Source organism: Lissotriton vulgaris, unplaced genomic scaffold, assembly GCF_964263255.1.
Source record: "Lissotriton vulgaris unplaced genomic scaffold, aLisVul1.2 SCAFFOLD_2826, whole genome shotgun sequence".
Classification (NCBI taxonomy): Eukaryota; Metazoa; Chordata; class Amphibia; order Caudata; family Salamandridae; genus Lissotriton; species Lissotriton vulgaris.
The window spans coordinates 188051-310303 of NW_028255213.1; the positions used below are offsets into that span (position 1 = coordinate 188051).

Here is a 122253-nt window from a genome sequence, read left to right on the forward strand (position 1 = left end):
AACATTCATAGAAACCATGTTGGCAGGAAGACAACAAAGAGCAGGCAGGCCCACCTGTCGGTCCATTCCTTGCCTCTTCACTCACAGAGCCTCCCTGATCTCCAGGTTTATCCTAGGTCTTCCATCTTGTGTAACGTCAAATAGTGCTGACCTCGGTTCTGTATGCTTGCCCATGTAGCGGAAAAGAGATTTCAGTGGGTGTGTCCTTGTTACAGAGAACTCTTTGACTTGCAGGCCATAAGCTTTACTGCCCAAAAATGGTTTTGGTTTCTCCTTTCTGAGATCGATTGCGATTGAGCAGTAGAGTTGGGTGAATGAATATAGCTATATCAAATACTAGCAGCCCGCCCCGGCGTTGCCCGTGGCAGAAGGGGGCTGGGGGAAGCATCGCAGCAGGAGAGGCGCAGCAGAGCGGCCGGGAGCAGCAGAGCGTACTTACAGTGTTTCCTTGCTCCCGTTCTGTTGGTCCTGGCCGCTTCTGCCCACGCTTGTGTCCGCTGGTTCTCCGCGCTCGTTTACTTGGTCCTGGCCGCTTCTGCCGACTCTCCTGTCCGCTCTTACTCCGCGCTCCCCTGGGCATGTCGACGCTCCTCTACTCGCTACTGACCTTGGAGGGTGTCGCTTCAGCTGTTTCTCCGCGCTCGTTTTCTTGGTCCTGGCCACTTCTGCCGACTCTCCTGTCCACTCCTAATCTGCGCTCCCCTGGGCATGTCAATGCTCCTCTACGCGCTCCGGACCTTGGAGGGTGTCACTTCTTTTCTCCTGTCCGCTCCTCGCAGGGTGTTGCTTCCGGCTTCCGCGCTCCCCCGTGATGTCAGCACGCATCAGCACGCACGTCGTTAGCTGGCGCTACTTCTAAGGGACTACTTTCCCTTAAAAATTACGTTTCCCTTCTAACATATATATTTTGTTTTTATATAGCCTATGTCCTTCTGCTTGCCCTGACGTTTTCAAAGATGTATTGGGTGTTTGAATTGGTGGTGTACTTTTTGAGTTTACCTGGCTCAAAGGACACAGTTCTCTCTTTATAATAGTAGTATAGATATCACACTTAATACTGGTATGTACTTACCTGTAAAACCTTACATGCCTTTACCATTCATGGCTTTACGAAATGAAATAAAATAAATTATACTTACTTTTAAAACATTTACCGCGCATATGTCTTTAAAATTAAATTTGTTGTAAATACATGCGTGGTAAAGTAATAGAATTATGCGTGGTAATGGTAACGGTCATGAGTGGTGATGCCGCATTAAAATGGTGGTTTCCCAAGGAAAAAAGGGACATGTATAAATTTGTGGATATAATATGGAACCTATTGGTGCTACATTTTTTTCAGTATCAGAGACTTACTATATATGGTTGAGTGACACCTGAGTTCACTTGACATTTGGTATATTTCTCACATTAGCAGGGTTTCAAGTATAGATTGAAATACAGAATCTTTGTGTCATTGAGTCCAGGCTTACTTTCTGGTACTCTGCAGGGCCATATGCATCATACTTTCAGGGCTTCAGTTTAAGGAAGGAAATGCTAAAGCTGGATAACAAATGTTAGTCAGTATTGCAAAAGGTTTTGCTTCTTGGAGGATACACTGGGAATTAACTATATTGCCCAAAATTCATGAACTCTAATGTCAATTGGGAACAGCAACTGCCATATTTGATGTTTAATACAACTTTCTTTGTGGTCCACCACATCCTTGCAAGCCAATTAAGATGGTATTGGCTTCAGCCTAGATCTTGCTTTCTGCAAAACACAATAACTTGAGGAGAGTTGTTTCAAGACACATTGCATTCCAGAAGCAGTCTTTTCATGTTCAGAAAAGTATTCTAGGAATGAAACCAGGAAGGAAGGGATTTTTAAAATTTATGTCCAGAGACTGTTCAGTTTGAGAAGTCATGAACTAGAAAAAAACTTTAACTACAATTAAGACAATTCTGAACTAGTGTTTCTCAAATACTTTAATACATGTTACCTAATGTTAATGGATAGGATCCGTAAAGCTTAAGATGTTTATAATGTTTACAAATGGTACTTAGCATTTAAGGTCTTGATAATTTAATTAGTATTATTACTGTACTCAACAATGTAACACAATATTGTTTCATGTTGTATATTTCAGCTCACAAAACTCCTTTCAAGAAATTCATATGAACGCATCAAGGGTTGATAGTGTAACTGCAGTTAGATACACAACATTATATTAAAACTGATAAAAGCCTAATGATGGGCCCAATATTCAATGATCAAACATGTCAAGTAGGAAACTCGTTCTTAATATTGATATCCCAGCCCAGTGATAGCACAAACTTTGGGCAGATATATCTTCAATGTGGAAAAGGGTAAAAAAAAAAAAATCATCGCATCAATGTATAAAACATAAGACGCTCTGGCACATCACATCAATGAAAGTGAAACAGATGTATCCACAAGATAGGCGATGACTTGCATATATAGTGGTCCTGTCCCAGTTTAAAGATTTTGTGGAAAGAGAATTTAAGCCATGTGAAGGGAGTCTTGGGGTATCAAATAGTACCTGGTAATGCCACGGTTCTAATAACCCTACAATTTACTAATTTCACACATTTAACTAATTCAGACTTCAGAATAGTAGAAAATATTCTACAGAGGGCAAAACAACAATCCAATTAATGCAGGTGTGGGCAAACAGGTTATGGTTATTAATGGCAATGAAGAACTTAACTGGCAACGGCACAACGTGAGGATACATATGAATCCATATGACGTCTGTTAGTTGAAAACCTATCAAGGGGGGATCAGTAATTGGGTTATCAGAGGTCATTGAGATCACTGAGATCGTCTTGCCAATTTAAAAAACAGACAATTTCTTGCATATATGCATGTGTTTTCATTACAGTAAAAGCGATATTCATCTGCAATTGTTTGATAATATTTGAATGTATTTATTTGTACCCACTCACAAGGGGATTGTTTGGGAGAAGGGATTTTTTACTCACTTACATTTTGCTCAGGAATGTCTTCAGTAGTAAAAGTGTGCAAAAGTCAACAAAATATCAATGAAAAGAAAAGGGATAGAAGGACAAACTACAATAAACTTTTCTGTATTTTCAGAACTATCTGATATTCTACTTTACAAGAGGGTCACAGCTAGAGAGATGATCTGTATAGTAGCCTACATACATACATGTCAAGAATTAGAAGCAGAATAATTCATGGGCACCAATTGCCTTATTTATTTAAGATACATGCTATGAGATTTGACGTCCGTGGCCAGCAGAACTGACAAATCAGAGTGATTATTTCCAGTGCCTCTGTTTTATCCCTCTATTATCCCATTCCCCTTTCTTCGCGTCTACCGCAAACCAGCATATTGCAACTGTGTTTGGTTGACAGTGGAAATGGGGAAGTGTGGAATCATACATCTCTCCACTTGGATCCCGTTTACAAGTTTAGCAGTTTCTGACATTATGTGAAATCAAACGAATGTCACCGATATGCAAAACCTGATGCTCACAAACCGTTAGTGTACTACTCCACAATGCAAAGGTATAAAGCTAAGATGCACAACCAGAAGAAATAGTAGCATATTAATGAGTTATGATACCGACTGGAATCATGAAAGGTTTTGCTCTATATTTAACCTTTTCCTATAATCCACGATGAAAAGTAAACTTGATTAATAGACAGATCAGGGGGTTTTGTTAAGGGGCCAAAGGCTATGATCTTCAACTGTTTTACATAAATTGCATATTATTTTAGTGCTGGTGCTCCCTTACTGAGCTTCTAAGATATTAAGAATAACCTAAATAATCCCACTCTGATATACTTCTGATGTAAGAATCATAAGACTTTCTCACTGCAGAGAGAACCATAGATTTGGTTCTGCAATAAAGTACAAATATGAAAAGAATGTTTGGTTGCCCTTGATGTAACAGAGATTTCATATTGCATACTCTTATTTGTAGGGGTGCTACATAATCATGTGTAGAGTGCACCCACATATAATCCTGCTCTTGCAAATGTAAAGTGTTAGATTTGTGATGCATTTTAGGTTACTGACAAATAATAAATGAATGTAACTAGTAGAACATGAAGAAAATGTGCTGTGAAGTTTTACACTATTCATGTACTAAATGAGTTAATAAGAATTATTTCCATAATTAGGTAAATGTGTTAGCCAGAATGTAATATAGTTATATGAATTCGAAATGCTTAAGTGATATGTTCTTATGTTAACCAAAGTGGTAGGCCAGAAATGCAACCCCTGTCAACGCTCACTTTAGAACAAATGTTCTGAATTTCTTGTGCACCGTGAAAGCTGTTCTTTCCCACATTTTGTATTGCAGGTGGAGAAGCGTTCTTAAAGGCAAAGTAATGTCTTTATTTTAGCAGCTAGGCAAGGAGAGAAGAAGTTTCAATCGTATGACTCGAAGGCAATAAAGGAAAGACTTTGGTTTGATATGGGAGAAGACATGGGAATCAAGTGCGAATTGTTGCAAAAGATGTGCGTGGAGAAATACGCTCATGACCGTACCCATTGTGGAATATGTGTAAAGCAGTCCATTGTGGGAAAACTACCTGTGGATAACTGATTGTTGAAATTAGGGAAAGCACCCACATCTTTCTTGCCTGTGGAGAGGGAGCATCCCAGAACAAGCTCTTTCTTGTGATGGTGGCTTTACAGTCCATCTTGACGATGTACAGACTTCTTAGGAAGACTCCACAACTGACACCTTTTTCCTCTTGATTTGAATTGCTTACCCTTTAATGTAGGGATGTCATCTAAGTGATAGAGTAGGGGTAGGGATAGATGTTATGCTTTTCCTTCACCAACCCTCGAAGCAGGGGTATTTGGACTCATGCTTCCTAATCATCTGTATACTCTTCCTCGAAATAATGTTTTTTTCTCATTTTGCACCGTCTGAATTGGGTGCGCAGATTTGGCATAATGTGGTTTCCTTTGTATTTCTATACTCTTGTGTTGAGGTGGGTTCATGTTCAATTATTTTGGCTTTGTAATCAATCAAACTAACCCTCCAAAACTGTCCTTTGGTTATTAAGAATCAGGAAGTGGTGTTCTAAATTGATTGTACATTAATAATTTCTCCCCTTCACACTTTCAAGCAACTAAAAAGTTACATCGGAGAGTGTCTCTAGAAAAGTTCCAGAACAATGAGATGCGGCCCTTTCAGTTGGTAGCAGAGTAGGATGGTTAGCATATGAAGAAAGGGGAGAATCTAGAAGTAGTCTAGAATAGGCGGAGCCTAAAGCTCCAAAAGTCCGAATTAAGCCCAATGGTCGATAACGGAATGTGACGGAACCCGCCAGAGTTTGACAGTGCAGCGAGATCGGCAGTGGAAGGTGGTGTGAGTATTAACAGGATGTGTGTGCAATGTTAGATTGCGTGAATGGTTTGATTGTGTTATGTCTTGCGGAATTAGAGTGAGTCTTGAGTGAATGTGGTATCGGGTCAGAGGTGGCCCAGGATTGAGATTTGAGTTGTGGGTCCCGAAGTGGTCCAAGATCCAGGGATTTTGAAAGGTGTAGTAGACACTGCGATTGTCTGACTGGAGAATTGTAGAGTTGTTGTGAGACGTCATCAGCAGTTCCACTTAAGATAATGAACTTTGTGTGAATGGGATATACGGCAATCATCTAGGGGACCTTGTGTCCAGAGGTTAACTATACTGATTCAGGTGATCCACGCTGGTCGAGGGTTACTGTGTGTGAACGTTCTTGAATGGTTGAATTCCATTGATCTTTTAGAATGGCAGGCTGTTACGGACTTACGATGACTGTGTGAGTGAATGCATAGGGATAGATTATGAAGGATGGTGAGCTTCTTTGAGGAGAGAGCAACGTAAAGTTGTGCCGTGCTGCAATAGGTCGGTCGGTGTAACGCCATATTGGGATTGGTTGGTAGTCATTGGGAAATCTATTACTGAAAAGGATTGTTTTGCCAGAAATAACTGAACCAAATATTACAATTTGAGGGAAACTTGAAAGTGTTAGAAATCATGTGATGCTTTAGGGCGTTACGTGATCTGTTCAAAGGTGATGAAGGAGTGGTTACTCAAGTGGGTGAAGAGGTACCACCCGGGGATACTGCAGTTGATTATATGGTGACAAAAGTTGGGCTCCATACCATAATTTGACTCCACAAGTGGCATAAAAATCACTGAAAAAGAAGAGGAATTCTCATTTCCATACTTTAGCTCAATAGGTTAAATGTATTGAACCAACTTAGAGGAATGATATTTGTGATGCTGCCTTGCCAAGACGCACACAGTTTGAGGTGCTAGATGCGTGTAGATCATGCTAAGTAGAGAGAGAAATATCAAGGGAGGATGTAGAAAACCATGAAGGCATATCAAGATGCCCAGTGGGGTGGTAGGCTTAAGAGGTGGAGAGTGGATACCGGATACCATTGAGGGAGAAAATGATATCCAGGACTGGTTGATGGAGAGTTACAAAACAGGCACGCAGTGAGAAGGACAAATGGTAGTGACAGCAGTGTCAATGAAGTCAGCTTGTTGGATGGTTTGCTAGCTGAGCGTCCACCACCTTAGAGTTCACAACCGGGAGATGTGGGGCAAAGTCCTAAAGGCACAGATAATGTGGCAAATGTATCAGCGCCAATGGTTCCAGTGCAAGGGGTCATGGGAATGATATCATCAGGGACAGGGGGGAACCGGAGTGTCTGTCATGGGAGGTATACATCAGAATGGGGCCACTGCTACTTCACAGTTGCTGGAAGCTCTTACAGTACCGGTCACCACTTGACCTGTCGTTCCTGGTTATGACTCAGGCCCAACATGAAGCCTGAGCCAGAGACAATCGATACCTGCAAAAGGGACTCCTTTGTGAAGGGCAGGGAATGTGAATGCCTATGGAATCCAGTACCCCTTTAGTGGCTACTGCCAACCCTTCTGGAGTACAGATTAGTTCCAGCACTATGAGGTCTATACCTATGGTAAGCACCAGTTCAGATGTGGGAAACTCCTGTGGAGGACCGAGGGGTACGCCTCAACAAGCAAGTCAGAGAATGAACATGACGTCGCAGACTAAGAGTCATGGTTGAGGGACCATATTAACAGTAAGGAGAGCCAGAATAGTACGTTGAGTCAAGATACCATCAAGACTGCAATGAAGGTGAAGCTAGTGAATGTGGTGAGAATGAAGGCGGAATTAGAGGTGATCATCAGTGGAAATCTACCTTTAGATAGAATGGAGACTTACGAGCCAGATGAATTGTTGCTCATGGCTAAAAATGTCACCCAGGGGCAGGCACATGAGAAGCGGTCACATTTAGCTCAGAGGTATGGGGTAAATCAGTCTTGAACGAAGGCATTACAGGGAAATCACAGACTTGCCTACAATGACCAAGAGTTAAAGGAAAAGAGTACGCACATTTGGGAACTAGTAACAGGAATAAGGGTTTGGAGTATGCTGGATAAGTGGGAAGAGAGGCGGTGGAGGAAGAAGAGCGCAAGAAAGGTGACACAAATGACGTCTCATCCAGGAGGGGGCACACAGGGAGTAGCAGTTGCAGGAAGTGCCTGGTAGAGGGTATATGCATGTTCCCGGGAGTAGGGTTGATTTTGCAGCAATCACGAAAGACTTTCCTAAGTTGAGAGAGAAACCTGCTCAGTTATACAAGCAAGTCGATTGCTTCATTGAGATCTTGAAAGTGTTATGGATGGATGGATGGATTTAAGCACCACATTTTGGTTCCTAGCAATATATGTTCTGCTTGTAAGATAGGTGTTGAGTGCCCTAGTGCTAAGCTAGAGAGGGATTCAATACCTCATGACCCTTCGCTGATGGTTATGAAAAAGTATGATCAGGTTCTCACATGGTTGCAGTCTAAAATATTCCCAAGTCATTGATTGGGTCAAGATAGATCGAACAACCCAGGAGTTGTTACATGTTTATTACGAACAGCTGATACAAGCTTTCAAGAAGTCTAGTGGGTTAGATACGTTGGATCCCAAAGACATGGGACAATTTGTGTCCACATATGTAGCTGAACTGAGGCCAGAGATCAGCCTCATGATTCAACAGCATCTGATTTGCTGGCAAAACAAATCTGTGGATAAAATACTGCTGTATGCCAGGTACTGCAGTGATGAGGTGGAGTCTAAACATATGAGGATAAAGGAGAAATTAATGTTGGTCCAAATGATTAATGTACAGAAAGGAGAGCAGGTACAGGGGATGATGGGAGATGTAACTCATGGTCAGGGGATCTCCCCAGGCGGTGTACATGTACAACAAGTTGCAAGGTCAACAGGTTAGGGAAAAGGGAGAGGTTTCCCATTAGATCCGAAGACAGCGATAACTATTGCCACTCTGAAAAAGTCAACTGCATTTCATTTTTGTCACAAGATTGGCTATTGGAAACTAGATTGTCGCATAAATCCTCAAACCAAGAGCAGGGATTGGGGTGAATCAGTTATCAACAGTGACCAGGCTAAGATCATTTAATGCGGGTAGGAATCAGAATCAATTAAAACAAGTTTCTCAGCCTCCAAGAATTCCACAGGGCAATCGGACATATCACCAGATGCTCTTAATGGAATCTCTGGATGGATTTGATTCAGACCCGTACTTATACCGGTGCCTGAGAGGGGAGGAAGACTGTACACGTGGCTCAGTCTTAGAGGTAGACCAGAATGGACCACACGTGAAAGCTGACATGGATGGTCATACCATTACATTCCAGATTGACACTGGTGCTACCCGTTTTACTTGCGAGATCTGCAAAAGCCCCAAACCTGCCCCTCTCAGGAAAATTGATCAAAGTTGTAGGACTCACTAATAAGAAGTTGAGGAATCCTTTGACAGAAGAGGTTATCACGCTCGTTTTTTAAAATTATTGAAACTGTGATTTATCTGTATTTTTAAAACCTGTGCACCTACCCCCAGCCACTGCAACCACTTTCCCGCCAAGCAGGCACCCACAATCAGCGGAACCTAGCGCTGTGGGAAAGGGAAACGGCACACGGACGCCATCGCTGGGAAACGCGAGGCCACGCCCACACGATAGGCCACGCCCACCCCCAACCCTATGTAAGCGCTGATCTAGAGCGCCGGTCATTGGAATTGCTTAACCTCTGAGGCGGAAGCCGGAGGTGTCATCACGCTCGTTTTTTAAAATTATTGAAACTGTGATTTATCTGTATTTTTAAAAACTGTGCACCTACCCCCAGCCACTGCAACCACTTTCCCGCCAAGCAGGCACCCACAATCAGCGGAACCTAGCGCTGTGGGAAAGGGAAACGGCACACGGACGCCATCGCTGGGAAACGCGAGGCCACGCCCACACGATAGGCCACACCCACCCCCCTCTCTCCATAAATGTGTGTCCCACGCAAGCCCAGCGGACGAGCGCAGCGGGAGCGCCTAAGGCAAGCCCGTCTGGGCCCGTCCGGGCCCAGACGGACCCAGGCCCTGGAACTATGCCGGTTTTGCCGCCTGAGCGCCTGATATACACTAGTGACACGCTCCGGGCTCTTAACGTGGAAAAAAAGCCGGAATGTCTCTACATTCACGCAGAAGGCAAACCCTATATCAACTACGCACGCTGTAACCCAGGCACCCAGACCCCGGTCAGGCCAGAGCTACTGATGGGCCTTCTTAATTGCCACTCCCTCCCTAAGCACACGCATGAGACCAACTTACTGATACAAGACAACAGTCTGGATGCACTGTTTCTAACAGAAACATGGCTCTCTGCAACTTCTGACTCCGACATCGTCAACACTCTCCCCCCGGGCTACCTGATCCAAACCCTGCATAGACCCAAAGGGAGAGGAGGGGGACTGACAATAATTTACAAAGAACGCCTCACTTGCAGAATCAGCAATGCTAACATCGATGAATGCGAAAGCTGCTACTTCACTCTCCAAACTGCCCCAGCTCATTCCATAACGGGCCTGCTGATATATCGACCTCCGGGTCCACCAGGAAAATTCACCAACGCCCTCACGGAGACGGTGGCACAACTAGCCTCCTCCGCCCCCAACTTCCTTTTAGTTGGCCACCTTAACCTCTACCTCGGAGACCCAACAGACTCCACAGCACTCGATCTACTGCATGACCTGCGGTCATTTAACATTAGGCTGGTCAATAAAGGACCCACTCATGACAAGGGACATCTCCTGGACCCCGTCCTGACCAATATCGTTGACATTACCACCGGCCCCTCTCTTCCTCTCCCATGGACAGATCATTTCCTTATCCCCTTCTCCTGCCCTCCATTTACAGCCCCCCCACAACCCCCCAAAACCCGTATCACCGATCGACGCTGGCACAAACTTATTTATTTATTGACATTTATTGAGCGCGGCGAATACCCGTAGGCGTCTCGGCGCTGACTTGAGGGATGGATCAGTGTTTAAGAAGACCTTACAAAAGTAAAACTATTGGCCAAATAACCAAGTCTTAAGTTGTTTGCGAAATATGAAGAGGGAAGGGCTAGTCCTAATGTGAGGAGGGAGGGTGTTCCAGAGTTTGGGGGCGGCAACCAGAAAGCGCCTGTCACCCCAAGTGACTGTTCTAGTACGAGGCACTACTAGGTGATTGTGATGAGAGGAGCGAAGAGAACGGGTTGGGATATAGTGATGAAGATTGTGTTTAAGGAAGTGGGGGCCTTGGTTATTGAGTGCCTTGTAGAGAATACACAATGATTTAAATTTGATACGGCTGCGTATCGGAAGCCAGTGAAGGTCCCTGATAGTGTTTGAAACTGATGCAAACTTGGGGAGTCCCGCCAGCATCCGGGCGGCAGCATTTTGAATTGACTGCATCTTGTTAGTCACCCGGGATTGTGCATTTAGAAATAGAGCATTACAATAGTCCAGTGCGGACAGGACTAGTGAGCTGACCAGAGTTCTCCCAGCAGTGTCAGGTAGGTAAGGTAGTATTTTCCTGATCATTCTAAGTTTCATATGAGCAGTTGCAGCAGTCTTGTTGGCGTGTGCCATAAAATTTAGACCTGCATCAAAGATGATGCCCAAATTTCTGACTTTAAGAGCTGGGCTGGGAGGAGTTCCAAACTATGTTGGCCACCATACTGGTGACCAGCTCGGGGAAAGGTGACCGAAGATGACCACTTCAGTTTTATCTGCATTAAGTTTGAGACAATTCGTGGCCATCCAGTCACCTATGGCCACCATTCCCCTGGTGAATAACTTGGCCACTTCTTCCCCATCCCCTTTGATGGCCAGTACCAATTGGGTGTCGTCGGTGTAGGAGGTCAGGCACATCCCAAAAGCTTTGATGACACTAGCAAGGTCCGACACATAGATGTTGAAGAGTGTCGGACTTAGGGACGAGCCTTGGGGGACCCCACACGGCAAGGACACCTTAGAAGATTGGTATGGTCCAAGGGACACCGCCTGAGTTCTGTTAGCCAAAAATTATACAAGTAGGTCCAGCGCTGTTTCATGGACCCCTAATCGTTCGACACGGGCGGCCAAGATCTTGTGGTCGACCGTGTCGAAGGCCGCAGAGAGATCCAGCAGGACCAAGACTGCTGTCCCCCCCTGATCTTGTATGGCTCGGATATCGTCTGCCGCTTTTAGGAGGGCGGTCTCCGTGCCATGACATTTGCGAAAACCGAACTGAGTGTTGTCAAGCAACTGGTGCCGCTCAACAAACTCCGACAATTGTTGGTTCATACCTTTTTCTATGACCTTGGCCAGGAAGGGGAGACTAGCTATCGGCCGATAGTTTTCTAGTTCATCTTTGTTAAGATTGAATTTTTTTAGTAGGGGTTTAACCAACGTGTGTTTCAAGGAGTCAGGGAAAATGCCCGATCTGAACACAGCGTTACAGACCTGTGTAATGACCGGAATCAGCGTGTCCATAACTGGTGTAAGCACTTTGAGCGGGCAAGGATCCAGTGCTGACCCTGTTTTAATCCTTGAGATGAGGCTCTGCGTCTGGTCCATAGTAAGGTCAGCGAAGCGTGTAATTATATTGTCACGCGGCGTAAGAGGAAGGGGATGAGGATCGATATTGGTGTTTAGGGAGAAAGCCTGGAAGATATCATTGACTTTCGTGAAGAAAAAAATCGGATAGGGCATCGCAAAGATGTTGTGAAGGAGGGGGTGTGAGATCCTGCGTAGCACCTGACAGACGCTTAGTTATATCAAATAGCTCCTTACATGAGTTTTTTGCCTTGTCTATTTGTTCGGCATAGTAAGCTTATTTTGCCTCCGCAATCATGTGTTTGTACCGAGTGAGTGACTCTTTATATAGTATTTTACTCTCAGGGTCATAGTGCTTTCCCCAGAGTCTTTCTCTTTGTTTGTTAGTTTGTTTCTGCTTTTTGAGTTCGTCAGAGAACCAGGGTGCGCTAGGGGAAGCTCGATTCTGGGAAACAGATTTTAGTGGCACTAACTCCTGTGTGGCCTGACTAAGCCAGTTATGAAACTGATCTGTGGCGACATTGGGATCATCGGACAACAGAGGCGGAGTTCTTACCAGGAGAGTATTAAGTGTCTCCAGGTTTAGGTCTTTCCATGCCCTCACCTGTTTGGGGGCATGGTTAACCGCTCGCGTCTTGGGGGTATCGGGAATGGCTAACTTGCTTGATATGACATGGTGGTCGGTCCATGGCATAGGAAGGAGAGCTAAGATGTGTAATGTCTCCAAATTGGTAAATATGCCGTCAAGGGTGTGACCGGCCTCGTGGGTGGGGGCAGAAATAAGTTGATGCAACCCTAAGGTTTCCATGTCCGATAAGAGACTAGCTGTATCGGCGTCGCTGGCCTTTTCGAGGTGGAAATTGAAATCCCCTAGCACCATGCAGTGATCATCAAGTGCTATGGATTCCAAAATCGACCCCAAGCTGGATAAGAAGGGGGCGCATGCTCCTGGTGGGCGATATATCAGTACACCTTTGAGGTTAAAAAGGGGAGTAAGTTGAATACTGAACATTATCGCTTCACAGGTAGTAGAAGGTATAGATGTGGTCCTAATAGGGAGATTATCTCTAGCGATAATAGCAACCCCGCCTCCTTTCTGGCCTATTCTGTCCTGCCTATGTATCGTGAAATCTCTGGGGACCGCTATGACTAAGTCAGGGTCTGATGCGCCGTCCAACCAGGTTTCAGTTATGAACAGCAGATCTAGGTGGAAGTCTAGTATAAGATCTGCGCTTTCTTGCCTGTGTCTGCACATAGATCGCGCATTAATAAGTGCTAAGATGAAGGTGGCATTAGGAGAGGACGGATAGGTGGGAGCCTTAATCCCGGTGTTCGCAATTTTCATAGAAAAGGTACAGTGTGAGCAGTAGAGGGAATAAGGAACATTGGAGTAGGTACCTGGATCATATCTGTGACAACATTTACTGCTAGGTGGCCGTAGTGCCGTAAGAAAGGCCGGCGTATAGGTCAGTCTTGATGTAGAGGCGGGGGGACTGGCACTCAGCGCGGGCCAAGTGCGGACGGGCGCAGACGGGCTGGACTTAGGCGCGACTTCGGCGCTCTGCCGGCGCGCCCGCTGCGCCAGCCCGCTGCGCCGTCTGGCGATAATGCACATTTATAGGCAGTGTAGGAGGTGGAGGAGGGTAGGAGGCAGCCAGCGACTAGAGCGCTGACCTGCCTACCTCCAAGATGGCGGCCGTCTATCGCCCCAGCACCTAAATCGGCTGGCGAGCGAGGACGTTGATTATCGGGTCAAGGTAGGCGTTATGTCCCAGAGGAATGGGCCAACACCCTTGCTAATTCCACACCGACTCTCTCCGGTGACCCCATCATCGCTGACGATCAGTACAATCTCTGGATCACATCCTCATTGGATCAACTCCTCCCCAAAATAACCACCCTCAAACATTCCAAACGAGTCACCCCCGCTCCCTGGTATACTCCAGAGCTTAAAGTCCTTAGACAGGAATGCAAGAAAATGGAACGCTCCTGGAGGAAGGATAAGGATAAGGATAAGGACAAAAAGGACGCCTACCAAACCGCACTCCAAACCTATAAAACCTCTCTCCAGAAAACTAAAAGTCTATTCTTTCAAAAAAGAATAGAACACGCTGCGTGCTGTAGTAAAGAATCTTTCACCATTCTAAAGGAGCTCCTCAAAGTCCCCAACTCATCACCCAGAATCCCACCAGATCCCAAGGCTGACGAGGAAAAATGCTACAAATTAGCCAACTTCTTTACGGATAAGATCCAGAAAATCCTCGATTCAATTCCAACCACCAACACGTGCGAGGATATAGAGACCAATAACACTCCTATCGCCCCCTGTCTCACCTCTTGAGGACCAGTGACAGTCGAGGAGGTCGAAAGCACGCTAAATAACATCAAAAGTGGCTCCCCCAGAGACCCTGCGCCGTAACGCTTTCTTAAGAGTGTAGCACCCACGATCGTCCCCCCCTCACCCAGCTCATTAACACCTCACTGGAACAAGGTATCGTCCCCCCCAACTGGAAAGCGGCAGTAGTCAAGGCACTATTGAAGAAACCTTCCCTTGACCCCGCCGACTTAGCCAACTACAGGCCAATCTCCCTCCTCCCTGGAACTAGCAAAATTGCCGAAAAGCTGGTAAACAGAAAACTCTCAATTTCTGGAAACCAATGATCGGCTGAAAAGATCGCAAACGGGATTCCGCCCAGGGCAGGGCACCGACATCGCCCTCCTGGTAGCGGTGGAAGAGGCCGGAGCACTGCTCGACGCCGGAGGATCCGTGGCAGTGATCCTCCTCGACCTCAGTGCGGCCTTCAACACCGTCAACCACCAACTCCTGATCCAACGCCTCAGGAGTGTCGGCGTGGAAGGAAAAGCACTGTCCTGGCTATCCTCCTTTTTGGGGCATCGGTCCTTTCAAATCTGGGAGAACAACACCCGCTCCTCCGAAAAACCCCTCCAGTGTGGCGTACCTCAGGGCTCCTCCCTGAGCCCCACATTGTTTAACATCTACATGTCCCCACTGGAGGAGGTCGTCACCCCTTTCGGAGTGAGCATCGTCAGCTACGCTGACGATACACAACTAGTGGTCTCCCTATCCCACCCAAGCCAACAACCTGCGGACCTCTACAATTGTCTCAAGGATATACAAGGATGGATGAAACGTTCTCATCTCAAACTTAACGGCTCTAAAACCGACATCCTCCTCCTGGGTCAGAAGGGACCCTCCCTGTCACCGAACATCTGGTCACAGAACATCTGGCCACCCTGTTTAGGCCCGCCCCCAGACCCAAAATCCGAGGTTAAGAGCTTGGGAGTCTGGCTCGAAAAAGACCTTTCGTTCGCCACACAGGCAAAGAAAGTAGCCGGGACATGCTTTGGGCTCCTTAAATCAATCCGTAAGATCCTCCCTTTACTCCCTCCTACCGCAAAAAAACTACTGATCCAAGGCCTAATACTCTCCAGGATCGACTACAGCAATTCCATCTACCTGGGCGCTCCTGAGGCCACTCTGAACCGGCTACAGAGGATCCAAAATGCGGCTGCCCGGATCGTCACCAACACACCCGCCAGAGCCTCAGCTAAGCCGGCTCTTAGGCTCCTCCACTGGCTCCCGATCAGGGAACGAGTCCAGTTCAAAGCCCTTTGTCTGGCCCACAAATCTCTGCAAAACAAAGGACCTCCGATCCTAGCTAAATTCATCATACCGTACAAAGCCGGAAGAGCTCTTCGCTCCGATCAGGAACATTTCATCACCACCCCTAGAGTCAAGAAGGCCCGCAAGGGTGGAAGACGCTTCTCGGTTCATACCGCACGTCTCTGGAACGCCCTCCCCCGAGAGATCAGAACAGAACCCAACTATCTACGTTTCAGAAAGAGGCTGAAAACCTTCCTTTTTCCATAAATCCCCTTCTCACCTCCTTGCCCCTCACTCCCCTCTGGTTAATTGTTCCTAGCACTGGGATACTCACGGTGACTACGCGCTCTATAAAAATTTATTAATAATAATAATAATAATGGTGAAAATCTGAACCTTCCAAGATCACCATCAGTTTGTGGTATGTGATTCAGGCCCAGAGTGATTGTTAGGGCGTGATCTGTTGTGCAAACTGAATTGTATCATTTAATGCATCCCCAAAGGGAATTGAATTGAAAACCAATGACGGGGACATTGCTTTCAAATTGATAAACCAGAACCTTTGTACCGCCATGTTTCCTTTACTGGCAGTGAAAGACGTGCCACTAGATCTCAGAGACACTGTTTCACCAGTGGTTTGGGACTTTACAGGAGAGGAGATCGGACTGATTTGAGGAGTTGAGCCAGTTCCTATAAAGGTCAAGTCAAGTCACATGCAGAATTTCTGACAACGCCTCACTACAGTTTGACCCCAGAAACAGTGGCAGGAATTACACCTGCAATTGAGTCTATGAATGTGCAGGGCATCTTAAAGGAAATCATGGAAAGCCCGTGCAACTCTCCTATCATGGAAATGCAGAAACCCAGCTGGAAGTATCGCATTGTTCAAGATCTCAGGAAGATAAATAACAGTGATTCCAGTTCCAGAGTTCGGTGATACTGAATCAGTCCGTGATCTTATTTCAGATTCCTTGTAAGGCTGAGTGGTTCACGGGGCTTGACCTCTGTTATTTTTTTCTATTCCATTGCATGAGAAAAGCCAATTTTTGTTTGCTTTCTGTCAGAAAAACTGTCTTAACATGGTGCTGTATCCCTCAAGGGTATACTGAAAGTCCATCCATTTTCAACCGTTTCTTAAAAAGAAGCTTGAAGGTTTGGTGTTGTCTTGAAACTCAGTACTGGTCCAATACATTGATGACCTTCTCATTGCATGTGAGACGCGTGATGCTTGCAGGGATGATATCATTGCCTTACAGAATCACTTGGCTGACAATGGGCATAAGGAGTCTCCGACTAAGCTTCAGTAGTGTTTGAATGAGGTACAGTGCTTCGGCCATCAAATTGAAAAGGTCAAGAGGAAATAGTCACAGAAAGAGTGAAGGTGATCATGAAAATGAATCCCCCCTAGTACAAAAAATGGTCAGAATGTTTTTGGGAATGGTTGGCCATTGTCAACAGTGGATTCCCAACTTTTCCCTTATGATGAAACCTTTGCAGATGCAGACTCACAAAGATGTGTGTGATTTGGTGCCTTGGGATAAGAACTGCTTACTTGCTTTCCTAAAGCTGAGAGAATGCCTGTTTTGCACTATGGCTTTAGGAATGCCCAAAGACAACAAAGCGTTTTTGCTGTTCTGCCATGAAAGGGAAGGTTGTGCTCTATCTGTACTCACACAGACACATGGAGATGCCCATAGACCAGTGGCCTCTTTCTCAGTTACTCTAGATCCTGTAGCTTCAGCGTTGCCCTTATGTCTCAAATCAGTTGCTGCAACAGGTGTCAGTATTGAACGATGTGAGAGCATTGTGATGGGTCGTTCTCTTATAGTGTATGTACCACACTCAGTTGAGCTTTTGATGACAAGAATCAAGATGCAGCATTTGACCAATAACAGGTTGACGAGGTACGAGCAGGTGCTTCTTGCAGCTGAAAATTTAACCCTGAAGTAGTGCTCTGTATTGAATCCTGCTACCTTGTTACCCATTCCAAGTGCTGATGTTTATGAATGTGGCAGACCATGACTGTCTGGATGTCACTGAACTGTGTAGGAAACCATTATCGATGAGCCATTGTTTGATTCCGATCAAGTCCTTCTTGTTGATGGTTCCTGCCTAAGAGAATGGAGGAAACCTGAGAGCAGTGTTTGCTGTCTGTACCTTTTCCTGAGTGGTGACAGTTGCTTTGTTACAGGGAGTACACTCTGCACAAGTGGCCGAAATTATTGCTTTGACACGTGTATGTCGAGTCTCTGAACAAACCTGAATCACAGCTATACAGATAGCCAATATGGTTTTGGTATGGTTCATGATTTTGGACAGATATGGTCGCAGAGAGGGTTTAAAACGTCATCTAGGTCTCCTATAAGAAATGGGGAGTATGTGAGACAACTGTTAGAAGAATTACAATTGCCATGGGAAGAGGCTGTCGTCAAGTGCACAGCCCGTAGAAAGGGGAATACTTTTGTGACTACTGGAAATCAGTAAGCTAATGAAGTCGCGTGCTACTATTCTGAGGGGGGTCAAGCTTCACAAGACCATGGCATAGACTCTGAGGGAGATGGTATCATTGACAATGACAGAGTCTGACTCAGTGGAAGTGACTGGTGTGACAAGAAGTCAGGTGAAGTTGAAGAAGAAAGATGCTGCAGGTGAGACCTGGCCTGTGAGACCAAGGAGGAAGAACCCAAGACTCACATTCAAAAGAGAGCTTGCACTGATAACTGAAACTTGAGTGAGACCTGAGTGAGAACAAGCAGAATACAGAAAGTGCAAGGAGATCCAGGAGAGCTCAAGTGTCTTGTCTGAGGTATTCCTCTCCTGAGTGGACTTAACTGGTAGCAAATGCCGGGGAGAGCGAGGCCCGAGATCTTAGTGCTTGTTGTCCAGATATTACTGAGTTCATGGCATGGAACAAATGCACTTCTGTCCTTGACTGTTCCTTTCCCTCCAAGGAAAAGTAGTTTGTAGACTTTGATTTTGTAGGAATTGAATTCCAAAGTTTCGGAGCACCACAGTCTTCTACAAGAGATTGCAGCAATGAGAGCTGAACATTTACGACATGCTATTGAGGAGATTGGATCTGATATGCGAATTGAACTTTGAGCTGTAAATAATCTGTTTGAAGAAGATAACCTAGGCCCGAGTGGAAGAAGAATGCACTTTGGTATTATATTTTGGAGAAGACGAAGAACAAGAAGAAAAAGGGGTAGGGAGGTCTTCTGCGCTGTGTAAATACTGTACAGAAGGAACTGTTGAAAAAGAACTTTCCAAGGATTCTAACGTTGCTCTAACTTTGTCATACATGGAGAGAAATAGAGAAAAGGGACTCTGTGTGCTATTCTACTCCTTGAACAGTGATCAGATCCACTCTAAAATGAAGTCCGGAAATTCAAATCGTAGGCACAAATGTTTTGTAGGTGCAGTCATTATAGGGACGATTGTAGTGATATCTCTAGTCATTATAGAGTCAATCTTGAGCTCATTCAAAGGCAGTGAGCATGGGGTGGGGGTACATGGGACATCCACACCTATTACTGCTGTTCCAAGGTAGGGTGTATTAGGATTGGAGAAAGGCTTAATAGAGCAAACTAGTAGCTACCTGCATGTAAACCTGTCCAAGGGAGATTATACCTTATATGCTTACGCTAGGCTGTTGTACGAGTATGTAGATACTATGGAAATTAGAGGTTGTTACGAGTGCATGCCATCACCCACATCAGTAGAGGAGGGATTAACCTACCATCACTTACCCTTGACTTATGGCATTAGTTGTAGTTTACTCCTTAGTGTGTTCTACGGAAAGGGTCATTATGACTACTACTTCTCAAACGATGGCGTGGTTCTTTCAGAAATACCTGTATATAAACATTTGAATAAGTATGATGCCCAAAGAAGAGTAGAAAGAATAGAAAATTATTTTGCACCAATCATGACATTATACACTGCTTATGTGCATAGACATAATTTAAGTTGCATACTAACATATATAGAAAATAAATGTATAGACCAGGTAGAAGATAGACATAGGGGATTGGGTAATAACATTGATAAGGATAAAGATTCAGATTGGACTAAGGAGGAGTTAGCTCATAAAGCTAAAGGAAGTTCCGGTCCCATAGTTTTAGATTGTAACAGCGAGGAAAGCTTTTCATACAAGCTGAGAGTAGTTACAATTCGCTATTTCTAGGACAGAGTGTGTGTGATCATATATTTTTGGTCAATGGTCCTTGCAAGTCATTTTTGCAAGAGTCAGTTTGCATGGCCCGGGAGCATATCTTGTGTGTGGGAATAATGTATATGTGCGCTTGCCAAGCAAATGGTATGGTTTGTGTTACTTGGCGGTTGTGTTTCCAAAAATATACCATGTGGATGACTTGGAGAGTCCAGAAGGGAAGTCAACGAGCAGGGAAAAAAGTGGATTGAGTGCTGAAGAGGGTATGGGAGATATCTCTTGAACAATAATTCCTAGCAGTGCTTAATGATATGAACATTAGAAGAGTGTCAACTATAGTGGATAAGTTGTCTGTTAACAATGCTAAGTCTTTGCTACTCACCGATAGGGAGATGGTTTCGATAAGGGCAATGGTGATGCAGAACAGGCTTGCAGTAGATGTCTTACTCGCAAAAGAGGGCGGAGTCTTTCGAATGGTGAAGGTCCAACAGTGTTCTACTATATCCCTGATAAAAGTAAAGATCTGAAGGGATATATTAGTAGGATCACTGATACAGACAAGGAAATACAGGATTTGGCAGCAGAAGGAGTTTGGGATAAGATTGGAAAAGGATCTGACTTAGTAGGTGGAAAGTGGTTTGCAAATCTGGGAAGTGGAATCTTTGGATACAGCTTGAAGCAGATATGGATTTTCATAATGTGCATCGTTGTTTTTGTTAGACTGCTGAAGGCATATAAATGGCACAAGGAGAAGCAGCTGCAGAACTCCTTAAGAGAAAGAAGAATGGAAAGACTGCAAGACAGTTACTAAGGAAATTTGAAGTGAATGGAGGAGTTCAGACAGCGAAGGTTGGCTTTGACATCTGTTTAGATCGGTCTACTTTGCAGGAGTATTTTGAAAATTTTATGATGACTCATCATCAGAGGGGTGGAACTGATGGAGCAGAGATTTTATATTTGCATACTCTTTTTTGGAGGGGTGCAGCATAATCATGTGTAGAGCACATACGCATAAAATCCTGCTCGTGCAAATGTAAAATGTTAGGTTTGTGAATCATACTAACGTATCTACGTGAAGTATTTTAGGTTACTGACAAATGATGAATGAATGTATCTAGTAGAAACCCTAACATGAAGAAAATGTGTTTTGAAGTTTTACACTATTCATGTACTAAATGTGTTAATAATAATTCTTTCCATAATTAGGTAAATGTGTTAACCGAAATGTAATCTAGTTATGAGAATTTGTAATGCCTAAGTGATACAATCTTATTTTAACCTAAGTGGTAGGCCTAAAATGCAACCACTCACAACCAATGTTCCCTCTAATTTTTTTCCTCTGTGTGCGGCAGTGTAAGGTCTCTGTGCGCTGCAGCCATGTCAATGTGCGCCAGGAACCAGACCGTGTGGTGTGTGCAGCGCCAAATATCCCTCCAAACTTTTGCTTAAAAATCTGAAAAGATGGTGCATTTCCACACATACAGTGTCACGTTAAACTATACTGTGTTGTGTGGTTAGGTTTGCCGTAATTTTTAGCTGACAAAATAGCAAATACAAGTTCAAAGCACTTAAAAAGTATTTTAAAGTTGTGTAAACTAATTAAATCGGTGGTACTCATAGTACGGCCCGTTGGCCGCCAGCAGCCCGGCAGGCCTTCATTGGCGGCGCACGGACCTTGCCTTGTCGTTACTAGGCAAAGTGGATATGCATGGGCTGTAAGAAGGTGTGAAAAAACAACAAAGCCTCATTAACAAGTAAATGGAAGACCTGTGAAGTACTCAGGTGCAGCTGTGTGCGCGCCCGGGAAGCTGTCTCAGCCCGGGCTGCCACAAACGAATGGGTAAGAGGGGGAGGCTGGGGCTTAAGCCCTTTGAGCCCAATGGGCGTTGTACGCCTGGATGTAAGTACATTCAGAACTTGGACAATTGCGCCTAGAGACAGAGACAGATAGGGACAGAAACAGACAGATAGGGAAAGAGACAGAGACAGAAAGGGACAGAGACAGATAGGGACAGAGACAGATAGGGACAGAGACAGACAGATAGAGACAGAGAGGTAGACAGACAGAGGAAGGTACAGGGAAGGAGGGAAGTGGAGGGAAGGAGAAAGGGGTACAGACTGCACCTATGGCCAATGCAAAATGATACTTTTTTTGCATGCTTTTTCATCACCCACCCACCAGCTGGTGGAACGATGCATTGCATGTGAATCCTGAGTAGAATCACACTGCAAAATATTCACAGCCTCAGCCACCAAGCACTCTTTTTGTTAGTTCAAGAATGTTTCCATCAACAGCATAAAGTTAATGATTAGCAATTTTATGTTCCATGTCATGCTTCATCTCATCTTCATCACTCAATGTTGCCACAGTCCTGCTCTTCCCACCGACTAACCAGGCCCCCAAAATTCGTTTTGTTCATCTTTTTTTTCCCTGTTCATCAAATTACTCCAATATCTTACACCATGTACTTGTTAATCATACCTTTTTTTTGTTACAGGCTTATATAATTTACTTCACTCCCTAGTCTGACAGTTACTCTAAGCTTACCCCGATTCAGATTTCATAATGTTTTTACTTAAAGCCAATCACCGTTGACTGAGAGTTGCACTTAAACTGAACAGGAACAGGGTTAGGATTAAAATATTAGTGCAGCAATATCTACTGGGGGGGGGGAGGGGCATACTCCAACTGCTCCTTCTGTGGACATTGTGGACAAAATGTGCAGCCTTTCATTTTAAACTTTTATGTATTCTAGGAGCGAGACGATGACTTGTCTTGCAGCGTTTTAAATACACGTTCTTCCAAAGCTATTGCAGCGTTTTTAAATAAAGTTGCTTGCACTTGCCTCTCCCCCTTCTTTCTTTCCTCTATGTTCGTCGCTCCTTTCTCTCTTTCTCCTTTCATTCTACTTGATCACCCATCAACTTCACCTTGCTCCTGGCAATCTTATTCTCTGTCACCTATTCCTAAATGAAGAGGCTCAGAGGTCAGAGCAGGGCAGAGGCCCGGCCGGGGCCGTTCGTGCACCCTGCGCTATTTAAATATAATGAGAGAGAGGCTCGGCTGTGTGTGTCAAGAAAGGCAGGCTGAATGTGATTGGTTGCGGATTTCGATTATGCAGATTTTTAAAGCAGTGAGTTACCCAGGATCTACTGAGAATGCTTTATTTCGAAGAATGCGTCTGCCTGTGCATCTTTAGGTTGTTATTTTGTGGTTTTATGCATCTGTATGTTTTTGTTAGGGTGGGTGATGCCGAACCTTTTCTTACTGTATGTGAGAATGGTTTTTACTTTTTCTGTCTGTGTGAGCTGCAGTCGAGTTTCTTAACACCATAATATCAGACAATCATTCCGTAATGGTTAACTGAGGATATGAGTTACTAAAGAGAGTGGCCTTCGCAAACTGTGAGGAAGAGTTGTATCATCCGAGCGGGAAGCGATTGAATGCCGCATGTGTGACACTCACTTTGCATTACATTCCTTTCAGTGCCCAACTGCTGGTGTGCGCGAATACAAATCCCGCAGCTGTGCACCTTAAGAATCGTCAGTCTCGCACATTTTGAAAGCAGCGGCGGCGCGAACGGGTGTTGCGGGAGTGCGCGCTAAATATAGCACACTGCGCGCTTAGGGTGACTTCTGTGCGCGCGCGCTCACCCGCGCAGGTTATTGGGAACAGTGCTCACAACTCTTGCTTTAGAACTAATGTTCTGAATTTCATGTGCACTGTGGAAGCTGTTCTTTCTGACGTTTTGTATTGCAGGTGGAGAAGCGTTCTTTTAGGCAAAGCAATGTCTTTGTTTTAGCAGCAAGGCAAGGAGAGAAGAAGTTACAATCGTATGACTCGAAGGCGATAAAGGAAAGTCATTGGTTTCACACAGGAGAAGGCATGGGAATCAAGGACTTATTGTTGCAAAAGATGTACATGGAGAACACCATGGAAAAGTACGCTCATGACTACCCATTGTGGAATATGTGTACAGCTGTGCATCATGGGAAAACTACCTGTGGATTACTGATTGTGAGAATTTGGGAAAGTGCCTACGTCTTTCTTACCTTTGGAGAGGGAGCATCCCAGCACAAGCTCTTTCTTGTAATGGTGGCTTTATGCTATCTGGCCCATCTTGACTGTGGAGAGACTTCTTAGGAAGATTCCAAGACTGACACCTTTTTCCTCATGACTTACCCATTAATGTAGGGATGTCATCTTACGGATAGATTAGAGGCTTTTCCTTCACCAACCCGCGATGCAGGGGAATTTGCACTCTTGCTTTTGAATCATCTGTATACGCTTTCTCGAATTAATTGTTTTACTCATGTTACATCATCTAATTTGCGTGCATAGATTTGGTTTTTGCTGTTTCCTTTGTATTTCTATACTCATGTTGATGTGTGTTTATGTTCAATTATTGTTGGCCTTGTAATAAATCAAACTAACCCTCCTAAACTGTCCTTTGGTTATTTTGTATGAGGAAGTGGTGTTCTAAATTGATTGTATCTTAATGATTTCTCCCCTTCACACTTTCATGCTGCTAAAAAGTTCCATCGGAGAGTGTCTCTAGAACAGTTCCAGAACATTGAGAAGCGGGGCTTTCACACTCAAGCCATACTTCTAGAAACCCGAGTAGTACAAACATCTGGAACCAAAAATCTGTTGATTCTTGCTACTGGCTAAATGATGTCTACCTAACCACAAAAGGGTGAATCTTACTATTCAGCCTTGATATAATCCTCAAACTAAAGCACAAAAACATCAACTGCCTTTTACTAGATCAGTATAATTGTACTCCTGATGACACCAAGAATTGTGATTGTTGGACTAAAGTAGTGATGCTCTTTTGTAAAATTAAGGACGTTCAAGTAGACTTTATTGAACTATTGCTATAATTACAGACTGGAGAACTTGTTACTCTAATTGTCACGTGTGCAATCCCATATCTTGTATCTGAAGCATACCTTATACCACCAAATTGCAGTTACAAAGAGAATAATGCTTTTGCCAGATACCGATAGGCATTGGGGACCCAAAGTCATTTGTTCAAAAAAATATTTTCCACAAACTGCACACCTCTAGAATGAAGCAATCAAAATGAAATAATCACATATTGATCAGCACTTTAGAGCATTTAGGATTTCTTTTACATTGAGAAACCTGAAGCATCTATCTACCTGTTTGGGCCTTCAACGATTTGATGTGTGCATGTTTGAAAAGAGGCAGTGTGATCATATATGTAAACGTTGTGTAGTAATAGTCAAATCCAGAGGGCTGGTGCTACATGCTTTAAGGATGCCAACTTCAAGAAGATTCCACAGGTAGTCCCTCACAAGGTCCAAGCCAATGCCAGGCCAGCAGGCAGAGTGAATGTAATTAATTAGTGGGCTGAATATGAAACCCTATAGACTTGTCCCTGCAATACAACCAGAATTGGAGTCATGCTATCCTTTATTACTTAGGTTGAATGGGAGCAAAACTAAATGAAACATCCTTAACCTTCTATAATTTTGAGTAGGAAGGAGCTGTATATGTAGGGAAGTGTTAGGGAAATACGAGCTCCTACTGCGTCTGGTGTACTTAATCCCTGGATATGCAATAATGTCAATACAAATATTTTATCAGATTCGTAGTAAAAAATGTTTGGCTCAAAATTATTTTTTCCTGAATTACAGCACACAGATGTTTGCATAAGTGAGGTTGCAGGATATGGTTGCTGCATAGCTGAAGGATGAATGTACCATTTATGCAATATACTGCAATGAGAAAAAAAAAATATTTGCAGGCACACTGAAAAAAGATTTTGCGAAATTTCTTTACTGAAAGTATGTTTTTGGTGATTTGGAGTCAGCAGCTAAACACCTGCATTGGACATGCAACTTCTGACATCTCACGATATCTCTGCAGAAAACTGCCCGCCTGCAAACTCTCCATGAAACAGGATTGTTCAGCACAAATTTCCTGAACAGTTTGAGGAGTATACGTGCACCTAAGCAAAAATCTGATACAAATTTGGAAACCGAAGTGCACAATCATGTATAACTCAAGAGATCCTCTGCCCCTCCTGAAATACAGGATGAACGAGTGGAGACTCACTGTTTCCCCAGTGCAGGTCTACAAAGTGTGTGGAATTTAGGTGGCTTTGAGATGCTCTAAAATGTTGCCTATTCGGTATGGAATCAACAGGCCACAGACCTTTTGATTACCTGAACACCAGGGATGGTAAACAACGTTTACCCCAAAACTTTTTCACCATAGGGAATCACAACGCGGCCATTACAACAACCGCGTTGTGATTCCGCATACCATTACTCCTCAAGTTGGAACAATGACTTGAGGGGGGGGGTGTGGATTTAAATTCCAACACCTCCCCTAGTGTCCGCACAGACTGGAGATGGAATAGTAAATTATACTATTCCAATATCCAGCGCCCCCCCTCCGCAAGTCGTTGTTCCGACTTGCGGAGTAATGGTATGCGAAATCACAACACGGTCATTGTAACGACCGCGTTGTGATTCCCTGTGGGGAAAAGACTGCGGGAGTTCGACACAAATTCACCAGGGATAGGTGGAGAAAAGAAAGGGTCAGTGAAAGGTCTGGTGTCCAGCATTAAGTGGCCCTGGAAAAAGCTAGGAAGTGGGCACTAGTACACACTGAAAGATGGCAACAAGACCAGCACACTTGGTGTGTACTGCTTGCAGGAGAACACTTTTGCTCTCCGAGCCAGTATTCACCTGCTCTTTCCTGAAGGGTTCAGCTCCTTTTATAGGGTGCCATCACAGTAGTTTTGCCCAGTGCAAAGACACCCAGCACCCCCACAATAATAGACCCTATGATTTCTGACAGTCTCGACCCCTAGCCACAACCTATAACAAGTACTTAATTAAAACTTCTGCAAAGTCAGGTTATTTCAACAAAAACACAAAGGGGAAATTCTTCAGGCTCTGTTCTCACTCTAAATTGTTATTAGTTCAGAACACAGATCGGAAGCCATACTACGCTGTCTATTTTTCAAACAAAAGTGTGAACAACATCAGGGCACACTCTGCCTTGCATAGCCATCTGAGGTGGAGATTTGTATTCATTAGTATAAATTATCTCATTATTACCAATGTATAGAGATTAAAACACATTCAACAGATTTAATGCATCAAAATTTGTGCTACATCTTGCCAACTTAAAAGAATATTTATACCTGTGTTTAATGACAAATCCAAGCTTCCATCAATATTTGTCCTCTTCAGAGCAAGCAAATAAACGCAAAGACTACACACAATCAGCTAAACAATCAAGTCAAACAAGAGTACACACAAAACTAGGCTCAAGGCAAGGGAGATAAGGTGCTCACCACATTTTTGAAAAAATATAGAATTCTCAAAAATTAAAGGCATTGTCAAAAAAGGTTCAAGCATTCTCCAACCAAAGAAGCTGTTTGAGAAACGACTCACTAGTAAAAAGGACGAACATGGGCTTATTTCTGCGATATACTCCTTCCTCACACAAGGCACCCGGAAAGTCTGCATAGCAGGGCAGAGGCGGTGGGAGGCGAAACTGGGGTGCACCCTGTCCAATAAAGAATGGGAGGATATCTTCTATAGGACTCACCACATGGCACACTCTATGGGTCATGCTTTTAAGATTGTGTCCTACTGGTACTATACCCCAGCCCGCCTAGCTAAGTGGCATTCTCGCTGTGACGGCCTCTGCTGGCAAGGTTGCGGTAGCCCGGGTACCCTCCTACACCTGTTGTGGCACTGTCCAAAGCTCACGCGATACTAGGAGAGAATATTGGATGACATTGATAAGGCCTTCCACACCACCATCCCCAGGCTTCCAGCTGGTAGTCCTAGGACTACCTAATGCGCTGACCTTTCCCCCTGTGCTCTATTAGAGGGAGATAGATAGCACTTGCATTGAAAGCCGCTCACCGGGTGATTCTGGCTCGGTGACATCAGATAGGACCCAGGAACACATGCAATGGTTGCATCAACTCTGGTATCTTTTAGGTATGGAGCGGCTCTCGATGGCTGCTTTGGGGAACTACGTAGAATACGCCAAGATTTGGGCCCCCTTCATAGCCAGAGAATTCCGGGAACTGACCTGTCCCAGGTATCTTTGGATCCTGTAACTGATCCCCGAGGCCAATGCTGCTACCTAATAGGGTAATTCCCAGCTGGACTTCCAAACCCTTGGGACTAGTAGTGTGCCGCTTCCAACAGCGCCCACAGGCTGGACTCTGCACTTTTTTTGTTTGGTTTCTTGCTCACTGTGGAGGGTGGGAAGGGAGGTTGCTTTCTTTTTTCTTCTGTGCTTTGTTCATTGTTAAAAGCAGAACCACTATTTAGCTGCGATCTGTTAAAGGCGGTTGGCCACTGCTGGTCATGACCCTGGCAGCCCACTGGTCCTTGTAGCTACTCATTCGTAGTGAAGCGGGTTGCCGACGCCCCCTACCCCCCCCACAACCCTTTCTTTCCACAAGTACACAGCCGTCCTTTCCTAGGTTGTAGGCGACCTGCTGTGTTAACTATCAGTCTGAATGCTGACATTCATAGTCTTATTGTCATGTTTTGACCGGACACTAGCCGGCCTGCTGGGTTGTAGGCACCATTGACCTGTTTTGCCTTGCCTTGTGGTGGGTATTCACATAATATCTTTTGTTTGAATGTAACAATTTTTTATTTCAAAAGAATGATAAATGTATATAAACTACAACAGGCAATCTCTTGGCATAAACAGTGAATAGAATGAGGCGTTGAAAGCTACCTTGACATAGATAGTGACATGAGACCAAGTCTTTGTTTACGCACTAGGTAAAATTGAATGCACTGGTGCTCCCAGTGAATCTGTTTGGAGAAAGCTGATAAAACAAAGTATATGTCTAAAAGCAAAAGGCAAACACTACACATAGAATATGAAAAAATAATTTTGCAACGACTGTTAGGCCTTTGCTAAAGGTGTTTTTTTGTGCTTGAATTAAATAGAGATTCGTATGATGTGATGTAAACAATGACAGAGGTATGAATTTGAGGAACCGTCACCTAAATCGTCTACATGCATTGGGATCACCTGGAAAAATGGTGCCAAACTACTTTACTCTGTAACAAGGAGTTGAGATATCAGGGGAACAGAGTTCTCGTGACACCAGTTCTACCTAAAACTCATTTTAGGCTGGTGGTCTGCTTCAGCGTATTTTATTTTATTCATTTATTGATTTTGATGAGCGCGACAGCTACCCATAAGGGTTTCCCGGCGCTAAGAGACAGACCGACAACATATTACAGAAGAAGTTAGAGGTCGAAGAGCCAGGTAGAAGTCTGATATATTGGTATGTTTGTCAATTCATTTATTTTGAACATGTTCATGTTTATGTTATGCATATGTTTATACAGATTTTTGTCATTCTATTACTGTAAAGCGCTCTGCTACCTCCGGGTCTTGACAGCGCTATAGAAAACGTCCTAAATAAATAAATAAATAAATAAATAAATGTACAGGAATATCAACCACACAATCGGGACACAGAGGATGCTGTGTCAAGACTGACAAATCCTCATTATTTACTAATATTTCTAGTTGTAATGAGCTCCAACACGAGCATCACACGTGCAGAAGTAATGTAAGCCAAACTTTAATTTCTGAATTGTGGTAAATTGACTGACATCCTCCATCAATTAGGATTGGAAAGGGTTAGATACGGTATAACTTATTAAAATTTTTCAATTTACAATATTTTCTACAATGAGGATTGCAATAGGTACAATCTTCACTGTACCTTATGGCAACTTGCATATATGCATTGGTGGGAAAAGACTGTACTGCGGGTGCCCAGACTGACTCAGCAGCAGCATAGTCATACCACAGATTTTATCCACAGAGAACTTGCTCATTGGGTGAGATTCAAGTCAGAAAAACATTTCAATTATTCGTTGTGATTCACACAATAATCAAGTGCTTTTAGAATTGGAGATTTTTGCTAGGAGGTATCTAATTGAAATAAGAATGTTCACTAAGTCATTGGCTGTTAAAAGCATTGAGTTGGTCACAACTTCTCATCCACTGAGCCTTAAATTGTCAACCTCAAATGCTGAAATACTTAATACCAAATCAAATTGCTCTTTTGAATTGGAGGTTGTTAATGAAGAAACTACAATAGTGAGCATATTCAGGCAATATACTTAGTTTTGTTAAGTTGTGTTACAAAATAAGGATTGATTAAAACAACACCTAAACAGTCCTTTGCTCAAGTATCATTTATACAATGAGCAGAAAGAACACAGTAAGGTTTTTTACAGGGACAGTAGCCAAAAAGAGATTGTGGGAGGCCAGATACAGAACTTATTTAAATAAAAATAAAAAGGCTGCAACTCGAGATGACTTAGAATGTTTGAGCCAGTATGTGAAGCAACAGCAAGCTATGATGGTAATATACCTGCGGGGAATGCCATACTTTCCAATAATGCAATGATAAACGCGAATGCCAAAAGCAATAAAACCAAAAACATACATAAAAATGAAGATTCTATCACATCTTTCAAACCATGTAGATAATGTATAAAATTCGAACTTGGCCCTTACTACAAAGACGCAGCAAAATTAGGTCTAAAAAAAAGATCAAAGAACGTACCAATTACATGAAAGTAGGTGAACAGCACTGGTAGACCTGTCAGCCCTTTGGGTGGTCCCTCCTATTATTTATTGATTTTTGTTCCCTTTCTGCCTTCCAATTCCTTTCATTTTTATGTCCACTGAGTTTTTTTTATGGTGTTGTCCTCAGGGCTAGGTGTTACTGGGCCTCAAACCCCCCCCTTTTTCCCTGACATAGGTGCCTTTCAGACTGGATCCACAGGACCCACAAAATGGTGGCTTACAACTGCCACCTGCCTGGTTACCTCAGGATCCAGGGCCATAGGACAGAATGAGGGTTTCCAGAACCTTCTGGACTTCTCTGGACATTCTAGGGACAGCCTATAAAAGGTGGAATGTTGGGCAGCCATTTTGTGTCGTGTGGAGAGGAGAGTTCTTAGCTGGAGTCGAGGCTGTGGAGCGAGAAGATTAGTGCGCTGAGAGGGGATCTGATTGCCTCGAGGGGCTGCTGTCCCTACTCCTGATGCTGTCTCTCTCCCATTGACCTGACCTCGCAAGAACAGACATAAGTGATACTTCTAACGAAGAAGCCGAGTGAAACTGATTCAGGTAGAGCCGACGGAAGAAGGACTGTGGAAAACGAGGTGAGAGGGTCCGAGTCTGCCTCCTGCCTGTGGCCAAGACTCTTGCAGAGTGCCCTTGACTTGCTGTCCCTCCTCTTCCCTGGCACAACCTAATCTTCGAGACATTCTGCCTGGGATAGTTCATTATAAAGAGGAACTTACCAGCGACCCATCTGTAGACCCCGGATCTCCCTGGGTTCCCTGCATTGACTTGGCCTAGCCTGGTTGCCTCTGATCCGTGGGAGCTCCTGTGGCCGGTGGAGGCACAGAGCACGTGAAACGGAGCCAGCCGCGGCCGCCTGTCAAGCCTCCAATTGTGGTTCGGGAGGCGGGAGTGGATATCGGGCCAGCTCGAGGCCCGGTGCCTGGTGGGAGAGGCTGTGGGGAAAGTGGCGACGCCCCTAGAGGGGTGTTCTGTTGCGGTGATTCGTTCGTGTGGCGGAGGAAGCCTGGGCAGGGTCCCGCCCCGGCGCTGACTAGAGGAGTGCCCGGGAGGAAGTGAGGCGTGACTGGGGTGACTGAGGGAGGAGTCCGCTCTTCCTGCAGAGTGAGGAGAGGCACCTGTCATAAGTAAGCAGCTTGACCCGGTGAAGGGCGGGACCCGCCTCCATAGGCCTGCAGTCATCGCTCGTCAGCTGAGATCCTCGAGTGGGATTCATTGGCTTCTCAGCCGTCTGACATCGGCTGGGTGGACAAAGCAGCGCTCAGGAGAAGAGTACGCTGGGAATACGACTGAGTGGGCTGGGGGGAGGAAATTGGGTTCACAACTCCCTCTGCTAGGCCTGGTAAATCTCGGGACTCCCTGCCCTTGTTAGAAGAGCGATTGGCTGGGCGTAGAGGCTATATTTGACAGAACTGCCAAAAGAGATTTCTCCTTTACCTATAGGAGAAGTTCAGTGAACTAAGGGTCAGCCTTTGTGCTTTCCATACCTAACCAAGCTAACGAGGAATAACCAATATAAGACAGTACGTTCACAAGGGCAGTAATGTAACTCATCCGTTAAAGTGCATGTATCTAAACCCATCTTTCATTCCATACATGTTTAAGCTACATGAAAAGGAATCCAATTACAACTGAAAATAAGAGTGATATGTTTTAAAGAATAATTAGCTACTATTTTCAATTTTGACATCAGCTAATTGTTGGTTTCTGCACTGCCTAATTATCGCTAATATAATTTGGAATGGATGATCACAAGACTTATCTTTAGTCATTATTACATGTAATCAAAAGAAACTCTAGAATTGTAATGTAGCCTGTGCTGTAACGAAACTATTGATTAATGTTAGGATTAAGTAACATTTCTTAGTATTCCATGATTTATTGCTGAGTTATAACCGCAGAGCATTAAATGTGGATTGATGAGCTACTAAGAAAAACACCAATGAAAGCAATCCTTAAAAGGAAAAGATAAACTTTTCTACTTTTATAGAAAAACTGGTGTAGTGTCATTTTTGAGTGGATGGACGTTGGGCTCCTGTGAGAGTGTGACGCAAGCTTAACACTTTTGGCCTTTGGATTAATCCTTCCCCCTCTGTGTCAGGCTACCCTATGTGGTCTTGTGATCCCAGGTCCAACATAATTGGTGTTCAGCGGTGGGATAGAGCTTGTGCTCGCGTCCACTTAGCGGTAGCCTAGTGTACTCCACAGACCTACACCTGGAGTTTTCTCCCTAATTAAACTTTAGATTTTCCAAATTTACTCCTGGTGGTGGGTGGAGGTAGCCCTTACTTAACGCCCTCCCTTGTAACCTTCTAAGTGGTGGTTGAGTCCCTACTGACAAGATGGAATTGGTGTTGGAGGAGTTGGAGACCTACACTGTGGCCCAACTCAGGGAATTTTGTCAAAGTAAGGGAGTGTTTTTCAAGCGTGGTGCTAAAAGGGGGGAACTCCAGACCAGCTTGAGAGCGTGGGTGGCAGCTCACCCAAATGGGAAGGAGGAGGAAGAGGCCGACCGGGACACTGTCATTGGGGTAGATGTATTGTACCAATCTGAGGGGGAGAACCTACTGACAGGTCCCAGAACACTCTCAAGGGAGGGCAGCAGTGTCTCTGTGACGAGCTTAACTGAAGCTGAACTAACGGACCGGAGAGAGGAAAGACAGTTAAAGTGGGAGTTAGCGAGATTGGAGAAGGAGAGGGAGGAGAAGAGGTTAGCCCATGAACTGTGTCTCAGGGAGCTAGATCTCAAGGCCCTGCAAGTAGGGACTTCCAGTACTCCTAATGGTGGCAGCGAATCCAAAGAGATAACCAGGGAACCCAGACTCTATTTGCCAAAGGATATAGTCGCCAGCTACAGTGCCGGGGATGACATTGCCAAGTGGCTGGCTGCCTATGAGGTCTCCTTAAGAGCCCATGGGATACTGGAAAAACACTGGGGGGGTGGCTTGTATAAATACATGCCTCCTGCCGGCAGGGATACACTTTTGGCCCTAGAGCAGGGAGAGCAGACCCACTACTCCACTATGAAAGTGGTGCTGATCAAAAAGTTTGGGCTGACTCCAGAAAAATATCGACAGAAATTTACGAGCAGCCATAAACTAAGCACACAGAATTGGGTGGATTTTCTGGACTATGCAAAGAAGGCCCTAGAGGGTTGGGTGCAAGGTAGCGAAGTGGGGGACTACGAGGGGTTGTATGACCTTATCCTCAAGGAGCACCTACTCGAGAAATGTTTTCCTGAGCTGCGACAACACCTGGTGGACAGCAAGCTGACCAGCCCCCAGAAGCTTGAAGAGGAGGCGGACATCTGGGCTAATACCTGGGTGTCCTCAAAAGGGACTGGAGGGGATTCCCAAAGGACCGGACAGGGCACCCCCCAGAAGAAAGAGAGGGGAGATAAAAAGAGGGAGTTCTCAAAAGGCCTCCAAAACAGTTTCCAGGGAAAAGGAACAGGATTCACCCCTAAGGCTAACCCATCCAGAAACCCTCATCCTGGCCAAAGTCAGCAGCCAAGGGTTGTCCATTGCTTTGAGTGTGGTGGCGTTGGTCTCAAAGGGAGATGTAAAGTGCCCCAAGAGACCACCCCCTCCCACTGGAGGAAAAGCCCCGGGAGTAGCTTGTGTAGTGCTCGGGGAGGAGTTTCCCTTAGATAAGGGAGGGGAGTGGGTGGGTGTCACCTTAGTGTCCCTGGGAGATCGGGAGATGGTTCCTAAGATCCAGGTGCCCCCAAATACTACTAAGTATGGGCAGTGGATCACCATCAATGGCCAAAGAGGGGAAGCTCTGAGAGATACAGGAGCCAGTATGACTATGGTAAGAAGTCATCTGGTGTCTCCAGAGCAGGTGATTCCACATGTACTCCACTCCGCCGCGATGGCTGACGGCAGAATGGGCCACTACCCAGTGGCCGAGGTTCCATTTGAGTGGGAAGGGGTTGCAGGTCTACTTCGAGTTGCCGTAAGCCCTGCCGTGCCAGTCGATTGTCTGCTGGGGAATGACATGGAGCACAATGCTTGGAAGGAGGTGGAATACCGGACTCATTCTGAGATGCTGAGTACACCTGACTGGGTCTGTGCTAGCACAAGGTCCGCGACTACCCGGAGGGGGAGCTCGCTTGGGCTGGAGCCTGGAACAACGGCCCAGCCGGCTGCCAGAAAGGGAAAGATTCGGGGACAGGAGAAGCCTGCCTCGGCATCCACGCCCCGTGAGACGGATAGGCCACCTGTGGTGGTGGACCAGGAGGGGGATGTTGTCTCCCTGTAGAGCCTACCTATCCCTACCGAGTGGCATGTGGAAGGAGGGCCTACCAGGGAGAAGTTTTGTAAGGGCCAGAAGGAGTGCCCTACCCTTGAGGGACTGAGGCGACAGGCTGAAGCCCAGGCAGCAGGAAACATTACTGGGAATTACCATATTTACTGGAAGGATGGACTCCTCTACAGTGAACCTAAGGCACCCGTGCATGGTTCATCACTGGCCTTGGTTGTCCCTCAACGTTACCAAGCCTTTCTTTTAGAACTGGCTCATGAGATACCCTTGGCAGGACACTTAGGTCAGGACAAGACCTTTGCCCGGCTTGTCGCCCACTTTTATTGGCCTCAGATGAAGGTGGCGTCCAACACTTACTACCGGACATGTGTGTCTTGCCAAGCCAGTGGGAAAACCGGGGTGAAGCTGAAAGCTCCCCTGGAACCACTTCCTGTCGTTAGCACCCCCTTTGAAAGGGTGGGCATCGACATTGTGGGGCCATTGGATCCACCAACGTCAGCTGGTCACAGGTTTATCCTGGTTCTGGTGGATCACGCCACACGGTACCCAGAGGCCATTCCTCTGAGGATCATTACTGCGCCTGCAGTGGCAACGGCCCTCATGGGGATCTTTACCCGAGTGGATTTCCCCAAGGAAGTTGTGTCAGTTAGTCTTACCACCCACAGACCAATGGTCTGGTGGAAAGGTTCAACAAAACCTTGAAAGGCATGATTAGAAGTCTGCCTGAGAGCCTGCGGAGGAAATGGGACGTCCTCCTACCCTGTCTGTTGTTTTCCTACAGGGAATTTCCTGCGGGTGCTCCATGCTACTCGCCTCAAACCCCACCATGAGAGGCCCGAGGTCATCTTGATGATGGTGACTGATGGAGCAGAGAAAGTGGAAAGTGAACCTCTCCCTGATCTATTTTCATCTCAAGAAAAGGATGGGTCGGTGGAGGGAGTGATTCTCTTCCCATCCCTAACTCCTGAGCAGCAAGAGGACTGCCGCCAGGTCCTGGAGCAGTACTCCTCGCTGTTCTCCCTTGTCCCGGGAAGAACTCACCTGTGTACCCATGATGTGGACACAGGAGACAGCCCACCTGTGAAGTCTAAGATCTACCGGCTGTCAGACAAGGTGAAGGCCAGCATCCACAGTGAAGTTACTAAGATGCGGGAGCTAGGAGTAATTGAACCTTCTAGTAGCCCCTGGTCCAGTCTGGTGGTTCTGGTACCAAAAGCTGCTCCACCGGGCACCACTCCAGAACTAAGGTTCTGTGTGGATTACCGGGGACTGAATTCAGTGACCAAAACTGATGCACATCCGATCCCTAGGGCGGATGAACTTATTGACCGGCTGGGAGCTGCCCAATATTTGAGTACCTTTGACCTCACTTCAGGGTACTGGCAGATCTCCCTTACAGATGGAGCAAAGGAAAGGCCAGCCTTCTCCATGCCTGAGGGCCACTACCAGTTCTGCGTAATGCACTTTGGGCTCAAGAACGCCCCTGCCACCTTTCAGCGGCTGGTGAACCAGGTCCTCTCAGGGATGGAAGCCTTCTCTGCTGCTTATCTGGATGACATTGCCGTCTTCAGCAGCAGTTGGGAGGACCATTTGTGTCACTTACAAACTGTCCTCCAGGCCCTGAAACAGGCTGGCTTGACAATCAAGGCCAGTAAATGTCAGATCGGGCAGGGGTCGGTTGTGTACCTAGGCCACTTGGTGGGCAGGGGAACGGTGCAGCCCCTCCAGGCGAAGATTGAGGCAATCATGGCCTGGAGGCCCCCCAAGACTCAAACCGAGGTCCGAGCTTTCTTGGGCCTCACAGGTTACTACCGTCGCTTTGTGAAGGGGTATGGCACTATTGTGGCACCCCTAACGGAGCTTACATCCAAGAAGCAACCCCGACGGGTAGTCTGGACGGAGGCTTGTCAGCAAGCCTTTGATAAGTTGAAACAAGCAATGTGTGCAGCACCGGTCCTAAGGGCCCCGGATTTTTCAAAGGAATTCATTGTCCAGACAGACGCATCAGAGCATGGCATTGGGGCAGTGTTATCGCAACTCAATGAAGAGGGTCTGCATCAACCAGTTGTCTTCCTGTCCAGGAGACTACTTCCCCGGGAACAGAAGTGGAGTGCAATTGAGCGGGAAGCCTTTGCGGTGGTATGGGCTCTGAAGAAGTTGCGGCCATATCGGTTTGGCTCGCATTTCCTGGTTCAGACCGACCACCGACCCCTTCGTTGGCTGATGCAAATGAAGGGAGAGAATCCCAAGCTGTTGAGATGGTCTATCTCCCTACAGGGAATGGACTTCCGGGTGGAACATCGGCCTGGAGTGGACCACGTCAATGCAGACGGTCTCTCTAGGTATTTCCGCCTTAGTGATGAGGACTCCCAAGGGGTTGGGTAGCTCACCCCACTTTCAGCTGGGGGGGGACGCGTGTTAGACCCGTCAGGCCTTTGGGTGGTCCCTCCTATTATTTTTTTTTATTTTTGTCCCCTTTCTGCCTTCCAATTCCTTTAATTTTTAAGTCCACTGAGTTTTTTTTCTATGGTGTTGTCCTCTGGGCTAGGTGTTACTGGGCCTCAAACCCTCCGTTTTCCCTGACATAGGTGCCTTTCAGACTGGATCCACAGGACCCACAAAATGGTGGCTTACAACTGCCACCTGCCTGGTTACCTCAGGATCCAGGGCCATAGGACAGAATGAGGGTTTCCAGTACCTTCTGGATTTCTCTGGACATTCTAGGGACAGCCTATAAAAGGTGGAATGTTGGGCAGCCATTTTGTGTCGTGTGGAGAGGAGAGTTCTTAGCTGGAGTCGAGGCTGTGGAGCGAGAAGATTAGTGCGCTGAGAGGGGATCTGATTGCCTCGAGGGGCTGCTGTCCCTACTCCAGATGCTGTCTCTCTCCCATTGACCTGACCTAGCAAGAACAGACATAAGTGATACTTTTAACGAAGAAGCCGAGTGAAACTGATTCAGGTAGAGCCGACTGAAAAAGGACTGTGGAAAACGAGGTGAGAGGGTCCGAGTCTGCCTCCTTCCTGTGGCCAAGACTCTTGCAGAGTGCCGTTGCCTTGCTGTCCCTCCTCTTCCCTGGCACAACCTAATATTTGAGACATTCTGCCTGGGATAGTTCATTATAAAGAGGAACTTACCAGCGACCCATCTGTAGACCACGGATCTCCCTGGGCTCCCTGCATTGACTTGGCCTAGCCTGGTTGCCTCTGATCCGTGGGAGCTCCTGTGGCCGGTGGAGGCACAGAGCACGTGAAACGGAGCCAGCCGCGGCCGCCTGTCAAGCCTCCAATTGCGGTTCTGGAGGCGGGAGGGGATATCGGGCCCGCTCGAGGGCCGGTGCCTGGTGGGAGAGGCTGTGGGGAAAGTGGCGACGCCTGGAGAGGGGTGCTCTGTTGCGGTGATTCGTTCGTTTGGCGGAGGAAGCCTGGGCAGGGTCCCACGCCGGCGCTGACTAGAGGAGCGCCCGGGCGGAAGTGAGGCGTGACTGAGGTGACTGAGGGAGGAGTCCGCTCTTCCTGCAGAGTGAGGGGAGGCACCTGTCATAAGTAAGCAGCTTGCCCCGGTGAAGGATGGGTCCCGCCTCCATAGGCCTGCAGTCATCGCTCGTCAGCTGAGATCCTTGAGTGGGATTCATTGGCTTCTCAGCCGTCTGACATCGGCTGGGAGGACAAAGCAGCGCTCAGGAGAAGAGTAAGCTGGGAATACGACTGACGGGGCTGGGGGGAGGAAATTGGGTTCACAACTCCCTCTGCTAGGCCTGGTAAATCTCGGGACTCCCTGCCCTGTTAGAAGACAGATTGGCTGGGCGTAGAGGCTATATTTGACAGAACTGTCAAAAGAGATTTCTATTTTACCTCTAAGAGAAGTTCAGTGAACTAAGGGTCAGCCTTTGTGCTTTCCCTACCTAACCAAACTAACGAGGAATAACCAATATAAGACAGTACGTTCACGAGGGCAGTAATGTAACTCATCTGTTAAAGTGCATGTATCTAGACCCATCTTTTATTCCATATATGTTTAAGCTACATGAAAAGGAATCCAATTACAACTGAAAATAAGTGTGATACGTTTTAAAGAATAATTAGCTACTATTTTCAATTTTGACATCAGCTAATTGTTGGTTTCTGCACTGCCTAATTATCGCTAATATAATTTGGAATGGATGATTACAAGACTTATCTTTAGTCATTATTACATGTAATCAAAAGAAAGTCTAGAATTGTAATGTAGCCTGTGCTGTAACGAAACTATTGATTAATGTTAGGATTAAGTAACATTTCTTAGTATTCCATGATTTATTGCTGAGTTATAACCACAGAGCATTAAATGTGGATTGATGAGCTACTCAGAAAAACACAAATGAAAGCAATCCTTAAAAGGAAAAGAAACTTTTCGACTTCTATAGAAAAACTGGTGTAGTGTCATTTTTGAGTGGATGAACGCTGGGCTCCCGTGAGAGTGTGACGCAAGCTTAACACTTTTGGCCTTTGGATTAATCCTTCCCCCTCTGTGTCAGGCTACCCTATGTGGTCTGGTGACCCCAGGTCCAACAAGCACCATAAGCAGTAGACATTACACATGAACATAAAAACCAAATATGCCTTGAGCCTGCATAGACACAGGAACCCTGAACCAATTCATAACATAACTAAAGAATGTACGACTGAATAATCACATAATTGGATTCTTGTCATTTGGTAAAGAGGCACCACATTATGATGCATTAAATCATAGGACTTACAAGTAATGGACGTTTTTCAAATCAACATTTTTGTACGAATGCAATGGTTTCATATGAATGACATTCCTCCTACAATACATTCACCCTGAGGAAAAACATGGCGATCTTGTTGAGGTTTAGAGCAACTGGGACAATCCATTTTGTCAAATCGTCCCGGGGCACAAACAGTTGTTTGTAAAACAAGGTAACTGCTGCAGTGAGCTGTGGTCATCTCCAGGGGAGTTGAGTTAATCTGCACACAGAGCCATCAAGTTTTAATAAGGCCTTCGACAGGGTCTCCTGGGGCTTTCTATGGCAGTTGCTAAAAATTAAGAGATTCCCACAGGAGATCATTACAGTCATACAAGCCTTTATATGTCTCCCCAGAGGCCTCGGTCCGTATCTCTGGACAAGAGTCACGTTCCCCCTCTATAAGCAGAGGAACCCATCATGAATAAATTGGACAATAATCTATGGATTTAGGCTGCTACTGTTAATGGTTTGGCTTATAAAACACTAGCCTACACCGATGATGTCACCATCTTCACGAAGGATGTTTGCTCCTCTCTTCCAGCAGTTTATGATTTAGCCAAGTAAATTGGTGCAGTCTCGGGTTATAGGCTTAATGTTGACAAAACTCAAGTCATACACTCAGATTTTTCAAAACCGGAAGAGCTTCAGTAGCAACCTATTTGGGAGTGTAGATAACTCCTTCTGTAGAGAATATACCAGAAATCAATATGTTACCGATCATTAAAGAGGTGAATCAGACTTTGGAGAGATTAGACCATCTGCACCTTTCACTCCATGGTCGCTCCAATATCATAAAAATTTCTATATTTCCAAAATTTCTATACCTATTTATGACCATTCCTATTGAATTCTCAGCGCATTGTATTTCTAGTGCAGAAAGAGCTTGTTTAAGATTCTTGTGGGGCTATCATAAAGCCAGAAGGGCATCTAAATGGCTAATACTTCCTAGATCAAGGGGCGGCTGGGGTCTACCTTCCTTAATGCTATACCACAGGGCCATACTGTTACAGCAAAGGGACTATTATTATCTGGGGGAAAGGCAGTGGTGCCACAATTTGCCAGACCTACAATCTTTGAAACTCTACTTGGGGAAGATGCTCGCCATTGTTTAGTTAGAAAAGTTTAACCAAGTTATTATAAGAAAATTAAATTTAAAGTTATTCAATCGGTTTATTCTGTTTGGAAAAAATTTTGACGGCGGTCCTGCATATCAAATATCAATGCTCACACCCCTCTGCTGTCGTATGGCCTTTTGCCCTCAACTTTTCAGGACTCGATCACTTTCAGTTGGGGTAATCTAGGAATTAATGTACTGGGCAATTTTTTCACCAAGGGCCAATTTCCTTCTTTTTCTGACTTCCAAGACAAATATGGGCTCCCTACCAGGCATTCTTTTAAGTTCTTACAAATTAGGAGCTACTTGCTGAAGCTTGCAACATCAGGAGTAGATAAGTTTGTGAAAATTCCTTTGGTGGGGATCATCGATAAAAGATCTAGGATTGGGTTAATATATCAAACACTTATCTCTGACCTGCCCAATGATCTAATCATTCAAAATGATAAGTGGGATAGGAAATTGGACAAGAAGGTACTGATTTGGCAGTTTCTCTGGATCTTGCCAACCAGTCTGAGGCCCCAACATTACATGTCAGACTTTGATTTATATTATACTCCTGGCGAAATCTCGAAATGGTCTAGTAACTGTGGGAATTTGTGCAGTAGATGTGGTACCTTGGCTGCTGACATGATCCACATGTTTTTTCCTGCTCCAAACTGGCCAAATATATTCAAGATATTACATCTTTTCTTGTCCAGATTACTGGAAAAGCTTTGATGTTCACACCCACCTTAGTGATCTTGGGGGGTCGACCAGTAGCAAAATTTGGCAGTGCGGAGCAAAACCGAAGAAGGCTTTTTGTTCATTGCTATGTCTATTTTTAGAGCGGGTATTACTTCCCAATGGATCAGTCCTGACTCCCCTACATTTATAAATTGGAGGGCCCGGCTGCTGGCTATATACAACATGGAATCAGGAGTGTATAGACTAAAAGGACGTAGAAGACGTGAAATAAATCGGAAAATGTGGGCCCTGATTACGGATTGGATAGGATGAATTTTCCTTCTTTTGTTCTTTTTGTTTTCTTTTGTTTTTTTTCTTACTATTTGTATTTCTTCCTCATGATATTTGAGATAGCCCTTCCTTTATATTCCTTGCTTTATTCTTTGCTTCTTCTTCTTGGGCTATGTTGTGTTAAATTTGTTGATAACTTTAAACTATGTTTTGCCATAACTTCCGTATGTAAAAGGCCTTTAAAAAAAATAAAAAATAGAATTTATTAATAAATCTATTACACTGATTATTTCAATTTGGAAATATTAAAGGCAGCCACCTAAGAAAATAGTGACAAATCATTATTAGGCTGCTGAAGCTATCATTTACCCAGTGTCCTACAATGAGATCCAAGAATGCTCAATTTGTTGAATGTTCCATCCACACTTAATCTGAAAATCGCTTGAATAGCATGCTTTACTCAAATTAATGAAAATAAGAATAGAAATCCAAAGTAATTGAGAGAAATGTGAATAAAGATACTGTAATACAAACATATGGCCAAAAAATACTATATTTTTAACCAGCAAGATCATTTGGGGCATTATCATACAACATTAGTTTCTTTTTTCAAAAAACTATTTCCCATCCCCAAACAATAGACAATACATGCATTTGAATGACATTTTAAGAACAGCAAGTATGATTCCTTAAATACTGCAGATTAAAAATGTATCTGACAAAACCCCCTCAATATACAGGTCTAATAAAGGTTGCACAGAACGCTGGAATTCCCAGCAACACATGTCTTGTAGCATCCTTGGAGAAAAAAGTAACACTCTCTACAATCAGATTGGTCCGTCTTTTTTCAAGAGTACTATTTAGGGGTTGATTTTTTATTTTTTTAGAAAAATGCATTTGGAAGCCAATGTAGTCCCCAATCACATTAAGGACAAAGCGAACAAGGAGATTTGTATCTCTATGCTTGGGGACAGAATGCAAATTGTTTTCTAAATTTGATGTGCTTCAAAACGGATTGTAGTAGTGTAGTATTTGTGAGGCATCCACCCTGCCTATATGGAAAGACAACTGCAAGAACGGTTTGCTTTTGCCTTAGTGTGACATCAATATGGGGATTTTTCAAATGGTGTAAAGAAATCTGCCAAAAAAAGTCTGACAGACAGGAGTCAAATATCTTACATGTTGAAGAATTCAGGTGTAAACGTCAAAAATGCAGAGATGTATTTTAACTGCATCAATGTCAGTCTTCCATTCCCAACTTGACTAGACCAGTATGCTTAAGTCAGGAGTCCTTGTGGTAGTATTTCATTCAATTCCTAATGTTTAACTGGAAGGCAGGTCTTTGGTAGGCCATGATGCACCTTAAAATATTTCTTTAAATGCCTTTGATGCTAATTGATATGCTAAAGTGTTTGACAGCCCTTAGTGTGGGCATCAGTAACAGCAGCAGATAATTAAGTATTTGACTACACTTTACCTTCCAATGTTAAAAATTTCATTCTGTTCAACAATTTCATTCTAACGTGAGAGAATGCAGAACACCTGTTCAGGATCAATAACCTGTGAACTGTAAAGAGTATTTGCATCTCACAAATAAAGGCTTCAGGATACAGCGCATTCCTCCACAAACTAAGTAGTCAAATTCTGACTGATAGAGCATTCGGCACAAGGAGTCTTCTTCTCCCCAACGGAATTAAAAAAAACAGCAAAAACCCAGAAGAATAACTGAAACAAAGCTCATATGACACAGAATGACTTAAAAAATTACAGTTCATACAAAGTCACAATCAAAATAATTTGAATTATAAAAAGTAAACTGCCCTTGTAACTGCATTACACATTTGTGTCAGGACACTGATAGTTAACTTGTTAAAAAAAGGCAAGTTCAAGGTGTTTTCTTTTTTAGCACTAACATTACTGCTCTCTTGTGCTAGTGAACATCTAGTATACACCGACTCCCCAGTCTTTTTATGACATTCAATTAAACACATAGTTTTGGCAAAGTTAAAAATAAAGTTTTTTGCCTTCCGCTTTAGGAATGAGGCACAAACTTCTGGAATTGACTCTGTAAGGCATAGTAAAGAAAAAAATCACCAATTTACAAATATTCTGTGATACATTCTCAGCGGGAACTGCTGTGCCATTTAAAAGGGAAAGTCATTTTGTAAACTGGGACTCCACAATAGGACACTGGACGATCATATGTTGTATGTAAAAATTATATTTGTATCCTCTTTAGTTTAACATCCCCCAATCCCCCCCTTACACCCGGTCGTTTAAAATTTGCCTCAAGAGGCACAAGTAGCTTAATGGCAAACATTCACTAAATGTTGCTATTACAAGATTAGTAACTAAGAAACTTTAGTTAATATCCAAGCTCCCAAAACTGTCACAAATTTGTGTGGGATGGAGATTTGTTTTTCCGATACAGAATAAAACCATGTTATGTCTCATAAAATTAGAAAACCTGACAGGATTTCTGCACTTGATACAATAGCTGTGGTGCTTCAGGCAGCACTAAATATTCTTTGTTGCCAATGTTTTGTGATATTATCCAAATGTTCAAAAGAATGGTGACAGTTTTGACAATTTAACACATGTGCGGGGTACTCTAAAGCTGACATGTATAGCACTCAACAGTTCGTGGCTTATAAAGTACACTGTTAATTGCGTAGTTTAGAGAAGCTGAGGACGTGCAAATGGCTAAATAGGCTTTCTTTTCTGTTGGGGTCGTTTTACACTTACAAAGTCATCAAGGATACTAAGTTATATTGTGAACCCACAGAGAATGTAATTTACAAAAAGCTGACAACCCATTGGATTTCAGGATAATAATGTATAAAAGCAGATTTTTACTGTAGCACGAAAATTGAGCTCCTGAGTCTTAGACACAGAAGCCTTTAGACCTTCTTTACAATTTACCTCGACTCGGGAATGCAAATGATTTTGTAGAGTATGATGCTAGTACCATTCTGTACAAAAGTCAATTGGATTTATTTTCTAAAAACAAAATCGGTCCCTAGTCAGAAATAAACTGACAAACTTTACATTCTCCTCTTTTAAAAAGTAAATAAAATAATATTGTTCAAATTGTGAATTAGCTATGAGACATACATTACAATTACATAGATACATTTCATCAATACAGCACATTCAAGTTGCCCAAAAAATGTATGATTACAAAGCCAATAAGGATGCTGCCATATATATAGAAAGATGTATGTACAATGATAATATCATTCATAAACTGAACTATACCTACAACCAGGTTTTTTTTAACCTTTGTTACGTTAAATTACAGGTGTATTCCCAATGGAGTGAAAATTCAGTTGATTGGGTTTTTATTTCGAGAAAGGGTGGAAATTAGTAGGACAAATAAGGATGGAAAACATTTTATCAGTATGCATTTGTTTACTTTGGTATTTAACCAACAAATCATCGTTCTTCACCTCTTTCTCTATGTCACTCAATAACACCGATATCTTCAGCACTCTGGACAATAAATTCGATTCGCACCAGTTAGAAGAATCATTTACACGGCCCTTACAGGCTTGATTGCTACACAACTTGAATTGCAATCCTTTTGTGTGAAAAAGGGGGAAACATTTTCAAGCCTAGTTTCAAAACAGACATATCAACGTGTGCTTTAACTCATTTCTATAAACCGTGTAGTAAGATGTTTTTAAAACGTCTGATTCTTCAACAATACTGAACACTGAAACTCATACAAAATGCCAAAGAGTAGTCAGTAAAAAGCCATGGAAAGCAGCCTAACATAATTGGACAGCAACTACAGTGAGAAAGGTTCTCAAGAATGAAAACTCATCAGTTATCTCTGAACTGTAATTGCATATACCTCAATAATACCACAAAGTGTTCTCCGTATCCATCTGTGGAGTGACGGAAAGAGTCAAGCTTCCTTCCACTCATTTCGGAGTCTGGTGCGCCCAGTAGCAAATTCTCTTACAGCGCCAATTTTTTGGCATGGATAATTGATCACTTGCTTTGAAAAAGCAAAGAATCCCGTGACCCAGACACAATCCTTAGTTTCAACTCAGTTGTGTCATCTTATCAGCCCACAAGCAGTCAATTTGGCATTTCAATCAGATACAACAATGCAAGCCTCAAGATTTTCCATAAAAGCCTGATTAAGAATAATGAAATTGTGAAATAAAATTCGTAATCCAAAATATAATACATCTCCCCTAGTTGAAGAGCAAAAAGTATACAATAAAACAACTTGTGTCTGGCACTGGGGATTGTGTAGTGCTGATGGTATATATGTGTTAGGCTTCTGCAACTTAAAATAAATCATACAAAATGGCACTTGGAAATGGGAATTCAACCAAACAGGTCACCCATTTATGCCTTTGCATCTTTTCCTTCTGCTACAGGTATGTGTTAACTGCCTTCTATGCATATGGCTAGATAACCCAATTATGGCTAAAGATAAACTCCATATACAGTGATCTATTGCTTGATGAGCTCCCATTGGCTTAAAACAAAGTGTCAAAGACAGTGCCAAAATTAGATGTGCTTTATACATAATAATTTAAAAATCACAGTATCAATATGCCTTATCCTTCAGAAAAAAGACATAAATTAGAACAGCTGATGGCGTGATGTATACTGGAACTAAATTATGCCTAACTTTACTACACTAGAGAAAGACAGTCTAAAAAGGTATCTCTTAAGAAAAGGAGAACTAAAAGGTTTGTATGGAGTTGACAACGGTGAGACTGGGATAACCCAACTAGATTTTACCTCAGTAGCCAAAGAAATATTCACCATTACCCTGCCCTTGTAAGTGCACCACTAAGAGTTCCAAACACATTGTGTCACAAGGTTTCGTTTAAAAACAACTTAAAAAGAAAATCAGGAACTGTGCTGCAGCGAAGGTTCTCCAGCATATTTTGTTTTCCTCTATATAGTTTTAAATAAGATGATATTTACTACAAACTCTGTGAACACTTACAGAGTCCAGGACGGCAATAAATTAGTATTATGCAAATCGCTTTTCACAGATAATACAGTCCCTCTTGTATTTTCTTCAATGGCCCGAAAGGGGAAGGGAGGTTGAAATAGGCACAGTTAGACTAGGTTGTATTCCTTCAGATTTAACTGTAAGATAGTGTCCTTGACGGCTGCAAAGACAAAGCGGATGTTCTCTGTGTCTGTGGCACACGTGAAATGGGAATAGATGATTTTGTCGCTGTCGGGGTTCAGGTCCACGAACATTTTCAGGATGAATTCTCTTGCTGCTTGTGCATCACGCTGTGGTCCTTGTTTTGTAGAAAAAAAGAAGAGAAAAGAAAGAGCATTAAGGGGAGCTTTCTGCAATGTTCTTATTATAGCACACATTTCCCCATATGAAAATGTTAAGATGGAAAAAGCAACAAGAGATCTAATACCCAACCATATGCACCTGAATAGACTTCAATTTGAGGTAGTCTTAGAGGAATATTTTCGAAAGGCTGTCGGGGCTTACTCATTCAGATCCTAACGGGAAGTCCTACATAGTCAGTTTGAAGAACAGTGTTATCAATGGATACAATGTTCTTGTTCCTTAGCCATTTAGTAACCTTTGTGCTACTACATAGGCATGCATAACTACACAATAAACAAGCATACTCATTCATACAAAGATGCCTAAAATGTACTTTAAAAAGATCTCACCTGTCCCTTCCTTTAGCTACAATCTAAAATCAAAATGAGAGGTAATTGCTGTTCCAAGATCGATTTCACATAGGGCGGGATACATATACCTTTACAACTTGTGGAGATTGATACTGCTTTGCTAATTCACTGATTCCAAAAGAAATGTGCATAAAAACTGAACACATCATAGATTTCAGAAAATACTCTAACTATTGTGTGTACTTCAGTGGATTGTCAGCATGCAGGCAATCCACTAGAAGAATCAGTATCATGCAAAAGCATATTTTTTAATGTTTATTCTCCATTGGGAAAAATGACTATGTGGAAAAGATCTTCCATTAAACCTCACTGAAATAAAGTTGTCACCCAGCTCTTCTTCTTCACTCAAAGGGTAAGTTCTCATTAGGATAAAATGGTGAACGTTTTTCTAGAGAAGAAAGGCGTCACAGACCATCTTTTGTATATCCACAAATGTATGGGTGTACACTTCAGTATGCATGCCTGCAATGCCAGGGCCCACTTCCCACAAAACACTGATTTTCCCACCCATGCCTCTACAATTACAACTGCAGACAATTCACTGTAAACAGATTATCCATAGGCACTAGCAGAAACTTCCAGTGACCTAGAGTTTACGACTCAGTGAATTTCTTCCCATAGAACAGCCTTTAGTACATATAAGTCCCAGTAAATGTACCATAAGTGTGATCAGATAATTTCCTCCTTAGTTTACGTCACTTACTCTTATACGCTTAAGACCTGAAACTTTATCACTCATAATCTGCATACTTCACTAACTTGTGTCATTGCAATATTACTCTGGGTGCCCATATCAGTCAAACATTGTTAGTCTTAAGCGGCAGCGTAAAGCTTATGATTTAGTGACATAATGCGGGAAAGCCATTAAGTATTGCACTGTGATATTTTCTGGGATGTATTTAGTTCTATATTCAGTGACATATTGCCTGAATAGACATCAAATCCAAACATATCCATTTTGGGTAAGAATAACTTGTCTCAGAGTCAATCCTTGATTTTGTTTTGGTGAAGTTCGTGTTAAAAAACCCTGCATCTAGTCGATAACTCAATGAATCCTGCTCCAAATGCAAGGTATTTTTATCTGTCAACTCTTTAGTGTCATAAAGGTCATTTATGTCATTGCAAAAAATGTACAATGAATTTGCCTGAGCATAACACTGCTTAGCATTTCCTTAGTATGAAAATAGACTGCCCACATTCAATTCAGTTTCTCCGCTCTAGACGTTGTGCCTGATTTTGAGTACTTTGCTACAAAATCAAGTTGCATATTATCTAATATTGCATCAGAACCAGTTTAACAACATCTAAAACGTATAAAACTGGGGGGTATCCAGAATCTGCCTGGCGCGAATTCCCAGAATACTGGTACCCAATCATTATAAGGGTAATTTTTATGTATAAACAAAATGAGAACGAGAATAATTTTCCTCACAAATGCTTGTTCCAATAACTAATTTTATTCTTTGATATATGGTTCGAAATAAAATAAAACCTAGTGTATACACACTGGATAGAAACTATACATCACAAAGATTTTACATTTGAGGTGGGCATTAACGCTCTCCACTAGTTGGTACAGCAAAATATAACTTTAAATCAATAGATATTAAACAAACATCTAATGTGTTTACATTATATGATATTGTCCGTATTCTGATAAGACAACACTTACTCTGTTGGTGGGGGATGCTAATACCCACCTCATATGTAAAATGTTTTGTGGTGTATAGTTTGGTATCCAGTGTGTATACATTATGTTTTATTTTGTATCTAACAGCCCTGAAGAAAAGATTGTGTCTTGAAACATGTATTTCTGGTTCGGCTGTATTGCAGTCACATCATATATCAAATAATAAAAGTTGTTATTGGAACAAGCATTTGTGATGAAAATTATTCTCAGATGTATTTTGTTTAAACATCTAAAACATATTTAATAATTAGAGTGTAAATCAATTTTCATAATAGAGTACTAGAAATCAAAAATTTCAAAATAAATGAAGGTCAATTGTTTCAAGGTTGTTAAGGTATTTATAGGTCTCTTGATGTTGTGTACACTCTACATGGCTCCCCGTAAGACCCCAACAGTGATCCAAATATACGTTGTACGCTCATCCCATTAATAAAGTCTTTATTTTAGTTACTACTTGATGGCTCTTTGTTTTTTACTCTATTTTGTGCACTCAAATCACTGAACGATCCTCAATGTTGCAGCTATTTCTCTTGGCGATTCAGATCTAACACCCCCTTTCTTCCCTTGGGCCTTAAAAACACCTGTTGGTGGGTCTCTATCTTCTGGGGGAACTTCAAGCATGCCTTACACTCTGCTGTAGTCACACTTATCTGGATGTCTCTCTTCTGCTTTGCCTGCCATATTTCAACGAGCCTGCCGCCAACCTTTCCTACGTGTTAGGATAACTGATGGTATGCTGTGTAGTGTCAACATAGGCAAACAGTGCATAGATGCGTATAGATACAGCGGTGATCATCTTCTGTAGGCGGTTATGGGACAACTCAATAATAACTAAACAAATTTGGGATCAGCCATGATGTGTTTTGCTGCATTGCGTAACAAAATATTAAGAAATAAAAACTACCCATTATACATAGCAATACGATTACAATCTTGATCGCATATGGGAGCTGGATAAAGTTTACACTGCCAAGACATTTGTACAAAAAAGACTTTTAACCCGCACATTGAGAAATATATTGGGAAAGGTAATATAAACAATTGTATTTTGTTGCGCGGCATTGGCTCCTGCAAATATGCTGTTAAGTAACACACACAAAAGAAATATTTGCTCTGAGGTATTTTAATGACCTAGGACCAATGAAAAGCTTGATCAGTCATACCAGGGTTCGACCTTACCTGGTGAAGATTGTACTCAGCAGTGAGCTTATACCCTAGGGCAGTTTTAGTGGTCTTGAAAGGTTGGATGTAAAGTCCAGGAGCCTCACCCCAATTAATATAGACTCTTTCACTACCAGCAAAATCATGGCGGGTTCGGGTTAGACAGTAAAACTCCTTTGGAGCCGGTGCTTGCCAACTCCACTCACCTCTGCCTCAGCACTGGCACACGCTCAGACCCTATACAGACATGCCCACAACCAGACTTGGAAAGCAAATAAATGCTGGCAAATCATACACACACACATTCATAGGCACATCAAACATGTACAAGTACAAAAGCATCCTTCAGCAGACTGAGGCGGTGCTGCTGTCCATTCCAGTGCGCTTTATGAACTAGTGCAGCTCAGATCAATGCTGAGGTGGACACTGCATGGCCACTGGGCGAGGCTTGGCTTTCAAGCAGAGGTGTGAGCTTAAGAAGTTCACAGAATACCACTAAATCCAGGATCCACACCACAGCTCGTTTTAGTTTATTTCCCACAGTTCAGCAGTGTAGTTGATTGGGTAGTTAGCCTTTTGGGGTTTAATTACTTTAACAATGCCGGGCACGAGTAGTTGGGGCGGGGTACTTATGTGTATGTGCGCAACAATATGGACACTAGCTATCCAGAAGGGTGACCAAATATATATTTTTGTGCATGTATGCTTGTTTGTGATATGTGCAGATCTGATTGTACAAGGTGGCGGACTATACAGTTGTTTGTTATGATATATTATGTTATATTTAATTTGTAAAGCGCACGGCTACTTGAAAGTGTCCCGGCGCGAGCTTCCGAAAGAAAGAAATGCCCCCTCAACTGATTAAAAAAGCAACATTTTGAGTTTCTTCTTGAATAGCAATGAGTCTTGAATGCTCCGCAGGGCTAAGGGCAATAGATTCCAGGCCAAACCAGCCCTGCGCACAAAGGAATTGCCACCCAGATGCTGGTGCTTGAACTTCGGGGTCTGCATCAACAATTGAGCAGAGGACCGAAGCTGTCTCCCTGGCACATAGAAGGCGAATCTCTTTTGCAGGTAAATAGTGCTGGTGCCATAGGGCCCGATGAGCAACTCTTGCTTGAACTGTGGTTCAAACAAGAGTGCGACTGTAATTTCTATTTTTTTGCAATACAGACTAAATAAGACCTACCGCGTAACAACAGAAGTAAAAGGGCCAATCCTCATGTGAGGTTACAAATGAAGACAAGGCGGTACTAAGGAGGGACTAACAAGCCTATAAACGAATTACAAGCCAGCATTTAAAAAGGACAATAACACAAGCCAATGAAAAATCTGGGCAGAGAGTGGGCGGAGCTTCAACTCCATACTCTAATACAGCACGCCTCGCACAGCAGTGCATTTTGCTGCCCAGGCTCGACCAAAAAAGGGAATGCCTTAAGTAATAAAAGTCTTGTGGTATCAGCTAGGGACCCTATTAAGACTGGTGCACAACCGCCCTTGCCAAAAGGTAAATAGATACTGTATGCTTTTCCATCAATTTAGCATGTGGCCCACTAATAAACAACATCAAGATAAACCGCACTACACAGAGGAAAACAGAGGATGCACATGGGTGCCAAAGCACAGACACACCACATTGCCAGCAACACCATGCAGGCCAACAGTGACGCAACAGATCTTCACCCAAACCTCTACCACACTAAATCATACACTAACTCAAGCAATATCTAATATGATCACTATGGCACACCTGCCACTAAACGCAATGCTTAACCTTTAGGTAACTTATTGGACACAATACAGTTTTAGGAATTAACTAAAATACTGTATCCATAAAACATCATCGTATTAAGACTCAAACTTTGGTGTGCCAGAAACAATAGAACCATGTAGTAGTGGCCACCTTAGAGAGTCCACAGTGCTATATGAACCCATGTGAATGGCAGATGTCTGCTAAACAAATGCTTATTAATCTCGTATTCACATTTAAACAATATGTGTCTCTTAATCCCTATTCGTTTCTGCTCCTCTTTCCCCTTCCTCGTCATCATCACTTTCATCTACCATTTAAGCTCTGAAACTACTGATTATTATTAAGGCTCCCTCTTTTCCATTTTTACCGCTTTTTAACGATAAATACAGACAGAAAATCATTTATTTTCCTGTATGTATTTATATGTAAATGTGGATAAACACGGAAATTAGTGATTATAAATATCAGTCATGACTGTCAAGCTAAGAGCTGTGTAGATTTACAGGTAAGCAGTTAAAAAATAAAGAAATTATTGTAATGAGGCTTTAACTCCAGTATATATGCAAAAGGTTGATACAAATATGTTCATACATGTGCATTGATTTATCATTTGCTGGACTTCATATTATTGCAATCGGTCATACATTCAGGTAAGAGTTTACATTTATCATTTAAATAAATGTGGATATGTACTATTTTTGCTTCATTTGTCTTACAAAATCCCCCAAAAATTGGATAAATACAGATTAAATTGAAAATATAAATATGGATAAATACAGACCGAAATGTCAAGAAAATAAATACCATAAAACCGGGAGCCCTAATTATTATACATTGTGGACAAAAGCAATTGAAATTCACTTTCAACACAGAACAACTCAGACACAACCAGATAGGACCAGGACATCATTACAAATGATGGGTACAAGCAGATTGCCCTCTAGGGTCAAAAGACGCAGAGGATTCTCTGGCAATTCTGTTAGTAAACTCAAGGCTACAAAAGAAAATATTCTGTGTATTACTTTTAACCCAAGACCCTACTTACCGTCATACTCTGGAAAATAGTCAACTAGATGGGAGTACATTATTTTCTCCTCCAGAAGATCCTTCTTGTTTAGGAAGAGAATGACTGATGAATTCTGGAACCAGGGATATGTAATAATCGTTCTGAAGAGTGCTTTGCTTTCCTCCATCCGGTTCTGTAACGAAATGTAAGAACACACATTTATCAGTGCTTTTACTGCACATTTAACGCCATCTAGTGTCTACATAAAATAAAACAAAATATGTCATCACCATATATCGATAACTGCATGCCAAGAACTTCTCAATATGAGGAAAGAGTAAATATTATTGCCGTGCCGCACCTGAGGCCCCCAACCCGTTAGCAAAAGGTATTTATAATGTTTTTATATTGAAATCAAGCTTCCGATCGTCACTAATAAAGAGCCAACTTGCGTGTACAAACCACTAGATGGTAGCAGATGCTAAGTTTTCTCTTTCATACGAGTACATGCTCTTCTGAAGCTAGAATCGGGTGTTTGCGGCATTTGGAATATACAGAGGACACATCTGGAGGGCCCTAGGCCTCGTCCTTCACCGTCACTAAACAAGTAACGAACAGACTGTCTTCTCGGAAATCAACAATATCTTAAAGCATTCTTCCTAAGAGCTTGAACTGGCCTAGGCTTCATCTTCGCTTTTTCAAAATCCTATAGTTGGGTCTAAGATCTCTAGACAGTGTAAAGATTGGTGCTCTCACAGAAAACAGGAGCCATCTGCCCAAGTCACCTTAAAAGTTAGTAACATCCAAGATCTTACAAGGTATATTAGCCCAAAACTAGTTGGACAGACTTTTAACATGTTTAAGTACACATACATAGGGCTGGGACACTTGAGGCTCACCAGGTGATCGAACAACAGTGCGATACGAGATAAAGTGCAAGGCATTTAGGACCTGTGCCAGGGAGATCTAAAGAGGAGAATGAGTGAAAAAGAGCTCTGCAAACAGCAGGATCAAACTCTGCAGACAGATGAACGAATGCCAGCTAGTTCCATTAGCAGCTGGTATTTGCCCTCTGGATGCTGGTGGTAAACATGTTTGTGAAAGGAGCTTATCTAGCAAATTGGAGTCTACAGCAATCGCGTTGGCTGGTTTAATAGCAAATATCCATACATTATAAACAATTGATTTCACAAGAACAATGTGGTTACTGTGGTGATGAGGCGACTTTTGTGCGCTGTCCAGTGGCGTTGGCGTGTCGCTGTGCAGCGTCACTCTCTCGACGATTATCCACGTGCATTCATTTCTGGCGCTTCTGGCACGTCCCGGCGCAGTGCTGCGCTGTCCTGGCGTGCGGGTGTGGAGTTCTTGCACTCCTGGTGCGTCCCTTGCGCCTCGTGGCGTGTTTCTGCGCTTCTGGCGCGTTCCTGCGCCGTCTCCTTTTTTCTTCAGGAGGTTGTGTATTGACGTGGCGTCACTTGGGCGTGGTAGTGTTCCTGCACCCTCTTCACGCGCTTGCTGTTCTTCTCTTAGTTCCCCTGGTGGTCTGTGGCCTTCAGTCGCACGTTGCACCGTTAGTCCTGTGCAGTAGATTGCATGCAATCTAACTGGCAGTCTTTTGTACAGAAGGTGCAAACATGTCTTTTCGCCACTAGATGGCAGTGTGATGCAGGCAGAGTTTGCTGTGCTAGTGTCCTGAAGCTTCAGGCCCTCATGGAGTCAGAGGCTCGTTTTGGGCCGCAGGTCGAGGGACACGCGGCGCTTGTGATGCACAACTAGAGAGCTCTTCGCAAACGCTGGTGAGTCAGTTTCACTCGCGGTGATCTGCACGCGCGGGGAGGGGTGTCAGCCATGCTCCAGCTCCTCTCACTTCTCCACGGAGCTGGGAGCCACTGGCCGTCGCATTTTTTTATCTCTGCTCCTCCCGCTCGCAGCACTCTCTCCACTCACGCGGTGCGCGGGACGGGTCTGTCTTCCCTCTTGTGATGGCCGCTGTCTCCTTTCTCTACAGGCTGGGGGTTGGCGCTGCTCCTATCAGCCTCAGGCCACATGCTTTTCACCCTCCCCCTCTCACCCCCGCCGCAGCAAGCCTCCTGCAGTTCACACGCTGCGCGGGGTGAGGGGGGGTGCAGACCCTGTCACGGACACTGAGTAGCATGGCTACGGGACATTTCCACTTTTACTGCGGGTAGGCTCCACTTCAATTTGTAGTCATAGGGGGGTCGCTTCAGGCTTGCGCGACCCCTGAAGCCTTTTCCAGCACTCGGGCTCACCTTCTGCCGACGGGCCTGTTCTGCCACGTGGGTGGGCACCGCGTGGCGGGGACTCCTCACTGCAGGGGTCACACTGCTGCGGCCGACACGGGTGGGCTCCGGTCGGTCCGCTGCGCACTTCTAGTTGCGGGTGGGCTCTGCTTTCACTCTCCCCGCCAGCGGCAGTCACTCTGTACACACGCTGCGCGAGGCGGGGGAAGCTCGGCTATGCTTCGCTGGGGTTCTTGACGAGTTGGTGGCAGAGGCATGCCACGGCTCCTTTACTCACCGGGGTCACTACCGGCCAGGCGGGTCGTCGCGGCCATGTGGGTGGGCTTCGCTCGGCGTGTACTTGTCCCCGGGGCACTCCCACGCAACGGCGGCTTGCTGGGCACGGAGGTGCGGGGTAGGCTCCCGGTCACCTCCTTCGTCTTATCGGTCCGGGCTTAGCACACGCCCTGCAGGCTTCCGCTGATTGTCGCCTGCAGCAGGGGGGTGCTCATGACGCGGGCAGCACTCTCTCCTCCTTTTTCCCCCCCAAACGTTCAGGCTGGTGCACGCATGGGCACCGGCTCTGCCTTGTCGCCTATGTGGTGATGGGGCCCTAGGCCCACATGCTGGGATAAATGAGTGACACAGACACCCGTTAGGGGATTGTTACTCTGGCCCAGAGCACGTGTGCTCGGCCACTTTCATTGAGGCAGTGTCACCTGACCGGTGACGTCTGTGGTGGGTGGGCCTACAGTGTAGGGCGATACCAAACAACTAGAATGTGTCTTAGCAGGACACTACAGTTACCAATATCGAATTAATGGTTTTCATATGCTTCAAGGCAACGCCAACGTTGGCAGGTACCACCAAGGTTTAGGCAAGCTATAACTAACAAGCAGTGCAGGACGGCTCAGCACAGCAGAGACAGAAGCCTGCATAAACGCATGAAAATCTATGGTAGGAGATGGTGCACACTTATGAATGGGAAAAAACAGTAGAGGCAAAAAGCATCCAAAAAAAGAGGAAAAGAGATTCTTTAGCTCCAGTGGTAAACGTATACTGGACACAATGTTCTACTGTGACCACAGACAAGCCCAGCAACCCATTGGTGCAATAGAATCCATTTTGAGAAAATGTGCCTAACATGCCATCTCCAGACTATAAATCTGGAGAAGCTGCTCCCCACATAATACATAAAACATTAGCACTTGGAACGCACCTGGCTTGCAATTTTAATATATGGCTGCAATACATACAGTGGGCCACATGGTGGTGGATTGTCATTAGACAACGCATGTTAAGTTGTAAGTACTACTCTAGGGCACACCAAATTCGTAATGTTGAGTCAATGGCACAGCGACATGTGCACTTGACAACTGACACCTAAAGCGGTCTCACACCACACAGTATGGATCAAATGCTGAATCCAGAAGAAAAACACAAGAGATCTTTTTATTTAGGACGTTTAACAAGTAAAGCACTAGGAAAAGAGTAGATGGAAGTCAGAGCTAAATAAATATGAACTACCACAGAGCCGGACACAATGGATGTTTCTCCAACTAGAGAGCAATGCCTAGGAAATAGGGGAAAACGTCCAGCCCCTATTCAAACTACCAACCATATGGCGGCACATACAATGAGGACATACTGAGAGGAATTCCTTGGGAGAAAGACTGAAGTAATGAGATAATTGCCAGGGAGCACAAAAGTGCTTCCTATAGAAACAAGCATTTACAATGCAATGGCCTCGGCTTTGTTAACGTTAGAGCTATTGGCATTTTTTCATTTTTTGTTTAAAAAAAAACATAAATGGTATTGGTATTTACAATGGCAATAGGGGAGCATTAGCAGGCCCGGACTGGCCGTTGCGGGCACCGGGCAATCCCCCGGTGCGCCGCAAGGGTGGGGGCCGGTTTTAGGCCCTGGGGGCCGTTTTTGTTACAGGGCCGTTTTTGCAGCATAGCTGCAAAATCGGCCCTGTAACAAAATCGGCCGAAAACCGGCCCAGCAAAGAGCTCTGCCACACCCCCAGGGGGCCGGCCAAGCACTTTGCCAGGGCCGGTTTCGGTTCTCAGTCCGGCCCTGAGCATTAGAGAGTATTAGCGGACACGGAGCCACATACACAGCGAGCCACACACACACAGCGCCTCACACACACACACAGCGAGCCACACACACACAGAGACACACAGAGAACCACACACACAGATCCACACACACACAGAGCCACACACACAGCCCCCCCACACACAGAGCCCCCCACACACAAGGGGGGCCTCCACACACACAGAGAGTCACACACACAGAGCCCCACACAAACACAGAGCCCCTCACACACACAGAGCCACACACACACACACAGAGCCCCCCCCACACACACACAGAGCCCCCACACACACACACAGAGCCCCCCCCACACACACAGAGCCCCCCCACACACACAGAGCCCCCCATACACACAGAGCCCCCCACACACACAGTGCCCCCCCACACACACAGAGCCCCCCCCACACACACAGAGCCCCCCACACACACACAGAGCCCCCCCACACACACAGAGCCCCCCCACACAAACAGAGCCCCCCCACACACACACACACAGAGCCCCCCACACACACACACAGAGCCCCCCCCACACACACACACAGAGCCCCCCACACTCACACACAGAGCCCCCCATACACACAGAGCCCCACACACACACAGAGCCCCACACACACACAGAGCCCCCCACACACACAGAGCCCCCCACACACACAGAGCCCCCCACACACACACAGAGCCCCACACTCACACAGAGCCCCACACACACAGAGCCCCCCCCACACACAGAGCCCCCCCCCACACACAGAGCCCCCCCACACACACACAGAGCCCCCCCCCCCACACACAGAGCCCCCCCCACACACACACACACACACAGCCCCCCACTCACACAGAGCCCCACACTCACACAGAGCCCCACACACACAGAGCCCCACACACACACAGAGCCCCCCACACACAGAGCCCCCCCCACACACACACAGAGCCCCCCCACACACACAGAGCCCTCACACACACACACAGAGCCCCCCCACACACACAGAGCCCCCCCACACACACAGAGCCCCCCACACACACACACAGAGCCCCCCCCACACACAGAGCCCCCCCACACAGAGCCCCCCCCACACACACAGAGCCCCCCCCAAACACACAGAGCCCCCCCCACACACACAGAGCCCCCCCCACACACACAGAGCCCCCCCACACACACAGAGCCCCCCACACACACAGAGCCCCCCACACACACAGAGCCCCCCACACACACAGAGCCCCCCACACACACAGAGCCCCACACACACACACAGAGCCCCACACACACACACAGAGCCCCACACACACACACAGAGCCCCACACACACACTGAGCCCCACACACACACAGAGCCCCACACACACACACAGAGCCCCACACACACACAGAGCCCCACACACACACAGAGCCCCACACACACACAGAGCCCCACACACACACAGAGCCCCACACACACACACAGAGCCCCACACACACACGGGTGGAGTTGGAGGGTGGAGTTGGAGGGTCAAAAGAGGACAGGGTGGCAACCAGGAGGGATGTAAATGCCTACGGTGCAATCATTACACTGTTTTGCATAATCCATGACGCAAAACGACGCACACAAATCAAAATTGCAGGCAGAGCAGAGACACGACTTCTGGAACCGTATTGATTCCAAGAAGCCCACACATGGCGAGAGCAGCGCTTGCTAACGCCAGGCGAGACCTAAAAAAGAAGTGGGGGACTAACATTGTTAATCAGAATGCAAGTGGCATCATGGCGAGTGACATCACCGTGTGAACATCACAGCGCGTGACATCACAGGAAGTGGCATCATAAGAAGTGACATCAGATCTTAAGACCTCACATGTATGTTTATCAGGTCTACATGAGTACATTGGAGCACATTTCAAGTACACTGGTAAACCCTCCTGATGTAGGTAGAAGATTCACACTTTTGAAAGCTACACATAAAACAATGTTGTCTTTTGTCAGTGTAAACTTCAGCTACCCATAGTGCTTAACAAGAAAAATAAATTATTTCAATGCCTGCTCATGGGTAGTAAGCACTATATAAATTACATTTATTTTGTGTAAATACAGGGAAAGACCAATGCATCTGACATTCTTACAGTGTATGCTTATCTCCTAAACAGGAACTGAACAAAGTGAAAAGTTGCCTTTCATCAGTATGTGTGAAGTGCTAACAAGGTGTGAGCTTTTGTTTCCCCTCCGCTTCATTGGCATCTAGGTGTGAGGCTCCTGGCTACTGCCAGCCAGGAGACTAACAAAAGGATGCCTGATTACCCCTCAGATTCGGCCCAGCAGGAGTCTGAACTAAGAAAGCCCCCTCCAGCCTGCACGTTGTTGCGATCAGACAAGCAGACAACATTTGCAGGCACCGCTGAATGTGTCCCGGTGTTTGCAAATTACACCGGGACGAATTCAACCTATTTTTCAGTGGGGCCCAACTTCTTGGCAGGGTGGAAGGTGGGTGGTCGCCGTCCACCCGCGTGTATCCTCCACTCGTGCCCTGGTCCTGGTGTAGGGTTACCAGGCATCCCAGCTTTGCCCGGACAGTCCTGGTTTTATGCCAGCAGTCCTAGCAGATTTCAGAAAATTAAGCTCCTGTCCTGGTTTTTTTTTTTGAAGGTTGGCTAAAAAGGGTGGGAGGTAGTTTATTATGTTTCGCAAAGCAGGGATAGTTAGCAGCTGGTATAAAAAAGCAATTTAGTTAATAGGCATGCAACTGGCTTTAAAAATGGCATTGTATTTATGTTCTTACTGCCTTTTCTGTAATTCTCTGCTAAGGAGCACTGCCATTCTGTGTGCGGGTTCAAATAAAATTGTAGACCTTCTATTTTTGGGAAATTTGGGGCTTTAAAATTCTGGTCACCCTATCCTGGGGGCATGACTTGACAAACAACTACCATATACTATGAAATAGACTGGCTGCCCTTAGAGGACCCGGCACTCGTGCTGCTGACTTGGAATGTCATTAATCTGGGCAACAAAATCATAAGGGGTTTGGTGGTGCAATATATCAAGTGGATACAGACCAATATAGTTTTCCTTCAGGAACCCACTTACAGGGGTCACAATGCAGATTTCTGGGGTCGGGGGGGGGGCAACACCACCCTTACTCATGCAGAATTCACCAGGAGGGCCTGGGGATGGGAATTTTAGTACAAAGTAACCTCCCCTTTCGGGACTTGGGTGGATCATAATGGTAGATATGTGGGAGTACATGGTTAGGGCTACAGGGGACGGACCAACATGACCCTGCTGAGTGTGTACGCACCTCCAAGACTTTAGGTGTTCCCTAGGGCCAAGATAATGGATATTCTTTTAGGTTCTACCTCCGAATTTACATACTGTGGGCAAGGGCTCTAATGAGGTCATGACCCCAGACCTTAACCGATCAGGGAATGTGCTGAACCCCCCCCCCCCCCCCCCCCCCCCCCCCCATCACAGTACTGGAGTGCAGTTTCCGGATGGGCTGGGACTAGTTGACCACAGGCGAGGCAGATATCTTGCGGACAGGAAGTACATTTACTTCTTAGAGGCCTACAGGGTATTCTCACGTCTGGATTACATCTTCATACCCTGGGGAGAACCTGGGGAGATACAACAGGCTGATTATTTGGCAAGAGGCCTATCAGACCACTCACCCTTTCGTGTACATGTGGGTCACTTCAGGGACCGGTGAACAGGGTGGAAGCTAAATGCCTGGGACTGGAAAGACAGGGAATAAACACAGGATCTCAGAATTGATACCGAGCTATATTTCAGGGAAAACAAAGGGTTCATGGGGTCCAAGTTTGTGCTGTGAGAAGTGTTAACGACTGTGATCCGTGATACAGACCAGAACCTGTTTGTACAAAGAAAAAAAGAGAGTGGCGGCAGAACTCGAGGAGTTGGAAAATAGCATCCTGCACCTTGAAAGGTCCCCAAAGACGAAGACTAATCCCCTGAGACTCAGACATATTGCAACCTTACAAGCAGAACATAGGAATTTAGCACAAGAAGGGGACAAAACACAGATGATGGCCACAGTGCACTGTCTCTACGAAATGGGAGACCAAGCTGGCAGGCTCCTGGCGTGGCTGAGTAGGACGGAACAGGAAGCTCGCTGGGTGTAGACAATCCCCAGCCCCACTGGGGTAGCTCGTGACCCTGATGTCCTCATTGTTGGTGAATTCGTTCACTACAATGAGGAGTTATATTAGAATAGGTCGCTCCATAACTAGGATGCTATTGCACAATATTTAGCTGCGATTCCCATTCCGGTGCTGAAAGTGGTAGCAAGTGACTCCCTAGAAGAACAGCTAACACTGAGCGAAATACAGGTCGTCATATCCAAACTGAGATCTGGGACGACCCCTGGGCCCAATAGGATCCCTGCAGAATCCTATAAATGGCATGTGAATATACTTGGGTCTTACCTACTGAATCTTTTTATCAAAGCCTAGGATTCAGGAGAGCTTCCCTGAACCTACGGAGATCCACTATTGTGGCTCTCCCCAAGGAGGGGAAACCCAGGGACAAATGTGATTCCTATTGCCCAATTGCCTTAATTATTTTGGAGACTAAACTACTTGCCACAGTCTTGGCCACTCGACTGCTACAAGTAAGCATCTCCCAATACATCTGCACCAGTCAGGATTTATGTTTTTCAGGTCTACCTGCTTTAACATGAGATGCACACATATTGATCTAAATACAGTACAGGCGCACTCGACAACGCATTTCTTTCACTCCAGGGATGCTGAGAAAGCGTTTGATGTAGTTCACTGGCCCTTCCTTGAGCAGACGTTATTGAAATTAGTCGTTGGCCCCCAATTCATGAAATGGGCGGTTGTGCTCTACAAGAGTCCGGTTGCGATGGTAAAGGTTAATGGAAAAACATATGCCAATTTCCAAATAGGTAGGGGAATCCGGGAAAGGTTGTGCCCTATCCACGCTTTTATTTCCTCTAACGTTGGAATCCCTGGCTTGTGTGGTGGGGTTATACCCCAGGGTTGGAGCGTTCCGTATCTCCACTATGAAGGAACAGGAAGAAAAAATATAGTTGAATGCGGACTATATACTCTTACATGCAACTAGTCCTGTGACTAATATCTTGATTCTCTTTCAATTGTTGGAGGGCAGTTTTTGAGTTATAAGATTAACTGGGATAAGTCAGTGTTTTATGCGCTGCACGGCCTAGGAGACCCACTGCCATTACCACACAGGCTACGGGTAGCTGAAGATGGCTTCCTATACTTGGGGTTATTACATCACGGAAGGAGCAATGTGGGAAGAGTACTCTCAGATTTTCAGGCTGAAGTTGTAAGGTGGTGCGACTTGCCTCTCACCCTGTTGATGGGCAGCCCTTTTCAAAATTATTACACTCCCCAAATTCCTATACGAGCTTCAGAATACATATTACCCAGTAGCCCAGACGGTATTCACTAAGATAGATGGAGATCTGAGAACACTGTTTTGGGACGGACGACACCCAAGAATTTCGCTCAAAACAGTGTACCCAATAGGATGAAAGGCTTGCACTCCCAGATATCGAAAGATACTACTGGGTGGCCCACCTGAAAAATATAAACAATTGGATTTACACCCCGCAGGACCACCCAACATTTTGAGTTGAATGTGCTCTGTTGGAGCACAGAACCCACCTACACTATCTTTATGAAGGGATGAGGCTCACAGACATTGCGGCCGGCAACACATGTCGAACGGGAAGCTAGGGGCAAAGCCATGAAGACTCTAGGCTGCGCCCTCGAGATCACCAGGGAATCACCTCTCTAGAAATAGACATGGCTATGGAAGTTCGCAAAATTACAAGACTTTGAAATTTGGGATAGCACTGGTATCTCTAAGGTGGGCGATATTCTAGAAAAGGGAGACATTATACCCTATTCCTCGCTATTGAGGAATACATAAAACACCTGACCCAATTTCTAAAATACGCACAACTGAGGCACACCTGGAGCGCTGGAGGGCTGGAAGGGCCAAAGTTATCTGAAAACGACCCACTAGAGGGACAAATATTAATGGACGAACTGGGAAGGGGAGCAATCCCCACCACGTACAGATGAGTCAACAACAATATGCCTGATACCCTAAGCCAGCTGCATGGGAAGTGGCAACGGGATGTGGGAGAACTTGAAGGCGACTGGGAGGCAGCGCCGATGCACCCGCGCGAATTGCTAAGAAGTCACGCCTGGAGCTGATAAAGTTTAAAATCCTCCACAGGGATAATTATGATTGTCGCAAGCTTCACACTATTCGGAGGGAGTCTGCTCTGAACTGCTTACGCTGTGATGACGCTATAGAGACTTTTATTCACAAACTCTGGGAGTGTTCCCGCACACAACTTCCACAAACCTCAGGGGAAACTAATATGGAAAGTGGGATTGAATTAAAGATGGTGGTAAGAAGCTTTTGCACTTTGCGATCTTTCAATATATTTTAATCTTACTTCCAACACAATTGTTCAATTGCTAGTAATACATCCACAACTCATATTTGCTGCTACCTTCCTGGATCTCGTCTAAGTATTTATCTAATTAGCTAATTTCACAAATACTCAAAATAATTTGCATCTGCAGAACTATAGTTACTTATGGTTTTAAATAGTCAAATAAAACTAAGCAACAGTGCTTCACAAAGATGCAGCAATAAAGTCATAATAAACACGTGCACAACATAATTGTGTGTATCGAAACAAGTATAGTAGAGAAGACAAAAACAACCTTTGTAGCATCGTCAAGCTTAAATTTAAAGCAGCTGCTTCATTTCAATGCACCAAAGGCAAATTACAAATTTGATCCAAACCAGGATTAAGTCTGTTGCAGCCCTGTGGATTATTAATAACAAAAGTAGAAAATGTAATTTCTTTCCGGGTAAAACCCGGCCAGGCTTTAATAACAGAGCATGCTGCTCTAATATACTGCAAACATTAGCATGGCTGCACTAGATGTTTATAATGCAGATGTATTTAAAGCATACGGTTTAAAACGGATCTTCACCCACACAAGGTCAACCAGTACAGTACAACCAACACTAAAGGATTTCACTGGAACACAGGATATGCTTTAAATTATTTATATGTAATGACCCAAATATTTGTACTTTCTTTTGGTTCAAACGAGGTCAGATTCAGAGGAACTATGCATGCTAGTAGATCTAGTTCATACTTTGGGTGTGAGAGGGAGGGTGCGGGGGGAGAGGCTTGTAAAAGCCAAAGTCCTCACAAAGGTTGACCTTTGGTGGGGGCTGGAAATATAGTCAGAAAAAAACAACACAACTGAAGAACACACATGCTGTTTTACAATTGAAATGCTGTTTATTTCACCCACCACTGTAGCAGTTTAGTGGCAAAATGAAACCTTTGGATGTAGCTGCTGGCTAGCAGAATGATGGGGGTCTGCTGTGGAAGCACAAAAACCCACAAATAGAAATAGGGTTGGGATAGACCGGTTAAACAGCATGATGAGCTCAGAATTTGAAAAAAAGAGCAGAGCACGCCACCCTTTAAACTATGCAAGTTCCTTCTTTTCCCTCTACATTACTCCTTCCTCACCTTATACCACACACGCTGGCACACATGACAAGTAAAGTTAGAAGAGGGGGGTTTAGGGACAAAGAATCCTTAAGTTAGGAATTTTGCCACAGTAAACCAACGCAGTAATTTAATGCACCAATAATTTGCCTTTCAAAATTAACTACCTTTGTGGTTGCAGGGGAGCACACAGCTTCTGTGGCAATCAAATTGCACAGCTGTGTTAAGTACTACAGTGCTGTGAAAACATAAGCACAACTATAGGATTTAGGATCACATCTCACGGATCAATATTATGAGGAGCATTCCCAAGAAATGTATGGGCAACCAAACAGCTAGATACTTAAAAAAAATGTAATACTTGTTGGCTGTTAGAGCTGACACCTGTTTACTGTTGTGATCTTCTAAGGTAGGCGGAGACCCACACAAACACTAACTTACTGCACACAAGCAGCGTTGCATTGGAAGAGTAAGTTAATACAAGGAGATTCCTGCACTGGGACGGATGGACCGGACTGCTGCTTGCTAACGGTGGTGTGAGATAGGCTGCTCTGACCAATTTGTAAGACCACTAATGGCGAGTGGGCCAGTAATCCATGTTGAGCAGCAGGTACCACAGGCAAAAGAAAAGCCCCATAGGGGTGTTTTCTTCATGGTACAACATGCATGGCAGGTTAACTTTTCTTTTTTAAAGGAAAGTATGCTTTAGGGCAAATAGAGGACACACCATTCCAAATAGCTAGACTGGGTGGGAAAAAACATCAACCTCCTAATGAAGAGGTAAACATCTACGCTAAATCAAATGTTCAAATTTTAACACAGACATTTATCAATTGAGTTAATAATAAGCTTTTTCAGCAATTTAACTGCAATAACTGAAACAGGTTTTTTTTCTAATACAAAATAAACGAATTTGAGATCTTTTGGAGAAAGATACAGTGATTATTCAACACTCTGGAACAATACAGCCATCATCACGACTGTCTTCACGACAATTTAACCTATTTGGGTACTCGTTCTTTATAAATCTATATTCATGAACAATTAAACAGAAACTATCAAGAGAGGTATGTGAAAAGTGTTATAAGAGGTACTGAAAATATTGAAATATAATTTACAAATATTTAACAACCATCATTCATCTTTTGAACCAGGACAACCTGCGGTATCATCTCACTGAGCAAGACGAAAGGATATTAATAAAAGCACTAACATGGTTTCCAGCCCTTACAGCGATAGGTGCATGTTGTGCATCTTAGTTTACGCGTGTTTTGAAGGCACAACAAGTGCATCAAGGCTTGAGTGTTGTAGCCACATGGCCTGAAGGGTTCTGGTCGTAAATACTAACAGGTGTTCAGTAGCTTTGATGTGTTCTGTACTTGTAGCTTTAAGGGATTTGGTTTTGTTGGGTGCCGGCGTATGCAGGGTTTATTTTTTTGGATGTTTTATTTCTATACAGTGTTAACAGGCCCCAAGTACGTCGGAAAGCTTTATAGGACACAGGACAACGCAAAAGGAAAATGTAAACAGGTTACAAAAATGGAGAAGATCAAATACAGTAGCATATAATGAAACATCGGAATGTAAATATACTGTAGTAACAATAATGGAACTGGGTTACTGGGAACAAAATATACAATTATGCATCAAGAACAAAACAAATATTCACTTTTGCACAACATGTATCTCATAAGGGGCGTCACATTATTAAATGACAGAATCACAGTTAATGGGTTCGGTGGTATGGTAGTATCACTGTAGAAAGAGACAAAAAAGAATACATTGTGGGAGGTGTCCATCCAGCCAGAGGGAAAGCGTGAATCCCAGATCGCAAGGGAGGAGCAGTTATTGGGTGAGCACGCCATATTATGTTTTTTTGAGGTAATCTGTTCAGAAGAAGGGTTTCAGAACTTTAAAACAAATTAAGTTAAGTACACCAGCAGTTTTAGGGCTCTATGATAAATGCAGGTCAATGTGTATATGTTTCCAGCTTCAAGCCACTAGAAGGCGGAGGGAACTGAGAAAGCACAGTTAAATTGCTTTGCCGCTGAATCTACAGTGGCTAAGGTTTGCCTTACGAGGACGAAGGCATAGCTTGTTTTATTGGTGGGGTGGAGCATTGCCGTAACCAAGACTAGATGAGACTAAAGACTGGTCTACTGTTTTAAAGTTATTGTGTGGGAAATTATGCTTTACCCATCTCATCCCTACCAAAGGAGGCTTAACTGGAATTAGGCCCTTTGGGATGGTTAGTGTAGGTTTTCTCTCTACAGTGGAGCCTTGTGACAATAAACTTTGGATAGCCTAGAATCTTGAATGGTCAACCAGAGTTCGGATTGGACGGCATGGTGTCTTCAGCGGAAAATGAATAAGCAAGAGCTCCATTTTGAGAGGGTTCAGACTGAGCTGAAAGTGGAACACCCATGGCTGAACGTCTCCAGGATTCTGAGTAAGATAGGTGACATCTTCAGGGGAGAGAAATGATATGACAGTGCAGAGACAGAAGGAAGTAAAGGGCTGCACCTATAACCTGGGAGTTCAATGTAAAGAATGAAAGGAGGCATAGTGAGAAAAGTAAATTGAAGAATGTTTTGGAGGCAGGCTCAACCAGATGCACAATTATGTCATGTGTCAAATTCTGTTGATGGGTGTAAGGGATTAATCAGGCATGGGCACTCCTCCAACCATCTCCATAGGAACTACCCCCTCTAGGCTCCACGTCAGGTTTGACGATCCACAAATAACTAACATCAATAACAATCTCCTCCTACTGAAAAACAAGACCAATTGATCAGAGTTCAAACCGTTAAAAGAAGGTGAAGTCTAGAAGAAAATTGCGAACTTGAAGCCCATAGCACTGACCATCCTCCCTAGTGCAGAACCAGAACTACATCATCTCTCAGTTCTGGACTAAAATCATCAATGCTTCCTTTGTGTCAGGTTGTGTACCAGACTTCCTCCAACTAGGCTAAATCACACCCATCCTCAAAAACCCCGGGGCAGTTCCGAACGATGTCAAGAACTTCAAACTTGTCACCAACCTGCCTTTCTTAGCAAAAGCGAACAAGAAGTGTGTCCTGATACAACTCCACCAACACATCGATAAATTCAAGCTCCATGATCTCTTCAAATCAGGATTTAGCAAAGGTTGTAGTACAGAAATTGCTATGCTCAACATATCGGATGACATTCTCAGAACCTTAGATGAAGGAGACTCCTGCTTCTTAATCCTATTCGAACTATCAGCGGCACTTGACACCGTTTATCATCAAGCTTTACTTGAGACCCTTAAGAATAGGATTGGTATCAATGGCACGGTCTTGTGATGGTTTACGTCCTACATCGCTCTCAACAAATAAAAAGCAACAGCGGTCTCTCAACCTGCACCAGTTCCACAAGGCTCAATATCCTCTCCAGCCCTTCTTCGTCTCTTCATGGAACCCCTCACAATCATCCTGAACGAAGCAAGTGTCAAATACCACTTATATGTCGATGACACACGCCTTTACTACAAAATAACATCTCACAGATACATTAGTGATTGGTTTACAACACTAATCTAGGTACAAACCTGGCTAGTCACCAACCACTTAAAGTTGAACCCCAATAAAACTGAACTTTTCTCTCCCCCCCCCCCCAGAACAAGCCTTTACCAATCCAAGAATGGCTAGTAAAATGTGGACTCACTGAGCTGTTTCCTTTCACTCACCAACTAAGTGAAGTCCCTGGGAACCATCCTCAACAAAAGCAGGTCAATGAAAGAACACATCAACAACTAAGCCAAAGGGTGCCTCTACACCTTAAAACATCTCAAGAAAATCATACCCTGGATGCCACGATTATACATCTGGGAGACCTTTGTCCCATTTACTCTTCGTACTACTCATTCAACAAACTAAAGTTTAACATGGAGAACCTTTATAACAAGTTCTTGATACGCTAAAAGATTTACCTCTTGTACCATTTATTGATCTTACTTAAGTTTGAATTGGAGAACTTTTGGAATAAGTCCTTGATACGCTAAGCCCAGGAGAAGTCCCAAGGGGGACAAAACGCGTTGGCTGACAATTGCGCTTTGTGTTTTTAAAGAACAACCATTGAATAAAGAGAACAAATAATAAAGAGAAAATATTTTTCTAAGAGAGACGACTTGCCACATCTATTGTTTTTTTGTTCTGCTTATACATTACCTAGACAGCGTTTGATAAAATCTCTGTGTAAAAATATGGGTGTAAAGAGGCTGAGCGTATCATTAAGTCTAATACCTCACAATTGGTGGTTTTTTGCATAAGCAGGTTCTTATTCAATGTGTATCTCATCAGGAAACGACTTGGATACAAATTGTAATACAATATTGGAACCTGTAGTTTTCATTCATGGCACTAAATAATGCAGAATGCACTGAGTTCACTTTTGTAAAAATTGCGTGATTTTAAAGATTTTAATCTTAGGCTTTTAATCTGGCTTTTTAACCAGGAAACAACCTTTTTTATTGCCTTATCTGGATTTTATGTAATATATAATTATTTGCTACTGAATCAATTGTTACTCTGCCCCACTATATTAATTGAAACGTGTTCATGTGATCAATTGTTGTCAAGGGCATTTCATATATTGGTATGTAAATGTTTTCCTTGTCTGTACTTCCTGCTTTTATGGCTATATTAGCCGAAATAAAGTTAAACTGAACTGAAACTGAACTGACTTGCCACGTGAATCATTTGGGAGATACCGTTTTGGTGTTTTTTTTTACTGTGGATAATAATATTTATTTACTGATATATTCACATAGTTCAGTGCAGGGCCATCTGTGTTACAATTTTGCCATGGGGATTTTTTCTCCATTATTGGAGACATAGGAGGGTCACGTCTCTGGATCAGAGCACCATGCTGGACCTCTTTACAGTCATTACAATGAAATTGATTGGTGCAGGATCTTAATGCCTTGACCTTTCTTTGTATTTTTTTATCATAGGAAGATTTCTGGATCCACCTACGGTTTCTTGCTGCCAGAAAGATTTTTTAAGTCTGGCTAGAAGCATTTGATTGGACAACAGTGGAGTGCTCACTTATTATAAAGTTCCATGGCAGTTTAAGAGGTTTGAAATGCCCATGAACTGTGATGCAGTTGTAGCAAATAATGATTTCGTTAAAAATAAAAATAACTGCAGGTGCTTTTTTTCTCATTAAAAACAGTGTTTCATGAGGCTGAGAACACAGTATGATTTGCTACATGAAAGAGGTCTGCCAGAAATGTCAAGATGTGATGACCGTGTGCATAACTCTGTTCTCTGTCAGAGTTCTGAATGAGGCCGAAAGGTGTCACGATGACCAGTGGTTTTGCGACAAGGAGTCTTTGAAGTGAAAGGAGGTACTCCTAAAAACACACAGACATTCCCATTTTAGAAGCTGAGAAACCCGTTCCTAGTCCCTTGTGAACCCCACAGATAGCAGGAGTGCTTTCTTTCAGAGGGGAGTCCCAAAAAATTGCCAGTGCAGGGCCGTGTGGGCTTCGCCGCCCCCTCACCCAAAGCACAAGGATTAGTGTCTACACCCTCTGTATGTGGGGGGGAAAAGAAAAGCAGGTTGGGAGGAGGCAGTTTGACCAAGAGAGAATTCACGCAGTCTGTTCAGGAGGGTGGGCAGTCACAAGAGGAAAACCGCATACCCCAGGGGCGGCTCCTTCGCAATGGCGGAGGAGCTTCGCCCCACTGGCTCAGAATCAGCAGGTGAAAAGAAAATGATATTCTATCATTGTATTATTTTTCACCTGCTGCCTGAGCCAGCGTGCATAGGGAGGGGGGAGGAGGACTGGTTGGTGCACTTCTAAGTGTGCACGTGTGCTTGGCCAGCCCAAAAATCTTTTTGTCTGATTTTAGGGGACCTTACTAGAATCCACGTTTTGTTAGCTTACTGTTTCCAGAAGTTGATTTTCATCCACTATACAGTAATGTCAGATAGCTGCATAGAAGTTTGGTCTGTCCAGTCAGGCAGATACATGCTAGTCTTGGCCCTCTTAAAGGTCAGTGTCAATATTGAGGATTCAGTCACATATCACGCCAGGGACTCTGGAATGATGGATGGGGCAGGTCACATGCCAGAAGATAATGCTTCCGGAAACCTGGCAGTGCTGGGCAACACAATCTCTTTAGACCGATCGAGCCCTCTTGCAGACCTGGGGCAGAGTCTGTAACATATCCTTTAGAATACTTTTGAAGGGAAAATAAAATGAAAAGAGCCTTCCAAAGGACAAATTCTTCACACGAATATTGCAACAGAACCATGTGTTTAGGATAAAATAAATAGTTAACGAAGAATAAAAAAAGGAAAGCCTGCAAACTCATGGTAAACATAACGCACAAAAGACAGTAGTGCTAAAGAACAGCAAGGATTGGCAAGGCCAATAGGTTTCGCCAACATGATATCCATTGAGTTTGTCAATGCTTTTCTAGACATGTTGCATTGCAGCACGGGCTGCTGTGGAACTGGAGTTAAAGTCTTTTTTAAGGCGCTATGACGCGGCCTGCATCAAAGCACTTATTTTCTTTAAACCATGTTGCACAGCAGCCCGCGATGCTGTGCAACATGTCTAGAAAAGCATTGGCAAACCCAATAAATGTTGTATAGGCGAAACCTATTGGCTTTGCCAATTATTTTTCTATATAGCAACCACCGATTTTGGCCACTTCATAGCACTTGGCCAACGGCATGCCGGTGCATTCTAGACTTCACATACTAAATGGACACAGGGTTTCCCAGACCCATGGCATGTTTAAATTGTCTCAGCCTATGGGTCTAACATTCCTGATTTAGCAGGAACCTCGGGTCTGTTTCCGACTGATCTAAGGTCTCTCCACAGCAGGTTTGTGTGAGACGGCAGGCATCATTACGAGCACTACTTTGTAGTGCTCATAACGCATAAAGCTCAGTGTTACAATAGAATATACGTCTGTGGAGCGGCCAAACCTGGGTGTATGTGCAAGACTGCACAAAAGGACATCTTTGAAAAGTCCCATCCAAAGACAGTGGTGTACCAAACTTGGTGTGGCCCCAAGTGCAGCGATGGGTCCCTTCACTCAACGCTGGATAGTAAAAAAAAAAGCAATCATTCGGCTTCATTGGGCCCCTCATACCACCGAGCCCCACCAAGGCAGTTACGCCCCACTCAAAAAAACTAAACCTGCATCGATTCAAGGAAAATTTATGTAAGTAGTTTGTATGTGATAGAGGTCTCTAACCTCAACACTGCCAGAAACCCTGGTGGGCTAGCTGAAGACCCAGAGCAAAGGATGCGGGGTGGATAAGTTGCCTGTCTCCCTTCCTTTTCGCACCCAAGCATCCTTCAGACCTGCTGAGGACCCACAGTTGTGACTGGTGAATCAAGCGCTCCTAAGAATAACATAAAACTCCAGAAGTGCAAATAAAATTGCCTGACTCCTCACAGCCAGGACAGGTTTCACACGTTTTTGCGACCATACCCAGCCAGTGTTGGAAAATATCACCGACAGCGCCTTCCTCAGAACTCTGGCACGCCCAAGAGAACACGATGCACATGTACAGCCATCGCCCAGCCTTGAACAATACTGAAAACATGAACGCTTCACAGGGCAGATGAAATTCAGACAGCTGAATCGACAAAGTAAATATAAAAGATAATCCCGATCTGGAGGCTGGTAACAATACAACGCATGTCTAGCTTTGGAAAACTCGAGGAACCAGGTAGAGAGAGCAGGGTCTGCCTAGGGCCACGCACTTAGGTCAAGTCTGCAGAAAGTAGATGTAAATGGAGTGACCCATTTTCTTTGTAAAGGGAAAGGGCGGGAGCTGTTTTCAGACCTAAAATGATGGACCTCCGCCCGCCCTTGCTAAAACAGCGGTCTTGGTTTAAGCTTCTTATAACCCTCCCAAGGGAGGCTGGTGCTAAAGACTATTTAAGGCCTCCGTGTCAAGAACATGCATTGAAGTGATCTCAAAGTCAGTATCAATTCCCACATTTAAGGACTGCTGGCTTTCAAGGGGAATTAGGTATTCTAGATCCCAAATGTTCAGTCTACTTTTAAATAATAAGCACGCTAAAAGCTACTGACAAAAATGTAATATTACCAGTTTCATAGAACATCAAATGACGCTGCTACCTGGCTCGAAACTACAGGGCGTCGGCCACTCCAGGAGCACACAGGCTGGTCTAAAAACTAAAGACGAGTTATAACGGTTGGCCCCCAAATGACGCTGCTACCTGGCTCAAAACTACAGGGCGTCGGCCACTCCAGGAGCACACAGGCTGGTCTAAAAACTAAAGACTAGTTAGAACGGTTGGCCCCCAAATGACGCTGCTACCTGGCTCAAAACTACAGGGCGTCAGCCACTGCAGGAGCACACAGGCTGGTCTAAAAACTAAAGACGAGTTATAACGGTTGACCCCCAAATGACACTGCTACCTGGCTCAAAACTACAGGGCGTCGGCCACTCCAGGAGCGCACAGGCTGGTCTAAAAACTAAAGACGAGTTATAACGATTGGCCCCCAAATGACACTGCTACCTGGCTCAAAACTACAGGGCGTCGGCCACTCCAGGAGCGCACAGGCTGGTCTAAAAACTAAAGACGAGTTATAACGATTGGCCCCCAAATGACGCTGCTACCTGGCTCAAAACTACAGGGCGTCGGCCACTCCAGGGGCACACAGGCTGGTCTAGAAACTAAGGACGAGTTATAACGGTTGGCCCCCAAATGACACTGCTACCTGGCTCAAAACTACAGGGCGTCGGACACTCCAGGAGCACACAGGCTGGTCTAGAAACTAAGGACGAGTTATAACGGTTGGCCCCCAAATGACACTGCTACCTGGCTCAAAACTACAGGGCGTCGGCCACTCCAGGAGCGCACAGGCTGGTCTAGAAACTAAAGACGAGTTATAACGATTGGCCCCCAAATGACGCTGCTACCTGGATCAAAACTACAGGGCATCGGCCACTCCAGGAGCGCACAGGCTGGTCTAGAAACTAAAGACGAGTTATAACGATTGGCCCCCAAATGACGCTGCTACCTGGCTCAAAACTACAGGGCGTCGGCCACTCCAGGAGCACACAGGCTGGTCTAAAAACTAAAGACGAGTTATAACGGTTGACCCCCAAATGACACTGCTACCTGGCTCAAAACTACAGGGCGTCGGCCACTCCAGGAGCGCACAGGCTGGTCTAAAAACTAAAGACGAGTTATAACGATTGGCCCCCAAATGACACTGCTACCTGGCTCAAAACTACAGGGCGTCGGCCACTCCAGGAGCGCACAGGCTGGTCTAAAAACTAAAGACGAGTTATAACGATTGGCCCCCAAATGACGCTGCTACCTGGCTCAAAACTACAGGGCGTCGGCCACTCCAGGGGCACACAGGCTGGTCTAGAAACTAAGGACGAGTTATAACGGTTGGCCCCCAAATGACACTGCTACCTGGCTCAAAACTACAGGGCGTCGGACACTCCAGGAGCACACAGGCTGGTCTAGAAACTAAGGACGAGTTATAACGGTTGGCCCCCAAATGACACTGCTACCTGGCTCAAAACTACAGGGCGTCGGCCACTCCAGGAGCGCACAGGCTGGTCTAGAAACTAAAGACGAGTTATAACGATTGGCCCCCAAATGACGCTGCTACCTGGATCAAAACTACAGGGCATCGGCCACTCCAGGAGCGCACAGGCTGGTCTAGAAACTAAAGACGAGTTATAACGATGGGCCCCCAAATGACGCTGCTACCTGGCTCAAAACTACAGGGCGTCGGACACTCCAGGAGCACACAGGCTGGTCTAGAAACTAAAGACGAGTTATAACGGTTGGCCCCCAAATGACACTGCTACCTGGCTCAAAACTACAGGGCGTCGGCCACTCCAGGAGCACACAGGCTGGTCTAAAAACTAAGGACGAGTTATAACGGTTGGCCCCCAAATGACACTGCTACCTGGCTCAAAACTACAGGGCGTCGGCCACTCCAGGAGCACACAGGCTGGTCTAGAAACTAAAGACGAGTTATAACGATTGGCCCCCAAATGACGCTGCTACCTGGATCAAAACTACAGGGCGTCGGCCACTCCAGGAGCGCACAGGCTGGTCTAGAAACTAAAGACTAGTTATAACGATTGGCCCCCAAATGACGCTGCTACCTGGCTCAAATCTACAGGGCGTCGGACATTCCAGGAGCACACAGGCTGGTCTAGAAACTAAAGACGAGTTATAACGATTGGCCCCCAAATGACGCTGCTACCTGGCTCAAAACTACAGGGCGTCGGCCACTCCAGGAGCGCACAGGCTGGTCTAGAAACTAAAGACTAGTTATAACGATTGGCCCCCAAATGACGCTGCTACCTGGCTCAAAACTACAGGGCGTCGGACACTCCAGGAGCACACAGGCTGGTCTAGAAACTAAAGACTAGTTATAACGATTGGCCCCCAAATGACGCTGCTACCTGGCTCAAAACTACAGGGCGTCGGACACTCCAGGAGCACACAGGCTGGTCTAGAAACTAAAGACGAGTTATAACGGTTGGCCCCCACCTAACCACGCTGTGTGATCTTCACACCAGTGGCCGGGTTTGAGGGGATTCACGAGGGAAAATTAAATAAATAATTTTCCCTTGGCGGTGTCCGTCAACGACCCCCTCCCACCTGTCCCCACTGCTCTTACCTGCACGGCCCGCGGCTGGATCTTGAACCAATTACTATATCCACTAATCTCGGTTCAATTGGCTGCTAGCACCGAGAACACGTTGAAACAGAGCATAGCTCAGTTTTTAAAACGGGGTTAAAACACACACAGACAGACTCGCCTCCCGGAAGCACCACCAACTGATCCGCGCCGCCAAGAAAACTGCATTCAAGGACCGGCTGGACAACAACGAACACAACTGCAAGGAACTCTTCAACATCGTGAAAGAGCTCTCCAACCCAAACGCCGGAAACAACGACATCACCCCATCGCAAGACCTCTGCAACTCCCTCGCCTCCTACTTCCACAACAAGATCGCGGACATACATAACAGCTTCAGCATTCAACCGACGCATGCCACGACCGCAGCAACGCCGCCAACGACCACCCTCCGCGCCTGGACTCCGATCAGCACCGAAGACACCGTCCGCATGATGAACTCCGTCCACTCCGGATCTCCGACCGACCCCTGCCCTCACCACGTCTTCAACATGGCCGACGCTGTCATCGCACCCCACCTGCGGGACATTATCAACACCTCCTTCGACACCGCCACCTTCTCTGAGAGCTGGAAGCACGCCGAACTCAGCGCTCTTCTCAAGAAACCCACAGCAGACCCCACCGAACTCAAGAATTACCGCCCCATCTCGCTCCTCCCGTTTCCAGCCAAAGTCATCGAGAAGACCGTCAAACAGCTGGCCGCCTTCCTCGAGACGAATGGATCCCTCGACCCCTCACAGTCTGGCTTCCGAGCCAACCACAGCACCGAGACCGCCCTCATCGCTGCCACCGACGACATCCGAGCCCTGATGGACAACGGAGATACAGCGGCCCTCATCCTCCTAGACCTCTCCACGGCATTCAACACTGTCTGCCACCGCACCCTAGTGCAGCGCCTCAGCAACGTCGGAATCCAGGAGAAGGCACTGGAGTGGATCATCTCCTTCCTCGACGGAAGAACACAGAGAGTCCGCCTACCACCGTACAAGTCAGAGGCCACCGAAGTCATCTGCGGCGTCCCTCAAGGATCCTCGCTGAGCCCCACCCTCTTCAACGTCTACATGAGCCCCCTCGCGGCCATCGCACGCCAACACAACCTCAACATAATCTCCTACGCCGACGACACCCAGCTGATCCTCTCCCTGACCAACGACCCCGCCGCCGCCAGAGCCAATCTGCACGAAGGGATGAAAGATGTAGCCGAGTGGATGACGACCAGCCGCCTGAAACTGAACTCAGACAAGACGGAGGTCCTCATCCTGGGCTCCTCGCCCTCCGCCTGGGACGACTCCTGGTGGCCCCCCGCCCTGGGCACCGCACCCAAACCGACGGACCACGCACGCAACCCGGGCTTCATCCTGGACTCCTCCCTCTCCATGACCAGGCAAGTCAACGCCGTCTCCTCGTCGTGCTTCAACATCCTACGCATGCTACGGAAGATCTTCTGGTGGATCCCCACCGAGACCAGGAAGACCGTCACCCAGGCCCTCGTCACCAGCCGACTGGACTACGGCAACGCCCTCTACGCCGGTACCACCGCCAAGCTCCAGAAGAGACTCCAGCGGATCCAGAACGCCTCAGCCAGACTCATCCTCGACATCCCACGAAACAGCCACATCTCCGGACATCTGAGAGACCTGCATTGGCTCCCCGTCAACAAAAGAATCACCTTCCGTCTCCTCACCCACGCACACAAAGCCCTTCACGATCAAGGCCCGAGCTACCTCAACAACCGAATCAACTTTTACGCTCCCAAACGCCACCTCCGATCAGCCAGCCACGCCCTCGCCGCCGTCCCCCGCATCCGAAGAGCGACAACAGGAGGAAGGTCCTTCTCCTACCTGGCCGCCAAGACCTGGAACTCCCTCCCGACCGACCTGCGCCTGACCCAAGACCACCTCTCCTTCAGGAAGAAGCTCAAGACCTGGCTGTTCGAGCAGTAACGCCCCCCCCCCCAAACGCCTTGAGACCCTACGGGTAAGTAGTGCGCTCTATAAATGTCTTTGATTGATTGATTGATTGATTCCAAAAGCCCTGGGACTTATGAACGCAGAATGGTGGGTTTATTTCAACTTACTACTGTACATTTTACTGCAAATCAACCTAGAGGCAAATTTGACGTCGAAATACATTTCAGTCAGTTCAATCCTAGGATTGCCTTTAAGGAAGTAGGGTGTTCTCTTCTCTTGTATAATTTGGAAGCACCTGGAGTAACTTGATTGCGTGAGGATATAAAGTGCGATCACTATATGAGCGCTAGTGTCTCCTGTACACCCAGTGTTATAGCACTGAGAACACGTTGAAACAGACCATCACTCCAAACACAGATAGTTCCATAAGCCCAGGAACTTATGAACGCAGGATGGTGGGTTTATTTCAACTTACTACTGTACATTTTACCGCAAATCAACCTAGTGACAAATTTGACGTCGAAATACATTTCAGCCGGTTTACAGGTCACCTATGCTGCTGACTGATCGCCACTATTACATTGAAAATAACTGAATAACAAGGCTTTAACTAAATATATGTAAGCACCAACAAACATCACATGTTCACTGTAGAAAAGCACATATTTGATCGCCTCAGCTTGTGGGAGCAGCAACAACGGAGGGCTAGGCAAGACGAGGGAGGTGCGTGGGAGGAGGGTAGGTGGAGTTAGACACACAAAGGACAGAGATGGACTGTGGTGTGCCATGACCTCGGCAGAAAGTCAAATAATATAAAATTAAAAACAAGCAGCGCAAAAGAAAAGGAAACAATTTCTATTACGTGCTTGCAGGGGTCCTGGAATCAGTGGTGAAATGGAACAAGCAGGACATAGCAGTCACAGAATGGAGACTGAAATGATCTCGAAGCGGTTAGGGACTGGCAGCCAATATTTCTGCCCACTTCTATTCAGACCCCTGCCCACATTGGTTACCTTTTTTGCATGTTATGTAGTTTGTAGAGGTAAAAAGAAACGGCTGCTGAAAAAACGTATATACTCTGTTCCTTACTGGTTAAATTCGAAACGCAGGAAGCGTACAGCAGTTTAGCTGGCTTCCCCACCAAAGCCATCATTTCTGAACTGTTCACCTTTTTGTCGCTTGCATTTTTATATAAATTAAAGCCATATGGGGGGCCGTGCGTTCTCCAACGTGCTTCCAGCTTTGTGGAATAATTTGGATTCCGATCTTAGGAAGGAAAGCAATCTACTCCCCTTCAGAAAAAAACTAAAAACTGTGTTGTACAAACAAGCATGGAGCAACTCTTAGGTGCATAGCCGATTTCAAGTGAATGTAACATCTCATCACGTAACATCTCTCACGTAAATCTGGACAGACAGCGCTTAGAGACCCCTGTGGTTATAACGCGCCATACAAATTAAATAAATAAATAAATAAATAAATAAATATGGAGAGGAGAGGATGTGGCGTAACAGCCAGTCTTGGCATCAGATCAGCATCCTGTAATTGTGGGCAAATCATTTAATCTCCCTGTGCCTACCGAATATGAATGTGTCATTGTGCAATTTAACTGGTTCTCATGTAAAGCACTCCAATTCCTTCGGGTCAAATTTGCGCTACATAAAACTGCAAATAAAAATTGTATCTTTCAACAAGCTCTGCTTCGCGCTCCACGCATCTCAGGGCACCATTTTTTCATCCAGTTTCTATACAGTGATTAAATGAAAAGGAGAAGAAAGTAGAGAAAGTTCGTCTTTGTGGCACCTTTAATTGCTTGTTTGTTTTCTCTGCCAATTATGACATAATTAATTTTTGAAACACAGTGTAATAAGCAATTGTTTACAGGGGAAGACATTCATTGCAAAGAGTTTTTATGCTTGCAGCAATATTTAAATTAATATTTTCATGCAAAGAAGTGGAGAATAATTACTATCAAACAGGGCAATGAAGAAGATGAGAGAGAATATGTAGTAATGGGTAGAACAGCCGACTTTGAAGCTGGGGAACTGGGTTTGGGTCTCGCCGGGAGGCTCAACGTTCAGTGGTTCTGGGTAAACGACGTAATCTCTTCTCTTCATGCCTAAAAACATAACGTGTATTTGTAAAGAGCACGTTTACCCCGTCTGGGTCTCTTGGTGCTGAAAAACAGATGTTTATTGTTACCAAACTCAATGGTACTCATTTTATCGACCTCAGATGGATGAAAGGTTGAGTGGACCCACTGGAATTTGAGCCTGTGACCATGAGGTCGGACACAGGCCTCTGCAGTGGATGCATAAGTCTACTAAGCCACCAGTCCTGGCTAAAAAGGAATCTGTCCATGTGGAATGCAACTGGCTTGTGTACAGAGATCCAATACCTACAGAGTGCAGAGACCATAGTAAAATCACTTGCAGCCGCCAAACACACTTGCTCACAACACACACAAAAGGTCGACAAAAGCGGATGAAAAGTTAACAGGAAGGAGGAGTACTTGGGCCTAGCTCTACTGATAAGAAAAAAACATGAAGAACAACAGGAAATAACGGCTTCAATCAACAGAAACGGAGGAAAAGTAAGTGGCAAGCACACAAATAAAAATTAAGGGTTTAATTTAAGTCCCTTTTAAGATTTATACTGATTACAATAGATTTCACAAGCACAGTGCAAGTGCCTGGGAAGGCAAAACCTAAAGAATGTGTTAAAAGCATAAATCCTCTACCTAAACAATATGCTTGTACACTAACTAGGTAGAATAGCCACACAAACGGGACAGGATAAGTTCTTAAAGAGATAGGAAGAAATGTAGTCAATGTTCGGTCTTTTAGAGCCATAAGTGCTTTAGACCATCCAGAGGACAAGGATTAATTATCAATGCATTTAATTTGCTATTTCCGCCCTATTCTCTTGTATGTATTTAATTCTTCCTTATTTCAGCTCTTAAACTTGTTTCTTTAGTATCTTGCTATTTAGGTACTGCTGTATTTGTTTGGGTGGTATTTAAATGAAGGAAAAGATTGAGGCTGTCAGTCGCATACCAACCCATCTCTGCTAAGGGTCAGTAAGGAGACAACAGTTCAACAAAATTAATATGCAGAAATGGACTGGGGCAAGGTCTTCTAGGTGAAACTGTACGGATTTATTTTGCTAGCCTTATAAATGGATAAAAAGGCAATTAAATATTGAATGTGCAATGAAGTGTTTAGTAAAAAAAAAAATGAACCAGGCAATAGTTACTCCATTTTCACACAGCATCAGGTTCTTTGAAACCGCACTTTAATTTTTTTTTACATTTCAAAGTAGTTTATTAATTTTTATAAACAGATACATTAGCATTTCTGTTACGAGGTTAGCCAAACGTAGTTTGTAGTGCAGTGGTTACAGGTACTTTGAAATATATGTTTAGCTAATCTCCTCTACCTTGACTTGCTGGATAGTAGTGAAGAAATTGTTTCAATATGGGCAGTCTGGTGTACCCCAGGAAGCTGCTTTTTTTCCTCACTTAGTTCAAACACACAAACCGCCTGGTGGTAATCACGCCCGAAGTTCAAAAATAATCAAACAGTTCAAGGGTGTCTTCAGAATACTAACGTTTTTTTGGCTGAAGTGAAGTGAGATTTTAAAGTCAACGACGGGAGTTGGTGATGTACAAAGAGGAAGGAGGCTCTAAACGCAAGACGAGGCCATCTGATTATGGATGAGAGATCCTAATGTGACTAATTAATTGCTGCTCATCCTTGTAAATGGATGCTGCCCTGCAAGACCAGTTTCAACAGGCTTGGTAATTCTGTTAGCCGGGGCTGTTTCTTACTGGGGGATCATTTGTATCAACAAAGTGGTTTCCCTGTTGGATGTTGTGCCAAGCTGCATGCTAGTGTGCACGTGCTGTCTGGGCACAAACAAAGTAGTTTGTGCACGAGCTCAAGCGAGATAAAAATCTTTGTTTCTACAACACTCTTGGCAACCATGAAAAGAGTACATGAAAACAAGTGTATTATACCTCACGGAAAACCTTACAAAAAGCCTTGCCTGGTAAATGTGATAATTTAATCCTAAACATACTTTTCTCTAATCACGTTTTCAAAGGTTTGCCCCTGCCAGACGTCTAAGGTCTATTACCGCTCCGTGCCAATCTGTGTATTAGGTGCACAAGATTTGGAGAGGGCTGGGCAAGCTTCTTCCTCCTTGACAAACAATGCTGGGAAAGACCCCTGGTGCCTATCAGATATACCAACAGTGTTGGAAAGAGAATTTTTACCTGCATGGTCAGGCATCTGCCCCTATACACTGGAAACTGCCTTTACAACGCGGCTCGGACGACACTGGGCCTTCACAACGCGGTCCGAACCACAAATGAGTTTACAATGCATTCCTTTACCACCTAAGTCGTTACGACGATTTCTCTTAGGGAAAGAGTTGTTGGACTGATCTTGGATTTTACGTCCAACACTTTCCTTAAAGTTGCACAGACTGGAGTTGGAATAGTAAATGATACTATTCAAAGTCCAGCGCTTTCCCTCAGGCAGCTGTAACGACTTGCGTGATAAAAGAATGCGTTGTAAAGACGCTTTCATGGTTCGGACAAAGAGGTAAAGAGGCATGTGTGGTAAATGCATGCGTGGTTCCAACATACAACCCTGTCCAGAGTATCAGACAGCATGTGAAACTGGTTTCCAAACTGCTTTTCGCCCTGGTGTCACCCTAATCTATCAGGTCAGCAGAGGCTTAGCCCTGTCTCTTGCAGCGTGAGGTCCAGACCTGATCGGTGACATGGATTGGCAAACCAAGCATGCCATCCTAGTGGCAACTGAACTACTGCCCAATCATGGATGCACCACAAAGCATTGGTGGCAGCGTACAGTGTTCTTTCATTCTACAATGTTATCAGATCTTTTCTCTGTGTTCAGGAGAGACAAGCCTTCTGGCTCTTCTTGTGTAAAGTTCCACTGTTATGTGAAACCCAGAACGTGTGCACGCAAAGTGCATGTAAGTGCCGTGAAAGTGTAGCATATGTACCGTTGTAGGACTGTGTAATATGAGTCCAAGTACTTGCCCAGTAGGCTCCATTTTGGATGCATCAATACCAATGAAACCCTGTCTTGTGGACGCAGATCATGTCAGTGTGCCATGCAACAGATCAGTCTCGTATCAGTGTTTGCCTTGGCAATACCCTCTTAGCTATCATTTTTTCATGGGTATCTACTGCAATGCGACCAACACCTAAACTATTTTTTAGAAAAAACTATATTTTTTATAAAAAACGGGGAAGAAGATTTAGTATATTGATTAACATCTTTTGACAGTCGCACGGAACGCCACAAAATGACTGAAAATTCAGTCTAAGTAGTGCATACACCAAATACTATTGACAATGTGTTAAAGCAAATTCTGCAAAAAAATCATCTGCCAGAAAAATGTGTGGCGAAGAGAATGACACCTCACGGGAACACTACTCTCGGAGTAACTGGCAAATTCTCACCAGACTGGGCCCCTTTTGTTGCTTTGCAAAAAGGCTGATGAGGGAGTAAAAACCTAAACTAGTTTTGAAACCTATGAAAGTAGATTCACATATCCTGTTTGGATAATGCGTATGAATGTTGGATTCAAATACCCTCACACCCTACTTTGTGCTTGTCCAAAGTTCTTCCTGACTAATCAAGGAAGTGCTTCGAACATCACTCAGAGATGCTATGTAATCTGGGCTGTTTGTCTGCCTAACAGGCAGTCTTCCCAGAGGTGAAGTGACCACCTGAAGTCTGCACTTTCTGCTAAGGCTCTGCCACAGAAGTCTCGAAGTCTACTGAGAGAGGGAAGGAAAGTGTCTGGCCCTACTAGATGAGAGACTATTCGTGAGAAGTCTAGCACATTCCTGGCATGAGTAGCAACCAGAGAACGCAAACTTATCTACACAGCAATGCCAGGAGTGGCCTTTGTTTTAGAAAGGTTCCCTGCAGTCCCTCTGCTAGGCTGTGTGAGCTGTCTAAGATTACACCAGTACAAGTATCCCCTGTTGCCCGGGATGTGGCCACGGCTTAAAAGACCGGTACTGCCTCTGATCATGGAGTAAAAACTGGGCCATCTCCAAAGTGGGAAGACTCGATTGGCCTGAAAGCTGCATCTTCCAGAAAGACAACTCCATGAGGGATTGGTCCTGGAGGCCGCCTTACCAGAACACGCATCAGCAGCTGATTTGAGGGCCACTGCTGCTGAAGACAAATGCTGCCATGAAGATCTGCCTAGCTGATTGCCCCCACAATCTTCATCCCAAGTGAGGCTGCCAACATGGCCCCCAGCAGGAAAGGGGTCACTGCCTTGAGGGTGGGAGACTAAACTGCATTTATTGAACAGCTGCTATTATTACCAGCAGTTAAAAAGTGTTGGTCAGCCTGCACCACAAGCAAGAGACTAAATGCGCACATACTAATCTACCCATGCACAATAAACTTTTTGCTGAAGGGGTAACGAGACAGTGAACTGAGATGGACATTTAGCCTGTGAGTATCTGAGTCACCTGCAACTGTGCCTAATCTTGACCAAATCCATAGTGTATTGGAGACTGAGATTCGGGATCTCAACCATGGCAAAAAGAAGGTAAATACCAGGAATAAGGGGGCATCGCACCTCACTGTTTAATGCAACTTAATTTGTATCCCTGTATGTCACTTCATTGAAATGGGTATCTTTTTTTCCAACATAAAAGATAATTGGCCGGGACATTACGTAATTGTGCTTGTTGGTTGACTGTGGAGTTATATGCTCTTGCTCCCCACACTTCCTGCCTGAGAAGCCTGTGACTACTTGCCATCACTACCCCGATTGTCAAGTGCATAAAAGGTTATAATTGCTACAGTTTGTAGGAACATTGTAGAATGCACCCCAAGAAAACAGTGGCAGATCACAACCACCACAGTTGGAGCTCAATATCCCCCGTCTGCCCTGTGGACCCAGAGCTGGCCCTGGCAGTCGCCTGGGGTTTAGAAAAGCGCAAAAAAAATTGTTCTTTGCAATGTTTTTTTTTTTTTTACTCCTCTCTAATTCATACCCTTATTGCAGAGAAACTTCATTGAGATCACAGCTGCACTTAATAAATTATATTCACTCACTGCTCAGGCGTTTTAAAAAATGGCTGAAGCACTGTAATCCTACCCAAAAATACAATATGGGTACAAAATACAAAGGATCGGTGTGAAATTGTATTTATTATATGATGTGGTTGTGTGGTTTCTCCGTGTAAATGCTTACCAACCCCTTCAGGTCTAGTAGGTTTAGTCTGGAAAACACTCAGCTCAAACCTCGGCAGCTATGACCCTGAGCAGCAAGGCTTACACAGAGGAATAAGTGTAAAGCATTTAACAAGCACCAAAATAATTGTAGAAATAATCAATTTATAAAAATAGGCTATAAAATAAATAGTATTGTTTAAAAGATTTTTGACACTAGAACGAAAAAGATCCACCAGAGGGTTCTAGAGATATTGATTTTACAAGCAAAAATACATCAAAGCAGTTTTACTCAACCGCGAACAAGCCTGGGCAAGTCAACTAATTGGATGTTTGGAAACTTTTTCAGAGAAAACGTAGTTAAGTGTCAATGTGGTTGGTTAGAAGTACTTGGAGTGACCAACTTCAGCAGGGAGCTTGTCATGGGGGGGCTAGAAAGGCACCTCAAGAACAGCTGCCTTCACAGAAGAAGCAGTCCTCCAACGGTTACAGGCACTTTATCCACGTTGCAATGGATTCCTATGGAGTGGTCCTCAAACAAGAGATGAAGAAGGTTAAAGATGCTTCAAGGATGCTGTGGATGCGATGCAGTGGACGGGAGACATTCTGCAGGTATTCCTCGGTCCACGAAGATAAGGATAGTGCTCATTTTGCAGGGTCTTCTACTGTCTGGCTGAAGTCCAGCCGCCAATGGACTACCAGTCTCCTGTTGGCTATCCTTCCCAGTTGATAACTTCCCTCCTGAGGGTCCCAGCAACTCGCCAACAGCACCCCCGGTTTCAGCAAACTCAGGTGCAACTGTGTTGGTTGCTGCACGGCGGTGGTAGTAGCAGGTTAAAGACTTTGGTCTACCAGCTTGCCCAAGCAGGCTTCTTCACGTGTTGTGTCCCTATGCTGTAAACAGAAGGCCAGGAGTCCCTTGGCTTGACTGGGCTGTGTAGACAGCATCTTTTTCAGCAGGACACAGCAGGCACAGGCCATCTCTTCACTAGCCACTAGGTGCAGCAGGTGCAGTACGCGTCTGTGCAGCCTCTCCTTGCAGGTTCCCTCCCACCCAGTGACTACTTCCTGTGGAGTGTGGCATCTGGGTATCCCAGGATGCACATGTTTACCCAGTCCCGAGAAGGCAAGACCCCTCTCTCTGTGTTCAGACCTCAAAACCCCATCCCCTGGGTGTAGCTACTTCAGGACTACATGCCCCTGGGGAAACACGTTTGGAAAGTTTTCCCCTCTCTGCTTTCCATGCCAGCCTGTCTATTTCAACAACGAGGGAACCCTCCCTCCTAGTGTTACACATCTGCCCTTCAAAGGCAGTTTCACATTTGAAGTTTGCCTTTTGGGGCAAACAACAAAGTGGGTTCCTCCAGGAGGAAGGTGACACCTACCTGGCGTGCAATCCCTCATTCTCTCCAGGGAGGGTAGAAGGCTGCATCGTTGAGCAGGCTCCATGTGTGCCCAAGAAGGCAGAGGATTTTTAAAGGCAACAAAGTGGCAGCTTTGCTAAAGATGCACACTGCAACAAGTTATATTAATTTTGACTGGAGATACATGTCGGGCTTAATGTAACAAGTTGTTTGATACCTTGGAGTGCCCACCTTAGTCACACTGTTCAGGAGTTCGCCAAGCTGAGGGGTCAGCGTTTCACGCTGTACTCGAAAATTGGGAGACCAAGTCTTTCCACAGTAAAACAGTAGTTTTGCAGGTGTTACGGTCAGGACAGGTACAGTGCATTTTCTGTCTGTGTCATATGTTGTACCCTGCCTTTAGGATTCTGTAGAGGGGTGACAACCACACATTTATAGGGGAAGTAGTGGCTTTGCCATTGCATTTAATGGCAAAGTCAGCCTAGCAGTGCGGGGCTGCTCTCCTGGTCTGCAGGGGTGGACTAGGGACTCGTTTTACTTCGGGAACTCCAGGGTGGCACAACCAGTGCTGCAAGCCCCAAGAAGACACCTCTAACTTACATGCTCTGGTTCCCAAGCCACTATTTACTAGGGACTTACAGGTACCGTAGCCATTTCCAATTGGGTACAGCCAATGCGACGTACACTTTGGAGTCAGGGCACTGGCACTAAGCACAAGTTAGCAGGCATCAGTGCACTCTAAGTCAGAAAACTAGCAGCATCTGTCGAAAAACGTGGGGGGACCATACCAAAAAAAGACATTTCCTTGCTGGATCATTTAAAGCTAACATATTTGAACATTGCCAATCGAGCTGGGGATTTTACAAACTCGAAGCAGGTTTGCTAGAAAACTTCTTGGAACTTAGCCCGCTAAACCAAATTCTCAGGAATGGACAGATGTTTGCACCACTATTACCTCTGCCTCTCATACCAAATCAAGAAGATTTATAATCAACTCCTATTTCAAACTAACCGTACTTGTGAACTGTCTAGTCAGAAATGTAAATAAACCTACTCCCTTCCCCAGACTTAGGAAGTATGATCCAAACCTTGGTCAATACATGGATGGAACCTAGGACTGCCATCTTACCACCACCCCAGCAACATGGGAGCAGCCTCAGAAGCTGCAGACTCATTAACTGTAAGCCTGCAATACTATGATGAGATCACACCCATCCTAAAAGATCTCCATTAGTCACTCCTTGAGGTGAAAATATAACTCAAAGACAATTCATCTTTTCACCACCAGATCTACTTGATTTACTGGAAACCTCTGGGAAATAAAACCAAGACAAAAGTATCTTAAAAACTGCAGCTCCTCAATCTACCCAATCTACCCAACCCAACTCCTGACGATCTCATCATAAGTAACCTAGAGGTGATACCAGAAGATCCGGGTGATAAGCTTGGGGGATTAACAGAGAATATAGCAAGCACGCTGACCCCAGCTGATGCTGAGTTGGATTCCTATGAGGACTACGAGGCTGAATCAGAGACAGAAGAGGGTAGGTCAGCGGATCTATTAACAGGGGGGTGCGCTTCTAAGAATAAAATAAAGGGCAAATTAAAAGCAAAGAAAAGCAGCAAGGCTGGCGCTATATCCAAACGACTTAAACAAAAGATAAGTAATAACCTGCCCCTGAAGAAGCATGTCTTAGAGAAAAGCCCGCTCAGAAACTGGATTGTAGCAAAAGGTTTGGTTAAAACTATGACATTGAGGCTATCAGGTGGAAGCCCTACCGACCCTCTATCAACCACGATCTCCCCGGAGAAAAGTATCATATCCTTGGGGGACGAGTTGGAAGAGCTACAACCTCAAGAGCAGGATAATGGGTCACCTAGCAACTTGGAGCTAACATTATTCGATGAAGCTAATAATTTGCCATCAGCCACTCAACCGCCCTCCCAGGCAACAGCAAGCTCCTCTTCTATAATGGTGACTTCCTTGGGCTCTGCTTCAGTTTCTCCTGCAACGGGCACAAGAAGTGCGGAAGCTAATATTTCCCCCCTAGATGAGATACTCATGATTCTGAGTAACCAATTGAGTAATCAACGGACAGAAGCGCAGGAATACTTTCTCCAACTCAGAGAAGACAATAACAAGATGCAATCTGTTCTACAAGATCTCACTGCTAAAATTGGAGGGGTCTCTCAAGAAACTATTGAGCTACAGGAGCGGGTGGTACAAGTGGAGGAGACAAACACCAAAATGGTAGGAACAATGGAAAAACATGATGACCAGCTGAAGGTACTACGGCTAAAGGTTGAGGACTTGGAGAATCGCCAAAGGCGCTCTAACCTAAGCCTTTTTGGCATTCCCGAGAGATCAGAGGGCTCAGATCCTAGAGCCTACATTGTAGGGGTCCTTCAGAAGGCTTTTCCGGATCTGTCAGATTGGGATTGGGACACGCAAATCCAAAGGGCTCATCGCTTACCTCTGTTTCAGAAGAATAGAGAAAACCAATTCCCGCGTCCCTTTCTAATTTATTTCGGTAACTTTCTTCTACGTCAAGCGGTTTGGCAGAGAGCTCGCCCCAACTCCCCAGTAGCTGTAGGAGAGTTTTCGCTTTTTGCACGCTCTGATCTCAGCAGGGAAACCATGGACAAGAGATGGCAGTTTCGTAAACTGATGGATCCAATTAAGGCCCATGGTGGGCAAGTATTCCTCCAAGAACCTGCTCGTCTAAAGGTTATAAAAAATGGGCGAACTCACACTTTTAATGATGTTAAGGAAGCAGAGAATTATCTTTCCAGCATTATTCCTAGCCAGAGCGAGGCAAAGAAATAATTTAACATCAGAATGAAAACTAATCTCAGAACATCAGAATGAAGACTGACGAAAAAGTTAATTAATGGGAGTTTGGGGGGGCACAATTCTATAAATCTACGAAGCTAGAGGGGGGGAAATTTGAAAATGAGAAAAGAAAAGAAAAAGACTTATGACACTTTTTTAGCACGTATAACGAAATCTGCTTTAGGAGGGGGGAGGGGGTGGAGAGGGGGGTGAGAGTGACACAGGGTGCGTTACCACACGCGCTGCCTCACTACCGGCAGCATTCACTGGGGGTTGGTTCTTCCTTGGCTGGGGCGAGAGCCAGGGGGGGGGGAGGGACTGTTTCTCCGCAAGATGGGGGCAAGGGGAGTTAGGGGGGGCACTTTAGTAAAATTTGTGTGCAGGAAGACAAGGGGAAACTATTTGATAAAGTTCGCAACTTATTGTTTTTTTGTGGTATTATTGTTCGCTCTTAGAGACTCAAGAACACAAGCTTTATTATTCGGATACTTGAAAAGGGGCGCAGTATATCAATTAACAGTCAAATGCATTTAATTAAATGTCTAGCTTGGAACGTGGCAGGACTTAATAGTAAAAACAAAAGATCCCTAGTATCAGAGGAATTGAAACTACATAACCCCCATTTTTGCTTATTATCAGAAACCCATATCATATGGAAAGATAGGAAAATTCTAAATCAATTGGGGTATGAGGTTCTGGCTTGTTCCACTTTTGAGAATTCTACAAGAGGAGTTGCCATTCTTAAGGACAAACGACTCAGGGCAGATGTACTTCAAACTGCCCATGACAAGGATGGCAGATGGGCCATAGTGCAAATTAATTACGTTAATACTAAGTATGTTCTATGCGCAGTCTACGGCCCAAATGTAGATGATCCAAAACACTTTGATCAATTAAATGTGAAACTTTTGGGCTGGGAGGGGGAAATCATCATAATGGGGGATTTTAATTGCATTATGGACTACAAAATTGACACTACTAAGCCGAATGCTCATCAAAGGATGCACAAAACCAGATCGTCCATAATAGATTTATGTCGGACACATAATATTAAAGATGCTTGGAGATACTTGCACCCATCAGTGCCTGGCTTTACATACTATTCTGCACCCCACAAGACGTGCACTAGAATAGATCTGGCTTTAATCAGCGATAAATTATTACAGGCCGGCTCTATGATTCTTACTCCCCGGATAACATCTGATCACAATGCACTCATAATAACATTTGATACACGAAGCATGTGGACACCACCCAGGCCTTTTTCTTTTCCAAGACACTTACTTTCAGACTCAAACTTTGTGACGCAACTCAAAACTCATCTCAATGAATTTATAACCATTAATAGAAACTCAACTGGGTGCTGCATGGTATGGGACTCTTGCAAGGCAAGTATTAGAGGGTTCACTCAAGCCTATGTTTTTAGGCAAAACGCAGAACAGAAGCAACATAAGCTCACATTACTAGATAGTATAATCAAACTGGAAGATTCACTCGTCAAAGCACTACAGCATAATCCCGCAGCAGTTATGGAAATCAACCAAAAACTTAATACATTGAAAACGAACATCAAAACCAACTTTATTAGGAAAAACAGTGCTAGGATCCACAAATTTAAAATAGCTCAATACGAGGGTGGAGACAAAATCGGTAAAGTCCTAGCCTATAAAGTAGCAGAAGACAGAGCAGATACTTTAATTTCCAAAATCCGAGGACAAGGGAACAAAATATATAATCAGCCACAAGACATACTTAATCAATTCGCTGAATATTACCAAAACTTATACACCCCAGAAAATCCCGCCGATACAGAATTAATGGAGGAATATGTTGAAGAACATCCAATGAGTACAGGGAACCTTTTAGGCTTGGGTGTACTCTCTAATGCCATATCACTGAATGAACTACAACAGGCTATCAACTCGTTACCAACAGGGAAAGCGGCAGGCGAGGACACAATACCTCTAGAACTTTATAAAATTTGCGGCTTAGAATTAGAACAGTTATTATTGGAAGTAATACAATCGATTGGACCAAACGGTGTGGCTCCTAAATCCTGGAACAGGACAAAAATAATCTTTTTTTTAAAGAAAGGGAAACCTAAGGAAGAGAGAGGGTCATATCGACCCATCTCTCTGATAAATACTGACGCAAAAATATTCGCTAAAATCATGGCAAATAGATTAGCCCCATTTATGCCCAAAATTGTCAACCCACAACAACATGGCTTTATTTCTGGGCGAGATACAACAGCGCACGTTAAAATGGCAATCACAGCGTTTGACATCGAGGAGGTTAAATCCATTCCACTCGGCATGATATTACTAGACGCCGAAAAGGCTTTTGACCGAGTGGGGTGGACTTATCTCTGGTGTGCACTATCTAAAATGGGACTCGGGGGAAACTTTTTGAAGGGTATAAAGGCACTTTATGACAAACCCACTGCTTGCATCAGCTACGGGGGCTTGACTTCATCAGAATTCCCTATTATGCGTGGGACCCGGCAAGGTTGTCCTCTCTCTCCTCTTTTATTTGCCCTTTCACTTGAACCTTTCTTACTTGCCCTCCACTTTCAAAATTTGATTATCCCATTTAGTTTCAGCTCACAGGAGTTGAAAATGACAGCTTACGCTGACGACATTGCCGTATATACTACGGACATTGCCAAAGCACTAAAAGGAATTTACCTCGAGGCTGAGAAATTCGGGAAGGTGTCAGGCTACAAGCTTAACACTCAGAAGACGCAAGTCTTGTCGAATTATTCCCCAACTGTCCCTATACCCGAGATTTGCACAGAGGCCACATATCTAGGGGTTAAACTAACAGCTAGACTACAAAACATTAATAATATAAACTATAATGACTTGACTAAAAAAAACACCCTTATTTTGAAAAAATTGAACAAATTGCCCTTAAATATGATTAGTAGAATCAACCTTATTAAAATGAAAGTCTTACCAAAATTTGTATACTTATTTCGCTCCATTCCGCTGGCACTAAATACATTTTTCCAACACCTAAACGGGCTCCTGAGCGGCTTTATATGGGGCTACAAAAGGGCCAGAAGGCTATTAAAAATAATGAAAAACAATTTAAACAAAGGAGGACTGAATGTCCCAGATTTCAAACTATATTTTTGGTCCTCATTCTTTATTCGTATACGTTCACTACTACATGGAGACAGAACTCTTTTTTTTCACTCTTTTATGCTGAAACAAGATTCCCTGCTTTTCCTGTTCAGAATCAATGATCCAAACTACTACAAAAGGGTAAAATTCAAGACTGCCAGAGATATCGTTAGGATTTGGAATAATATACTAAAATTCTGCAAAACAAATTTCTATCATCCAAAACTTCCTCTGTGGGGTAACCCAGGTCTTCCGGCTATCTTTACAGATCCTATCACTAACAGCTGGTCATCTTTTGGGATTAAGACTTTGGAGGATCTATACGGCTCGCAGGGGTTTTTAGAATTTAATACACTTAAGCAGCTATATGACCTACCGGAAACTTCAAGGTTTAAATACATGCAGATTCATGACTATTTGATCAATAATAAAAAGATACAAAATATTTCTGACTGTGATATCTGGACATGCCTATATTCAAAGAAGAATAAATCAGTTATTAGCGAATCTTATAAAATACTCAGTCTCTTTAGAACTAACGATAGTGATAAACTGGCGGCAAAATGGAGTACCCAGTTAAACCTAAATATTACTCCTAACCAGATAGAGCATTCCCTTACCAATATAAATAATCTTGTACGATCATCTAGCCTCCGGCTACAACAATACAGAACGACATGCATGTTATATTACACACCGGAAAGAATCACCAAATGGTCCTCTAACCCCTCTTTTAGTAGCCGCACCAAATGCCCTAAGTGCTCGCTGGAAGCAGCTAATTTAGCTCATATTTTGTACTCCTGCCCCAAACGTAAGAACTTTTGGGGCGATATACTGAGCGTACTGAGATTAAAAAATATTTCGTATCCCATCATTACGGCTGCTTCGGTCCTACTAGACCTTAACACCTCTTTATCCTCACATTCATCTCTAATTACCATACTTCTTTCATGCGCTAAACTTACTCTGGCTAGGGCTTGGATAGACGGAGTTTGTAAGATTCATGGCAGGTTATCACTAATCACTAAGATAAACTGGAAAATCTCACTACTTCCTATAACTCTATCCATCCATGAACTTTAAAACTCCCTTCCCACTCCTCAACGTTACTCTTATCTGAATCCCCAAAACTCCTTACGACCCCTTAACCTTACCTGAACTCTACAAACCCCTTAGTGATAACCTGCCATGAATCTTACAAACTCCGTACTATCCTTTAAGTCTATCCATCACTGAAAACTAACTACCCTTTAATGCTTCTCCTCTTAAACCCTAACATCACTTTGTTCCCTAAATGCGACCCTTCCCAAAACTTCTGAACCCTAAAAAACTATCATCCCTAACAGCTACTCATCCCTGAACCTTAAAACCCCCTAACAACTGCATATTACTAAACTTCCTTAAGCACTAAAAAGCTGCTACTACCCCTTTATGCTACCCTAAAAAACCCTTAATGCCACAGTCCCTGAATCCTAAATTGTCCTTGCTACCGCTTAACACGACCATCCCTAAACCCTAAAAATTCCTTCTGGCCTCTTAACTATACCCTTTCCTGAACTCTACAAACTATTTAATGGTTCCCCCTCCCTGAACCCTACAATCCCCTTACTATCTCTTATTGCTACCCATCCCTGAGTCCTAAAAATCTTAACTATACCTTAGCGCCACCATTCAGTGAATCCTAAAAAACATACTACCCCTTAAAGGTACCCCATTTCTGTACGCTAAAACCCTTACTACCCCTTAACTATACCTTTTTCTAAACTCTAAGAAACTCTTACTACACAATAACACAAATTTTCCTTGGACCCAGCAAGCCCCTTACTATACATTAATGCTACCCTATCCTGGACCCTACAAACGTCTTACTACCCTCTGACGCTCACTTAAGAACTTTGCCTGCTGAAATGCTGGGGCAAACTGTGAACCAAACTATTGTTGTGCGGGTAATTCCTCATTTCTAAGGTGACCCTGAGGGGCCCATTTGTGTCCCTTTTATTTCTATCACCACATCCTTCCCCACAGTTCTCAATGCCTCCTGGTGTTGGGAACTGTGGGGAGGAGTTACCAGGTGATTTCCGGAACTTAATTTTTAGGTCCTAGGATGCGTCGAGTAGCATGGAAAAGCTTCTCTTTAAAGAAGTAGAAGAACATTTTTAGGGCAGCAGGGGAAACACTTTGAGGAACATTTCTCTACTCTAAATAAGTGTCCGCTCAGTTTCTGTGTCCTCTGTTAGCTGCCTCTCCCACTTTCAGCGCGTGGACACGCCGGTGTGCGTAACGCAGCGCTCTACAAATGTCCCAATAATAATAATAATAATAATAATAGGACTACATACTGCTGTTTATGTTGAGCAGAGCAGTGCTGCATTGCTGTTTGAGAGCAATGAGACCCACCTAACTAATAAATTAATCTACAGAATACTGTATATTTTGCTTAGATCACAAAGTATGGAAATAGTGTTACCACAACTAGTCATCATGATATCACAAATTTTGAGATAAATTTACAAGCATTATTTTGGTCTCTTTTTTTGCAAATATTGGTACAAAATTAGCACTTACTTCAGCGTGTGCTCTGGTGTTAAAAGGCACAGAATGCAGTACTTTTCTCTTAATGCAAAGTTAATGCGCTGAAAAACATTTTCCACATATTTCACAGAACTTTTACAGCTTCCCACATATTCTAAATAACCGCCAAAGCAGTATTTCCATGAATGACAAAATACACCAAATATCAGTGCATGACTATTCTAATGTTTTTGTAATAGTGGCCTATCAAAGTGAGGCAAACTTCCCTTTTTAGGTCAGGCTTCAATGTGCAGCTATTTGGGTGATATATTTAGTGCGCTTTGGCTTGGCTCCACCCAGAGGAGTATTACTCTCTCAGCTCATGCTAATGGCTGGCAATGTATTCCACCTTCCAGTAAGCAATTCTAGTAGAAGGGAACATTCTAAATCCGAAAATAAACTCAGCTATGTTGTTTGTCAAAGTAAGTTATTTTTACAAGTATAAGCATGGTACACAGATAGCATAATTGTTTGCTACTTTTCCAAGTATTGAAAAAAGCCAGTAACGTAGGCTTTAAGGTGATAAACAAGATTTGTGAATAAAATGTATACAAACAGCATTTGTGAATGTCTGTTTCCATTTGTTGGTACACTAATGTCAGAGCCATTGGCTTTGTAAATGCTTATTGTTGAATTTACCATTTCTTGCAGATGCTGCCTGTCTTCCACATTTCCACGGATGCAGAAAAGTATCATGGCATTTTCTGCATTCCACTTAAAATGTCGGAATTGAAGTAATCTTTTGTACTTTATTTAGGGACCAGTTATGATCAATAGGAAAGCCCTCCTTACGACTTAGATCTGGAGGGCTTTCCTAGTGAATTGCGCTCTGCGAGTCCGAGCGACCAATTCCAATGCACCCGTATGTTGACTGCCTATGCTCACTCGGACTCCCATTTAACTCTATGGGAGCCTGTATACCGAACGCGTACACAGACTCCCATAGCATAAAGGGGTAGGTGGGGAAAAGCGTAAACCCTGTGGCGGGCACCCCTTGGTGCCCGCCACACTGTGAACGCATGGAAAGGGGGGACTCATGGGTCTCCCCACTCGACCGATTCAGATGGCCCCGGGTGAAGGGGGGCCCTCCCCGAAGCTCGATTCCCACAGCCATTTCGTCTCTTGAGACGGATTCGCAACGGCTGTCCGAATCGTGCATCGTACTCACTCGTTCGGAAGCCGGATCCATTGGGTGTCACGATTGGGCTGCGAACGAGTCAGACTGACATGATCGGGTTCGGAAACGATTCGGTTGATGTGGACGAGATCTTCGCATCGTACTTGGTCGTTCGGAACGGGGAAAGATTCGGTCAGAAGCATAGGCTCCGAATCGGATTAGCTTGTTCCGGAACCCTCTGGAGAGAGATCGTAATCAAACCCTTAGTGTTAAGATACACATTCCATTGAACTGAAGTGTTTCAGTGTATGAGATACAGCCTTCAATGCACCAGTACCAGAGTATACTGTTTCTCTCATTATGCCATAAGCCCCCATTGTCATGGGTTGCTTATTTCTGTAGCAGCTCAGGGTCCTTTTTAGAGATGTATTTATTTCATGCAGCCAGTAAGTGCATCAAATTTTTACCGTTCAAGAGTTATGTTCCTCTGCTAAGGGATCCCAAATATCAATGGTAGATCTGATCTTTCCCTCCTGACAGCAGGTGGGTTTAAGGGCCTGATTACCAGTTTGGTGATGGGGGAGCGGGGCGGTATGCCACCGTCTCACACTACTGAATTCGACCACCGGCCACCCGCCAGATTACGAGTTTCCTCGTTGTCTGGTGGGCGGTCCTTTGACGTTCTCATGTGAACGCCAAAGCAAGTTCCTGCACGGCATAGACTGTTAGGTCCATGCTGTGCATGAACTGGGCTTGCATGCATCCAAATGGCCTGAGGTACCATGGTGCCTTTTTGGGCTCCCTTAGATTCCTCACCGCCAGCAGTTTCATGGCGTGAACACCACCATCAGACCGCTGGCAGTGAGGAAACCTGTATTATGCTTGGCGAGGGTCCCGCGGCCCTGCCATGCATATTGTGGCCTCACATCACCGCGGATCCCTGGTGCTTGCAGCAGTGCCATGGAGGTCCACCCACCCTAGTCGTAATATAGCGGTCTCCGACTGCCACCTCACCTCCATCATGGGTTTGGCAGTTCGATGGACAGCCGGATTCATAGTAAGGCCCTAAGTCTTCAGATTAAAGAGAGGCTATGCTGACTTCTGGATGAGGCCTATCAGACCAGCAAAGGAGAGATAAGTACCATTTATTAATCACAGCACTATGCATGCATGTCACTCAAAAGATTAGGGGAATCACTCCCTTTTTGATGAGAACTAGCTCTTGCTTCTGCAATTATGGCCCTGTTTCCCCATTTAATTTCCACCAAAAGGACAGTTTTAGCAGCTTTGCAAGTTGGTGTGAACCATTTTTTTTGAAGTTTGGGAGCTCTGGATGTAGGTTTATATTCTTTCTGAAAAAAATATTTTAGCATTTCGAAATTGAGCTACCTACAGTATCATAAATCTATGAAATAACATCAATGGAGTTAGGAATAGTATTCTATCTGACGGTGCTGCAGTTATTACTAACTGTGAATAAATTAAAATTATTACAGTAGATCGATTCTTGGTCATAAAACAGTATGCCCTGCATTTGAAGAGATAGTAGATAATGTTCGCTCTCTTGTCTTTGTACAACCATCATATTAATCATGCACTCCAGATCCTCACAACAATATTGCTATTGTAAGTCCCCTGTGAAACAGGACGGACAGGCATTGATATCGGACAAAGAGTGGCCATTACACAAGCATAGGCCGCAAGTACGCTTTATGTCAACCATTAGGAGAACTTGTCTACACAAGTGCATTCTAAGTGTGACTGATAAGAGGTATATCCCATAATGCATCTTCAACTTTGGTCAGGTCCTGTGTCAATGATGATGGTTCATATGTTAAATTAAAATCACCTGAGACTATAAAAGGACTGGTGCTAGTATGAGTGATCAAAAGGGTATTGAGAAGTTGGCGTGGGGCTGATTGAGCTTGAGCATTTGTGCCTCTAGTAAAGATATTAATTATTAGAAGGGGCATATTTTGATCAGGTGTAATTCTCAGACCCTGGATATCTAGTTAACCTTGTTTTCTCTTTTTCAGAACTTTTATCAGGTCACAACACTTTCTTTGGGTCTTTCGTTCGTTCATTGGTCCTTTCCCAAGCTTCTAAAGTTAGTTGTTGCACATTTTAGATCTCAAGACATTTGTATGTTAATTTACCTGGATGCCATTCTTATGATGTCTGAGGACAAAAGGTCTCATTTCTCCATTATACATTACTAGTCTTCTTTTGGAGAGTTTGGGTTTTACTATAAATCAACCAATTTCGCTTCTCTCACCAGTCCAGTCTTTGCGGTTTATGGGATTCTGGTGAATTCAACATCCTGTGATCTCCAGAATAGAAGTGTAACACATATCCCTTCTCCACTTTCCTCAAATTTGTGATGTTGTGGCTTCATCAGTCCAAGCAGTGTTTCCAGGCCCATTATAATATCTAGCTCTTCAAAGATTGGAAATTTGGCATCTACCACTAGGATCAAGTTAATCTGATTTGATTCCTTTAGATCTAGAAACAAAAGAGGAGGCAAGCTGGTGCATAAAACATCTCATGCCTGGAACTTTAAGCCTCAATTTTCAGAACTTCAATACCCTCAAATTCTTATGGTGGTGTGTTTGATGTACCAACATTCAATTGGCGATTCATATCCTCAAGAACGAGTTGCTACACACAAATTATTTAGAGCTTCTTGCAAGTTCCTTGGTGGTCCAGTCATTCACGAAAGAAACATGCTGGTTGCTTGGTCCTTCTCAGAATGGAAAACCTCACAGCAGTGAACTACATCAATGACTGGGGGATTCGGAGGGGTAGAGGGGTTATGGGGTGGAAAGGTACTTGTTTAAAGATCATAGTCAATCTGGGTGAAACAATTTTTGGAATAGAGTCATTTCAGTAACGGTTTAACGGCTGAATATCTTATATGGCATCTGAATTCAAGAGCAGATGGGTATTGGCACCATCTCAGAGATTTTAACAATTGACAACTTCATATTCCGATGCTTCAATGCCTTCAGAATGATGGGTTCTCTTCTAGGTACCTTTTTTGCCTCTAGATTTAGTAAGTAACTTCCCCTGTTCTACAGCTGGAAACCAGACTCACTAGCAATAGCGATACAAAAGGGGATGATGGACGGAGCGTTTGAGCAAATCAAACACTCACCCGCAGTCAACTGATCTGGGTTTAATCCATCATCATTCTGTAGCTCGCTCAGCCACCCCAGTTCAGACATGGCCATATGCAAATCAGTCTGACCCTGTGCCTCATGGGAACAGTCCAGCCCGAACTGCCAGCCTGAACTGCCAAGCCATGTATAATTCTCGTAACTCTAGCTTTTTTAATCGATTTTGTCTAAAAACAAAACTTGAGATTTTACCCCTCAAACACGCCTTAAATGAATCCCAGACACTGGCACAATGAGTTGAATTCCTATTGAATTGAAAAAATGTGCCTACCCATTGGGTCAACTGTTCTTTGAATCTCTTGTTTGCACCAAGTTTCCGATCAAACGAAAACATCCTTAACAATGGAATTTGACTTTGAACTTTAAGTGTCATTAAAATCGGTGAGTGGTCGATGGTTAGATACTGACCCCCCGGCTTTCCAGCACTGGCAATCGAAATTATTAAGTATTTATCAGCTCGAAAAAGCGGTGTATAAGCTGAAGGCGCGAAATAAGAGGATCTTTGGCCAAAAAATATGGTCTCCGATTAGTAACTGGATCTAATATGTTTCTTTTTCTTTCTTTATGTAATAACTCTCTTTGCCAGTTGAATCAACCGTAACCTTGTGAAATATTTTTGTTTATTTTGTTCGATGAATTACCTATGTGATTGATCTGTATATTTTGCATTCTGTATTTTGTTTCTATTTTTGTGTTCAACTTTCCACTGCCATAAAATCAATAAAAAAAATGTTTTTAAAATCAAAAAAATCGGTGAGTGGTCGGACGTTATCCTTGGATACACTTGAATTAAAGCCTGATCTTTCCAAGATGACGAAATAAAAAAATAATCTAAACACGCAAATTTCTTATGGGGATATGAGTAGTAAGTGAACCCCGGATTTGCTGGATTCAGATAGCTCCATAAATCTATTAGCGCATGGTCATTAGTGAAATTATACATAGCTTTAAATACACTGAGTTTCCGTCCTTTATACTTTCGAGGACCATCACACAATTCAATATTAGTTAGGTTAATATTCATATCGCCACAAAGTACAAGTGGTAAATCCCATGATACTAATTCCACATTTAGCTCTTCTAAGACAGAGGATTCGTCCAAATTGGACCCATATACTGCACAGACAGTGAACTTAACCTGCCCAGAAAGGCAATGTGCAATAGCCCACCTCCCACATATCTGCTAAACATCGTGTCGTCATAACCCTATTCTCTTTCACTAAAATTGCCACGCCTCTGATCATTGAAGATTGATGAGAAGCCACTGTTAAGGAATAACCAAAATTCTCTAACAGAGCCCTTTGTGACCACGGTACATGTGTCTCCTGAAGGCAGACTACATTAGGCTGGATATTACGGAGCTCAACATTCCAAGTACAAATTTTAAGCCTGGTTGCTGCCATATTAAATACCAGGAAAATGCAATTTCTGAAGCCATCTCATAATACTGAATGTGTCAAAAAAGTGAACAAAACATTACATTATGCCATGAATTTATTTCAATCAATCTACACAATTTTTGAAGAGCTGTGGTTCTTTTTCCCCCTTTTTTCCCCACCCTAGTGAACCCTGAACAGCCCCCACCCAAACTACCACCCCCTCCTACCACACTGCAGCCACCCCTCCCCCCCTCAAACGAGAATCCTTAATGTCAGCCAATTTGCGTGTACATGTTATAAAACTATTTTTAATTTATATTATACTCCCGCTTTTATGGCTAAGTGGAAAACTGGACATGATGGAAAATGCTTCCGTTGTAATGATAATAATGCGGATTTGCTACATATTTTTTTCAAATGTGGGAAGCTGAAGCATTTTTGTGCCGATATTGAAAATTTTGTAAGTGATTTAATTGGCAAAACAATTATTATAACTCCTGTTATTATGATATTGGGGACTGATATTCAATTCAGAAGGGGTGGGGAATTCTATAAACATCGTCATTTTTTGTTTTTCGCAATGACTAGCAAGATTGTGTATTGCTGCCGCTTGGCTTCAAGTGGATCCTCCTTTTTTTTCAATGGAAAAGTAGAATGCGTAATCTTTTCAATTTGGAATTTAGCTTGTATGCTGTTAAAGGGGTGAACAAACGGAAAATTGGTAGTGACTTGTGGGGGCCTTTTTCGGATTACATGAATGTACCGATATGAAGAACTTATATAATTGATTTATATACTGCAATTGCTTCTTCTCCTGTTTGTTGTTTCTTTGAATTGCTGTGGTAACAAATAAAAAAAAAAGGAATATACTGCTTTTTGGGTTATCAAAATCTTTACATTGTAAGATGTTTAAAAGAATAATAGACAAACCTTTCCTTTCTCACTATCAGCTTCCCATTTTTGTCATAAAACTCCTCTGTTACCTGGCAAACTATCCAGATGGATTTAATGACTGTCACAAGCCGGCAATGACATTCGTTCTTTTAAAGCCAATTTGTGCAGAGGGGCTATGGCTCCAAAGTCCAATTGGCCCACCGAAAGGCTTGAAGATAATCTGATCGTGTTCGACTGGTATTTAACATCAACTTTTAAAGATTTCTTCTGCAAACCAATTTTCCATGTCTCAATGTATGTTATTAGTTTGGATTACAAAAACATAATATGAGCCTCCAGTCTGGACATAAAATGCAGATTTTCTAAGTGTTAATGTAGGAAAGGCCTAATTTTATTAAAAAAATAGAGGAGAGTATTATCTGACAACTGGAAAAACGTGTGATGAAGTATACTTCTCATCAATGTTTTTCACTCCTATTGCTCTTGGACATGTGCTTGCATGCTTTCTAGAGTGCCACGATCAACAGATCCCCAACTGACCTTATCTTAGGGAGGTTAGAGAATAGACAGTGGTTATTCTTCTTTTATCACCTGATATTTTCCTCATCGTGTTTCGGTCTTTATACAAGTTGAACTATCTTCTGCATGAGATATAGCTAGACTATTGGGTGGGGGGTGGGGGGGTCTATAATGTACAGATGGTGCACCTGTGTTGCCTACAACGGGAGTTCAGCAACAGGGTTTTCTGTGATATAGTTTTGTCATTGGTATTGCAGTATTTTTAGGTCTCCACTCGACAGCACATGCATGGTCTCTATGAGACAGTTTATGAACACAGAGTGGGTTTACAGCATGCCCACGGCCTTGTTGTTGGTTTGCTGCAGCATCACTCATTTCGTTCCTGGTTTGTGAAGGCATGCCCATGTCATGTCCTCTGCTTGTGGTTAGCTCTTCCCTGGAGTATGGGCGAAGTGCTTGTATCCATCCGCTGCTCCCGTTTTTGGATCTACTTTAATTGTGTTCCAGCACTCCATATGAGTGTTTGTGTTTTCCTTTCTGCCGCAGTCCATTTCTTTTCCAACCCAAGCCACCGACTCCCTGTTTCATAAACTCCCCCATCATCCCTCTCTCAAGCCCCCATATCCCCCCACCCCTGTCGTTCATGTTGTACCTGTGAAACTAGAAGCAGTTTCTAGTGGAATATATATTCTATATACATGTATATAGAATATAGGTCACTGCATCTTTGGTGTGCTTTGCACGCATCCCCTCTCAGGCACAGAGAAGATTGGGGAGGGGTGCTGGTCGCGTGGTGGCTCCTTTGTGTACAGCAGTGAGGAGAGACTCCAGAATTGCTTTTGTTTTTGTGTGTGTTGATTTGCTCCATTACTGCTGGGATGCCACCCTGCAGCTGGCCTCTACAACTTCAACTGTGAATGAAAACAGATGTTCCCAGAGGTCTCTCGAGGGCACTTTAAATGTATTGTCTCCCCGTGGAATGTCTTCTTTTATGGAAATATGAACTGCTTTGTGCCCATGTCTGCCACCCCTCCCCTCCCACCCACCACCAATCCTCTCAGCGTTGGCTCAACATCCTGTGATTCTGGCACATCACGTAATCTCTCTATGCCTATAAACAATGCTTACAAGCTTGTGTAACATAACTAGCATTCATGTAAAGTGCTCAGCATTCGGTCGAGTTTGCGCTGTATTTAAAAACTACCGAAAAATTAACTAACGGGTAAAAACAAGCGCTTAACATAAGGCTAGACAAATAGATACCGATTTTCTGGCTGATTTGTTCAAAGTGAAACCGGAAAACTCAGATAAATAGCAGCTTTCCCACTTAAACCTCTGTGTTCTTGAGCAAATATTTTATTTTACAAAAAAATAGTTTCTTCATTATTGCACATAAAAGCGCTTTCAAATATGTGAGTTCGGAATGAGTGAGTTGAGGGCAGGGCCGAATAGGCCTTAGCGGGCCCCGAGCATTTCCCAGGTGGGCCGCCAGGGTGGAGGCCGGTTTTGGAACCCTGGGAGACTGTTTTTGTTACCGCGCCGGTTTTGCAGCAAAGTTGCAATATTGCCCCGCTTTAACAAAAGCTGCAGCAGTGAGAAAGGAGTGGTGCTTCAAACGAGCCCCCCCCCCCTCTCACCCCCACAGGACTGCCCAAGCTGTTTGCCTGGGCCAGTTTCAGTTCCCAGTCCAGCCGTGGGTGAGGGTACAGAGGAGTGGATGTCATTACAGGTTGCAACACATGCCCTGTGGAAGGATGGGAAACTTTGCAACTGCTGGTGTCCTTCCTGTGTGCTTGTGAGCTGTTTGCCCCCTTAGTGATTATAGTAATTCAGTGGCACGCTTAAAAAAAAATTACAGCCTGGTAGTATTAATTTGCACATCATAGGAACTTCCTGCTACCCTATTTTATCAGAGCATCTAGATTAAGTCACTGCATTGTTTCATGCCTGCTACATTTTTAGGTCTCGTGGCGCTATCTCGCCAGAGACCTTTTGTCAGCGACTCAGCTTTCCAGGAGACAGGACCTGGCCACGCGCATCTCCTCTCCAAGAAAGCGATTTGAACGGGCCACGCGCTTTAGTGTCTGAGCTGCCGATGTGCACTTTCACGGCGACTGTGTCTCCGCCGCGCACCACGACCTAGAAAGAAACTGAAACTTAGAGAAACTAGAGATCGAAAACCGGGCAAAATGCTTTAAAAGTTAATTTGACCATGTGTAATCATGTAACTTGTGCTCATATCTGCTGGATTCAGCGTGTTGGTTCAAGCACACTGTGCTCGCTAGCCGAGGCGCCCGGGGCAGCGGGCGCAAAATCTCTCACTGTATCAGATGTCGAATCTAAGACCATCGCACTAACCTCTCCCTGAAAGATGCTAGAAATGAGGTGCAGACTGCAGCGTGTTACAATCAGCCCCGACACAAGATGGTGCAGTCTCCGCATGTACCCCTGGAGGCCACTTTCAGCCCCTGCACCTCCATTCCAGATGAGGGCGTCTGCACTCAGAGGACCCTTTGCCCTAAACTCTTCCCTCATTGGTCTGCTCCCAGTCCGAGACAGTTCAACTGAGCGTGGAACGTGGACGGGTTGAGCATCACGGGGAGTGACAGGGTGGTGGGGGCGGCAAAGAGTGACAGGGGGGCCGCCCGGTGTGCACCACGTGACGCACGATGCTGACCGAGACTGCCAGGCTAGTGCCTCATCTGATCCAAAGGGAGCATTATCGCTACGTAAAAGGCACAAACACACAAATAAACAATCAATGAGTTGGTTACATTTCAAGATGCTCCGGAAATACGGATGCATGGTATTGCCTGCAACCGTATATTAACAAGATAGGTCAATGATTTATGGCTTGAATTTTTTAATTTTCTGGCACAGCCGACTAATCAGTGTCTGTGCCACAGGAAAGCTGGCCGCAAGCCCTTTGATAGTACTTAACACACCTCCGTCATGCAGCGTAAGCACACGCTTTATGAGAAAGGTATTAAAGAAGATTGTAGTCCTACAAATACAAACACACAGTTATGCTTCGAATATGGAGCAGCCTTGAAGCAACGCTTAGACTAAAGACTAAAAAACTGATCATGCCGTCGGAAGTATGACTCAGACCGTTAAAGTTAGCTTGTGATTCAAGGGTAAAAAAGTATGAATTCTACTGAGGCCAAGCCAAACAATCTATCCTTAAGAGGCTGGTATACTAAGTATGTTATGCTCGCAGTTTTGCAATTCACGTCTTTGGTTTTTTAGGTCTCGGCTAGAAGATCTTGAAACACGCCTGTCGCGGCAAAGCAGAACTTGGTGTGCATTTTTTTCTGAATTCAGCGGTGGTCATTATCTTTTGCCCACGTTTAATAATTATTTCAATGACCTCTGAATTTCCGTGCAATCTGCCAGTGTGTGTTGTCTGAAGTGAAGTCTGTGTGTGGCTGGGAGGTAGTACGGGTGACGAGGTGATGTGTGCGTGGAATTTGAAGGAAGCCAGGCGAGGCAATCCAAAGCACATTTTGAACTTTTTTGCGCTTTTAATTTATGCCCGTGACTTCAGGGCACTTACTTGCTTGAATTTAGTTGCAGTGATGGCCCGCCTGCGTCCAGCAAGGGCAGCTCCATTTCCTCACGTGGCAGAAGCCTGGTTTGCTTCTCTCTGTGACGTCCGCCCACATCATGCTCGCTCGGGGGAAAAAGGGAAATGTGTGAATCTTCTCGGCTTGTTCTGTTCTTCCTCTGCCCTCATGCTTACTGAGCCGGCCCTGCCCGGCCCGGCGTGAGACTGTATACCGGGGAGGACAGGCTCTCTCGCCGGACAGCGGTCTCCCGTCTGCATGATGCAGCAGGACCCTCCCCCCTCACCCAGGGACCCAGTGCCCTCGAGTTCGCCGGCCCGCTCTGAAATAAAATTGCCGGCAGGCGGCATTGGCATATTAGTTCCTAGGCCGGTCCTGTCCCAGGGTGGGGGCCTGACTACTGGACAGGTCTGAGGTGCGAACAGCAGTGTGGTGTGAGCGAGCGCGGCCAGGCCCTGCAAAACAGTCAGGCTGTGCAAAATGGCGACATCGATCCAGTTAGCAGCAGAGGCCTCATCAACCATAACTGAATCGCGCGATGTTAGTAGGACGTGTGACATTGTATCCTCGCGGCGACGGCGAGTCTCTCAGCCCCGCGGCGCTGCGGAAATCAGATACATTGTAGCCAATTGCTTGGACCATGGGCACTGACATATGTTTTCACGCCCTCCACCAAAGCAGAACCCTCTCACCCTCACACACCCTCACACCCTCACTCACCCTCACCCACCCACCCTCACTCTCACCCCCTCACCCTCACACACCCTCACACACGCTCACTCACCATTACACACCCTCACTCGCCCTTACAGCCTCACACCCCTCACCCTCACAACCCTCTCACCCTCACCCTCACACATCACATCACTCAGGAACACCATCAAATCACTCAGGAACACCACCACATCACTCGGACACCACCACATCACTCAGGGACACCACCACATCACTCAGGGACACCACCACATCAGCTAACCATTCACAAACAATGTTTATATACCAATTGCAAATTAAAAAAAAAAAAATCATGCAAAGCGTTGTCATTTACAATGCCAGTAACTCAAACTTTAATGCTGCGAGACCTATTGCATTGTAAATGCTTGTTACATCCTGTAAGTGCTGCAGATACCTAGGCATGTAAATCATGTGTTCCACATGGTAAACAGACACTTTTTTATTTTTAAGAAACTTTTCATATTTTATGTGATGTGTGTTGTATGATTTCAATAGCAAATATTTTCAGGACTCGGCTGGTGCACAACTGTCTTCCACTCCCTCCCATGTAGTGTTGCTTGACTCAGCCCCCCCCCTCCGTTGTGTTGCTTGACTCGCCAGACCTCCCCCCTGCCCCACCCACTATTGTGTTGCTTGACTCGCCCCTTTGTTGTGTTGCTTGACCCACCCCTCCAGCCAGTCAAAAAAGCACAATGACGCGGCCATCACTGGCTGAGTGATAGTGCTTTTTTACTATGACTTTCTGCCATGCTGAACAACAGCTGTGATGCTATTTAAAATGGCTAAAATATATTGACAACGCCAATAGCTCTCGGACTGCAGAGGCCTATTTGCTGATGCTCGTTTCTATTTCCATGATCTAGCTGCTGTACGAATAAAAAAAAAAAAGGAAAGCTAACATAATAGTTGCCTCTGTGTTTTTAATAAAATTAGGACATTCCAACATCAACCCATGGAAAATTTGCATTTCTGTACATGCTCCTGAGGTGCCTGTTGGCCTGGCAGTGGAGAGCAATGGATGAATAGTTGGTTAGTCGGAACATAATTGCCTATTATGAAGCCTGCGTACGAGGTGCCATTTGCCTCGTCATCTGAGTCAGACACATGCATACAAAATGAGCATCAAAGACAGGAATGTTCCATGTTAACTTAAACTGCTCAAAAACATATTTGCACAGTTATTTTTTTTTTGACAAATAAAACCATCATAAAATGTTGTCAGAGAATGAAGTTTTGACATTTTAGTGAATGAGCATGTTGTCGTATCGGAAATTACACGAGTCCAATGCAATTTCGAAGAGTCGTGCAAGGCACAAACAAATCCAACGAGACATTCATCTTGTTTTAAATCAAAGAACATGCAATGGAGACAGTGCATTTTTATGGTGTATCACTGCCAGGAGCCTGGTTGCGAATTACATTTGTAATCTAGGGGCCATATGTATCAAGCTAATTAGCATTCGCAAAGGCCGAAATTCGCACTTACCTAAAATGGTATGTATCAAACATTTTTGCATCAAAATAAGGAATCGCAAAATTTGCTATTCCTTATTTTGCGATTGCACTTAAGGAATCGCACATTTTGCGATTCCTTAAATGCAATGAATCAAAGAAAAATATGCAAAAAATGCCATTAAGGAATCGCAAATTACCACCAACTTCTAGTTGGTGGTAAGTTGCGATTTCTGTTAATAAAGCTTTTTTCCAAAAAACCAAAGGTGCCATATGACGCCCATACATGCCCTTAGGGCATGTATGTGCGCCATATGCCCCCAAATGTCTTTTTCAGGGGTGCAGCAGGGTGTTCTTGAGACACCCCTGCACCCTTGAAAAAATTCCTAATTTGCGATTAGCAAATTGCTAATCGCAAATTGCCCCTTCATTCCTATGGGCCTCCTGGCCCATAGAAATGAATGGGTAATTTGCGATTAGCAATTTGCTAATCGCAAATTAGGAATGGTAAGGAATCGCTATAAAAAAGCGATTTTGTACATACATACCGTTTTTCGAATTCCAAATAGCGATTCCTTAAAATTCACTATTTGGAATTCGCAAAACGGAACTATGATACATATGGCCCTAGATGTCTTTGTCCATTCTCAGAATTTTACAGACTGGAGTCAAAGTTGCCTCTTGATTGGTTTTGTTTTATTCCCGATTTTCCCCAAAATGGGCAAATCAGGACTTTTACTTGCCCTAACCTAACTCTGAAGTCCAAGTGACACAGTGACAAAGTCGAGCCATGGTAAAGACCACAATAGTCATTTTGTTTCCTAGGCCTTATTAACACACTAACGGGAAGGCTTTACCCTGCAGTGTGATGGGGTTGTACATGGCATCCGATACATGACTGCACTGCATGCTCTACAGTAATCACTGCGGAGTGTCCGGGGTGCCAGGGTGTGTGCACCCCATTGTAGGGGTTTCTGGGCAGTGACAGATGAGAAAGCTGTACCTCTGTGTTTGGAGACCACTGCAGATTACATTTTGATATGAAATCGTTTTTGGACGCGGCGGGCCGCTCTCTTTTCCGGCCCCGTTTGGAAACCATCTACTGCAGATTAATTCTGCCGGTGGAGTGGTGGAATTTATCAGTAATTCCGGATTACAAGAGTACAGAGGTTGCCAGGTTCCCCCCCCTGATTCCGCCTCATTATTTTATGCTTACATGTATATATGTCACTGCATAGTTTACTTAAAAGTTATTTGAATATATGCTTATGGGTCTTAATTTTATTTTATCTATCACTCACAATGTTTAAATATGATAATACCAATTGTATGTATAAGTACTTCTCGATTGAAATATTGGGGGAAAACATATTTTAAAAAAATTTAAATAAATAAAAAATCCTGAAAACAAATTACAAAAATATATAAATAAATTCGCTTTATGTACAGCAACCCATTGAAATTAGGAGTTTCTAAACATTTATCCACACATGTACATATGGAAATTTATATAATACAACTTTATATCTCTTTATTATTTTCCATGTACATGTATACCTTTTTATGTATCTATATATTTCTTACTTTACAACTACTGTAGAAAACAAAAGCATCAACTCTCGCCAATTCATTACTCTAGGTCTCATCCTATACCACTTTCAATATACCCTCTACTTACACTTTCAGACTCATGCCAAACCTCATTGTCCTACTATGATCTTCCCAAATAACCTTTTCTAGACTCTTTCAACCTCTATTCCTCCTTTATCCTATTCAATCCAACTAACAGACTCACATGTCCACAAATCCAATGAACAACTTATATTGCCCTGTACTAATCCACTATGGGTTTCAGATTAGCGTGCTACTCACTGAAAAGAGCTACTACTTTCTGATTGTTGGTTAAGCACTCCATGAGAGTGCTTTTTTCCCAGCTTGTTCCCTCTTGTGCTTAACTCTCTCTTCACTTCGTGCTGCTTTCTGTTGTACGTGTTGTCCGCGTGCTTCTCTCCATCTCTCACTATGTTGCGCTCAACCTCCGGTTCTTCCCCCATTGCTTTCTCACTCGTGTGCTTCTTGCCCGCTCACCTTGCTTTTCCTGCCCAACCTCACCCTCTGTGCTGCTTCACCCCCACGGTCCCCTTCCCTCTTGCCAGTTGCTTCTCATCCTTGCCCCTGTCCTGTACGGTACTGCCATATTGTCTGCGAACCCATGTGCTTTTGTCCCACCACTACACGTTACTCTCGCCCGCTGCTACTCCTCCTACGCCCTCTGTTTTACTTCATTCCCCCACCTCCGGGTTGCCTCTGCACTCCCCCATGCTACTTCCATGCCCACCTTCCTGTTATTTCTTCCCACCCTTTAAAAAAAAACGCTCTCCGACGTCCAATTTTGATTGGTAACTAAACAGAAAACAAGCAACCACATCATTTTGTAGGTACACGCAGACAAAATGACCCGGGCAGCCATGTGAAAAGCCTTTTTATCCTTTAGCCATGCTGCACAGCATCGAGGATGCTATTTGGCATATGCTATGCTCATAGACAAGCCTTACATGTACAGATAGTTCTGGTGGCAGTAAACTATCACATCACAGTATATATTTTGACAGACTTTTTAAGATCAACTGACATATGTCGGATATTTTATGCTACGAACCAGTTCCTTCACTCCTTGTAGTAGTAAAGATACTCTCTTGTATGAAATCCTGCTACCACAGGTTCAGGAGGATGCAATCAGCAGCTTCTTACCTCATTGTCTGACTCCACAAGCACTTGATCGTATTCACTAAGTGCAACTAGAAACATGATGGACGTGACGTTTTCAAAGCAGTGTATCCATTTTCTTCTTTCGGATCGCTGGCCCCCCACATCCACCATTCTGCAAAGTAATAAGAACCACATCAAAAACAGTCGAAAAGCTCTACATACCTCCTCAATTTTGTAAGGACAAGTCACCCCAAACATGTTAAACTAATGATTATGAATTGCTATTAAAAACATCACTCATCGCTTCCCTACAACTCTTCAAAGTACTGTTTTTTCTCGTCCCCTCTGTCCTAAAAGCTCTTTGTTATAAACAGAAGTCCAGAATTTACCCAGGGACGGTATTAAAGACTTGGCGCAGCGTCCAGTTGTCAACTGCAAAGTACTGTCAATCCTGGGTGCCCAGTAGAAAGAGACAGTGTGTGTAATTATCAAAGACAATGCACTCTCCTGAACACGGGCTGGAACTAGGACAGTTTGTGCAGTTACCCTTGGAAGGCACATCGACTTGTTTCCCAGCCCATATGTGACACACAATACCCATGTCCCACCCTGAGAGCTTCTTTGCGCATGTCTCAGTTCCATAATACTAGCCCTCCAAGTACAAGGACTACATCCAGTCTTCTGGGTCCACAGCAGACAGAACCTGAGCCACAAGTGAATATTTTGAATGTGTGTTTCCAGCCGCGGAGTACCTTCTTTCGGAGGTCCAATATGGGTCTGTGCCGTTCATTCTCGTTGGGTAAAAGAAAGTACAGTAGCAGGAGTAACTCCCCTCACCTTTTTCCTAGTCCAGAACTCTCTTGATAGCTCCCTTGGCCAGAATTAAATTTACCTCCTGCTTAAAGAGGATAGCTTGGTCTGCAAAATTTGAGCGGAGTCAGGGAGAATGAGAGCAGGGGATGAAATGAAAGGTAGGGCTAGTACCTTTAAATGATCTGATGGTCCTCAACCCAGGGAGACGCAATTGAATTCTGCAGTCTGAGCGCTACACTGGTGAATGGTGCAACCTACACAGTCTGTGGTGTAAATGGCCACATGTAAAACATACTTCTTTGAATCCTACTCATCAAGGCTTGTCTGGGCAGATGTAGGTCAAAGATTTCTGCTGCCCTGTGAAGTGCTTTTCCCAGTTGGTGGGCCTGGTGAGGACTCAACTTCTTAATTCAATATGCAGTGTAATGAGAAGGGAGGAAATTGTCCGCTGCCTCATTATGAGAAATTTTTGGTGCCCCAGGACTGAACCTGAATTGGAGTCTCTTATGTTACTGGCATCATGCAAGAGGGTGGAGATCGAGGTCCAGTCTGTTTTATTGTGCCATAGTGATCTTATAGCATGGCCTAGGCCTGTCATGTGCCAATGGCAGCTCCAGGCATGAGACCAATGTTTGGATCAGATCCAGCAGAGATGTCCTCAGAATCTGTATTGGCCCTGGCACAGATGGGCTCAAGGTGAAACCTTGAGCTGAGGTAGAAGTCTGGACAAGCACTGGCAGGGGTTCAAAATGGCCATAGGTTAGGTATTTGGTTCCAGGAACTACCCACTGGCAGAAGTGCAGCTGGTGGCCCATGTGGCTTCATGCGGTCTGAAGCCCCAGAGGGAGCCAGGTACAGCATTAAGATTTACAGCACGGCCACTTTGAAAGAATTTACATGCTGCAGAGCACACAAAGGATTGAGAAATTCCGGGCACAACAGGATCCGCCTTGGCTGTGGCTCAAAGTCAAAGGACCTTAGGGGAGACTGCTGTCTGCACAGCTGCTTGCTGGTTTTGAGTGGTGAGAAAGGGATGAATCCTGGCTGGCCTTCTTGTGCGTGCAACACATTTGCACTTACCTGATGACTCTGAGCAGGACCAGGATTTGGGGCAAGTGCCTCGAATTAGATCTTTTTGTGCTCTATGTATCATTTTGCTTCCCCCTCTCGGATTGCCTTCAGGTGAGTAAGGGAACACTTATCACATGACTAAGTCAATTTCCGAAGTGAAGGCACCAGAGAAGCAGATCATGAGGGTCCGTGACCAAAATATGCTTCCTGCAGTTACGACAGCTTTAATCCTGCTTTTTTGGAAGCCAGAGTCCTACTTTTTCCCTGGCACACCGTTTTGAAATTTGGAATTTTCAGAAAACCAGTGAGTTGAGTCTACAGCTCTGGATCCATGTTGAAGGGTACGGAAAGGAAGGAACTGACATCATGTCATGGGGGTGTGGGCTTATATGACACTTCTGTGGTACCGTGAGACCATAGGTGAATTTGACAGTACGACCCGTCAGCACGCAACTGCATTTGCTACTGACAATCCTGATCCAGACCGTTGCCTGTGACTATTCCAAAGGTGCAGAATTACCAATTGAAGCCGCTATCAGAAAGGCTGCATGAAAATGCGCAGCCAGCTGCAGGCGTCGATTCAGAGGTAAAGTACTTGACATGGGGATTAAATACAGATTAGGAGCAATTTTTGGGAGGTCACGATTTTTTAAGCCAATTTTTTATTTTTATTATTGCCAAATAGGTTTTTGCAGTTATGCCGTCAGATGCTGACCTACAATTAAACTCTAGATGAAGAAAAATATGCTAAGGAACAAAGGCACGCAGGGACAAGGGAACAAGTGTTTTGACGTTTGCTGGTTTCCGTAAGAAAACGCTGACTGCAATAACATCTTCAAAACGTTCTTACAGCAGTAGGAGAGATCTTTAAATTATCAGCACGTGACACAGCATGCCTAAAAAATGCACTGATCAGCAAAAAACAGACTCAAAAGAAGGAATCTGGAAAAGCACATATCAGGCGCTCATTGTGCCATATTTCCTCAACCAGGTTTTAAAACCATGATTCAAAGTTTTTTGAGTGCCATTGCTGATCACATAACAAAAACAAACTTTGGTCACTTTCCCCATAGCATCTGTCATGCCCACGGGTCCTATCAAAGGGAAGGCACTTTAGGAACACTTCCATCCTCTGGCAACGCATCAGAATCCATTAAAATGCATACCAGCCTTGCTAGCACCATCTTAAGTGCCCATTTCTTGCAACAGGCTACATTCAGTTTTAGTTTCCAGAAGAACGAAGCACTAAAGGCCAAAGGTAATTGTTGTAATCTACAAGTATAATCTATCAGAATTATATCTTGTAATCACCCCTGCTTCCTACGGTTCCCCTCCTTTTTACCCTGACCGTTCCACCCCTCTTTTCTTCCCTGGTTGGTACACCCCAGCCATAGATGGTTAGAGTGAAGCTCACCTTAGAATGTTGAAGTGCCTCAGTTGCCAATCAATGGACGCACATGACAGAACTATATCGAAGATGTACTATTAATCGCAACGTATTGCAATCTTTGCTCATCTGAGGTGCTCGCAAGGAACCACAAAAGTAACCAGCAGAATCCAGAACCAGAGGCTCATGCTGAGAGTTTCTAGCAAAATCTAACAAAATATGCTTCACAGCCCTTGGACGAGTATTGATTAAAGAAAGGCTCCAGGCCGTCGTCTACATAAATATCTATAATCCATCTATAACTTATGGCTATATGTATAAAAAGGAAATGTCTCAAAAATGAAAAATCCGAGCAATTAAACTTTCAAATTTTAAAATCTTAAAGAATTGCAAACCCCTACCACAAAAAAGAGTTTTAATGTGGCATAAGAGTAAAACATTAAAGGCATCTTTCTTAAATTCTCATTCATGTAAAATTCAACAAAAAGACTCTTCCCACATTGAATTAGAAGTTCTCTCTGATTCGAGTTTTATTTAAGCAAAGGACAAATTCAGTTTGGTGAAAAAGCGTATGTTTGGAGTGAGTGGATTTTTTTTTTACAATGAATTATTCTACACCCAGTAAAATATCTGTACATTATCAACATCTACAAGCACAAAGCCAGGTAGTGCTACCTCTTAGTTTGCCCATGAATTTGGCTCCCGGGTCGTTGTCTATCAGGCACACTTCAATGGACACGGAGCTAAAAGGACTAGCAGTAAATGATTAAAAGGACTAGCACGAAAGGTCTACAATGCCAGAGTGTAGACACTGTAGATAAACCTTGAACACTGAAAGCTAAGACAGTTATGTTCTGATGATGAGGTCTGACGGATGGGTTGACACTATGATGCTTGAAACCTCCATCGGCTGTGGACAGAAAGGAGTGTAATTTTAAGAGTTTTAGAAGCCCAGGGCAAGATCATTTTCAGGCCCCCTGTATGGAATACATTTAAATGCTATCACCCATTTCCAGCTAATTCTAGCCTGCATGATGACAAACAATACTCGTTTATATGTTAAACTTTAACAGGGTCACAAAAACAGTAGAAATAGGTCCTGCCGAGGAAATGGGTTAGAGAGGCAGAGTCCTAAACAGAGCTAGTGAGGGAGAGCGGGTTAGAAAGAAAAATGGAATAGAAAGAGGTCAAATAGAAAAAAAGTTCACTTTAGTGAGGGGACCCTTTGAAGGTGGAGGCCCTCGACAAATGTCCAGTATGCTCATGCCTTGGAACGTCAAAATGTTGAACAACAAAATATATCAAGGCAACAAGTCAGGAGTGTAAGATTCTGATCTTCCAGGGTAAAGGAGCATGTTGCATGTGGGATGCAACAGAGCCCTTCAGCATGGTATTGATACTTGCTGGAAATGCTGAGGCCATGTGTAGGATCACACTTTGACACCACAATGAAGAAAACAGTCCACCTCCAATCACGCATTTAATGTATTTGTGCCATTAACCCTATAAAATGCTCCGCTGCCATTTAGCTAGGTTCCACTATAAACATACTAAATACAAATATACATACATACATTCACGTTCGTAAAAATGTTGTGCGAAATGCCACTGGATGGGTGACAGCCTTAAAGAAAGTTGGCCCACATAAATAGAAATGCAGTAGAAAAGATGACTTTCCAAAAACCACACTCACCATCTTCCAAAATCAAACTTACCACACTAGTAAAAGCAAACTACAACTTCATTGTTATTCTATTGACTGGTGTATAAGATTACAAAGGCAAAAACGGAAAAACTGTTGACGATTTTAAAAACGAAGATTTGAATCATTTAAATATACCCTGGTTAATAATGTATATTTATTTGTCAATGAATTCTCCAACCTGATTAGGGTTTTCGTGGACAGTAAACACTATGCATAACATAGCATGCAGCACACAATAAGCAAGCAATAAGATCACAGTTCAAATGAATGTTGTGGTCACGTTTTGTACCTGAAAATGACGCTTTGTAAGTCGAAGGGATACTCAATGATGCCGGTTGTAGGGACTCGAACTCGAAGTACATCTTGCTGGGAAGGCAGATAGGAAGGAGATGCTATACGGTCCAGGTCGTTAAGGTAGCTAGAGGGAGAAAGAAGAATGAAAAGAGGGCCACATCATCAACACACTGATGCATGGGTTATATACATACTTAGACCAAGAAAGCACAATGGGGGTGGTGAACACCACTGTGATCTCGTCTGCAGGCACACTGACCAGGAGCCTTCTGGAAACTTCATCCACAACCACACACGCCCTCAGACGCAGACATTTGTATCATTGTTACAAAAAACAAGCTTCTTCATGGAAGCCCAAACTACACTGAGCCACCTGTGAATACCCTCCCACTTGCCTTGAGGAGAGATCATGACCTACTCTCCTTCCGAAAACAATTAAAAACTTGGCTCTTCCCCTAAATCTCCCTGTTTCTGGCCTCCACTTGGAAAAAACTAGGTCCTCTCAGCGCTGGGATGCCTAAGGGTAGCTATGCGCTCTACAAATCCACTTCCAAATATGTAATATCAGTTGTAGGGTAGAAAAGGACCCGGCGCCCTCTTTCCTCTTGTACCCAATACCCATAAAATGGCCTTTGTGAAGTTTATAGTATCCTCAAAGAGGTTAGTAACAATAGTCCCACATTCATGTTCCAGTTAAAATGGTTTCCTTAGTTGATGAAGTTATGTTCTTTCAATTAAATCATATTCTTCCCATTAATTGTTTTTTTACATCTCTCAAGAAATCAGAACATACATAGCCAACATGTGTTTAAAGGAATCTCCCATTTCTCCAGGCTGCAAATTAAACAAACATCCAGATTTCTTAAACTCCAAACGCAACCTATAATATACACAAAGTTAAACCCATCTGAAGAACAAGCATTTGCAATGCATAAGGTCTCGCATTAGGAAAGTTTGAGCTATTGGTATTGTAAATGACACATTTTTTATTTATGTGTTGGTTTTGAAAATAGAAAAAATTATAGCTTTGTCATTTACAATGCCAATAGTTATAACTTGTGACACCTATAGCATTTGTAATGCAATATTTGTTGTATTCATATACATTGTATTGATATTACAAATAACAATGGCTTTTAATTTTTTTAATAATTAATACTTAAATAAAAGTTATTGTAATTTAAAATGGCAATAGCTTAAACTTTTGTAAATAACTTTTGTGAAGAATATGTTCAGTGTATTTTATTGTGACGAAAATCCAAGAACAGAAGTGAAATACTAACCTCTTTTTGTGACATTTGTAATAAAGCTTGAAACATTGAGAGAACATATTTGACCCAGTTGTTGTTGAATGGTTGCACAGATTGATGCTGTGGTGGCGCTGAGTGATGTTGTGGTGGCGACTAGTGATGCTGTGGCATTCAATGATCCTGTGGTAGCGCATAGTGATGTTGTTGTGCCCCTTAGTGATGCTGTGGTGATGCGATAGATAGAGTGAGGGCGATAGATAGATAGAGTGAGGGCGATAGATAGATAGAGTGAGGGCGATAGATAGATAGAGTGAGGGCGATAGATAGATAGAGTGAGGGCGATCAGTATCTAGATAAATAGGTTGAGTGAGGGCGATCGGTATCTAGATAAATAGGTTGAGTGAGGGCGATAGGTTGAGTGAGGGCGATAGATAGATTGATACATAGAGTGAGGGCGATAGGTTGAGTGAGGGCGATAGATAGATTGATAGATAGAGTGAGGGCGATAGATAGATAGAGTGAGGCCGATAGATAGATAGATACATTGATAGAGTGAGGCCGATAGATAGATAGATACATTGATAGATAGAGTGAGGCCGATAGATAGATAGATACATTGATAGATAGAGTGAGGCCGATAGATAGATAGATACATTGATAGATAGAGTGAGGGCGATAGATAGAGTGAGGGCGTTAGATAGATAGATAGATAGATAGATAGATAGATAGATAGATAGATAGATAGATAGATAGATAGATAGAGGGCGATAGATAGAGTGAAGGCGATAGATAGATAGATAGATAGATAGATAGATAGGATAGATAGATAGATAGATAGATAGATAGATAGATAGATAGATAGATAGAGTGAGGGCGATAGAGTGAAGGTGATAGATAGAGTGAAGGTGATAGATAGATAGATAGATAGATAGATAGATAGATAAAGTGAAGGCGATAGATAGATAGATAGATAGAGTGAAGGCGATAGATAGATAGAGTGAAGGCGATAGATAGATAGATAGAGTGAGGCCAATAGGTAGATAGAGTGAGGGCGATAGATAGCGTGAGGGCAATAGATAGAGTGAGGGCGATAGAGTGAGGGCGATAGATAGATAGAGTGAGGGTAATAGACAGATAGTGAGGGCAATAGATAGATAGTGAGGGCGATAGCAAGATAGAGTGAGGGCGATAGATAGAGTGAGGGCGATAGATAGATAGAGTGAGGGCAATAGATAGATAGAGTGAGGGCGATAGATAGATAGAGTGAGGGCGATAGATAGATAGAGTGAGGGCGATAGATAGATAGATAGAGTGAGGGCGATGGATAGAGTGAAGGTGTTAGATAGATAGATAGATAGATAGATAGATAGATAGATAGACCGAGGGAGCTAGATAGAGTGAGGGCGATAGATAGATAGTGAGGGCAATAGATAGATAGATAGCTGTGTGTGTAGTTGTGTGTGGTTGTGGTTGTGTGTGCGTGGTTGTGTGTGAGTGGTTGTGTGTGTGTGGTTGTGTGTGTTATGCTTTTTTTGCTATGCTATGTTTTGTTATGCTATGCTATGTTTTGTTGTGTTTGGTATGCTATGCTATGTTTTGCTAGGCTATGATATGTTTTGTTTTGTTATGCTATGTTTTGTTGTGTTTTATTAAGCTATGCTATGTTTTGTGTTTTGCTATGTTTTGTTATGCTATATGTTGTTGTGTTTTGTTATGCTATGCTATGTTTTGTTATGTTATGCTATGTTTTGTTATGCTATGCATTGTTTTGTTTTGCTATTCTATGCTTTGTTTTGTTATGCTTTGCAATGCTTTGTTGTGTTTTGTTAAGCTATGCTATGTTTTGTTGTGTTTTGCTATGTTTTGTTATGCTATGCAATGTTTTGTTATGCTTTGTTTTATTATGCTATGCTATGTTTTGCTAGCCTATGCTTTGTTTTGTTATGCTATGCTATGTTTTGTTGTGTTTTGCTATGTTTTGTTATGCTATGTGTTGTTGTGTTTTGTTTTGCTATGCTATGTTTTGTTATGTTATGCTATGTTTTGTTATGCTATGCAATGTTTTGTTATGCTTTGTTTTATTATGCTATGCTATGTTTTGCTAGCCTATGCTTTGTTTTGTTATGCTATGCTATGTTTTGTTGTGTTTTGCTATGTTTTGTTATGCTATGTGTTGTTGTGTTTTGTTTTGCTATGCTATGTTTTGGTATGTTATGCTATGTTTTGTTATGTTATGCTATGTTTTGTTATGCTATGCAATGTTTTGTTATGCTTTGTTTTATTATGCTATCCTATGTTTTGCTATCCTATGCTTTGTTTTGTTATGCTATGCTATGTTTTGTTGTGTTTGTTATGCTATGATATGCTTTGTTATGCTATGCTATGCTTTGTTATGCTTTGCTATGTTTTGTTGTGTTTTGCTATGCTATGTTGTGCTTTGTTTTGCTATGGTATGTTTTGTTATGCTATGCTATGTTTTGTTACGCTATGCTATGTTTTGTTATGCTATGCTATGTTTTGCTGTGCTATGCTATGTTTTGCTGTGCTATGCTATGTTTTGCTATGCTATGCTTTGTTATGCTATGTTTTGTTATGCTATGCTATATGTTGTGTTTTATTATGCTATGCTTTGTTTTGCTATGCTAGGTTTTGTTATGCTATGTTCTGTTGTGTTTGATATGTTATGTTTTGCTATGCTATTATGTTTTGTTTTGCTGTGCTATGTTTTGTTGTGTTTTGTTAAGCTATGCTATGTTTGGGTGTTTTGCTATGTTTTGTTATGCTATGTTTTGTTGTGTTTTGTTATGCTATGTTTTGTCATGTTATGCAATGTTTTGTTATGCTATGCTCTGTTTTGTTTTGCTATCCTATGCTTTGTTTTGTTATGCAATGCTCTGTTTAGTTTTGCTATCCTATGTTGTGTTTTGTTATGCTATGCTGTTTTGTTGTGTTTTGTTATGCTATGCTATGTTTTGTTGTGTTTTGATTTGCTATGCTTTGTTATGCTATTTTTTGTTATGTTATGCTATGTTTTGTTGTGTTTTATTATGCTATGCTGTTTTGTTATGCTATGCTTTGTTATGCTATGCTTTGTTATGCTATGCCAAGCGTTGTTTTGTTAGGCTATGCTATGTTGTGTTTTGTTATGCTATGCTATGTTGTATTTTGTTATGCTATGCTATTTTTTGTTGTGTTTTGTTATGCTATGCTAGGTTTTGCTATGCTTTGCAATGCGATGTTTTGTTATGTATGCTATGTTTTGTTGTGTGTTATGCTATGTTTTGTTGTGTTTTGCTGTTTTGTTATGCCTTGCTTTGTTTTAAGTTATGTTAGGCTATGTTTTGTTCTGCTATGTGTTGTTGTGTTTTGTTATGCTATGTTTTGTTATGCTATGTTTTGTTATGTTATGCTATGTTTTGTTATGCTATGCTATGTTTTGTTTTGCTTTCCTATGCTTTGTTTTGTTATGTTATGCTATGCTATGTTTAGATTTGCTATCCTATGCTTTTTGTTATGCTATGCTTTGTTGTTTTTTGCTATGATTTGTTATGCTATGTTTTGTTGTTTTATTATGCTATGCTTTGTTTTGCTATGCTTTGTTTTGCTATGCTATGTTTTGTTATGCTATGTTTTGTATGCTATGCTTTGTTATGCTATGTTATACTATGTTTTGTTATGCTAAGCTTCGCTTTGTTGTGTTTTCTTATGCTATGCTATGTTTTTCTATGCTTTGCAATGCTGTGTTTTGTTATGTATGCTATGTTTTGTTGTGTTTAGTTATGCTATGCTGTATTTTGTTGTGTTTTGCTATGTTTTGTTATGCTACGCTATGTTTTGTTTTGCTATTCTTTGTTATGCTATGGTGTGTTTTGTTATGCTATGCTATGTTTTGCTGTGTTTTGCTATGTTTTGTTATGCTATGTTTTGTTATGCTATGCTTTGTTTTATGTTATGTTATGCTATGTTTTGTTCTGCTATGTTTTGTTCTGCTGTTTTGTTATGTTATGCTATGTTTTGTTTTACTATGCTATGTTTTGTTTTGCTATTCTTTGTTATGCTATGGTGTGTTTTGTTATGCTATGCCATGTTTTGCTGTGTTTTGCTATGTTTTGTTCTGCTATGTTTTGTTGTTATGTTATGCTATGCTATGTTTTGTTTTACTATGATATGTTTTGTTTTGCTATGCTTTATGTTATGCGTTGTTTTGTTATGTTATGCTATGTTTTGTTTTACTATGCTATGTTTTGTTTTGCTATTCTTTGTTATGCTATGGTGTGTTTTGTTATGCTATGCTATGTTTTGCTGTGTTTTGCTATGTTTTGTTATGCTATGTTTTGTTATGCTATGCTTTGTTTTATGTTATGTTATGCTATGTTTTGTTCTGCTATGTTTTGTTCTGCTGTTTTGTTATGTTATGCTATGTTTTGTTTTACTATGCTATGTTTTGTTTTGCTATTCTTTGTTATGCTATGGTGTGTTTTGTTATGCTATGCCATGTTTTGCTGTGTTTTGCTATGTTTTGTTCTGCTATGTTTTGTTGTTATGTTATGCTATGCTATGTTTTGTTTTACTATGATATGTTTTGTTTTGCTATGCTTTATGTTATGCGTTGTTTTGTTATGCCATGTTTTGTTATTCTATGCTATGTTTTGTTGTGTTTTGTTATGCTATGCTATGCTTTGTTGTGTGTGTTTTGCTATGCTATGTTTTGTTTTGTTATGCTATGTTTTGTTTTGCTATCCTATACTTTGTTTTGTTATGCTGTGCTTTTGCTATCCTATGCTTTTGTTTGTTATGCTATGCTATGCTGTGTTTCGTTATGCTATGTTTTGTTATGCTGTGCTGGTGAGGGTATGTGAGGGTATGTGAGGGTGTGTGAGTGTGTGTGAGTGTGAGGGTGAGGGGGGTGAGGGTGTGTGAGGGTGAGGGGTTTTGAGGGTGATGGTGTGTGAGGGTGTGAGAGTGAGTGAGGGTGTGTGAGGGGGTGTGAGGGTGAGGGGGTTAGGGTGTGTGAGAGTGAGGGGGTGAGGGGGTGTGAGGGTGAGTGAGGATGAGAGGGTGAGGGGGTGTGAGGGTGAGTGAGGGGGTGTGAGGGTGAGTGAGGGGGTGTGAGGGTGTGTGAGGGTGAGTGAGGGGGTGTGAGGGTGAGAGTGTGTGAGAGTGAGGGGGTGTGAGGGTGAGGGGGGTGAGGGGGTGTGGGGGTGAGGGGGTGTGAGGGTGGTTGAGGGGTAGTGAGGGGGTGAGGGGTGTGAGGGGGAGGGGTGTGAGGGGGAGGGGTGTGAGGGTGTGAGGGTGAGGGGTTGTGAGGGTGAGGGGGTGAGAGGGTGAGTGAGGGTGAGTGTGTGTGAAGGTGAGGGGGTGAGAGGGTGTGTGTGGGTGAATGGGTGAGTGAGGGTGTGTGAGAGTGAGGGGGTGTGTAAGGTGAGGAGGTGTGTGAGGGGTCAGGGGGTGAGGGCGTGAGGGTGAGGGGGTGTGAGGGTGAGGGGTGTGAGGGTGAGGGGTGTGAGGGTGAGGCGGTGTGAGGGGGTGAGAGGGTGAGTGAGGGTGTGTGAAGGTGAGGGGGTGTGAGGGTGGTTGAGGGGTAGTGAGGGTGAGGGGTGTGAGGGTGAGGGGGGTGAGGGTGTGAGGGGGTGTGAGGGTGAGGCAGTGTGAGGGTGAGGTGGTGTGAGGGTGAGGGGGTGTGAGGGGGAGGGGGTGTGAGGGGGAGGGGGTGTGAGGGGGAGGGGGTGTGAGGGGGTGAGAGGGTGAGTGTGTGTGAAGGTGAAGGGGTGAGGGTTGGTGGGGAGAGGGTGAGTGAGGGTGAGTGAGGGTGAGGGTGTGTGAGGGGTG

General features: G+C 44.0%; 1 protein-coding gene across 1 annotated transcript; it reads right to left on the reverse strand.

Annotated features, from left to right (window-relative positions):
* Window positions 1-41982: 41982 nt before the first annotated feature.
* Window positions 41983-115298, reverse strand: LOC147659191 (guanine nucleotide-binding protein G(q) subunit alpha-like; the record flags this gene model as incomplete). The annotated part of the gene is made up of 4 exons (XM_086951912.1): window positions 41983-46729; window positions 52794-52947; window positions 109947-110076; window positions 115170-115298. Coding segments are annotated over 4 exons (604 nt in total), but the record flags the coding sequence as incomplete, so codon positions are not given.
* Between the last annotated feature and the right edge of the window lie 6955 nt (window positions 115299-122253).